The 144179-nt window shown below is 37.6% G+C and overlaps 7 protein-coding genes and 1 long non-coding RNA gene across 10 annotated transcripts; 4 read left to right on the top strand and 4 right to left on the bottom strand.

The window, feature by feature from the left end:
- The first annotated feature begins 44179 nt into the window (after window positions 1-44179).
- LOC114358324 (myelin transcription factor 1) lies at window positions 44180-76045 on the top strand. Its single transcript, XM_028312257.1, has 15 exons — window positions 44180-44347; window positions 57182-58209; window positions 58902-58974; window positions 59196-59236; window positions 59707-59865; window positions 60399-60681; window positions 61825-62019; window positions 62143-62353; window positions 62697-62857; window positions 63189-63286; window positions 65614-65827; window positions 71694-71903; window positions 72934-73223; window positions 73832-73992; window positions 74504-76045. The coding sequence occupies exons 1-15, from the start codon at window positions 44322-44324 to the stop codon at window positions 74822-74824; spliced, it is 3471 nt and encodes a 1156-aa protein (XP_028168058.1). The 5' UTR covers window positions 44180-44321; the 3' UTR covers window positions 74825-76045.
- A 1725-nt stretch (window positions 76046-77770) lies between these two features.
- LOC114358325 (WD repeat-containing protein 46) lies at window positions 77771-81086 on the top strand. Its single transcript, XM_028312258.1, has 11 exons — window positions 77771-77880; window positions 77954-78067; window positions 78253-78473; window positions 78564-78815; window positions 79040-79190; window positions 79328-79563; window positions 79814-79978; window positions 80068-80207; window positions 80293-80483; window positions 80762-80860; window positions 80944-81086. Exons 1-11 carry the CDS (start codon window positions 77863-77865, stop codon window positions 81064-81066), a joined length of 1710 nt encoding a protein of 569 aa, XP_028168059.1. The 5' UTR covers window positions 77771-77862; the 3' UTR covers window positions 81067-81086.
- Window positions 81087-81219: 133 nt separating this feature from the next.
- On the bottom strand, window positions 81220-84041 carry LOC114358326 (transcription factor E2F4). The gene is made up of 7 exons (XM_028312259.1): window positions 83844-84041; window positions 83632-83741; window positions 83346-83447; window positions 82968-83145; window positions 82378-82461; window positions 81721-81790; window positions 81220-81344 (listed from the first exon to the last, which is right to left on the bottom strand). Exons 1-7 carry the CDS (start codon window positions 83946-83948, stop codon window positions 81244-81246), a joined length of 750 nt encoding a protein of 249 aa, XP_028168060.1. The 5' UTR covers window positions 83949-84041; the 3' UTR covers window positions 81220-81243.
- A 249-nt stretch (window positions 84042-84290) lies between these two features.
- LOC114358319 (uncharacterized) lies at window positions 84291-85144 on the bottom strand. The gene is made up of 2 exons (XR_003656368.1): window positions 85056-85144; window positions 84291-84786 (listed from the first exon to the last, which is right to left on the bottom strand). It is a non-coding gene; the product is annotated as an uncharacterized LOC114358319 (long non-coding RNA).
- Window positions 85145-85426: 282 nt separating this feature from the next.
- On the top strand, window positions 85427-86461 carry LOC114358318 (uncharacterized). The gene is made up of 2 exons (XM_028312252.1): window positions 85427-85733; window positions 85860-86461. The coding sequence occupies exons 1-2, from the start codon at window positions 85451-85453 to the stop codon at window positions 86231-86233; spliced, it is 657 nt and encodes a 218-aa protein (XP_028168053.1). The 5' UTR covers window positions 85427-85450; the 3' UTR covers window positions 86234-86461.
- A 152-nt stretch (window positions 86462-86613) lies between these two features.
- On the bottom strand, window positions 86614-88425 carry LOC114358317 (uncharacterized). The gene is made up of 4 exons (XM_028312251.1): window positions 88136-88425; window positions 87850-87990; window positions 87613-87749; window positions 86614-87511 (listed from the first exon to the last, which is right to left on the bottom strand). The coding sequence occupies exons 1-4, from the start codon at window positions 88191-88193 to the stop codon at window positions 86990-86992; spliced, it is 858 nt and encodes a 285-aa protein (XP_028168052.1). The 5' UTR covers window positions 88194-88425; the 3' UTR covers window positions 86614-86989.
- A 339-nt stretch (window positions 88426-88764) lies between these two features.
- On the top strand, window positions 88765-105087 carry LOC114358316 (ATP-binding cassette sub-family F member 3). Of its 2 annotated transcripts, XM_028312249.1 has the most exons (14): window positions 88765-88861; window positions 89593-89696; window positions 89930-90035; window positions 90523-90691; window positions 91471-91685; window positions 92162-92425; window positions 92760-92960; window positions 94488-94604; window positions 94953-95018; window positions 96234-96407; window positions 97754-97928; window positions 102079-102259; window positions 102903-103123; window positions 103509-105087. In XM_028312249.1, exons 2-14 carry the CDS (start codon window positions 89624-89626, stop codon window positions 103665-103667), a joined length of 2121 nt encoding a protein of 706 aa, XP_028168050.1. In that variant the 5' UTR covers window positions 88765-88861; window positions 89593-89623; the 3' UTR covers window positions 103668-105087. The 2 variants fall into 2 exon arrangements, with proteins under 2 accessions (XP_028168050.1, XP_028168051.1); XM_028312250.1 differs by lacking the exon at window positions 94953-95018 and having other exon boundaries at window positions 94488-94670.
- On the bottom strand, window positions 105026-136549 carry centrocortin (cerebellar degeneration-related protein 2-like). Of its 2 annotated transcripts, none has more exons than XM_028312248.1 (6): window positions 136171-136549; window positions 111239-111351; window positions 110120-110268; window positions 108729-109172; window positions 107959-108133; window positions 105026-106992 (listed from the first exon to the last, which is right to left on the bottom strand). In XM_028312248.1, the coding sequence occupies exons 1-6, from the start codon at window positions 136250-136252 to the stop codon at window positions 105595-105597; spliced, it is 2361 nt and encodes a 786-aa protein (XP_028168049.1). In that variant the 5' UTR covers window positions 136253-136549; the 3' UTR covers window positions 105026-105594. The 2 variants fall into 2 exon arrangements, with proteins under 2 accessions (XP_028168049.1, XP_028168048.1); XM_028312247.1 differs by lacking the exon at window positions 136171-136549 and adding an exon at window positions 119982-120250.
- Between the last annotated feature and the right edge of the window lie 7630 nt (window positions 136550-144179).

Here is a 144179-nt window from a genome sequence, read left to right as displayed (position 1 = left end):
TGGCGACCGCAGAATGATGCCAATCCAGGGTGAATCTTAATATTTTATGTTGTGTTATTTCCCTTTTCTTTTTCCTTCCTCATATTATTTATTTCCGTGCCGACAATGAGATTCCCACTTTGGCTCGTAATAAAAAAGAATTATTGTTCATCTTTTTACAGCGCGCCGTTTTGTTGCGTCTTCATAATCGTGATTGAATGAGTGCCGATTTAAGATTGGCACTTAGTAGTGAACTGTGTTTCCTTGTATTTTCTTGTATAAAAATAGGTATATATCTGTACGTAAAGAAACTTGAATCAAAGTTTTCGAACTGTATGTTACATATTTTGTGATCCTTATGTAAAGTGGTATAAATTTCAGGAACATTTTTGGAGGAAATATTTACAGTGATCCGGATTTTTTTCCCTGTTTTCCGTTAACCCTTTGACAGCCTGAATTCACATGGCGTATTCAATAAACAAAACGGCGCGATACATCACCACGTCTTCGTGATTAACACGTCCCCAGCGGTTTGAGAGGAGAGTGGGAAAAAATCATGTAGGTGCGTGGCCAGGGGAGTGATCGGGCCGATGATTGATCACAGCGCTAATTGGCTGATGGATGGCGGCCCAAGACGCTGTAAAATATCACTTGCAACTCGATGCCGAGTCGATTATAGGGGAATGTTATTGCTCCATCATCCGGTCAGAAGTTTGCGGGACGTCATAATTGTGACGCAATTTGATGAGATGGTATTATTTTTAATCATGATAATAAATGTTATATGTATTTGGCGTCCAATTTCCACGAGATTAACATGTAAGTAAGGCTTTTTTTACCTACAATAGAGAAACTCTTGGCCTGCATCTCAATTGATAGAAATTAATAGGTATGAAGGCTAAAAGAATTTAACTATTTTCAGCTTTCAAAAAATCCAATATTTTGAAAGAGAAGGTGGGAGCGGAATTTAAGACAGAATTTAATACTTACCAATAAAACACCTACTCCATACCTAAATATTTAATAATCTAAGTTCACCGAAAGCCCGATCAACCCCACGCAAATTAAACATCAATAACGTTTCATCAGAGGCAATATTTCGCAATAGTAATTAAATTCTACATTAGCGGCACAAAGCAGAAGATACGCGGCGGAACCTAATTTTCATAGCTGATTAGACCCGCCCCACATGGGATCATGTGATTACCTCCTCATTCGCGTCATCAAGTACGATTCAACGTCAAATGGTTTAAAATAACAAGCCGAAAGTGATACACATTCACACCGAAAGCTTCATAAGATACCTTATGTACTTTTTTGGATTTTTTATTTATCTAGGTATTTTTCGGTCCGCGGGGAATGGCGCCGTATTACGAGGAACATCACTCTGAATAGTGATTCAAAATGATGACCACGACCACTCTGACAAGAGTGTACCGACTGAGAAGAAAGAATTTTTATTTAGGACTGAGGGTTTCAATTTGCTTTAGCTCTATTTCTAGAGTTCTAAACTCTAGTGTTCTTGTTAGCAACTGGCTGTAACCTTTACATTGTAGAGCTTGAAGGATTAAATCAAATCGAACGCCTGAAAAGTTGTTTAAAACATTAAAAATCTCAATTTTTATCTCCTGGAACTTACGCATGATCGTATCGTATGCGAATCGATCGATTTTGTTTCCATTAATCTACAGGCAATCATTCTACCTAAAGGTAATGTTATTACTATGAATATATTTAATTGTTAAATATTACATAGATTACCCTAAAGCTACAATTTCAACTGTCAAGCGCAGACTCCTCAAAGTCATCTTACTGATGAAAAGCAAACATGAAAAATCCTTTCCCACTCATGTTTAATCTAATCCCCTTACAGTCAGCTTAAGGCTCTTTAATATCTCAGCTAATTTATGCATAATTTAGGATATACCTATTATTTATTATCAAAGCACTAAGGACTTATGAAATATACTTTTATTTTTACCCCATTTCTATTGAATTTCGTTTTTTCATTATCAGTTATTTACATCAAGATTGTGTAGTAAGATATCATTTAACATTTTGTACGCATAACATCTTTTGATACGGGTTATAAGAGTTCTCAGAAATTCTAACAATACCAGATTGTACTTCAATTTATTGTATAAGTATAACGACTCACAAATTATTCAAGTCAAAAATTATATTAGTGATTGACATTTATTAATGCCAAGGTCTTTAGTAAATAATTCGACAAGATAAGTTACTTATTATTATATTTTTCTCCAAATATAACATAAAAAATTGAATATATAACGTTTCCAGTAAACAAATTACGGTACGATCGCTCGGTGCTGCAATCGAGGCACTCTATACTAAGAGTCGCTGCATATAAAATCTGTCTCGAAAGTTTTCTGTCGCTCCGCGCGATCGATAGAGGCGAGGTGCGCGCAATTACAACGCGGTAATCAACGCGGCGGTGTACAGGTTAATTTGGGTTTTTATTAATGCTAGTGGGTTTTGACAAGGTTTGGCCTAGTGGTTCGGTTTTTGGATCGAAGCTTTCGGTTGTTGGATCGAAAACAGTGGAGCAAATTAAAAAACATGTGGCATAATTTAATAGATTTTTTAGGGTCTACATAAATATGTCTTGTAATATTTGTACTAGTTCTCGTGCTAGGTGTCTACTACTGTGATTTTTGCGTTGGTATCATTATTATTTTCCAAGAACTAGGTATGTTTGTCAAAAAATACTCGATAATCAACGCGAGTGTAGCATGGAAGCGGAAGGCATTTTTTTTTCTTTTTTTTTAATTTTTTTGTTACGTAGATAAAACTTATTTAGTGACCTACGCATTTGTTACAATAATGTAGATATATTATGTAATATTTTACTCTACTTTAGATAACTCTACTAAAACCCAACTCAAGGTACTCCCCCTAAGTTGGTATAAATATTGACTCTACGTGTCTCAGCACGTAAGAAACGCGGCTACCTCGCGCACGCGACATTTTATTAATCTTGACATGCATCTCCCTTATTCCGGTATATTCGCTCATTCAGTTTACCTTGTATCGGTTAATTTCATTAATTTACCCCACAGTGCTGCCCTCTCGGCTCCAATAGGGATTTGGTCCCAATTATGTATTAGCGAAACTTGGTAGAGTCGCGTGAGTCTGTGGATTATGGACCTTTGTACCTGGGGCGAGTCATCGTGTATAGGTATAGGTCACTAAGCAGTGCCTACCTGAGAAAAGTATTAGGCCGAATACTTATTGTTAAATCGCTGAAAATCAGCCGCTGTAAATTCATAAATATTTACCTACTGCATACTTCGGGATAAAAGTATAAGTAACGCCCATATTCAGGTCGCGGGAAGAGCCTGGATGCGGGCAGCGCAGGACCGTGCATTGTGGAAAGCCTTGGAGGAGGCCTTTGTCCAGCAGTGGACGTCATTTGGCTGAAACGAACGAACGCCCATATTCACAAACATTACTATGAGGTCTCACAGTGCGCTTGGACGCACAAGGTGACATACGAACCAATCACAGACCTCTATTCAACCTTGTGCGTTTGGTTTGCTGCTTCACTTAAAAGCAAGCATCGTTTGTGATTACGGGCGTAAGTACACGCACTTTTGCATATTTTTACAAAAAAATAATTGAATTCTTTTTTTATTACCTATTCAAATGTTTTACTCAAAACAATTCACAAATATTAATCATGAAGACTTTCTCAAATTAATTTGTTATCTCTATGAAAAATACAGTTTGATTGTTTTTATTTCATTTTATGACAAGAGAAGTAAAAATAATTAAGGTTGGTGAGACAGGTTAACTGCTTCTGATGAAGTGACTAAGGGTCGAAATCGCCAGGTTCAACCCTGACAAGGAAGGGTCCCACACACGGGCGGGTTAAACGTAGATTTATCGCCCCGTGTGTCCGCACCTTTCCTGTTGTTGACGTCACCGATTTATGGACTACCCTCAAGGTATACATCTACCCTTTTCAGCAACTCAGCATACCTGAAATACCGAAGTACCCAACCGTAATTATGTTGCAATAACAAGCATAAAACATTTAGATCGGGAAACTCATCAACAAATAAAATAAATAGAGTTCCATTTCCCCTAGTAAAATTATTTTAATTAGCCGCAGCACAACATAATATTTTCAATAAACTCCCAACTCGGGCTCCGCTTTGCTTACGCTCGTTCACCTCAATAGCGAACAGGTTCTTTTCATGAAACTGAACTGTGTTCAGTGCGCTTCTGTTTTCGTTCCGCAATTAAACTGCTGTTAAACTTCTTGCAGCGCTGTTTGCCGAGCACCTGAACGGTCGAAAGTTGTGCGGGCAGGCTCCTTGTTTGCCGGCTAATTATCCCGCAGTCGACTCAGCGGCCAAAACGCTGACCCGAATGGTCAAACGCCGCTAAAAGCCTCTCCGCACCAACTCCCGCGTCGCCATAGAGACCGCCACCATCTCTCCATTGTACTAACATTCGTACCAACGTCACGTGTAACGACGGCTCGATTAAACGAGGGGCGAAGCCAGATTTGACAAGTCGCCTTTCAAATTAGACGCCACCGGCCACTCGCACTTCACGCGACGTTTAAAATCAAAAGCGCAAAGGGTTACGTAATCCGGAACCTTTTTCGGCATTTGTGTGCGCCGCTCATCTTTTGTCACGTATTCTTAATTAAGGGCCGGCGGGGGCCCGTCACTATAGCGACGCAAGTGCATACCTATGCGTATGAACAATTGCCACTCACTTTTTTATTTTTCCGAATCGAACATCGAAAATGAATCCGGTAACGGCCCCTCTGTTTGCAAATCGGAAGTCGAGCCTAATAAACCGGCGCTTAGCCTCCGCGACAAAGCCGATACAAAGTGAGTGACATCCCGCCTCTAAAGAGATCCCGCGAAAAAAAGCCGGCGACGTGTCAAAGACACCGCGACGAGCCGAGGGGCTCTTTTTGTTGCCTATCGTAATATTTTTTAAAGCTTAACTCCTTAGTGAATTGAGAGATTAAGACCTCTTTGAAGAGGCAACCGGTCCCCGGGGTCGGGCGTGATCATTCCTTCAGATCTCATTTCCGTGGATGCTCTATTTGATTGTTATTTTTGTTGCTTCTTTCCCATTTTCCCGGGAGCGTCGGGATTTGAAGTGACAGTCGACGATTTGCACTCGAGCGCGATAAGTGTTTTCCAACGTTTTTTATAAGCAGCTTTGTTAGTGCTCCGCGTCCTTCTGACCTTTTTGTTTGTTTAGTTGACAAGATGGACATCAATTATTTGTTTTCGATGACTCAGTCGAAGTAACGTTGAAAGCTCTAGAGATTTTGTCGTAGGTTTATTTTTATTTCGCCCACTTCTTATTGTTTTTCTGCTCTCTTTGCCTATATGTAATGAAAAAATAAGATTGAGGTACATGTACAAAAATCCTACTTTTGGTAGCATGTGAGGTAGCCACATTTGTAAGACTTATTCAAAACAATTAGCCTGCGGCAGATTTTGTAAATGAAAAGCTGTCAAAACAATGTTATGAACCGGAAGTCCGTCAGAAAGCGTTTATCCCGTACCATTATGGCATATTCGGGTTACACCTCGGACTGTGCCCGCAAGAAAATATGCAAATGCCGTAAGGCAGTCAGTAAGCGTTCGTAAGCCGTGTAATTATTCACATCGGATTTGCGAATTGTGCCCGGAGCGCTCCACGCACTGACCCTTGCATCTGAATCAAAACACATGTGCTGTGCCGGCTTACCCTGTTTCGGATGAGTTCCCCTTTTTGAGAGCCCTTCGATTCCTTAGCGGGCGATGATCGATACCGCCTCCGCCGCCGGCCGACCGCCTCCTCTCTTAATTAGGGCTAGGAATCTGTGGCGGACTCACGCACACACGCGCTTATGTTAATCAACTTTCATTATGCACTAAGGAATTATATGGGAACGCCGGAGGAGTGATTACGCGCGTCCCGACCAAGGAATCATGCTTTATTATGACGTCGGTAGTTACGACTTACGGCGTATCTCGGTGCCATTGTCGAGCGTAATTAGCTTTGTTACAGGGTCGCGGCCGCGGCGCGGAGATAAGTTTCGTAACTCCATATTTTTATGACTGAAGTTCTATTTTGTATAAAGAAAACGCAACAGCTATTTTTATTCTAAGGATTAATAAAAAGATTCTTTAATTTACTAAAATCGAAACTATTTTGGAAACATTCTTAATTTCGTGTCATAAGCAAAATTTGACGAGTGAAGTAGGTACATAATAAGTACCTAACTGATTGATTCCCCATACAAACTTGCCCTTCATGATTTTTGCTTTCGCAACAAAATGAAGCCTTTTAGCGTCGTAGTCCTTCTTCAAACCCCATTCTATCTTTCCTCTTTATACCAAAATTCAAACTTTGAGGCATGATAAGATAATGATGATGATGATCCATCCGACCGATTTCGGCCATGGCGACCACTCCGACTCCTAGCTGTCTTGGCGGCGCTGGTGTGCCCGAAGATGGCTTACGTAGCCTATTTTCGCGGTAAAATCCCTCGCGCATTGAGGGCATCTGAGCACGCCGCCAACATAGTTATAGTGAATGGCGGCAGATGGACGGGCCCTCAAGTCATCGCGCTTCGCGTCGAGTTCAGTCGTACGCTGCACCTCGAACTCGTGGACTTGCCTTTTCACAATCTCTCGCCTTGCTCTCTCGCATGATAAGATAATGAGGTCTTAAATACTTAGGACTTCATCCAATTAGTCCATATTTTAATTATAAAAAAACTTAAAGAAACTAATTTTGCTTATGCCAATTCTCCAGCTTCTGTCAACAAGATAGCCACTCGGATCCTTCAATCCTAACAACTATTTAACTTGAGTGGGGCTAATATTTGTGCGCTACAACTCCGAGCACCTAAGGGCATTTCATTACACTCGCGGCCGTCGGAGTAAAATTAATACGAACATAAACGCATGGATATTAAGGGTCCACTGTGCAGCTTAATCTCACGCGGCGTAAACACTACCCTACATGTATGTATTTTAGTCTTCGTATAAAGATATATCTGATTTTCCTTTCCATTGTATTGTTAGCTCTTCAGTAAGTATAAGTTTGTAATCTTTATTAAAAGATATTTACTATTTTATGCCTAAGGTAAGCCCAGTGCTCTATGATCGGACGTTAAGATAAGCGAACTCTAAACACTTAAAAGCGCCTATCTGCAATACTCGCCGTTGTTCATTATTTGCACTGCAATTATACTAAGTACGTCGTTTGCAGAAAACGAAAGCTTGTTGTGTGACCATAATTAGCCTAGAAACACCGTTTGTTTCCAAAAGAAGCTTAAAATAATGACGCTAAGTACTATTATTATAGTAACATGACTACTTAGGCAACTACCGCAAAATATGCACTTTTCAAAATGACAAATTGGCAACAGAACTCAGTTAAATATTTGAAACACAATCGTCATAGTTATTGTGAAAAAATACATTAAATTCTATGCTAGTCATGTCTAGTTTTCAATCGAATGTTGTCAAGCATAAAAATAGTGTGATAAAATGTATGTACGTATGCTCTATAGGGATTTTGTAGTGCCTATTTTTTTTTATTTAGTAAAGGAGTCAGACATTTTTTTACAGTAAGGACAACAAAGCCCTTAGGATTTACTGTGACATATCTACATGATTAAGAAGAAGAAAAACTACAAGTGAATAAAATATTAAATGAAATCATCGAACTTTTTGTTTTAGACAAACCCTAAAACCGTTCTCTTTTACTTTAGTGAGAGAAAACATACCAGTTTAGAACATCAAGTGTTATGATTGCAAACCCATGCTTCATCCCAAGAAGGGCAGCCATTGAGTAATGCCCTTTAAGCCCGGTTATGAGGATAAACCTCCGATAAATCTTTCACTTACCCGCCCTTTAATTAACGCGTGTAATAAAATTTAATTGATCAAAGCGTAGTTTGTAGCCTGATATATTAGGGCGATTGACGGTCGCAGTAGTTATTACTACGGGCTCCATCTTACCAATAATTTATAGGTGAGTACGTTTGATTATAAACAAACCTGTTTTGACATTGAAGTTATTAAACTTACTAAGGCTGAGTTGCACCACCTAACTTTGACCGTAACTATGTATAACGATTGAATTTGACAGATTTTTGACGTTTGTCAAAGTTAAAGTAAGATGATGCAACCCAGCCTAAGATTGCAAAAGCACGCGACTTGAACTGCATTCCCCAGTGAGATAAATAAAGAGAAATACCATAGGACTAAAATGTAACACTAAACAACAAACATTTAAATTTGGAAATTGGTCCTAAATCAAAGGAGAAAGCTCTGATAAAAAATATACGAAGTTTTCTTACTTACAGTTTCATTTTTGTTATCTTGTTATCTTCATTAACTTAAAGATATTCCTGGAATTGAAACTAGTTAACGACTCGAGTTCACCTTCCAAGATGTAGAGAATTCTAGACGTATTTTCTAATTAATTAACGTTTTCATCAACTTCAGGTCATTTCCATAAAGTCCAAATATTATAATAACAGAGTTACATAAATATTTGTATGTAAAGGGGTCACACATCTTTACCAGAACTAGTTGTGATTTAGAAGTAATTAAATTAAACTAAGATTATGTCACAAACAAATAAAATAGTAAATTCGGCTTATTCCACTATTCCCCATTGACAATCCCCGTCAACGGGGATTATATTTGGATTTTATTTTTAACATTATAAGCTCCAATTGGCGTTAACGAGTAATAGTGAACAAAAATTTCACTAATCCCCGTTGACGGGTAATAGTGGAATAAGCCGTAAAATTCACGTTATTAATAAATATAAAAACATAATTTTAATTTCAAGTATAGAATCCTAAACAATGAGCGAGATTAATTCTCCGTAATTTAATAGATATTCGCCCTTCTTAACCTGAATAATTAAGATCTACTTAACCCTGTTATACCAAGCCATTCATACAACACGTCGCAACGCGTTACATACGGTTATGATAAATGAATTTTCTTGCTTCGTTTTCTTTACGCGCAATTTATTGTGTTGAGTCCGTGTGGCGTGCGTCCAGTATTATTAGACCTATGAACTCTGAACTGTTTCTTTACTACAACAGGCAAGTAAGGGGTCAGGCTACGCTGAATATGTACTCACGTGTATTCACGCCCTCAGCTAATTTAATAGATGAGGTGTTCACATTAATTACAAAGAACGTCGGGACCAGCGCGCTCGCCGCGGGTAACTGCTAACAAATTAATAAGATTATTAACTCCTTCCGACAAGTTATTCTTTCGCATACGCGGTACGTGGATTTTCTCTAGGGACTGGGACAATTTGCGAAAGATAAGTTCATAATGGGGACTTAATTATGAGGACGCGACAAAAATAAAACTGAAAAGAGATTTACGGAGATTAACAAAGCTTTTCTACATTAATTAGTACCTGAACACGAAGACGTTGTAAACAAAATATTTCTAAACAACTGAAATTATCAATAAATTAATTACGATCAAGTTAATGATATACCGTAGCCTTATAAAACACGTGTTCCATGAATGTATTTATCTGAATCAACTTAATTTAATAACTTGCACTAACTTTCTCATAATAATGAACTTATCACATGCACAATATCAACATCACAATCTTGAAATTACAATAATACCCACGTGTTCTTATCGCGACCAATTTCGTAGCGTTTCGTGCTCCACCGATTTCGTAGCACTGCTACGAGTCGTAGCTTCGAAAACAATTTTGCATTTTGGTAGGTATCGGTAAGGTACGAAAGTTGGTTGGTATATTGTAATATTATTTTATGATTAAGCAAAATTATTAACGGTGGTAATAATGACCATGACTAAACAAAAGAAAAAGACCCATATTAGACGGGGCTTATGGACCCCATGGAAACTGCCCACAAATATTAATCAAACATCTAAAAACGCTGTCACCACCATAGGAGTGTACGTGTGATGGATGGTTAATGAAGTGCCTGATAGTTATTAATGATGGTATCCCCATAAGTGAAGTATAATAGTGTTGCAAAAACCGGAACATTTTTTACACATGTAAGTATAGAGATTTTTTTTAATGTTTACTTTTTATTTTCTCCTTTTATTCTATTTGACTTAATTTTTCTTCTTTCTTTCTTTTTTCTTCAAGCAATTTTCAGTTTAGTATGTATTACGAGTAATTAGTACGTATTTCAAATGCCAATTAAACTGCCTCCATCGGTTATTACTTATTTACTAAACTTGCTTGCTTTGACATAATTAGTCTGTATTAATGTGTGACAATAGACATCAAATTAATTATTTAATTGAGTAGAAAATAAATTAATTATTTCAAAATATTTTGTTTGTCAAACAGTTATAATGCAAATTCAAGACTACGAAACGAGGATTTTTATAAAATAGAGTTAGCTGAAAAATAATGCTTTTAGGAATCAAACCTTGAATTCGCACAACACTAGCAGGTAAATGCGACCACAATTCTTTGCTCATGCAATACACGATACGATACGATGGCGATACGTCAAACATACATGGCATATCAATCAATTAACCGGCTTGTAACGATACGGTGCAACCCTTCCCTTGCTATTGACACGGTCGAGGTGTTCTTTATTTTTCCCGACTGCGGAAATGTGGGTAGTTATTTTGGAGCTGAATGGATGTTGGTTGATTTTTCATGGTTGTAGATCCAATGTCGTTTCATGATATGAACGAATTCCGGACGCCGTAATGTTCTTTACCATTCAATTAACTAGTAGAGGTAATGATTATAAAAATCTCATTTAAAAAAAAAATAGAATCCTTATTAGAATAATCATTTTGAAATTAATATTTAAGCCCTTCACACGTTTTATGTTAGCATAATTGCATAAATAAAATTAATACCCATGATTTTATTCAAATGAGTTTTCACCACAGTTGGTTAGAGAAATCCCCACGCTTTGTCTATTTCTATACGCATTAAAAAAAAACAATCCCAAATGAAAATAACCACGGATTGGTTGCGGTTGCGAATCACCCCGGCCATCAAAAGGGTTTTGTTTTATTTCAATTAAGCCGCAATCACAAAGAGTTGGCAGTCACTCCATCGTCAACGATTTAAACAGATGTCCTGTTAAGGAGGTCCTCTCCAAATTCGTTCGGAATTTAAATTGCTAATTCGTGCGGTGGCAGGTGCAACCTCGCATTCTACCTCTCTCTCCAACCCCCTCAAGAAACCACCCCTCCCGCTCGCACGTCTCAAAATCAACGAATAATGAACGTCAACAAATAAAACTCGAGCGTTACTAATTACTCGGCTCAAACGAAGAGAGGTAATTTTTGCACTCTATTCTGAAGAGGAAAATCTCGGGCTAATGGCGTTAATTTAAAAAGGCCAATGACTGTGATTTTTCTTTCCAACTTTTTGACTTGTGATTTATTGATGGCTGGGTTTCATCGCTAACAGGCATATTTAGCTTACGCTTATATTGTGCATGTTGAAAAGAAATCCCACGTCAAAAGTTAATGACTGAAAAGGGGATGAAGTTTCTGTAGCATAGCTAATACTGAACAGATACTTTTTGCTTTCATTTCAGCAACACACGATACTAATTGTTGTTATTTTATTTACGTTTCCCAACGAGGGCGTCACTATAAAATGTCAGTCACACACTAGAGGTCTGGAAACTAAACAGAGGGTGCGATTCATTATGAATGGGTCGAGTGGCCGCAGGTACAGTGGCCTGAATTAAAGTTTTGCTCATCCCGTGCACAAACAACAGGGGGCCAACTCAACATTTCGCAATTTCAAATCATTACTTTGTATACTCCTATTTCAGGAGATTTTGATGTCATTCAAAGCATTTTTGAAAAAAATTATTGAATGCTACGAGAAATAGGTGTCTTTGCCTTACTAGTCAATATGCCAAAAATTAAACTTTTCAATGCTTGCAGAGTTCGCGATTCCGTTCGTTTTCAGCATGAAAACCAATACTTACAAAAAGGTTTATATTATTTATCAAACTTAAAAACAGTATTTAACACGTTATGCCACTATTCTCCTGTCAATCACAACACAGCCGGATCGGCAGGCCGCTCACGAGCGCCGGTTAATGAATGAAGAGTTTTGCGACCCCCCACACGTCCGTGGCCGCCCGCCCTCGCATAGATTGTAAACCCGGGATAGCCGCCTCGATTAGCTGAAGTCAAAGTAACGTCAAATTACTATTTATTTTGCCATCAACATGCATTGCCTGAAATCATGATGGAGGTACTTTTATATGTCATTTGGATCTAAAAATTTCTTATGTATGGCAAAGCACAACGGACTGATTTATGGAAATTGATGTATGTAATAAGAATTAAAATAAGTCAATCTCCCACTAATATTTGTCGTGTCCCCGCGGTTTCTCGGAGTCGAGTAATTAGCTTTCCAATTTTAAAGAGCGCTCCACGCTCCGCCATCAATCCACCCCTGCGCCACCGAATCGATAATAATTAATTATTTTTGACATAATCACAACCAAAATCCATTCTCTTTTTGCTAATTCACGGCCCTGTAATAAAACGGGCGACGCTTTTAGGCTCGCTCGGGTGAAATTGATAAAAAATAAATAAGACTCCGCGCAAGTTTCGGCAAGTCAAACAAAATCTGGCGTTAGCTCCACTCAGCGATGGGTGATTAATAACCTTTTTGGATTTATCTCGTCCATCGAATTCTGGAATAAGTCTAATGGATCGCCGTTTACCTGCGCCGAGTTCAATAGTCAAGATCATATCGAGCGACACTCGCCTGTATTCAGGGGACTGACAAGGGATCTTGGCAGCTGTGCACAATCGGCGGGACACTGTGTCAATATTGGACACGTCACATAATGGGAACCAAGATTCGGATGTGGGCGAACGTCGGATACAACACTGCTAATAGATGTTTGAGGACCTTCGACTCGATACCCGTACTTTGACGTGGCAATTTCAATAGTCTTCCGTAAACACGCTCGTGATATGTGTACCTACGTATTTGGTATTACTAATTAGAAACTTGCGCGCGACCTGATGCAATAAGAAGAGTGTTGGTCGCAAGCACCGAATGCCGGGAAGTTAGGGCACTTAAAAAATACATAGTAAAAACATTAGCTCCGCCTGGGGCGGGGTAGCCCGTGATTAAACCCAGCGAGGCATGCATAACGAGCCTGGTATGTTTGAACGCTCGCGAATACTTTCCAAGTTGCCCGGACAGCGGTTGAGGCGGGTACACCTGCGCGTTTATAACATAAGATTGCGCTGTCAGTCCCCTCCACGCCGTTGTTTGTTTAGGTCCTCATTGAACCCGCCTGACCTACTTATAATACATTAATAACAACCAATAAATAGATTTCCTCCGCATATTTCTCCGGTTCTAATAGTTCAGCAGTTCGGGGATAGTTCGGACTGTAACTCTTGCAACGCGCACACAGAAACTTATAAGGCAAATGGTGAAAGAAGTTGGCAAAATAATAACCAGTGAGCTTTTTTTACTTCTCATAAGCCGGAGTGTCTCATAGTGTAGGTACAGTCTCTTTACTCGTAGAGCTTTTTGATAAAAAAAATGATATTTTTCAGTTTCATGCACGTCATTCCTCCCTTGTGTAAAAGCCTACCATTGTAAATAAATGAAAATGATATTAAATTTCCGAAACTGAAATTAGGCAAGGATAAGAGGTACCGAAATTAAATAATATTTTGAAGGGATTAGCGTCATGATTGGGCAGACACATGCTAATGCAAGAAGTTTTTAATTAAAACCGTCCGCCGTTAAGAGGCTGCGGACTGATCCTCGGGGGCGGTATCGGGTGTGTACGGAGCCGAAGCACAAACATATTTAGGTCCGGTACGCACGGTAGTGTGCGCTGTGGCTAATCACTGTCCGGTATTGTGTACGCAACGCCTTATACCCCTTTCTTGCTACTAATATTGGGTTGTTCGCTAAAAATATAATATTCAACAATATCCATACTAATATTTTAAATGAGAAAGTAACTGTGTGTTTGTTGCCTTTCTATTTACACTTCAACAACGAAACAGATTTAGATATACAGGGTGGAAACGTTAAGTGATCTCACTCTATTATTTCTAAACTATACAAGATATCGAAAAACTGATTACTGATTCTGAAAGTGCTTCACGAGCTCTTTCAAACGGTACAAATAATAGGTTACATAATAAACTGGATCTATCCGAAAATTAAATGTTTTCAGCCTCCATACTAAATGTATGCCAGTCAAACAAAATTAGAAGTATTAATTTTTTTTATTAAACAATAAACACTTAAAATGAACTCGTAAATTGCATTCTTATTTAAAATTATTCATGGAAAACATTGGTTTTAGGCTTTACTTGCTATAATATTATCAAGACATGAGTGCCATGACTGTGGCTGTACTAAATGTATGGAAGCTGGAAACATTGAATTTTAGGATGGATCCAGTTAATTTTGTAACCTATTATTGGTATCGTTGGATAGAGCTCGTGAAGCACTTTCAGGATTAATAACCAGTTTTGAATATCTTGTATAGTTTTTAATATTATGTTGTTTTACTAAATGCATGGAAGCTGAAAACAATTAATTTTCGGATAGATCCAGTTAATTCTGTAATAACCTATTATTGGTACCGTTGGATAGAGCTCGTGAAGCACTTTCAGGATCAGTAACCAGTTTTTCGATATCTTGTATAGTTTAGAAATAATCGGATGAGATCACTTATCGTTTCCACCCTGTAGATGAAAGCTTCTAGGGTATTTTAGAACGAGCTGTTTTAAGTAATAAAAGAAATCATCTCATCAAATGGAGTTATTTTAGAGCGTCTACATTTTACCAACAGTTCTAACCAGAAATGTTAAAAGTAAAACTTTCCAGTAGATATGCTCTTCTTGTACAAAAAATAGTAAAAATGCCAAATACCAAATAAGATCCAAACTAAACCCATTACCGCAATATACTAAGACTGCGCTATTTGTTTCAGATGCACGCGACTGCGACGGGGACCCTAACAAGGTAACACTAGCCAAAAAACGTACAACGAAAGCACATCAGACTCTACATTATTGTCGCAAAATAGCGCTTATTATGTAGTAAATAAGATACCACAGTGTTAAGCTTGATGTGCTGCCTGTACATTAAAGCAGTTCTAAACTTTAGCGACGAGTTTATGGCCCCGGCGACCGCCAAAAGCTCGCCTGATGCAAGCTTGCTTACTCTTTTATCGCTGTGATTTCTTTTCAATGTGTTAGGTAGATAGGCTGCTTTAAAGGAATTTGCAGCCCGTCTAAGGTTACAAATACTTCAACTAGTCACATAAGCGCTCTACCAAAAAGTTGGGATCGCTTTACGCATCGTTTACTTCTTGTAAGATAAATGTGCATTCCACACTGCTTATAACCGCAGTCTGTGGAGGAACACTATATGTGGTCGCAATCCCCATCATGAGGAGCCGAGGAAGAAGAAGAAAAATATAAAAAACTGTTTTTGTGACTATACTCTTAGTTATACTGCTCCTTATGAGTGTTAGGTTAGGAGTATCTATTTTGTTTCCAAAGATAATCTATTTTAGTTATTCCCACTACTACAAAATTTCAATTCTTAGGCTGACTTGCACAGCCTTACCATAACAGTAACTATAACGATAACAGTGTGCCTACCATGAGTTTACGTTAGGTGTGCTCGCTAGCGACTGCGTAAAAAAATGACATTTAAATGTATGACATATTGTGCAGCGCCCCTAGCGGCTACTTTCAAGAAATAAAATCTTCATAGAATCTTTTGACGTATTCGCTAGCGAGCTCACCTAACGTAAACTCATGGTAGGCACACTGGTGTGTTTTGTATCGAGTTTGACAGATTTCTGACGTTTGTTAAAGTCAAAGTAAGATGGTGAAGTAATTGACAGTCTCTATCTGTCTTCTTTACTTTTTTGTCAACAAATGTAACACATTGATACATAGAAAAATCACGGCCAATTCAGTGGTAGTCCGCCTTCCAAAGTGCAGGCGTGTTGACTCAACAATTCTGAAGGCCCAGTACTAAAATTCAAATACACAGTGATTATCTAGGTATACATTATCTAGATCAGCAGTTCCCGAATGGTGGTCCGCGGAACCCTGGGGTTCCGTGGAAAGGCCGCAAGGGTAGCGTAAAAAATATTATCCCACGTTTCGTGACCGACGTTGTTCGCTCGCACCGACTTGTTTACGCACAAGGGAGGGGCAGGAGTAGTACGGGGGTTCCGCTAGGAAAAGTATAATCAATTAGGGTTCCTTGGCAAAAAAAAATTGGGAAACCCTGATCTAGATAATGCTATAGATAGATAATGATAATGTCAGGCAATTTTCTTAAACCTGGTCAATCTCTTTACTTTTTTGTCAACAAATACATGGACATATACCGCCGAATCAGTAGCAGTCCTCCTTCAAAGTGCAGGCGCGTTGACTCATACATCAACTCGGTTTCTTCGATAACGCTCCCTCGCTGCCAATAAAGTGATTAAGAAAGAATTCTGAAGACTCAAGACTAAAATTCCAATACGTAGTGAATACTTAGAAATTGCAATGTCGGGCAATTTCCAGTCTCCATTTTTCTCAAACCTGGTCAATCTCTTTTTTGTCAACAAATGATACATGGACAAACACGGCCAATTCAGTGGCAGCCCGCCTCCCAAAGTGCAGGCGTGTTGACTCATACATCAACTCGGTTTCTTCGATAAGGCTCCCTCGCTGCCAATAAAGTGATTAAGTCACAAATCGCGGCAACACCCGTGATATACCGCGGGGCCCCCAATCGCTTTCTAATTTATTTTTTTATTTGTTTCGTTCTTTGGCCGGCTGCTTTTATAACTTTTTGGCAAGTGCAGTGGTGAGGTGTCTTGCTGTATTTTTAAGTAGACATTGGAACAGTCTTTTTAGTCTTTACATTCTGAGAAAGGTACTGTTGAAAATTAAAGAAACAATAGTTTTGCAGTTCGACCATAGGTAAGTACTTATTATGATTATGTGATTCGACTCTTATAGAGTCTAGTAGTTTGTCACTCTAGTATTTAACACCTTGAGCTCTTGCTCTCAAAACCCTTATCGTGACAAGCAAAACTAGTGGATATTATAAAACTAAACTCACGAATTTGAGACTTTACGGAATATGAACGGGAAAACAAACGAAAATCACAAAGATATACGATTTTGTAGTATCCCAGTTTATTGCAGCATAAAATTCTCTCAAAACAATAAATCAATTCTCTATTTAATCGACATGGAACGCCGACTGTTAGCACTCCAATTCTCCTGGCCGGCCCCACGCCTATTACAAATAAATTACCCTCCGATGCCGGCCCGATATAAATTTCATACGTGCTGAGAACTGACATACGGTATTATTTATTACCTACGTACACATTTTCGGAAAAAACACAAAGAAGACATTGTGATGTAATTGAGCCTGCTTTATTGGGGCACGCCATTTTGAAGCAATTTTCTACGATTGGGGAAAAACTATTTTATTTTACCTCACGTTTTGTTCAATCGTGCAAATACTGTTATTATCTTGGAATATGAATAATAGACTTTTGGGTCTATTTCTTATATCGAGTACCTTCGTTTAACAATGAATGAATACTCAACTACGTAAACCATAATAAAAAGATGCATTATTTGTTAGGAAAAGTAAATGGAGCCCTTCTGACTTTATGTCAATTTATTATGTCGACCTAAAATCGTGTCTCAATTTACGAGTATAGTAGAGGTGTCTCAACATTCCAATGTTCGCCTGATACCAAAATAATCTCCTAAATCAATTCCGAGTATCATTAACATCTGTCGGCAAGTCGGGGATCCCACCACAGTTCAAGGGAACACCTAGTAATATGCCTCCAAACGAATGTCCTAATTTCAAGATCGAAACGAGCAATAAATGACAACTAGTCGTTAAACTAAAAATTCAACCACGATGCAAAATTCGACCACACTTACCTGTCATCGTTGTGTACGTACACAAGACTATATGTCAAGCTTTACAATTTGGTGACTGCAGCATTGCCACGATTATTTTTATCTGAAAAATATAGCTTACCTTATTCATTCAGATATAATGTAGCTGTATACATTAAAACAATTTTTAAAATCATTTCACTAGCACTAACAAACTTTACCTCCTAATAAATTAGTGTAAAATATGGCAGTGTGTTTAAAAAAACTGATGTTCTGTTGATTATACTGTCATGAAAATATCATACTTTTCCATTTTACTATGTCCTCACCCCGTGTTTACACGTGTTCCACCAGTCGCGGTGCCATTAGCCACACAAATGACACTAAAATGAAATCTATTCATTTCCTTTGAGTCGAGTCAATCGGCGGCAGATATTGTTCAATTTCACGCGATCCGAGCATTATGCCGGATACCGTGGAACCACCGCGGTATCTGAACACATTTGTAACCTGAGCCCGTGAGCCACTTTTGGTTTTTGGGTTTCGTTCACGCGAAATTATCTGTAGGCAGGAACAAGTGTCAAAAGTTGTGAGGAAAAATAAATGAAATTACTTTCATTTTTCTATTTAAACATCAAAATGGTAAATACCGCAGTTATGCGATAATAATAAGAGATTGATGCTACAAAAACTTTTACTGAGATGCTACGGCGTAGTCGTTACGAAGTTTACGTAGCATCTTCAAAAATAATTTAGCCATATCTAGCTTTGAAGGTAATTAAATAAACGTAACTCAATTTTATAATAAACTTCAATATAATAATATGTAAAGATATTCCAATTGAAGATACCTATCTAAGCTCGATTCAATCTTAAAAATCACCACGCTACGAACACTACTCGTAGCTACGTCGTAGCTTCGTAGCACTACGAATATACTGTTACGAAATGCGTCAACATTTTTTTTTCTTCTCGTTTTCTCTCAGTAATAATTCGGCATTTGTTTTAGGGAAAATTATATCTAGCAAACGGCTCTAGTCCCAAAAACTGGATTTACGAAAATTACCCTAATATCCTCCCATCAAAACTACACACGTTCGGGAGTTTAATCAATGTCGTTATGGCCGATGTCGCGATAGGTGCGGGCGGGTCGCGGTTAATTTGTTACTCGATGTTTATCGGTGGAATCGAATACATTTGTCCGACAAGCCGGCTTGATACGCGAATGACGGGTGCGTTTAATTTAGTCAATGTCGATGTGTTTCTGATACACGAGTAGGGTCGCGTGTTTGGAAATTGTGGTAGGTAGTACTTTTTTGTACAAGTATACTCTTTCTCATCTGAAAATTCATGTGTGTTCTCTATTCACATTTGTATGTGACTGGATACACAGGGACTTTAATGGAACCTTTTTAAGGGTTGGTTGCCCCATCTTACTTTGACTTTAACAAACGTCAAAAATATGTCACGCCCCATACAAAATACGCCAGTTATCTAAGATGCCGGTTATTGTTAAAAAGTTACGTAACTTACGGTCAAAGTTAGGTGGTGCATCTCAGCCTAAAGTAGGATTATTTTAATGTTTCATAAAAACATTAAAATGAAAAACAGCATTTTATTAATAAACATTTGAGTGACTGAAAATCCACCATCATAATAATCGTCTCACTTTTCGAAAACTGAACGAAACGTGACGTCATCGACAAGTGACGGCCGATATTAGCGGCCCTTTATCCGCATGACCTTGTCGCGCGGCCGAAGATTGATAGTGGCGATCGTTAGCGGCCATTGTAGCCAAGGTATTCAATTTCAGCGGCTTGAGGATTCCTCCAAATTGTCGTTTTGGCTTTGACGAGTGTAATCTGAAAGAAATTTGATAAGATCATCTAGATATATGAACCATAACAGTTTGATTTTTTAAATGTAGCCGAAACATTTCGTTAAGTTTGCAATCTTAATTTATTTATTGCTAGATTACTGTATGTATGTAACCCAGTCAAATGGCTCCGTAAAGGTAAAAAGGTAAAGTTGAAAGTTCAAAGAAAGCTAAAATTTCACAAACCATCTTATTACCTAATTGAAGGGTATTTTGAAAACTGTCCTGGGAACTCAGACTGACCAGGAAAGGAGCTGTTATCCCTTAAATAAATAAACAGTATAACAGGAAAATGAGATAAATTGGTATCAAATGGTCCTAAAATTACTGCCAAATGATACGTCTGCACTCTAGCAGCAGGTATGGTATTAACAAAAAATTGGCTCCATTATCGAATGGTTAGTAAGTATCGAATAAGTGCCGTGATCGAATAAAAAATTTACATGCGCCGAGGGTGACCGTTACGCGGACAAATTGAAGCGATTGCTCAACTGGACCAAAGCCTATTTAGAACAGTATACCAGCAAGTACGCATAAAAGAGTATCTTAAAGTTTGACATTAGGAATAAAGAAGAAGCATGAAAGAGGGCAACATACTATATGGTTCAGGTATTTGCTAGTAGGTATCTGCTAAATACTGGAAGGTACTTAGAAGTTTTTCATATCGGAGAAACCACCTAGTTTAGTTGTCTGTGTAAAGTTTAGTATAAAAAATATTTGGAACGTGCACACTTTGATATTTTTTTTAATTTCTAGAATCTGTTAATGGTTTCAGGAAGCCGCTAGGAATTCTATTTTCAGCAGTTGTGATATCGTAGCGCTGGATGCAGGCCGCTACCAATCGATCAACGTGGAAAGCATTAGGAGAGGCCTATGTTCAGCAGTGGACGTCCTATGGCTGAAATGATGATGATGATGATGATTATATCGTAACGTGAATCCATCAGGAAAAACGGTCTGGCGGATATTCTTGATCTGTGACAGGGTGCCCGAGGCTGAATCATACACGGCCCTGAGCTATTAATTCGATACTGACGTTTTTATCGGGTAATAAACCGCTCTGCTTGACGGCGGATTGATGACGTACAGTTATATCAATTGCGCAGTAAACGGTTGTGTGTTTAACTGTGGGAACGCATACATTACGGCCAAGGCCTAATGGTAATGTTCAGATCAAACGGGTAATCTAGATTCAGTATGATTGACTGCAGTTGGATAGAGATTTTACGTATATTTAGGTAATGCGTAGGGCATTAACGTAAATAGAGTCACAAACCTGTTTAGTAGGACCTAAGCTTTTGCTTTTACTGTAATCGACAAGACTAAGAAAGTGTCGCAAGTTCGCAACGTAAACACTATTTACATAATCCCAATAACTCTACAGACTTTCTTAACAAAATTAAAATGGAACTTACCTCAAAATGTAAAAATATTTCCTCTGAAGACAATATTTTTTACAATTGCACTCCGCATAATTTATGATGATCGCCTCTGGCGCCGATTTAGCCATTTCAATAAAATTATACAAGTCTATGAAAATAAAAAGGAATCGGCCGACTGCCAGTTACTTTGCCTTCTCGGACTTGCTTGTCATTGGAATTTGAATCTTATTTTGTAAGTCATAGGGATTGAGCAACTATAGTTTTTAGAATGGCATTTGTGGTTATGATCGTAACATCACTCGCTACGTGTCGAACGAATGGATATTGGAGTTTCCCTCGAATTATAAAATCAATTAGCCTCCTTCGGGTTTGGTTGATAGATATTTTTTAATGTCGCCGAGCTTATTATGATTTGGATAGAGGGGTTTGTCTATTCTTTCTTTTCTGCTTGCCTTTTTATACTGAATAAATATTGTGCTTTAAGAATACTTCAATGTTTTCTTACTCCTACTTACAAATCGGAAGCTTAAAATAATTATATCGGGCGTCCAAGAATGAAGGATAAATTTTTTGTCGGAAAGTATATAATTATTAGAAAAACTTAATATTCTGAATCAGTCTCACTTAATTATCTACCTACACCTCTAATTGAATTGCATTGATTAAATAACATATAGCTTGTGAAACATAAACAAAAAATCAACGAGCCTCAACTAAAATCACCGTCAGCCTTTTCTATTGAAAATTAACTTAAATTATAATTCAAATTTAATTAACTTTGTTTCAACAAAATTATTCATCGCCGAGATTTTAAAACTCCGTCACGCTCGAGCAGTCAAAAACAATACTTATTCAAATGAAACAAAAAGCAATTAACGGAGGAGATATCCCTCCTCGGAGGATACGGGAGGAGAGATTATTGAAAAAATAATTAATAAATATTTATGACGCCACCTGAGGAGCTCGGATTCCATTTTTATCCAGCTCTCGAGCACGCATCTGCATTGGAGTAAAGACAGTTTATTACGAATGCAAAATTTTCCATTCATATTCAAAATTTTATATCCCAATGTGGTTGAGGGGGCTAATTTATTCGGGGGACGCAAGGAGGACGTCTTGGGGAGATTAGGAAGGGTTGCGCTGCGAAATTGACAGGTGCCTGTCAAAAATTACAATTAATAATAATTGAGACAGTGGCGGCTGCGGCTGCGCTGGTGGGGTGCAGCAAGGCATTGGCTTTAATGTGTTAATAGGACGACAACATCTTGGCGCAATCCTGGAAAAACAAAAAAACATCACCATTAAAGACTACTTGTTCATCAAAATTATCAATGTTAAAAGATCAATAGTAGGCATCACAAAAGATTAAACTTGTCTGACTTTAGTTTAAAAATAATTCCCACTGACTATTATTACGTGTAATTAACAAACATGATAGACATTTTATAATGAAGCAATTTTCAGGTAAATTAAGATTGTAATAAGCTCTCTTACTCATATTTACATCTAAAACTGGAAGCTCTACAAATGTCTACATCTCTACAAATACACTTGTCAAGCAATAAAACTTTAAAGCTACTAAAACCGCACCGTAATATCATAATTGGTCAAGATAGGGCTTATCTACTGCTATAAACCAATAAACAAATCTCCCCCGCGGAGCCGAGAGCCGGTGCATCGATCACGGTTTACAGCTGACGGCCGGTTAATGGCGGTGATCCGCCGCTAACTCCGGTTTACGGCTACTAATACACATGTACCCTTCTGGCCGTTTTGTATACTGACAGACTACTTTTTGTTTGATTAACTGTTTTAGGACTATGGTGGAATTGGCTCCTCTTAAAAATAAAGTTCAGGAAGCGATTACATACCATACGGCTCTTATAAATACGCATGTGGCCGTTTTGAATACTGGCAGACTACTTTTTGTTTGATTAACCGTTTTAGGGCTATGGTGGAATTGGCTGCTTTTAAAAATAAAGTCAGGGAAGTGATTGCATACAACCTGGCGTGACAACATTTAACTAAGAAATAGCGTGATTTTGAACGTGCCATATGGGATATAGTCACGCATAAACACGGAGAATGTATCAAATTCTGTACATCTGTCTGTCAGCTCCAATAAACTTTAAGAAATTTACATAAATAAGCTGGTAAAAACTTAATTTTCTCAGTTAAGTTAATTTTATTTAGGTCTGTATTTAAGCTTTCGCACACAAAAATGATGGTAGAGTGGCGGACTTAATGCCGGGAATAATATCAATTTTCAATCAATGATAATTTTTTGGTGCATCTCTTGAAGCTTTGGATATTTGTCATTATTTTATCAGTTGGCTTTTGATATCTGATGCAAAATAAGCTATTCAAAACCTATAATAACACAGCCAAAACTGTCAATGCACTACAAAATCGATTACACCCAAACAAATAGCCTAAAACTGTTTGAAACTGCAATCGGATCCAGTTTCCCACGCTTCGCATGCATGGTTGATGGTAAATCGGCCCATGAATCACGCATATCCAGGGGCAGCCGAGTGCAGTCCACTCATTGACAAATGAAACCGATCTGTCAAGAGGCAAATGTTAGTCCATGAATGTCCGATACGGTAGTGCCGTGCTTTGTCATGCTAGTCGATATCGACAATGCTATCCGTTAATTTATAGCAGTTTCTTAATTGTTTGAGTAATTAAAGCAGAGTACTTTATTAAATTTTAATTGTAATAGATCTAGACGGCCTATGTTCGGTTATGGTCGTCTTCTGGCTAAAATGATAATTGTATTCTATTAAGCATTCTGCAATTACATTAATAGCAATGACATTCATTTAATGAGATTAGAAAGAGACTCTTGATTAGTTTACTCTTTATTACTAAACACTTTTTGTATCAGTTAAAATTGTATTATCAACAATTTGTTAAAAGCAAAAACATGTAATAGAACAAATAATAATAATCAAAATTAACTTTTTTCTCTTAATTAAGCCGCGGTATTCAATTACCAGTAATTCACAACCCAAATAGGATCCTTAATTAATCACCCACTGTAGATAAGATTGATGAATGACAATTATCCATCGATATGACGTCCCCCCACTATCGGTTCATATTGATGAACGATATGCGAGGCCCACGGTCTGACGCTCCAGGCATTGCTAACACTGTATGGTATGAAAAGGGGCTTTGAAAAGGTACCTAAATGAAGGATGGGAATGTAGTTGTTAGTGTAAGAGTAGTTTGCTTTTACAATTTACTATTAACGATGAGACGTACCTACTTAACGCAGTATAAAAATCGTCTGTGACACAAAAAATAAGGTCAAAAATATTTGCAACATCGTTATAGCACCTACGTCCATTTATGAAATAGTTTTGCTTATGCATCGTAGAGATTGCAAAAATATTGAAATAATCATTAATTTCAGATGCAGTGATTGCTAATTGAAAATTAATGTATTTACTTAGGAAACACTCGCTCAATAATTCACAAAATCCAATCTCGACATCCCCGAATCGTAACATCAGATCCATTAGAAAGGGCGCGCGCGCACCGTCATAATCTTAACGGCGAATCCACTTGCAATTTCATGGTGGAATTTCCATGGCGTCATAAATATTTTGTCCGATAAACCGTTCGTTCGACAGCCGCGAGGCGTAAGAAAATGTTAATTAACGAATCCATTGTTTTCCCGCCCGGCGGCTCCAAGATGGTGCCGCTTCCGTTTCCGCTGCCTTTCTTTATGTGCGTTTCCCTATTTTTCCGTCAGGCGGCGGGCGCGGCGGCATTGTGCCGTGCGCGGTGGAGTATAATGATTTTAATTTCCTCTAATCAAGAGCCGAAGGCGCGGCTTAAGAATTCTAATCATGCACAGCCGCAGTGACAGAAACATCAGCACTTATTCTGATTGCGTCGAGTGTGGGCTGAATAATTAATACGCCTTTATTTTGCGTTATGAGGGAAAACAAAAGGACCGACGCTGTTATTTATGAATCGCGCCGTATTTCATTTTGGTACGCTCGTCAGAAGTTAAAAATGCGCGAGCTAAATACCACAATGCTGTTGGAATTATTACGCCCTTTTTTATATTATGGGACTATTTGCTTAACATAACAATGCAAAAAAACTAAATTGAAATAACAGTTAGTTAAGCAATTACTTCCTTGGTAAGTAATTTCAAGATTTTCAACTACCTAATCATTTTAAATGTGAAGGACCGCATTTTGATCGTTTCTTTTTTTGCGACTCTGTGTTGATAACTCTTTTTTTTATTTTATTACTTTTCGCGACTGGATATACCGTTGTCCGCGACATAAATCACTGAAACCTCAGCAGTTATTTTGGCACTTAATTTCGCGGCGTTAAGGGTTGTGTTGCGGCACCGTCTGCTTTGGCGATTAGAATGCTAAGTGCGCGGCGGAGGGTGCCTTAATTGTGGCTCTCTTGTGCCGCCAAACATGCGACAAGATACGAAAGGGTAAGAATTGTAAGCTATGAAAATAGCGGGGTATAACAGCAATATTCTGCTATACTGCATGTATTGCGAGTACGTGAGAACTGGCACTCATGTTTGCTCTTTGGAAAATTATTCATCTATGGACTTTTACCGAATGAGCTTTACTAGCGGTCAAGCGAAATGAAAACATGAAGTTATCAAGAAAAAAGCTTCTTAAAGCGGTTTAATATTAGCAGAATATTATTATATGAATTGAGACTTACTTATGAAAGTTGATGAAACTTGATTGAACTGATGAAAAACATCGATTCACTCTTTGTGGGATAATTAAGTTGTCCCAAGTTGGGACATCTCACAAAAAGAAAGAAACAACTGTCAATCCAATTAATTGAGTTAATTTCCGCGACACGACACACGATCTTCTCGCCCTCGGAACTGACTCTTCAAATTCAGTTCCTTCCTACAGGTTAAAGAATAATTCGAAATAGATACGTACCATACTTTGATGCCGACGATAATGAACATCCTTCGGCTATTCATCATTATCATCGTTTCAGCCACAGGACATCCACGGCGGAACATAGGCCTCTACCAATAATTTCCACATCGCCTGGTTGGTAGCGGCCTGCATCCAGCGCCTTCCTGCTACCTTTGTGAGCACCTTCTGCTATTTTCGTTTCAGCCAAATGACGTCCACTGCTGGACAAAGGCCTCCCCCAAGGTTTTCCAAAATGAACGGTGGCAGTGGGCGGGGTACATAGCTCGTAGAGACGGTGGCCGTTGGGGCAGGAAAGTTCTCGAGTGGCGACCACGGGCTGGAAAACGTAGCGTGGGCAGGCCTCCTACTAGGTGGACCGACGATCTGGTAAAGGTCGCGGGAAGAGCCTGGATGCGGGCAGCGCAGGACCGTTCATTGTGGAAAACCTTCTGCCATTATTGGCTAATATATTTCATAATACCAGTAAAATCAAAGAAACAAACGATTTAATTGGCTTGGGGAAAAATTGCTCCTTTTTAAAATTGGTGGAGCGTGTACTGATTGCTTGTGGATGAACAGTCAAGGTTACCGTTCTGTAAATAAAAACAGGAAAGGTAAAAAACGTTGCATTTTTCAAATAGCTACTAGTTTAGGATTCATCAGAGACTCTTTTTTCAGGCGCGCACTTATATTTATCGTCTTTGAGATCAACGTTGAAATCTAAATTGGTATAACTATTCATAATAAAGATCAACATAAGTATTTGATATTATACATAGTCTTTAATTTATAATAACTTTCAATGTACGTGTAGCGTCGATTCTAATTTTACCACAATGACTAGAAAAATGCTCTACTAGACGACGAAAAAAGACGGTCTATTTCACCATTATTTGTCAACAATTTGTTTACCTTTCTCATCTTAAGAACTCGTCTGGGAACCCTACGCTCCCCCGCGGGAAGTAAAAAATAAAAAAATCACCGTCGTTGCTCATATCGCGTAACGCAGCTATTTCCACCGCAAATTGTTTCCTACGGAGCCCTCGAATCGATATTGTTTGGATTGGAATTGGAAGTTATTATTGCTATCGCATTGGAAAAATTGGATTACGAACCATTCGGTGCAAACTTGCCACGCGTTTGCGTAAATGATTTAAAATTTCAAGTCGAGTGCCTAATTGGGGAGAAATAAATATTCAAATGTTTTATTGGGTCTCATTTTTAAATGTCACAAAAGTAAGTTAGTGTTAAGTTCATGAAATTGAAATATTAGTGTCAGACTTGATTCCATAATATTTCAACTGACACTGTCTAACCTGTCATCCTAAGTCCTACCTATGTATTTACTTTTATACCTATGTAGTCAAATGTTTAATTAAAGAAAGAACTTAAACTTACCTGCTGCAGTGAGGGAGGATACTACACTTTTCCATGAATGTAACAAAAACCCTTCACCCTTCACGCTGCCAATGTAGAGTCGACAGAAGATCGCTGTTCACTCATAACAATTCCTAAGATAAAATAAAATAACCAAAAAACTCTAAATTAATTTGCACAGGTAAATACAGATAACAACCCAACCGCAACAAAAGACCATCTCAAAATTAATTACATGACAAAAACACCGCCAAGATTTCTATACTGTTATTATTTCTGAAAATTCTCCAAGCATTCCCGATAATCAGCCTGAGTTAGATTGCCTTAAGACCCCGGGCGAATGTGTCATTATAATTTCGCAGAGGGATGACTGATCCCCGCGGCGAAATTTATACCGTAAGCTATTTTAATCTTAACTTAGTTAAAAATCTTGCGTCCGACATTAACATTAATCACTCGTGACAGCCTTTGTAATGGATATAGTAATTAATGTCTGCGGTTGTTATTATGATTAGCTTTGGCTTGAATTGCAGCTGGTGGAAAATTACCTAGTAGTTTGTAATAAAATTGATCGATTGAATGCTTTAAAGATTAAAATTGGGTACGTTATTTAGTTCGTAATTATAAAGTCTGTAGAATTAGTTAACTGGAAGTAGGTACTCAAAAAGTCAATAGAAACAAACAACATCCAAAGCCTGCGTCTAATTTTAAAACGCGTAATTACATTAGATTGAGTCGTTCCAATCCAGAGCGAATAAAGGACTTCAAACAAATTAAATTATTATTTCTCAAGAAACAAAGGAAATACCTTCATCAAGCACGAAATCTAAAGCTTAATTGAACGCCGACATTGAGAGATTTCAATTCAATTACTAAACCATATTTAACGAAATCCAATCCCCCTTTCCCTCGAGGAATAATATTATTTATTCACAAAAAATAATACAAAACGCGGTTACGGAGAACGCTGAGTTGGTTCTGAGATCATTCGACGTAAAAGTTGGCTCAGACCGGGCCGGGAAGAAAACGGATAAGCGAAACCCTCTAAAAATGATTGATGTGGCTCGCGGGCGATCGCTCACGCCCGAGCGTTTTAAAACGAATAAACGTCGATCGCGTCGAACGCCGCGGCGCAGATCATTAGCGCTATATCGCTCTCCTCTGACTCTCCTTTCATTATTAGTCGAAATCCTCATTTTTGGCGACCCCTCATTTTTATTGGTCGTCAATCAAGGCGAGATTTAACATAACGGCGCTTGGTTCTATTGTTGCGACGGAGCGGAGTCGTATTGGAATCGCGTATAGCCAATTTCCTAACGTATTGGAAGTGTTGAACAATTGTTGGAAGACATGTTATTACACGAGCGTTTAGCGTAGGAGCTAACAAGCTGTCGTTTGTTTCTGCGGCTCTTTGTTGGGGCTATAACAATTAGACGGCGGACGATAGCGCGCGAACAAAGCGCGCGCGACAATGCACGCCCAATATCTTTATGCTCTCGCCGCCGGAGGCCGATGCACCGACGTTGATTCAGCCTTCTTGGTTACGTTTGAGGTAACGTACCTTTTTGTTAATAGATTATCTAAATGCAGAAGCGTCTTTTAATACATACATTTTAGATTTTAACAGCCTACTAAAAAAAGATGTAGGTGTGTACTTTTTTACCTTCAAAGCTACGTACCTACTTCTTGCCTCGTTCATCTCAAGTCCCAACTGATCTAACTTTGTTATCTACACTTTTGTACCAAACTCAAGTCCCCAAAAGACAGGACTACCTAGTTTGGGGACTACCAGTAAGTCACCTGAATTCCTATTAGCATAACTACTTTGTATGTAAGCCTATGTAACTAAAGTGCATTTTTCTGGAAATAAAATTTATTATTATTATTATCTCTTTATTCAATTTCCTTCTTATTTTTAATATTTTTTTTACAATGTAAATTATAAAAAAACTAAAAATACATTATAAAAAAAATTCTTAAAAATAGTTAATCCGCTGGTAGCGGAGCAGGGCCCAAGCTACCGGTGGTCAGGGTCACAGGCTGAGGAACCTCCGGACAATGCGTGCCGTGCTGAGGATCACCGCCTTTTGAATCTGACCCTTGAGCCAACCATCTAGCGAGAGCTTCTTTAGATGTTGGTCGAAGCTCTTCGCTATTAGCCCGTTCGCCGAGACAACTATCGGGACAATGATCGTCGAGTCAACATCCCACATGGCGGTCACCTCGTGGGCCAAGTCAAGGTATTTGCTTTGTTTTTCCTTCTCGGCCTTCACGAGGTTTTCGTCATGCGGGATGGTGATGTCAACGAGCACTGCCCGACGTTGGGATCGATCAACCACCACAATATCAGGTTTATTACAGACAATAGTCCTGTCTGTGATGATAGACCGATCCCAATAGAGCAATGCATGACCATTTTCAAGAACTGGCACCGGCTGGTACTGGTAATATGGCGACTCATTAACTAACAGGTAATTACAAAATAATACTTTTCTATATTCACATACAAACGCCATTTATGTACCTACATAATCAGCAGTGACTGTGATAAACAGCGCAGAAAATATATTTATCGATTGTGGTACAACCCTAGTGTAAAACGAAAATTATTTCTTTACACAAAATATTCATAAATTCTGGATTATGAGCATGAAATCTTTGCTTACAACTTAAATTAATGTTTAAAGAACATAATTATCACACTTAGTGCTTAAAATTCTAAGCGCATTCACAAAAATAAAGCTAAAGTTTGGAGGTGTCGATTTCAATAAATTTACCTGTGTAATGAATATTTTGCAGGATTATTCCTTTGGTGTACATCACAATCAAGGACGGAACAGGTCACCATTATATAAGAAAACAAATTTTCAAAAAATAAACAGGATTTTACGATATTTTTATAAAAAACTATAATTTAAAATTTTCTTTGTGCCTCTATGTGTCACTGCCTGTCAAATCTTTTGCAAAAATGGTTCTATTGACGTGACGATGATAGCATGACACATCTCTTTTTTAACACACAGGGTTGCAGATAGTGACATCTCGCTCGCTCATTCTTTGTTGCTCTATTCCGAAGGAATATTAACTTTATGGTATATACTCTTTCTTATTATCAAAGATTTGTACCTACTACCTCCGTGCTTAGTCTATGCCGCTCGAGACACCTCAAGTCCCGTCAGGGCCGGCTTTGAGATCCACTTCCTCTCGTCCCACTGAATGCTGAATGCACATTTGACGCCACACACTGCGAGATAGCGGGATGCAATAAAGGCTTTGTTCCGCTAATGTGTGCACGCCTTTACACGCTAGGAAACTAGCTGTTTTCAACGGATAGAAGACCTGTCGTGGAACAGTCAGGAATATCTTAAAAGAAAATAATTTGCATAAAATAGGTAGGATACATATAGAAAATAATTTGCATCAAATAGGTAGGATACATATAAGTAGGATATACTTTTCCAAACTTACTGATTCAAGCTTAAATTAGGTTTTCCTTTTTATTCTTGTGTGTATTTATGGTTTATGTCATTTAAAAAGTATGTATTTATTTTAGCAAAAGCGTATGCTTGTATCGCAGTACCTAGCAATATACTTACCTTCAAGATAAAACATTTAATTTAACATGACATGAGATGAAGTGAAAAACATATAAATAGTTGATTGAATGGAACACGGTATAGTGCTCGTATTATGCGAACTTAATCTTAACAAAAATATCGTTTCCCCCCTCAAACTTTTGAAAAATTTCTCGGGATCAATTTGCTGAAGTCAACGACCCATATAGAATTCCCATTGCCCTCTAACCAAAACACGAATGTACGTACCAAACGTAGTGAACTAGTGATGTGCATCGCCACCTGCGGATCCGAGTGCGGCTGTGTAATCGCATAAACAGCTAATTGTCTGTGCGGATTGCGCAGGTAAACACTACCCGCCACCATTTACACACTGCCACACATCCCCTCCAACCGTGAATGTACAACTGTAGTGGATGAGGTACTTTCGTAGCCAATTGAGAATGTTACTAGGTATGCAAAATCACTTGAAACCTATGTTACAGTTAAGCTTTTACATTTACAAATACATTAGTTTTTATTTCATTCAAAAATACCCAGTAGTTATGATTTTATAGGCATTCAAAGTTCGCTTAAATATTGAGTCCCGCCGACGGTCACGTGACCCCGTGTGACGTACATTCACAGCGTCCGCTCACTAGAAAACGGATATAAACATACTTAAATATTTTTTTTTTTGTAAATACAAACTTATTATACTTATTAACACCCAGACTCATCACAGAAATTAAAATTGAACCAAACCCAAACTTGATGCGATTGTGTCGTTTTATTGCGAATTACCTTCCAGCTCCATCATTAGACCCCGATTACTATATAGAATTAAAATACTCATCAATACAAAACGAACGAGCCCAAACTCGATGCATTTAAGTCGTTTTATTATAGAGTTCCTATGGCCACCTTCCAGCTCCATCATCAGATCAGCTCCATGTCATCATAATATTGCATGGTCATCCAAATCACATGTGTTTGCGAAATTTCAGCTTAATCGGTTGCCTGGAAGTGGGTCTTAATTCAGTTTGCAAGATTCCACCCATACAAATATGAGCCAGTCGTTGTAATATGACGTCACGCGCATAAAATGGCGTGCCGGCCGCCGCCCGCACTTTTAAAATTCAATATCTTGGAAACTAATTAACGTATCGAAATAATTCTTTCACGTGTATTTTTTATTTTTAACAGAGAATACAGAAAGCTAAAAAACAAAATTAGTGAACATTCTTCATTAGTTTTGACTAATGTATATGAAAGTATCATAGGTATAGTGTACGTTTTATTGGTAAATGACTTGGCTTTGAAAGACTGTTGAAATAAACGTCTCATTTGTGATCAATTAGAGCTTAATAAAGTCACTTAAATGTACTGTGTTGTAAGTAATTTAACGTAGCCAATCGATCACAATCTTGAAACAAACATTACGTTCTCTAGACGCTTGTATCCATAAATCAAAACTACAATAATTAGTCAATAGATTTTCCATACAAATACAGTATCATTTTTCTCTTAAAGGATTCCTTCCATTGTCACTTTACAGCTGCTGTTCCAATTGTAAACACGACCTCAAATTGAGGTAAAATAGAGCATAATCATTTCAAGTTAAGATTTTATTCATTCTTCGTTTGAAATAAAATAATTACCACCTCCACCCAGTCGTCTGCTCATAAATCCACGTGCACACTATTACACGTGCCCGATTACGCTAAGTCGCTAACCGTCTAACGTGTACACACCGACTGATTTAATTCCACTTGTATTTATTATGCGCGCGCACTTCACGACAATCTTCACTAATTGCCTTGAGAGCTCCGATGACATGTGATTTGCTTAATTTACATTCTAACCTCATATTAAAATTATAATTATACGTTAAATGTTACGGCGGAAAATGCGGGCGTTCGAGCGTAACGTTCACGGTGACAGTTATTATTTTAGCTCTACTAATACTGAGGGAATTTACAAGGATTGTGGGCATGTTCAGATAATAGTACAAACAGTCTTAATGTAGAGACAATATTGTCTTCTAATTTTAGGTTTTTGCAAACTTTTTTATGTGTTTATATTTTTACCGGTTAAGTTGTAACTTGCTTATCTTTTTGTGGAACTCTTTCTGGGTAGTGTAAACTTGTACCATTCCATTGTTTTATTTAATTGACAATTTGGATAATCTACATATCTAGGAGTATCTATCTAAGCAATAAAGTTAATTGTAGCAGAAAATATCCATACTAATCCATTAGAACTATCACCAAAAATCCAGGAGAACACACAGTCTATGACTACACCATGAAGTCGTTTCCACAACAAAAGACGGTCGTTCATTCCTCTACAAAAAGCAACATAACTTTAAACCAAACGATTTGTGAGTTCTCCAGATTGCACCATGGCACCATAAATAAGACATTTCAATAATGTTCGAAGTAAAGCAGTTATTCCAACATAATGTTTTACAGGCGTTCGGGCATTTTTATGTGGCAAAGGGGAGATGCTTAGCGAGCGAGAACAGGACTACAAGGCAGTATTAAAATCCGAGTTATGTTTTATAGTGGACGTGGGAGGAATAAGTGTGGAATGAAGGGCGGTTTGCTTAGCGTGCGGGCTACCTACGTCGAATTGAGATGCAACACAAAAAACAACATGAGAAAAATACTACTGTGTGTTTACCATGAGTTTACGTTAGGTGGTATCGCTAGCGACTGTGTAAAAAAATTAAGATGACAAATTTTACAGCGCCTTGCTGGCTACTTTCAAGAACTAAAATTTTCATATAATTTTTTGACGCAATCGCGTATTACCTAACTTAAACTCATGGTAAGCACACTTTACTGAAATAAAATTTAAAAGTAATGATTTCACCGTAGCGTGTTACGAAAAGTTCTAAGTAGTTACTACGGTTTTCGTAGTCATGGTCGTAGCATTTCGCAGGTAGATCTTACTGAAATGAAATGTAAAAGCAATTTTATTATTTTATCCTAGCATATGCTACGAAAAGCTCAAAACGCTACGGTTTTCGTAGTCATTTGTCGTAGCATTTCGTAGCGTCAACGTTTCATCTTATTCGATGAAAAAACATGTTCGTTACTTACTAAAAACTATTTTAATAATTTTTAAATAAAATAATGACTAGCAAACCTTTACATAAAAGAAAACATACATTAGCCTGTCAAGCAAATATTGTCTTGGCAACCAGCTCTAGTAAAATATCGGAATCATTACCTTTCATTTTTAAATATTGTATTCAATAAAACCATTTTCATCATTGTCATCTAAAAGCAGTAAGTCTTATTTCAATACCTTTCACCGCAAAAAACGTCGTCAACCTGTTCAAAAATGCAAGATTCGTCGTAGCAAGACGGCTACGCAGAGCGGCGTCGCCGTTCGGCAATTCTTTATTATTCATGGGGCGATCTTGCTCCAGAGTGTTTTATATGAGCGACGATCGAGTATCAATTTGTACCGAACACCCGTATTAGCATTTCCCGTGTGAGGCCTACATTGTTTTACTACCTTCCAGGGAGGGATTTTTCCTCCTTTTGACTCCAGTGAATTTTACTACTGGAACTTTTTTATTGACGCACTGATTCTACATTTATGCATATTGTTTTTTTATACATTGTGTCTTGTATAAATAAATAGATTTCATTCTACATTGTAATAAATACTTTCCATTTAAAATACGGTGAGTGCTTTTTGAAATGTCCCTTAAGTTTTCTGTAAATGATTTATCAATCTTAACCATTTTCAAGTCAGTGCTTTTTGCTATCATTATTATGAATGTTATTAATTTGGATTTCGGTCCTAATTTTTTTCTTATGCCTGTTAAATAAAGTTATTGTCGTGACTGTAAGCTAATTTATTGTTCAACACTCAAAATAAAAATCATATCGATTCAATTTATCAACATGTTGCCAAAATATCTACCTATTAAAATACACTCGCGAGCAAAAGTATGGAATCACCCCATTTTGTTTTGAGTAATCTTTGTAGCTAAACGACTATGAAGATTAAATTAAAAATGGTACCAGTTTAAAGGTTACATTACAAACTTTAACTTGATACCATAGATGCATAAATAGTCATTGAGTTCTTCAGATCGTTGGGAACAAAACACAAGATGGTGATTCCATACTTTTGCTCGTAAGTATATTAACAACAACTCGAAATCTCAATTTTTTTCGCAGGAATACAGTCACCTTTCAGTGAGTGAATGTCAAACGAAAATAAATAATCTCTAAAGTCACTCGACGTGATCATCCCACTCATTCCCAACCCACGCAAAATTGAAATGTGTGGGATTCCATCTCTAGCTTTGGAAAAGTTAATGTAAAGGCGAATTATTTAATATTGTAGAGTTGCACATCAAACTTTAAATTTTTGTCGCAAAATAGCCTGTATTACAACGTGATAAAATGCCACTGTGTTTAGCTATATGTGCCCATACCAAAGCAATATAGTTCCACGAATTCACTTTTGACTCAGCGACTTAATTTAAAGAAGCACTATGCGCTTCTGATGCTAATCCTTAGCTAGACTCGAAAAGGATGAGTTTAGGACTAGTGCACACGAAACTTTTAGTTTTTAATTAATTTTAGGCACAGAATGTCAGTCGCCAATTTTTGTCCCAGTTTCTATAGTATGACCTATTGAGGCGGCCAGTCACTCAAGCTGCCAATATGTAGTACCTACTTACTTAAATATAACAATCAATGCCAGATCTTTGTCTTTATTAGGTTCTTCTCTTTTTAACACAGCAACTTGATTCCATAATAAAATAAATGTACCTTTATGTAACGTGTGTACGCTGCCTTATCGCTGTGACGTCACCACTGCGACTAGTACAATACGTTAGCGCTTTCGAGTGTTCATTAAAGATACGATAAAGACGGCGGACGGCGGTTAAATTGGCTGTTTTCGCGGCGCTGAAGCTGAAACCGCTGGAGCAGTAGTTAAAATCTATTATGAGATAATCCTTAGTTAGCCATATTTTTGAGAAATTATTTTTTTACATTGAGTGAACAATCTGGAAATCATTTGGCCATATGTTCAGCAGTGTTCGAAATTTAGCTGAAATGATGATGCTGATTAAATAATTTTTCTCCAACACACATTTTCATTCCACTTTTCTGTTTTTCAAACATAAATAATTGTTAATAGTCAATAAAATTAATCTAAATACTTACTACAGTAACAGAAATAAAACTAGATTAGATTAATTTTTAATAACAGATTGACAGTACGAAATACATGTTGTAGAAGCTACGAGGAACAGTAGCTAAGTTTTCTACACAAAGCATTTTTTTTTTTCAGTAAAATAAAAACTATTTTATGAATTCCGAAATAAAAACTTTGTAACAACCATTTACGATCGTTGGAATGAAAACTGAATCTACCAACAAAGACAAGAATCGTACGACAATCTCTATTCCTTAAATGAACATTCCAGATGGAGGTGCTATAGTTGAACTAACGAGGGGCTGTTAATTTAAATTTAGTATCTTAGAGCGCGTAATGAACGGGAAGATGATTGTTATAATGGGATTGGATGCAGTCGCAGTGTTATGTGCGAGATAGCGACTTCATTAGAAGCTGGAGGCGTGTATTGATCTTTAAATATTATGGTGGCGAAGCAACTTCTAAGTTGTTTGTTGAAGCAAAGGAATTGAATATTGTGTTAGTAGCACAGTGCGGTACATGTATGTTGTTATGTTGCCTGTCTTTGTGCTGTATGTAAAAACAGTTGAAGTTTACGCTAAAGAAAAATGCTGTAGTTATACGAGTAACACAATGTGTAAATGGTTAATTTACTCTTAGCTTACTCTAACAGACATTGCGAAAGGTTGGTAAAAAGTTACAAAATTCTTAGTTAAAAAAATCCTCCAGTATTTTTGTTTTTTGTTTTTGGCACATTTTTTGTTTTTGAACTCTGTTCATTATGTAGAGCAAACTGCAAAGAGAACAGAGTTATTAGTTACATACTAGACAACTTTCTTATCTTTTTTTAAATCGTCCAATAATTTGATTGGGTCACATATTGTTGGCATTTGCTAGTAGCATGTATACTTATAAAATAAAAACAGTACCTTATAATCATCTTTCCCCTCATGCAAATGCGGTAACGGTGGCAATTTTTAATTACCGCAGCGTCTGAGCGGCGTCTGAGACGACGTCGGTTAGCCTGAGTGACTCGGCTGAGAACAAAACCGTGTAAGTGAGGCGACCAGCTCTGTAGGGCAGGGCGGGACATGTGGCAAGTTTTGATGGTTTTAAAGTTTGTATTAAATGTGTAGTCAGGCACAATATCAAAAGCAAAAACCAACTCATACTGTAACAGAGATGCCACACGGACTTAAACGTCGCGCTGCATCGTCGCAGCGAAATGATTTCAACGCATTGTGTGCTACATGTACCAAGCAGTGCTACGTCGTAGCATTGGTGAATGGTCTTAATCTTTCAAAATCAAACTCCAACAATACTAATAAAAACACTGCCAATTTACCGCGTCTCATGCAAATGCGGTAACGGTGGCAATTTTTAATTACTGCAGCGTCTGAGCGGCGTCTGAGACAACGTCGGTTAGCCTGAGTGACTCGGCTGAGAACAAAACCGTGTAAATGAGGCGACCAGGGCGGTGAGACAGGGCGGGACATGTGGCAAGTTTTGATGGTTTTAAAGTTTGTATTATATGTTTTGATATGTGTAGTCAGGCACAATATCAAAAGAAAAAACCAGGTCATACTGTAACAGAGATGCCACACGGGCATTAATGTTGTGCTGCGTCGTCACAGCGAAATTATTTCAACGCATTATGTGCTACGTGTACCAAGCAGTGCTACGTCGTAGCATTGCTGAATGGTCAATGCTCGTTTTCACCATCAATCCCTAATTTTTAAGTGACCCCTATGGTAACAGATTTTCAGATATTTGGTTTTCATAGGGGTCACTTAAAAAATAGGGATTGATGGTGAAAACGGGCATTAATTGTTGCTTTAGATTAACACAGAATTGGATTGCTAATGATGTTTATTCATAGTTTTAAAAATATTTAACGACTTTATTACAAAATAATGGTTATTTGTGACCATTGAGTATTGTCCCGATAAAAATACCGGTTTCAACTGGCTTGATGACTGTACCGGATCAAGCCACTTCAAACCAGTCGTAGTAGACTATCCTGGCAAGACCCAGACGCATGGGCACCCCCTCGCAGGTGACAACACCGAGAGGGAGTGGTTAAGTGTGGCATTTTACGGCTTTTATGCATATTTGATGGCGCCGCCATAATCTGTGCGGCGGGCCCGCACTTCACCTGTATTGGATATGAATTGCTGTTAACTTATGTCGGAGGGAATTCGTCTTACGGAGATTATCTTGAGTGCTTCTTCGAATGCTCGCGTGTGGCAGATTCCAGAGGTTTAACTGGGGTGTGTAAGTAATGATACAGACAAATGTAAGTTATAGCGTATATACACAGTTTGGTAACGACAAAAACCTATCTACGCTACGTTACGTTTACGCTTACGAAATTAATTTGTTTTGGTCTGCTGCATCATCTAGCATAATTAATAGTTATAAATAATAGTTAAGTCATAGTCAATTTCATATCACATTATTAACCAATTAAAGAGATACTTACAACATAACGATATACATTGTAACCTTGTTGGTGATCAAATCAATATATAAAATAAATATCGTCTTATCAACAATGCTTACGCCCGTATTCACAAACGATGCTTGCTTCAGTGAAACAGCAATCGAACAAACAGCGTTGAATAGAGTTCTGTCATTGGATCATATGTCACCCTGTGCGTCCACGCGCACTGTGAGACCTCATAGTAATGTTAATACGGGCGTTAAAATCAAATTCCCTAAAACACTGTAAACATGATACATTTAACAGTTAAACATTGAGAAAAGTACTAGAGTAATAATGCTATAACTATTAAAAAGTGATTAAAATTACCAAGGTATTATTGAGGTAAAGCTAATTCCCAAAGCTCTACGGCCACCTTACATCACCGTAAAATCTGTAACCCTAACTTAATTCCTGGATTTTAAGGGAAGATTTTAATCCACCATTTGAAAGGCAGAGCCGATGAATCGGAAAATAATGAAGGGCATTAGACGAAGGGCCGTATCAATTACGGAGGCATTACGTGCTATATTAAAATGAAATTTACGGTTTCGGTACGGAGCAGTAACATGTGTTGACATGCTGGTTGCGGACCGATAGCAAGACAAGGACTTGGTTTCAAAAATATTGCCAGTTTTCTGTAGATTAAAATGTGTTTTTAAGGCTAAGTTGCACCACCTTATTTAAACCGTAACAATAACATTAACCGGTGTTTGTATTGAGTTAGACAAATTTTTGACGTTTGTCTAAGTTAAAGTAAGACGGTGCAACTCAGCCTTATTCTTTTGGGGAGTCTTCTTTTTCGTCGATACCAAATATCACCTTATGATGATAACAGACTTTATAAGGTAGAGGCGTAAGACATAGCTCTATCAGAAGCGTGAAATCATTTTTATTGGACTATAGACAGGATTATTGTGTAAAATTGAAACTCTGTTGAGACCTTATTTATTTTATTGGACTCATGCCCGTTTTCACCATCAATCCGTAATTTTTAAGTGACCCCTACGAAAACAAAATGCCTGTTATGTGTTAGGTTACATAAAAATTAGGGATTGATGGTGAAAACTTTGCATAGTGATGGCATCAATCTTTTAATAATATTTTTGTTGACTACTTTAAATCAAATAATGTCGTAACATGTTTTAATTAAACTTGTCTTAAAACTATACTGAAAAATGTTTTACTAACCGTACTTTAAATAGATTTGTGACTGCTCAGTTAGATCAATTAAAACCACATTTGAACGTTTGTAAACACGTCAACCCGTAATTTCCCAACACTAAACCAATGCTTAGGCTTTTGTTGTCCTTTTGCGTCAATATTGAATAACTACCCCGTGTTTAAATTGTTAAAACTATAATTTTGTTTGTACGCACGCTTATGCCTATCTAAAGACGGGATCTTTATTTCCAAAAATATTTTTCTAAACTTTCTATTTATAAGTACATGAATATTAAATAATGCCCGGATATTAGGATAGAGCACATGGAACTTTCTTTCCCGAACACTATAATCCGGGCCGTTTCAAGGTTAACACTCTACTTAACATCAGGTGCGATTGCGCTCAAATACTATACCTGCCTTGTTCTGCATAAAAAAATAAGTTTGTCTCAAAAGTCCTACTAAGTAAACCTCTGATTATAACAAGAGTTAAATGATTTATGTGTTTATAACACAATATTTTCTTTTGTTACAGGCACAAGACCATGCAAATGGGGAAATAACACATAAGCTTTTTCGACCGTCTACTTCAAAAACGTAAGTACCAAATCTTCTTTTAAACATCACCTATTTTCAGTAAATCGATTTCCATCCACGATCAGAATTTTAAAGTTACACTCAATAGGCATATGAAAATTAAAATTAAAAACGACAGAGTTCATCTAGGATTACGTACGTTTAGGACAGGATTCGTACATGAAAGAATCCGGTATATATTTTGTTCTATTGATTAAATACTTTCTCATACACGTGTATAGGCTGAAACATCTTTTCAGATTGAGTTAGAAATAAATATTACTGAATTAGTGTAATATAAGTTAGGCTAGGCTAGTAAGAAAAAGTGTGATTAGCACTTCTAGTTATTTGAAATTAGTCGGAACTACCACGCTCAAAGTTTTGATCAAAATGTGTATTTCATTTGAGCACTATATTCCAGCGAAATCCACGAAAAGGTTACATTAGTCCGTCCTCGAGCGTCATAAAGTCGCGAGCCCGCGGCGGCAATTACTAAAACCATAAAACGCTGCAATTGTCGCATGCGATATTTATATTTATGTAACGTGCATAAATATGTGCGGGGGAGCGTGATCCCAGCTTGTGGTAATTATTGTGACTTATTGGCGAACCAAGATAGCACGTACTTCGCGGCCAGAATACCTTGAGCTCTTGTTCGTGAGCAAACGTAGCAGTAACTTTCCTTTTCTCTTAAATTTGAAGGGGGCAGGGTAGGTCAGGATTAAATGGTAGTGACGTGTACAGCTGTGGGGTTGCGGCAGCTTTATCTGCCAGGCTGTTGATCGTGACTTTCCGACGGAGATTTCGGTAATTACGCTGATTATGAGGACGAATCGTGCTTCAACGTTTTCTGAAGGCTCCCTGGAGAGAAATAAATAAGCAATAGCATTGGAATTGGAATTGAGTGAGAAAAGAAACGCTATGACGTAATTCTACTAGTAATGTCCAATTTATTTTTCGTGTAGGATACGCCATATTGCTTTTGCTATCGTGGACTAACGCCAGCTGAGGTTGCGGCTGATGTGCTGTCGAAACTCTATATTTTCCAGTAAAAATATATTATATTATATTATCTACCTACCTAAATACACAAAAAAATACAGTACAGAATTAAAAATCCTCCTTTTTGCAGTCGGTTAAAGTACCTTTGTCAAAATTAGCTTTTTCAAAGCCCAACATTAATAAACTGTACATGATAGGACCTCAGTCGTTCCCTGAATAAAGTGAATTAATACATTCGCTAGAATGATTCTAGGAATGTATCCCGAAACTTTTTTAATATTCTTTCATGTGATGCGCGAAACCGTAATGGATGGTGCCTATTATAAATGAACCTTTAATATTCACGTCGAAGCCTTTATGAGACTCGTAACGCCATCTACTGGCAAATTAATAGTTAACAGTATTTGTGAATACGATACAATTTTACAACAGTAGGTATGATGTTTATTTCAATACAAAATGAAATTTAATAAAAAATAAATCTACAATGACATTATTAACATAAAATCTATCTAGCTGAGACCTCTACATCTGATTGCATCTATTATTTAGTTATCATTTTGATTATATCGTCATTGGTAAATACCTATCTCAAATATTATATTAGGACGAAAGGACATAGAAAGACTATTTAAAAGCGTAATTTATCTTAATTTTTATCGTAATAATTAACATGGCAGGTAAACAAAAAAATAGCGAAACAACATACAAATTACTAGAAATAAAAATTTAGGTAGGTTGTAATTAATTATCTTTTAAACATTAAGTTACGCACCTGAATTAACTTAGCTCAGTACTACAATATCTTCGTGACAGATAGCACGACCTACGCTACTAATATTCTACGAATACCTAAGAGGCGTTAGAACTTCTAAGATTCCATCTGAATTAATTTCTCAAAAGACAAGGTTTTGAACTTGAGCTTTAGGCTAATTAAATAAGGCATTCAAAAAATGGGGTATCATAATAAAAAATGTAGTACCTTCTTAGATACCTGTAATTTCCGTATAAATAACTTACTTCGTAAGTTTGAAGTTTTCCTTAGTCGAACTTTTCTCTTCAAACCTTACTAAATACTTTAATTTTTATTACATCTATTCACTTCATAATCGCGACACGGAACAGCCCCGAACTGAGTCACGGCAACAGTACTTAATAACGCAAAGTAAATGAAGACACTTAACCTTGTTGCGAACTTTGGGCCAATAAAACAAAGTTCCGAACAAACGAATGCATTAAAGTCACCGCGAACTGATCCAATCGTAATATCGCACTCGCAGACATCGAAAGTTAGTATGCATTGACTTTGAAAAGTCGTCCAAAACTAAGTTGGGTTATGTTTATGAAACTATTCGGATGCGGGTGTGTGCCGATATACATGCAAGAACTCGCGCCCAACTCGAGGCATAGTTCGCTAAGTGGAACAGCTGTAAAACAAAGTAGCGAAGGGTCTAGGAACTTAGTGTGTACGTCGGCAACTATTCGGCGATGGAGCATATGTCCGCTGCGAGGCCGCCGCGGCCGCCCGGCCCAACCTTGACAGTTCCGCGCGGGACGCCGCGACCCGCCATCGCTCCTCGATCTATAAATAAGACAAACTAGGTTTAACTACAGTATTGTGCCGGCATGATAACGAACCCGGCGCCTACGCTACGCCGCGCCCCCCGGCCCGCCACGCCGCGAGCCCGCGTGCAGATAAACTTTTAAAATGACTTTGGAAGCTTTTGAGCTTTTAATCGGTAAAGTTGTACAGACAGACAGTTCGGGCACAATCCTTGAACCGCTTGCGCCGGCGACGGCGGCCGCAAAACTTTGTTTTACAGGACTACTTTTCTTCTTGTTTCAAGGTTGGACTCTTAAAACAAACTCCGGTTCGACGGAGTTCGCGAACTCGGGCGCCAACAATTTACAAATTTCTCTCTTTCATAACAACTAACTGCCGCTCGGCGCGCCGGCGAAAGTTGTCCTGCGTAGATCTTAATCGCATTGTCTGTTGCGCTCGCGGCGCGAACAGCTGATTGTGACGACACACTTTATCGGAGTTCTGCTTTAATCGCGCAATGCGTATCGCGGATGCGGCGTCGCCTCAGCTGTGCGACCGCATCGGGAGCGAGACGTTTTTTTGGGCGACGTTAAGTCAACGTCTAAATGGGAGGGCGACAGACAGCAGGCGCCTAAGTGACATCGATAGCATCGGCTGCGGTCGAAAAAACTCGTCTGCCAAATTTGACATCCGCCCCCGGCGGCCGGCGGCGACTTCTTTTTTCGGTTCACGCCTCACCTGCCCGGGGCAGGAGTGGCTCGCGTGAAAACACTGATTGGCATTTAACGCCGGCCTTCTGCTTTTCCCTATTTGTGTGATCGATGGAGCTCTTTAAACTTTTTCTTTAGCCGCCCCATGAGATTGTCATGCGGTTTATAGCGATTGAGACTTTGAGAGATCGATACAAATATGCTTTTGATAGAGTCTGAGCAGACTCAGAATAAATATATCTAGTGTGCATTGCTGGTAACATAAGCTAGATGCAGTATCGGTTATTGCGCGTAAATTTTACGTAACTAGAAATAAATAGGTTGCGGGTGAGTGGGGCGGGGCGGTGGGCAGGGCGTGCGCGCGCAGGCTCCGCCGCTGGCGCGCGGCCGCGGCTCCGCATAGTCCGCGCAGCGCGCCCCGCGAGTCGCCCGCTCCGCGCCGCGTCCGACCCGACCCACCCGCGGCCGCTACGGAACAAGGACAAACTTTCCCACCGTAGCCAGTGCTACGCCGTAGACCCTACGCCGCTACCAAACAAATGCAAAGCTAGTTCAGTGCAGTGATCAATTTAGTGCGAGCGTGATTTTTTTAACAAACATTTAGTGCGATGCTTCCCGCCGGGTTATAGCGATGTCGGCACTAGTCCGCCCTGTGTGGTAAGTCCACGCTTTTAATACAACTTTTTCGACAAATATTTTTTTGAACGAATTTTCGTCGTGCGTACCGAATACGCTATTAGTGCAACACGTTTTATGATTAGAATGCGGTTTATTTCAGCGGTGTATTCGACGTGCAATACTCAAGAAGTGTCAAGACAATAAAATAAATATGAAACGTTTACGCACAAATCCCACGCTCGTAAAACCATTTCACGAAATGCTTTCGACGATTTGTTACAAATAATAATAACAATAACTGTGAATTTTTAAGTGAAATGTATGCTAGAGAAAAAATAGGTTGTGTTGAGTGTATTTGAGGATCTCTGAATGAATGAAAAGTTGTGCGTCATTATTATAATGATTTTAGGGCTTTTTTCTTCACTGTATTCTAACCACAAGATACAAAATCATGTAAATAGATCCTTATACGAGATTTTTTATGTTTACTGAAAACGTTTTTTTTTTATAAAATTTTATAGTAAAATAAAAACCGCGTTGTAAAAAAAAATATTTTAAAATAAAATAACCAATCGGTTGCTTTAATCTAAAAAGCAAGCCTACTTATTGTTTCGACTCATCATTTTCCTCAACACTTTGTACTACATTTGTACTAAATTCATAAATAAAAAAAATAGGTTAGTACTTAAAAATGACGAACAAAAATATTTCGTAAACTTTTCAACTTCAAGAAACATTACTTTTTTATGGTTACTATTATTTTAACTTCTTAAATTTTTCTTCGGGAAATATTCTAACGTGAAATGTTAAAATAATGCGTGTAACATAGATCATAGAGTTAAATGATCATTTCAAATCTCAGAAAATGTAGGTTATCAGGTATGAAACAGTGTAAATTATATTGTCGACTTTATAAAGTACTTTTATAACTTTGAAGTTTGACAACTATATGTACTTGTATTATTATAATATTAATTTCAAAGAAAATTTTTAGAAATGCGATAAACTTATAGGACCTTAAAAGGTTGTTAGCTTTTTCTAAAGCCTAGGCACCACTTAACTATTCCTACTTTAAAGGCAGGCATGTATTTCATTTCGAGGTAGGTAGTTGGTGCTTACGAATTTCAATCAACTTTTATCGCCAGGTAGACTTTCATATTATGGAGCTTTTTCTTTTGTCGTGAAAACTTGCTAATGCGAAATGCAAGGCATAATAAAAAAAACCTTTTTCTTGTATAATGTATTTTGTTTTTGGAATGAATAAATGAAATGAAATGAAATAATAGATTACTTTCAAAAACAAATGCAATAAAAAATCATAGTTTCTGATGAATTATAAAATACAAAATAACATATTTTATTTTATTTTATGTTCGACTGAACAGCTGATGACATTCTTGATACGGGATTAGTCCTACCATCTTTATTTGCTACATGTCCTAATACAAATGGAAAAACTCGAATACTTATCTAAAAGACTTGCCCTAAATCGCTTACAATGATGAAACTAATTCAAAAGTTATAACTTAACGGTTGTCAAACTGCGACTTATTTAAAAACCAAAGCAATCATACTCGAACTTAATTAGTAACCAAATTTAACCCTTAAATGTTTCACATTCATTACCCAGTTGATCCTACTCCTACACAATTAGCAACAAAAGCTTCCTTTATAAAAAAAATACTGCAATCTCACTCGAACTACAACTTAACCAGGCAACAGGCATCTATTATTTTCCAAATCGCGTCCACAAACAACCAAAATAAACCCTTAAGTGTAGGTATTACTTACGGTAATACAGGTAAGCCTTCAGGAAACTGTCAAGTAAGCAACCGTAGGTTTTTCAATATAAAAAGTACAAGCAATGTCACTTGAACTCTACTAAAGCTAATTTCATTCAACAGGCATCGGTTCTTTTCCAAAACAACCAAAATTAACCCCATAATATTTAACATCCTTTATCTAGGTGATCTTAAACAATTAGTTAGCAAAACTCGAAATCTAAAAAGGCAGGCAACAGCCAGGTTTTCCAAATCGCGTCCGCACAAATAACCAAAATTAACCTTTATGTGTATAACTTACGGTAATTCAGGTGAGCCTTAAGGAAACTGTTGAGTCGGTAACAAAAGCTCCTTCAATATAATACTTTCCCACCAATCTCACTTGAACTTTACTAAAACTTAACCGAGCAACAGCCGTCGCTTGTTTTCCAATTCGCATTCGTACAAACAACCAAAATTAACCCTTTATTGTTTAGAATATGAAATTCAGGTGAGCCTACACAAACTGCTAAGTTAGCAACAAAAGTTCCCTCAATATAAAAAAACTGCAGCAATCTCACTCGAACTCTACTAAAGCCTAACCAGGCTTCGCTTGTTTTCCAAATCGCATCCGAATCAACAACCAAAATTCACCCTTAAATGTTTAACAAACGTAATCCAGGTGATATAAAGACTTTCTTCTATATGAAAAAACGGCAGTAATCTCACTCAAACTCTACTAAAGCTACGCCAGACAACAGGCATCGCTTATTTTCCAAAACAACCAAAATTAACCCTTAAATGTTTAACAAACGTAATCCAGGTGAGCTGTTTTCTACGTAACGCCTCTGCGGGCGTGCCCATCTGATAAACGCTTCAAATTGTTTCCACTCAACCACCGCCGTATCTGATGGGACTGAATTATTTATTGTGGTTTGCGTTCCACCGCGAGTAGTTAACGGTTAAATACTAGCCAGTGATTTTACTGAACAATGAAGTGATTTACAGATGTTAAAGGGTTGAGGCTCGACTTTATACATTGACAATTACTACTTAACTGTAGAATTTATCTAAAATATGCGTGTTTTTGAATGATGTAATTTGTTGACAATTAATTTAATAACTAAGCTTTCGTAGCAATAAATTAGTTGATGTCTTTAACATTTTAGTTATTGTGAGCATCAAACGCTAACGTGAATAGAACAATCTAAACGTTTGTGCTTTAAGATACGTAAACCACTTAATAATTGGGTCGTATCATTAAATATCACCTGAAAAAGTGTCATAATTATTATACCAATTGACGTTGTAAATAAGGGCTTAATGTGGTGTTAATGAGCAATTTGTAGACATACATTTAACAAATTAAACGTATCTAAGGCTAGGTTGTTGCACCATCTTACTTTAACTTTGACAAACGTCAAAAATCTGTCAAACTCCATACAAAAATCACCGGTTATCGTCATAGTTACCGTTAAATTTAGGTGGTGCAACTCAGCTTTATTGTTCTTTGTCAGAAAATATGAGTTATTATAGCTTATGTCCCGCTTTGCCAGAATATTTTAGGCAATAGTTCATTTCTAATAGACTTTTTGACAAATGCAATATTTAGTAGGTATCGAAGACTGTCTCAAAATGAGTGTAAATTACAAACTCTAACAATAACATTAACCAAATGTTTCAGAACCTTTTCGTACATAAAATATTTACTACCAGGTAGTTCTTATTATTATTTTATTTATTTTATTCTCTCCAAAATAGAGTTCTACTAGCGGCCGCCCGCGACTTCGTACGCGTGGATCCCGTTTTACCCCCTTCATCTATCTTACGCGGTTTAGATTTTTTCATACAAATGTTTTTTCCCGCTAACTCCCGTTCCCTTGGGAATTTTGCAATATCCTGTTGTAACTAAGTTTTAAGTTTACTAAAGTACCTGCATGCCAAATTTCAAGCATCTAACTTATGCGGTTTAGATTTTTCATACAAAAGGATTTTCCCGCTAATTCCCGTTCCCGTAGGAATTTCAGGAATTCCTTTCTTAGTGCACCTCTACGGTACCTAAGCTACGTCCCTTCCAAATTTCAAGTGCCTAAGTTTAGCCGTTTAGGCTGTGCGTTGATATATCAGTGAGTCAGTCTGTTTCTCCTTTTACAATATATTTAGATTCGTTCTTTCGGGTGTGTGTTCTGTCATACAATTAAATTAAATTATTCCATTTTCTCTTATTCCATAATCCACGGCCTACAACGAAGTTCGAAAAAAATCCACGTATTTATCCAGCTATTCTCGAGATTTGTGTAATGCCATCGTACTTATTTAGCAATTGATTTTGATGTAGGTATAAGAGAAAATTCCAATACTAAACTTACTTACACCGTTACTTGAAATATTTAATAGTATATTATTTGAGTAAATTTACCATTCAGACATTTAATTTAACGTTACGTGCTATTATAAGAATTTACAATAACGGTGAACTATAGTTTGAGTGGTCTAGACTAGCGCAAATATTATAATAAAAATCTTAACAAACGTATCCTAACAAACTGTCAGATATAATTCAAAAGTCATGCAAGAAATCCGAGCCCCGAAGGGTAAGGAAGGTCGCTGTATCACGCGTGTATCCACGTCCCTTCTGCGATACATTGCGTGATAACCCCCGTGAATAGGGTTCACACGCTCGCCGTTTTTATAGTCTTTTTTTTAGTTTTTCGTCACGCGCCATTTTTATAAAGTCTTCTTCGTGACTTTCTGGAAATAAAGATTTGCGTGGATTGCGTGAGTTTTAGTTCAGACAAGTGATAAATAAAGTGCAAAATTCTTTAAATTTTAAAACATATATCCAAGTTTCAAAAATAAAGCGAGAAGTTTTTTTTCGTTGTCTTCTACTTCACGAAAAATAACGCAAGATTTTTGCATTAGAGCGTTACTTACTCGTATTTTATAAAAACCTTGAGATTTGAGACCTTTTTTAAACAGTGGCTCGTAGTATAATAAACTGCATTTTACCTTAAAACTGTTTAGAATTAGTAAGTTGCAGTATCACGCGTGTAGCCTGCGTCCCTCCTGCGATACATTGCGTGATAATCCCTGTAAATAGGGTTCACACTTTTAAAGAGTCTATTTTATCGGTTTTTAATAATTTTCTTTTTTTAATATGAGATGATTCAGGTCTGCGTGGATTGCGTTCAGACTGGTGATGGATTTAGTTTTAAATAATCAATATAACATGCAAATAATGTAGTCCTCGTCTCTCGCTGCGAAACATTGCATGAAACTCTGGGGTTCATACACACACCATTTTTTATCCAAGATCTATTTTGTAACTTTTTTTATAAAGAAGATTTGCGTGAAGCGTTACTTTTAGTTTAGTACGGCGGACTGGTGATTTTAAAGTTAAAAATGCCTCCACAACATGATTTTGAATTTAATTTTAAAGGTTTTCTCTTTTTTCTTTGTCTTCTATTTTACGAAAAACAACGCAAGCTTTTTGCATTACAGCGTATGTAACGCTGTTAAAATTATTGAAATCTATAGTCCTTTTATTATTAAGTGCAATTGCATTTAGGGATTGTATAAAACTCGTAGACCATAGTATCACGCGTTTCGCTCGCGTCCCTTCATTGATACATTGCGTGATAACTCCATGAATAGGGTTGACACACACGCTATTTTTATTGAGTCTATTTTAAAAGGTTTTTTTTTTGCTTTTCTTTTTTCATAAAGAAGAGATGATTCAGGTTTGCGTGGATTGTGTTATTTTAGTTCGGACTGGTGATCGAAGTGCAAAATATTCCAAATTTCAAAACATGCAAGTTTTAACAATAAAGCGAGAAAATTAAAAGTTGTTGTCTTCCATTTCAAGAAACAAACGCAAGCTTTTTGCAGCGTATAATAGGTATCTTGAATTTGTTTGTGACAAGCTTCATATCTTACTGTATTGTATCTAGAAACTGTTTGAAAACATGAATCTGTACAAAAGTAGATGATGATAATCTGTAAAATATATTAAAGTGATTCTATGTGTAATTTCAAATATACGTAATGTAATTTCCCTTCTAAGTTGATATTAATGCTTTAGTCTAAAATATAACCCAGTATGTCAAAATAAAATAAAACTTGTCTTCAACAATCTGTCACAGAGTAAATTCATTATTTGTGTGTATTAAACTGTCGTCACTTGGAGTCCTCCGTACTTAATGACTAAACTTTGTACCTACTTAATAAAGCCTAGGACTAAAGCATAAGGTGCAAAAGTCTACATATTTTTTGGAAAATTAAATGTCGTTTCGTCGTATTTATAGTCTCTAGAATCTCAATACCATATAGGTACTCTATATTGAAGAAACCGAAAATATTGTTTCAGAGTTCAGGAACTTACAGGAACAAAAGAACCTCCGGTCAGGGAACAAACTCAAACCACTCTTTCGACATAGTTTTGTTAAAATCTAACGGTTTGGAGTACCATTTATGATACCTATGTTTTGCAACGCGTCTTCAAATACACTTCTGATATACCTGAAAAGTTTTTGCGTAGGTCAAGATAGTATTGTAACAGCACCTGATCATGTTATTTAAAAAAAGATTGCTTATTCTTCAATCAAAGCATTTTTCAAGTATTATCTGCCAGCCCTATGTTACTCGAGGGGTACAGCCCGTCACCGTCCGCTGACGTTACAATGCAACGATACCATTTACCCCACTTATTACAGCTTGGCTAGACTAATATTGATTTTCACACTCACGTGCTGCATTGTTTTAATTTTTGACGACACACAACTATGCCCAGTTAGTTCGGTTAAATTCAAATAAGCCATTTTTGGGGAACCGTTTATGTTGTAATGGTAGGATTAACGTTAGGTATCTCGGAACGTGTAAAAGCTTTATAGGCCTGATTGCAAAAAATATTATAACTTTTACAATAAAGATGTCAGCACGTCAAGATAAATACTGTGAATCACAATATCTTAGTTACTTACATTAAGTAGCAAAAATACCTGTGATAATTCATAGCGGGAAGGTAGAGTCTACGTTTTAAGGAAAATTATGAACGTGAAAAGTATAGTTTAATAATAAATCATTAATTACACTGTGTAAAAGAAATATGAGACGTAACCGAGTATTTCTTGACAGGCTATGCCTATAGTAATTTAGGCAGAACCTACCTAGAAAACTACGTTTTATTGATAGAAAGTTTAATTATTTTTTTATGACATTGACATTGACTTAACAGTATATTAAACATGTTTCTCTAATGGAAATAATTTAAAAAACTCATTAAAACACATTTTATTTTTGCAAATAGGCTTTTAAAAAGCACTTTTACACGTCCCAGTATTAACCCTACCCCTGCTTCGGAACAATAATTTTTATAATAATTTGCTAAGAAAGTACAATGAATTTATTTTTAAAGGCACAATAGCGTGTGTTACTCGCAACAACCCTACGTCTCGCAAGGCAAGGGTGCTCGCCATCTACAATTAGTACCATTGCCCCACAAACTCGCTAAAGTATGCGAAACTATCGATTTTTGAACGGGAAATTCACCCCTCACCTATTTTTATTATGGTGAATAGATGCGCCTGCATGTGAAAATGTATTTGGTAGAGTACCAAACTTTGGTAGAGTAACAAAAGCTTTGGTATTTATTTATTTTATTTATTTATTTATTAGGATAAAGGACCACAGAATACAATTCAATAAGAATACAATGATCAAAGCAATGTTTTTGATGAAGGTGGCTGAAATTTGATTTTTAATATTTTTATTACACGTATGACGTTTTATTCGATAAATCATCAAGAAAGTAGATTAATTTAATACTGCAATGCTGAATTTTCAACTAAACCTGTGTAGGTAACATCAGTGGATTATGTCAAATTTTTAAAGTCCTTTTAATTATGATAGTTATTTTACGTGGCTTCTTATGGTCTTATGGTATAATAGCTCTATACGTAAAACTTTTCGTACGTGTTGTAAATTCTTTATCAACCAGTAAGTAATTGACTGATTTTTGAATTTATAAATATATTTTATTTTGGATATTTAGCTCATAATTGATATCCTTATGCTTGTATAAAATGATTTTTTTTTCATTTGATGTCAATGAGATAATCTTCTCTAAATGGCAGTAGAATTGACATAAACTTTGCCTAAAATCTTAAAAAACTGAAAATAGAATCATAAATTCTAACTTTTCTAACCCAAAGTGCGCAATATACCTACAAATATACAACCTGCTATACTAACAATGTTCATATTATCTTTCATCCTGAAAACACGGCTGAAAAGTGGTTAATCACGTTTATTTAACACATCACTGGTTCACAATATCCCGTACCCGGCTCCTAAATACTTCCTACCCACTGGGGTGAAAAGCGCCTCGAGGTAATATCGTGGGTCGAACAGCGCGATGCGTGACTCTAATAATGACTGTTTAAAATTAATGGTTTGAGTCAAAACTATATTTTTACGGTCACATTTTAGGATATAAATATTACAATAACTATGACGTTTATTAAAGACATCATTGGATCATATATCCCGTAACTCATATACTTCAAACCCACTGGGGTGAAAAGCGCCTCGAGGTAATGCCGTGTCGTGGGTTGAACGGTAGGTACTATGGTTGATTATAATAGTGACTGTTGAAAATCGAAGCAATTGTTCAGAATAGAGAAGAATAGAATCGTAATAAAATACAATGAATTTCTTTACGACTGACTGTTACTCGTAGCTGTTTTTCACTCTACTCGTTGGCTATTAGTACTAACTCGTATATCTGAAATATTCGTCCCTTTGTTAAAAAATGTACACAAAAAAAGTTTAACTTTAAGTCAGATCGTGTCACTTATTTATAAAAATAGCTAAACTCAGTAAAAAGTTAGTTTTCACATTGTTCACAGAGAAGACTGTTTGATTCAAAAGCGATTTGAGAAAAATTAACTGAAATAGGAAAATCAGAGAAAACCTCTTTAATCCTATGTTTAATTTTTCATAGCAAACCATATAAACCTTACATGATTTGCTGGTGACTAAGTAATAAGGTTTTTTTTTTAATTTTCTATTTTAATTCCTATCAAAAATTACATATCATGGTAGTTATCGCAACAAAATGTGGCGCCTTTCCTTCGAGATAAGACAAACACTAAGTTCCCAAGTTGGCACCCGCGGCGCTGTCCGGCTATCGTTCTCCGTCAGCTACAAACTCCAACTTCCCCAAAGCCGTTTAAACTCGATCCCATCCCAAATTGGACGAGTATTTATCTTGAGAGTCGATTTAAAAGCAAAATCACGCGAGCACACGATGCCATTATCTCGCAGGCACGCCCCGCAGGCCGCAGCAACTCTATGAATCTAATCCACTGGATTTAGCCTCTGATTTACAGCCGAGAGAGGGCACGACTGCTCGAAAGAAAAGTGATAATGTCTTAATCCCACCACACTCGAGCCCGCGCCGTCTCCAAATTTTACGGCCGCGCCCAGACGGCACGTTTTGATTTATGATTTCAATAATTAAGAATTCTAAGGTGCAATTTGAATTTGCGATGTCTGAGGGGCCCGCGGGAGGCCGACGCGTGTTTGTTATTGCCCTCGCCGAAAGGGTCCAAGGTTTTACGGCTTACCTTTCATTTTCTAAGGAATTACGCGGTCTACGGCAATTATTAGAAGTTATGATTTGTATTTGAGTTTAACTTTGCTCATACTTCTGCTTCTGATTGTGCTAATAGAGCGATTCAAAGGCAGATTAGAAGGTAGATTTTGGGAGCTGTAAACTAGCGTCGTACCCACAAATAGATGCAAGGAATACAAAGCAGTCACGTAGCGTCTTCCCATAATCCGGCGGTCTGGGTGTTCGCGGAAGACCTCGTGTCGCGCCCTAATCTCGGGCATTACAATTAACGCACCCCAGATAACCCGGCACTCGCCACCCGCTGATAGAGGTCCGCATGAGCACTAGTTTAAACCGGTTAAGGATCCTCCGCCCTCCGGGTTTATCTAATTACCCTACCGAGGTGAACGTAACGCGAAAACGCGCGTTTCGACGCACAGCTGGGGGAAAGTATCGGGCTTGTGGTAATTCTGGGCTATATGCAGTGAGTGTGTAATATCTGAGAAAAAATTATGTGGAAACCTACTTGACATAAAAGCCAGAAACTTATTTTCTACATAATAAAATATTTCGGGCATGGCCCACAATAAGGGTTAGTAATGCTCTACTACTCAATGCCACTACCTAACTTTTTCCTAAAAGCTTTACCTGATTAATCTTAGGCCCAAAATATAAACAATCTCTCTTAATTTTGTTAATCCACATTCGAGAAAAGAACTTAACCTGTAGTCTTACCTACCTACATGTATGCTCGAGTTTAGTCCTTGTTTTCAATGTCGTTTCAGAAGACACTCATTCAACTAATATTATTAGTGAAAAGATCTTATTTGACTACTTACTTGTTGGAAAACTGAATCTCTTCAGCCGTTGATTGAGAGCGCAGCTGTCCAAAGATCCTTCTGGTTTCTAATTTCATTTTCATTTAAAATGTCAAGATCTTATATCCATTTCAATCTGGGTATTAGATCATATAAACTCAAAAACTACGTAATATTTTCTGAACCTGAATTCTATTATACTTTTACCTCCACATTAATGCCCTTTCAACTTTCTCCGTTACAACCCTAACATACCGATTGGATACTTCGCGGACAAACCTCATACCGAAACCGCGCACGTTTCAGTTAACCGTGTTTACAACGTTTGTGACTCGCCCCCCTAGTCACGTACGTAAATGTTTGCGTTCTATCGGTATTCGGGCCTTCCGGTGGGCTGAGTACCTCCGTCAAGGACCATCGATTACCATCTAAGTCGTTCTGGGCGCATATTGCACAACTTTCCGAGTAAGTATGGATCGATAAATCCAACTCGATTGCTCGGGGCATCCTCTTGAATAGCCAAATAGACCCTTAATGAAACCGTTATTAGCGGAATAATTTTGCAATGGTAAAGTTATTTTGGTTGCTGATAAAATAAATATAGCTCTACCTGTATTTGTCTTGTGAATCGCGTCTGAAAATAACTCAAGCCTAGAAACTTTTAAGAGCACAAGAAATAACTTTCGTACTTTATTTACTTTTGAAAGATGTTGAAACATTTTATTTGTGAAGAGGAGGCATATAGATTTTCTTTAGCTCTAATAATAGTATTTTATACGTTTTTAGGTAAAATAAGTTACTTGCGCAAATACAATAAGTTGTGATATAGGTATTTTTGCCAAAGATCTGCTTTTAGTTTTCAATAAAATGAATGACATATCATAATCAAGTCAAACTAAAATTACATTAACCTACCTTAGGCCCGATTCGACCAAACTTTTATCCGAGAATAACTCCTGGTGTAACTGGCGGATTTACAGTTTCAGTATAAGAAATAATTATGTCAAATTGTCGAATAACTGACGATTTATTCTGAGATTAATATTTACTCTTGTTTGATCGAATCGACCCTTAAAAGTAATTCGTCACATTAGATAGGTAGAGTCGCAAAAGAACCGATGTAATAATTTTATAAAAACAAAACAATTGAAATTGCTTCAGATCTGTGTGTGTGAGTTGTTGAGTTTTGTGTGTCTGTGTTCCTTTGTGTGGTGTATTTTCGTCAAAATACTTGACAGAAAAATATATTTTCCAAATGGTATAAATTAACATTATGATGATAAAATTTAAAATACCCATATTAAAGGATTGGTACAAAACGGATTTTGAGATTGATTTTCTGTGTGCTCGTGTTGGTTGCATTGTGTGTGATATTCTGAGTGCTTGTTATCTTTTAAAATGCCTTTAATATATGTATTTTAGTAATTATTTATCAAAACTTTACTAATTAAACTAACTACCATCCTCTGGCCCCTAGTGTCCTATAAATTATACATGAAAACAAAACGTTTCATGATAACTACGTAATCAGAAACTAATAAAGCAACTTAAGCGCATAATGCTAAAAAATCTGAAGCTTATACATAATCTTGTTGTTTTGTGGGAAAAAATATATAAATTGTTTGTTACTCCTATAGTAAAATATCTAGTTTTTTAGAATCTGATTACGTACTTCTTTTTGTACTCCCTGTATAAATAAACCGACTACGTGTAAAATCCTAATTTTAGTTTCTACAGTAATCTAATTAAATCAAATGGGCTAATAATAATAGTCGCAAAAACGTCAAGAAACTGTATTTTGAAAGAAATGTGTAGTGATAAATTACTTAAATATTGCCAAAGGCTTACGTTTTAAAATTATTCTCTAAAATGAACTCTACATTAGTTCATATTGTAAAACGGTAGTTATATTAAATGCTATAAATAAATACTCGTGAAAACTGTACTTCTCAAAATATATCATACGCCAAAAAAGTTTAAGATAAGTTTGAAGTAATATCACCTCCTTTCTGAACTTGAACTAAAAAGACAAAAAAACTTTAGAGTAGTCACTTTGACATTAAAAACTTCCGGAAAAGTTTTGATCGAAGTTTTGTGGAAACTTATTTCTTCGCTCAATTAACCAAATTATTAAGTGTGAAGAGTTTATTCTTGTTTGGTTAGACGTAGAACGGTTTAGGAAATGCGTGGTGCGAAGCTGCTTGGTGACCGTGGTACAGATAGACTTTAAAATTACTTTTTAAAATCGGCACTTCTTTATAATGTATCGTATCGTTTCTACCTAAAGTTATAACATGTTCTGTGGGAAATTTTACTAAAAACTTTTGCTTCGTGACCTAGACAAAGTAACACATAACTTAGAACTTCGTTTCCATTTTGTTTAAAACATTACCTACCCGTATTGTTAACATTTACTCTAGCATTGTCCAAATTACTTGTCTGAAAGCTCTTTGAGTGAAATGGTTTTTACGTGGGAACGATTTTTGTGCTAATAAAATAACAAACAAGTGCTTTAAATGTGTCCACGTGGATTGGAAACGACGAGAATCATTTCCGCGTAAAAATATTCTGATTGTGGATGGAAAATCGCAAGTACTCCTTTCTATTTTTTTGATGTCATTGTTTGTTTCCATTTAGATTCGATGTTTGTCGACAATGCGTCTCATGGGGCTGTTTGTTTCAGGACGGTCCCTCTGAACGCACAGTCGTCCTTGACGCAGATTAGCAAACGAAGGCTCGAGTTCGGCGTGGATGTGGAGACGTTTAGGGTAAACGATCGACGATTGGAGAGACCGGTCAGCGCAAGCTCCATGGACGAGGACGAGGTCGTGGGCAAGCGGCGGCGGAGACTCCTCGACGACGAGCGCCGAGACGAAGTCGACCTCCAACGTCGCCTTCTACCCGCCCACAGACCTTACGCTATTCGGCAGCCAGACGAAGACGACGAATCACTAATTAGAAAAACACAAGCAGCTCTCAAATCTCTCTCAGGCAGCTGGCCGCGAGACCAATCGCCCGCCCACAGCGGTGACGATAATGAAGACGCGAATGGCTTCGAAAATTTGTTCAACGACAAACGAGAAAAAACGTTACCGTCCTCCCCGTCCCCCTCCTCGGAAAGCGCTGACGCCTCGCAAAAAAGTTTCCCGACTTACCATCAAGTCGATGACCAGATAAACGGTGCCAGCGAAAACGAGGAGAGCACGAGAAAGTCGCAGCGGTCAGATAGAGAGAGGAGCTACGAAGACAGTAAACACGCCAAGTACTCTAACAACTATGACGCACCGGGTTTCGACGAGCTGGGCGATTCGTCTTCCAACGAGTTAGAGATAGACATGTCAGATAGAAACGACGATAAATACGACGACGAAAAACCGAGACGTAAAGAAATAGTGTCCCTAAATAAGCAGTCACTGTATAATGCGTACAAGGCAGCTACGGCTGGGCTGCCGTACTCGACGCAGTCTGCGTTCAAGCCGCCTGCGGAGGTGAAGCACAGATTGCACGGGTCGATTCCGAGTGAGCCTTTCGGGGGTTATTCTAACGACCACGAGAAGAGTAATAAAGGGCCGAAGCAGTACACGGTTCTGCAGCCGGCTGGAGCTGGGTCGCGCGCGGCCACGGCGCTGCAGGAGGCGCGGACCGTGCCCTCGGCGCAGCCCGCGCGGGACTCCCGGCCGCTCGCCGCGCTCTCCCCGCCGGTCGTCAGAGGTACCGGTCTCACTCACCTCAAACAACGATAGTCAAACTTTCTTAACGACATGGCCATAACAGAACTCTGCTTCGTGCTATGAACTAAGTCAAAGTTTGTTTCAAGGTCGGCCCGCGATATCTCACCCGAGTCGGGTCGATTCGCGGCTGATTCCGACCGTTGTTATCGAGTTGTAATACTGTTTTACTTTAAATAAAGCTGTTACTATTGAACTAGGAAGTATGTTTGTGACATTAGCATAACATTGAAAGCGACTCCGAAGTTAGAGTGATCAATCTGAATTATCCTAATTCGTGCGAGCGGCTTCCAGCTCGTAAAATCTGGTAACAAATCATTGCACATTTGTAAGTTGTCTCACATGATTTAGTCGGCGGACTAGGTTGGCTCCACCTACGTGGATGTCGTATATAATGTGGAATTTTCCTCGTATTGCCGGGCGATAGCTGGGTTTATGTGAGGCGATGCGCAATAAAAACGGGTCAGAGCGGGCGGTGGGCGGGGCGTGTGCTGAAAGAAAAATTGTGAGGCGCGCAGCCGCCCGGGGTTCTTTATTTTTTCTTTGAAGTTGCAGGGGGGAGTGTCGGGGGGCGTACCTGCGCAGCCCCGCCCGCCGGCACGCCCGCTATCGATCGCGTACGCCCCGCGATGATTAGGAAAATACTAATTTGTGCACCGGTCGATTTGTTCGCAGAAGGCAACAAGTGTCCCACTCCCGGCTGCAATGGGCAGGGCCACGTCACCGGCCTTTACACGCACCATAGAAGGTGAGTACGATGATGACCTCCATGCTTTACAGCGATCATCGTAGGGACTCAAAACTTACCGCTTTTAATGGCGAAAACATTTACAAAGTTGATAACAAACAGGTTCATTAAAGCTAATGCAAAATCATCTCATGACCCTCATTTCAACCCTTATACAAAGTAGCTTCAGATCTGAAACAATTACTCATAAATTAATGCAACTCTATGGTTTTTCCCTTTAGTCTGTCAGGATGCCCAAGAAAGGATAAAGTTACACCTGAGAGTGAGTAAAACAGTTTGGACGTTTGCTGTTGTCATTTGTTTTCCTTCGTTTTTCATTTGTTTCATTTCGTTTTCGTTTTTATACGACGTAGGTGTTTTAGCTGTTGATTTGGTTGTGTATTTCAGTTTATAATTTACATTAGACGTTTAGTTACGTAATGGATGTAATGTATTCGTACAGTTGTCAATTTTATTATTTTTAGCTCATAATTAGATTTTGTTTGTTAGCACTTAGAAAATTAGCCTCAGTTGCACCACCTTAACTTTAAACGTAACCATAACCTTAAACCGTGTAACCATAAATCGGTGTTTTTTGTATGGAGTTTGACAGACTTGACATTTGTTATAGTTAAGATGGCGCAACACAGCCTCAATTAGATTTACTTATTTGTTAGTTACTTAGAGTTTTATGTTAGTTTACTCTTTGAAAGAGACCATTGAACGTAAAGTAACGGCCTAATTTTCCACCAGTCTTGGCGTTGCACGAGACAATCTTGAAGTGCCCCACACCGGGGTGCAACGGCAGGGGTCACGTCAGCTCCAACCGCAGTACGCACAGGTCCCTCTCAGGGTGCCCCACGGCCGCGGCGAGGAAAGCCGCCGCAAGATCGCAGCGAGTTAGACCTGCAGGTACCAACCAACTGTACTACCAACTTGGTATAGGCGTGGCAGTCTTATTTGTACTCTGTAGACATTTCAAGCACAATGGTGCATGGTTTCAATTCTACTTATTTTTAAGGAAACAAGACAGTTACAGTCGGATTAACGTGAAGTCACAGGTTATTTTCAGGATCATTTTGTCGTGGCACGTAATTCGTAACATGGTAAACATTGTGCATAACTGAGTAGAGTCGTGCGATAGGAAGGGTGACATGTGATGTAACAGAGCTATCTCGATATACCTACATAACTGAAGCACAACTGAAATCGCATCTCATATCTTGCTGACATTTTACATGGTGATCATTATGTCAATTAAACTGACTAATTACAGATTCTAAGATGATATAATGTAATATAAATCAACGGTAATACAATTTTCTAGAAGTTACGACGATATTTGATTAAACTTTAGTGTTATATAGTTAAATTCTAATATTTTAGATTAAGTTTACTCTACAACAAATCACTTCCCGATTTACTGACTTCTACTTAATGTGCAGTGTGTTATACAGTGCCAATACAAACCTCAATCACCGCGACGAGCGAAACCGTGAGCGTTGTAAGCGGTGCGAGCGCGCAACGCGAGCGCGAGCGCGAAGCGGCGTCGCCGCGCAGTCCCGCCGTGAAGCGAGAAGCGGCCGAGCTGCTCGTCCCGAAGCGCGAGGCCGCCGAGCCCGAGCGCGACTCCCCCGGCATGGAGACGCGCCACGCCGGGTACGGCGCGCCGCCTGACCAGCGATCGCCGTACGAGCGACCGCCCGATGACCACGTTCGATCCTATAGGTAAGTAAGACAATAGGGGAGGTGCCAGAACTGTCTAGAAGTAGCTTTCCAAGCCGAAGCGCGACTCAATCTTATAGGTAAGAGTCTAAAAGAGTCCAAGAAGTCACTAGCTTCTTTCTGCCGCGTTTCGAGCCCGAGCGCGACTCCCCCGGCATGGAGACGCGCCACGCCGGGTACGGCGCGCCGCCTGACCGATCGCCGTACGAGCGACCGCCCGATGACCACGTTCGATCCTATAGGTAAGCAAGACAAAATACGGGACGCGAAAGAAGTGTCTTATACAGCAACGATAACGTAGCTACGACGCTTGACGTGACTTCGAACACTATAAAGCGAGAAGCGACCGAGCTGCTCGTCCCGAAGCGCGAGGCCGCCGAGCCCGAGCGCGACTCCCCCGGCATGGAGACGCGCCACGCCGGGTACGGCGCGCCGCCCGACCAGCGATCGCCGTACGAGCGACCGCCTGATGACCACGTTCGATCCTATAGGTAAGTAAGACAATAGGGGAGGTGCGAGAACTGTCTAGAAGTAGCTTTCCAAGCCGAAGCGCGACTCAGTCTTATAGGTAAGAGTCTAAAAGACTCCAAGAAGTCACTAGCTTCTTTCTGCCGCGTTTCGAGCCCGAGCGCGACTCCCCCGGCATGGAGACGCGCCACGCCGGGTACGGCGCGCCGCCCGACCAGCGATCGCCGTACGAGCGACTGCCCGATGACCACGTTCGATCCTATAGGTAAGCAAGACAAAATACGGGACGCGAAAGAAGTGTCTTATACAGCAACGATAACGTAGCTACGACGCTTGACGTGACTTCGAACACTATAAAGCGAGAAGCGACCGAGCTGCTCGTCCCGATGCGCGAGGTCGCCGAGCCTAAGCCCGACCAGTGATCGCCGTACGAGCAGCCGCTGATGATGACCACCTTTGATGATATAGGTAAGCAATATGGAAAAAGTGAGAAACGACTCCAATGACCCCAAAGCGCGAGACCGCCGACCTACCCCACAACATTGATATTTTAGTTCTTCTAACTCAATAACAAATGCTGTAGCTATAAGTTGTACATAACACTTATTGTTTGCCATAAATCCCACGATCGTATGACTAGGAAATAAATAGTATACCTAATGATATCTCTGTCCTTAGCCAAATGAACGAAACACGGTACGGCTACGAATCCCGGTGCTACGAGGGCGCCCCTGCCTTCGAGCGGTACGACCCTGCACAATGTCCGCAGCGGCCGTACGGCTGGGAGGAGGAACGGTACCACGACCCCCACCTCCCCACGCCTATGAAAACCGACCAGTCCGAGGAGACCAGCTCCGGCCCTATATACCCTAGGTGAGTCATATACCTTCTCCATTGATGCCTTATCTTATGTGGTAAACGAGCCTCAGACTTGCTGTAGGATCTAGTAAGGATAGAATCCAATTGATTGACTTGAACGGTGACTCCTCTATCCAGACCAATGTACCACTACGAAACGAGTAGCGGCGTAGGGGGCGTGGGTGGCGTGGCTGCGATGGGCCCCGGCGTGCCCCCCGGGTTCTCGGCCATCAACCTGTCCGTGAAGATAGCGGCGGCGCAGGCGCAGCGGCCGCGGAGCCCCACTCCCCGGGACCCCAGGGACCCGCGTCCAGTCATAGATCTGTCCACGTCCAGTGGGAGTCCACAGGTGAGGCGGTAGAGGCGATTGCTTGGTAGATGGGACTGAACATTAAATGAACATAGAGTGAAAGATTCCATATAAAAGAAAATGAGTTATTAATCTCTTGACTACTTGACGTCGTTTCCAACTTTAACTCTTTACCCTGTACACTCGATTTAACATCCACATGTGACTTGAGTTGCTGAGAGTAGCTTAGCTGACAATGAATTCTCTAAATAATGAAACGGGATATTTTGCAATAGAAGAAAAATATCTCCAAATAACTGTTGAACTATTCAGTCCCAGCAATCACTCTTGCAAACTTACTAACTAAACGAGTATCAAAAACCTTACTAAACTCTGTTGACAGGGTCCATACGCGTCGCCGGTGTATACGAGCGCGGGCGGCGGCAGCGGCGGCGCCCGGGGCAGCCCCCAACCGGGGGCTTCGCCCCAGCTCACCGCCAGCCCCCAGGTGCCCAGCCCGCAGGGGCAGACCCTCGATCTTAGCGTGTCACGTTTACCACATAGGTGAGGCTTTAGGATGTTTTCAGGGCTGTTTTTACTAGCTAAAACTTCTCTTCTCTGCTCCTCAAGACAGCAAAGACAGCAGTCTACAGTTCACCACTTAATAATGTTGAGATTTATCTTTATGATTTTGAATAGATGTCGCGAAGTTTCAGATGTAAATTTTAACATTGTGAGTTTATTCATATTTCCTGATTCTAATTCCAAATCGTATCATTTTTACACCGGTAGTATTATTTTTTAAAGAAAAACCTTAATGCTCCGCCTTTGTTGACTTTTCCTAGTTACAACTATTAAGTTCAAATGCACTAAACAACACTTTTCTTGTCCATAGTCGCAGTTTCCCTGGTGGCGTCTCGTACAGTCGAGAGTCAACGCCAGACAGTGGTGGTAGTCATCCGTACTTAGAAGCATACCATCGAGACACTGCTGGTGAGTTCCTCGTATATTTATACCAAAATATACCTTATAATAAACCAATAACGTTACTTTTAGAAATAATAAAAGTGTCGTAACAAATCTTTACAGCGTTAAATAACAAAAATTCCAATGCGTAGAGACAAACCCTATTACGTAGCAAGCAGTTAGTGCCTTATTACCATCCAGAGCCCCATTTTCGTCTAACATACTCCCTGTAAAGACTGACACACATACGCCTCGGTATTTCGCAAAACACGACGCTACAAATTAAAACGAGACCGCATTTATCGCCGCAGCGGCGCCGCTGCGTTGCCGCAAACCGACAATGCGGACGTAATCCGCTGAGCAAGTGCGGGAAAAGGGAGCCAGGGCCGTATTTAGGACTACCGTTTATCTATGGACCTGATTCAATAAAATATTTCATGTTTTATATTAGGATTAGATTATCGTGCAATTTAACTGTAACATACCTTGGATCAACAGAAGACATTAATAGAGCTGAAAAACGCCTTGTGATAATTTTAGTGTTAAACAGATACCGATTCTTTTCTACTTTTAACTATCTTGAATTGTTGCGTTTAGTGATAAAATACTGTAAGTTAAAGATAAAAAGAAAACAACAAAATAATAACATTTAAAAGTGTTTTATTATACAAAAATGAGATCCAGGGATTAATATTTTGGACCCCTTCACCTACCCTGGTTCCGGCCCCATATCCAGGGATTGCGCGGTTTTTGTGCCCCCACACTCGCATCGCACACGGAGTCAACGCTTAATTAGAATTGTAGGAAATATCTTGAGTTGTAATGCGAAGGTCGAGTCTGCCGTCAAATTTTGAATTTGCATTTCATATTTCAGTTTACTCGTGAATATTTTTATGGTAGCGACATTCCAGCATTAACATTTTAAATGTGAACTAAAACGTAGCTGTTTTAATCTTCTTGATAAGTAGGTTTATGAAAATATTGTAGATTATTTAGTAGTGTAGAGAAAGACAACCGAGTTCGGTTTTCAATTGGAGCCTTATCGATTGCATGCGAGCGGCGCAGATCTAAATCCTTGGAGGAGGCCTTTGTCCAGCTGTGAAACGAAGGAACGAACGAGTGGAAACTATTACTAATGCAATGAAACATTACCAGATGAATTGGCTAATAGCCAGCCAATAGCCCAGCTTTTCCAAACATTTGTATGAATAAGCATTTACGAATAAGAGTCAAAATATTCCAGCAACTTGTATTTTATGTACTTGGCCGAGGATATGAAGCCATGACTCACAATTTAGGAATTGTTGTAGCCAATAAAATGTCTTTATTATCATGCAGAGTCAAATTAAAATCTGTCTCAAATGAGTTAATTACGCATTCAGAATTTCAGACGCACCCTATCTGACAATACCTACCTCGTCTCTACATAACACTTACATAATTAGGTCTCTTGCCAAACAAAAATACGCTATACTTCATTCTAAATTAAAGGTTCGGCCAAACCAACGCGATCATACCGCGATCAGCCGGCGTGCAGCGATGGCGACCAGACCTAAATGCATTGATCGCCATCGCTGCACGCCGGTTGATCGCGTGAGATCGCAATGGTTTGGCCGAACCTTAAAACAAATTACCTTACATGCTGACTAGGTACTTAGTTTAATAACTAGGTCTCATTCCGCATTCAAGAGAGTCTCAAGGTTAGCACAAGTTACAATGGCATGTCCTTATTGTATGAATCTGGTTTATACAGTCCTATAATAAAAAATATTAATAACGTTAGGGCTTCAGGGTGGTACCAACTTACGTTGGAAGAATGAAACAAACTTACTATAGGTAATGTCTGCCTATAGAGGGTCCATGAGATGACTTCACATTGTTAAAGACTCTTTCTTAAAGCGATTCTAAACACTACCCGCATTCAGAGAGGCTTCCCGTGACCTTTGCCAGATCGTCGATCCACCTAGTGGGAGGCCTGCCCACACTTCATCGCCACTCGAGAACTTTTCTGCCCCAACGGCCATCAGCTCTACAAGTTTCTGCCCTGCCCACTGCCTCTTGAGGCAACTTTGATCAATCCATGATCCTACCTGAAATTGGAGGCATATGGTCACCATTGCCCGGTGATGCTGCGACACCTGCAGCAATAGTCAGTTCAAAAGTCAAGCATCAAGAACTCATTGTAAATCTTCGTTTCTGCCCTGCCCACTGCCTGTTGAGGCAACTTTGATCAATCCATGATCCTACCTGAAATTGGAGGCATACGGTCACCATTGTCCGGTGACGCTGCGAAACCTGCAGCAATAGTCAGTTCAAAAGTCAAGCATCAAGAACTCATTGTAAATCTTCACCAGGTTACGGAGGTGTCAGTCCACACCCAGTGGCTGGTTACGGCCTAGCCCAGCCGGACTACGCAGCGGCCGCCGCAGCGGCAGGCTACGGCGGTTACCAGTACCAGTGCGGCGCATACCCCCCACCGCCTGCCTACCCGCCGCACGCGCCGCCCTACTCGCCGCCCTGCTACATGCCACCGCCGCACGCGCCGCACGACAAACCTAAAGACAGCAGGTGAATATGCTAGCCGTATTTGATATACAGGGTGTTAGGTAAATAGGTATATGAGCCGACACTAGCCCATGTTAACATGGGCATATAATTAAATGGTATGGTGAAGTCAGAAAATTTATATCTTCATTTTAATTATTTTAATTTTCATACAAACCGGATTTTATAACATTCATTTTGTATGATAATTAAAAAAAATAAAATGATGATATCAAATTTCTGACTGATGTTCTTCTTCTTGTCGAGTCGATAACAAACCTACACAGTGTCAGCCCAAAACTCCGCCGCACGAATGGCGTTGTCAGTAGCCTTCATTAAATCTTCCTTAATTTTTGATAATTATGTTACGAATCCAAGAAATGTTCTATGTTCTTCTGATTAATTTCGTTGCGGTTCCAACGACAGTTTATTTTCCCCGGGACAAACTTGACCTTTACTGGTTGGGGTTTTATTGGCGTTCAAGCTGTAGATCCTGGCTACACAGGAGTTGGAGCGGTGGGAATAGTCTTGTAATAGCCATACTTGAGTTCTCCATATTTTCTTTACCAGCTAGCCTCGGGATTTTTTTGTGGTCCATTTTAGACGATAAGCCCGTTTGTTCTCTAAAATCGACGATAAGATTATATCACGGCGCGTACCTTGGGCCGGTGGTATAGACCTAGAAGTTTCTTAAAACACTTCTTAAAGTAGTTTTATTCTGTCAGGTAACTAAAGGGTTCACACAGCAATCCAGCGGTCAACAGTGTCACAAAATTCTTTTATTTTGTGTGCACATACGGTGGCTACAGTATTAAGTTTAATTTTAAGTGTTTTCTTGTCATTTGTGGTGGGCAGTTATCATGAAACTTATTTAAACACTCCTACATCATCGTCTCCTATAGGCGAAAGACATACATTTGTCTAAAAATGTCTTCTTCTAATTAGGTAGGTAGGTATCTTCTCATATTTTATCCATTAAGCTACTAAGCAATTTACTGGTATTACAGATTAAACTATTAACGAAAACATTAATAATAATCATCCATTGAACAAAATTACTTCCTATCTGTTTAAGATTAGCTAAACCAAACCGCTTTAATTGTAACAATTTATTTTGTATTTTTAATTTAATGCATCAATTCTCCAAACAACTAACATTCTTAAAGTTATTAATGCTAATATTGTGCTCATAAAATATAACTAACAAATCAAATGAAACGTTCATAAAGCAATTTATACCGTAACGATTTCTATTAATAAGAATAAACCGGTGCGTAACCAAACAACGAACCGACGCGATGACGTCACTTATTATACTTTTGAATTAGTTCGGACGCGCGCGCCATTTTGTTTGCATTTGATTGGATGGAACTTGCCGTTGCCAGCGTATTTGGATACGCGCCGAGAAAGGTTTTCGCTTACTTAGCAACCGCGTAATCGCGATAATATGTTATTTCATCATAATAAAAATATCTGTTTATATTATGAATTATTATGTATAAATATTGATAAAAAAAAAAACAAAGAAAACAAATACTTCTTACTAACCTAACGTTCAAATTTTTTAAACTTTCAACCAAGTTTATCACTATATCAAAATAAGCGCAATACAATTCGCAAACGAGTTTTTATAATGTCAGATTTAACCGCGCGTCGTTTCAATGAAGGGCACAGCACAAGGTGTTAGTTGGGCAGGTAAGTTGCAACCGTCTCTTTCTGACAGTTAAGAATGAAAAGAAATGGAGCACCCATTCAAATAACCCTTGGTAAAATGCCATGGCACCCCTCCACTGACTGTGCTTCTCAAGACGCGTACGTTCGAATACCTGCCTAAACTTCATTTTTATTTTTATTCGTTACTAAAACTATAAAAACTGTATTATTTATTTTTCTAAACTAAAGAATTTATTAGTTAAGTATGGAAGTTATTAATACATAAACGACAATTATATACAATCGTTTTCTAATTTGACAGTTGAAAAGATTAACAAAAGTTGTGGCCGGTGCGTCATTTCGTGTGAGTTTTCGAACGTGCTGTCACAGTCTGTGGATCAGTCTAAATATACATGCGCCCGCGCAGGCGCGCTCCACGCCGAATGGTGAACGAAAACGCCAGATAAAAGTTTTTGTACGATAAGATATACACATATTACAATCTCAGTGCGTGTTTTGTGAGTTCTACGACCATTGGAAACACCGACATGATGCGAAACAGGTAAGATTCAAAACTTTTATAACTTTGCAAAACTTTTCGTTTGGATCGATTATTCGAGACGTAAACAACAATGACATAAAATACGAATAACTTTTGTAAACACTTTGCCAGTAGTTTTAACAGTAGTAGATAACGACCTTTTAAAAGTTTGATCAAAAATTCCGTTGTGTAAACACGTTAGGTTAATTTTTTAACGAAAATAGTTTAATGTCTGTCATTAAGGTCGAGTTTGCATGAGTTGGCGTAACTTTTTTCAATGTTCTTGAAGCTAACGAATGCGTTGAGCGTTCGGCGGCCGTTCGGGTTTGTTTTTTTTTCTTTCGCTATTGTATCTTTTGTTTTGGCGTTTTGTTTGATTGTTTTTTGTTTTGGCATAGTTTGGAACGCGAGCACATGCTTAGACTGATTTGCCGGATTCAAGAGTCCCGTGAGCCGCCGCCGAAGGCGTTGCATTGTCCGGTGGAGAACTGCGACGGCTCGGGACACATCTCGGGCAACTTCTCCTCGCATCGCAGGCAAGCGCACGCCGAACATCATATTCTGTTCGACTTACTAACCGTTCTCACGAGATACAGGGCTGAACAAAGTTTTTACAATTACTTTTGAACACTTAACTTTATGAAACTTTTTAAAGTTACTCCAAAAGTTGAAACGGCTATACCTACCTAACCTTGAAATTTTTACTTTCTACCATTATTAACATCTGGAACATGTTTTTAAGTTCATAAACATCTGACTTGGGCAGGTAATAATACATTAAGTATGATGCGTGGTATATTTTCAAAAGTTTTTTAAAGTAAATAAACTTGTGGGATTTAACACTTCTTAAAGGGCCCAATTTTATTGAAACTTTTGTCTGAATTAGTACATTTTATGAATGGACCTGCTAACCTTAAAAATAAAACATAGGTAGGTAAACCTACCTACTTCATGAATTTGTCTAGTAGCAACTTTTAAGCATTTACTTATCCTTATTGGACGCGTGGTATTTTATTTTAATAAACAAAAGACCGGAAGTGTAAAATACTTACAGATGTAGTCTTATCAAGCTAAACACTGATTCATCTTATGTACCTACCTACTTACCTACTTAGTTATAATAGATTCTATTTTGGAACAAAAATGTTTACCTGATGATGCTTTTTCATGCTTAATAATAATTAAAGTTTCCTACTGTAAAACATTATGTAGGTTAACAATTATGTTACTTTGAGCGTGTTATTATCAGTATTTGACGTATTTATTTACACTTTCTATTTGCGTGGTTGACTGGTTTTTATACATATAGCATTGGTTGTTAATGTTCCTTTCAACCTTAATTGTCTAAACAATTTAGTTCTTGTAGATAACTCACTACATATAATATTGTGAGGTCGCTTCTTTTAAAACATTTTAAACTTTGCCAGTCTTTTAGTTTAAAAAAAACTATTTATTTTAATTATTTGACAACCCTAGAATGTTAACCTATATGCAGTACATTTATGCCGCCATATTAGGGGCAATCTCGCCCCTGTTGGCAATTTGCGCATTTCCGAGCTGCGCATATCGCGACAGGACCCGTCACTCGTCCCGTGGGTACGTAGGGCACGCATTAGGGAACGATGTGTAATAATATCAAACGTGTAGTGTAAGTAGGTATAACTCGATTTGAGTATTTGCCAAGTATGGTTTGGCATGTTCCAAACAACATTCTCTCTAATAATCTGTGTTCCAAACTTTCAAACTTGGTTACAGATAATAATTTTTCAAATTCAAAGTGAGGCATCCCAGGGCCGAACTTAGGGTACCACCAGGACTAGATAAATAAATAAAGCCACACAGAATTATATTTTTTCAAATTGTAAGTCACCCCAGAGTCGAACTTAGGGGGTCACCAAGGCTAGACACAAGTAAAACTTGTGATCGATAGGTACCTACCTAATTGTCGTGGACTGTAAAGTCTTAATGGGTCCGTGGCCGAGTCCCCCTGTGTTCGACGCACCCGTGGGCGACGCCCCCGATCAGATAGAAGCAATTTTTAATCAAATGTACAGTCAGTCACAAATATATTTATAAACGAATAAATATTTATACTGATCGTACAAATAAATGTTTAATATTATTTTACCATAATGATACCTAAAAATATAATAGGTTTTATTTTAACCTATCATATTTTATCATAGGTTTTATTTACCTATAATAACATGTAAATCGTTTTACCTAATCAAAATAATTGTAACAATCAGTATTTAAAATAACTCTACTCTCTCTACATTTAACTAACTACAAATAAAAGTTTTAATTATAAAAGTTTCAAGTATTTTTAACAAAAAATTAAATACATCATTTTAAATAACGTCAAACATGCATGGTTTTCGTTGACTGTACTTAGTGCAAAAGCCAAAAAAAATATGATATTAAATTTATTTAAATCGGGGGCTTCAACCACGCGTGCGTCGAATACTGGGGGACTCGGCCACGGACCCGTCTTAATTCCCTTAATTAAGTGTTTTTAAGAAATCGCTAACTAATTATAAAAAAAATTAAATGTGAAATCTCATGAATAAATTTTAATTCATCAACTAATTACTTACTTATTTTTACCTTTGCAAACGATTGTAGCTAAGCAAAGAGTTAAATGCTCCAATTTCATCATTCCAATACTAACATTAAACCATTTTTCCTTCTGTTTTACCGCGTCAATGTAATCATAATAAAACAACGTGCTGTGCGATAATACATTATTAGCTCATTTATCCTTCATGTTTAACTAATATTGCCTTCAATGTTTTAAAGTTTCTTAGTTACCTATGTATAACTTTTAAAAACAATTTTCTTATTTAAAAAAGATTTGCTATGTACTCGTATAAGTATGTAATTAAATGTTATGATGCAATCTAATTCTCTATTTAGGTATTTAAAAAATTTGAAACAATAAAACATTGTCAGCAAGCTGAAAAAACCTTCTTGGTGTGGAAAATGCACACTAGCTACTTATAAAATTTGCCAATTTGCTTGTAAAAATAATTATGCAATTTCCTGTTTTTTTATTTCAACAAAATAATATTCACCTGTTAAATTTACTAAATACATATAGGCGTACTATAAGTATATGTATTTAGGTATTGCTTACTATCAACAGTATGATAAGATAATATGAAAGGAAAGTAGTTCGGTATGCATATTCATTTTGTAACCATACCTAGCTAAGTACGTACATCTGCATATAATGCAAAATTTTACATTTAACAAAGTGCATACGGGTAGGTAAGTAGTGTATTTTAATCATAAAGTTATTTTTTTTAGAAGTTTTATTTAAGATTAAAAGAAATAACGCTTTGATATAAGTACACTATGAGACCTTTATGGTGTTAAAAATCAAAGTGATTTTGGTTATTTAAAAGTATGTAGGGTAAGTTTAGCCAAATGAAATAAGGAAGTGTCATTTTTAGTATCTACCATGAAAACTGCCCACCACTACTATTCTAAGAAAACATAAACACTTCAAGAGTTACATAAATTGCATGCTACTAATCCTGTAACAATAATATTATGAACTTACGATTTTGTTTACCCTAATCATTTGTTCTTCTTGTGCTAAATAAAAGCCTTTACTGTTTTTCTTCCATTGATTTGTGACATTACATGAACCGTAAGCTGCAACAAGGTACCCCGCCACGCCATTGTAAGCAGTTTGTATATGTGCAGCCTGTCCGGGTGTCCGCGCGCCGACCGCTCGCAGCTGCAGCCGCACTCCCAGGAGCTGAAGTGTCCGACGCCCGGCTGCGACGGTTCCGGACACGTCACCGGGAACTACTCCTCCCACCGCTCGCTGTCCGGCTGTCCGAGAGCCAACAAGCCCAAGAGCAAGCCGCGAGATGGACAGGATTCTGAACCGCTCAGGTAACATTGCTTTTTGGGATATGGGTATGGATCGGTGGTATTTGGGTTGTAGATGCAGTACAGATACAGTTTTAAAAGTAGATGTTCACATTTGACAGTTTCATGTGGGTCTTACTTAATTTTTTAAAGTATTAAAGGCAATCGCTGGTAAAGTGAGCATCCATTTTGAAGCTAATCTTACTTTGACAAAAAGGTGGTGGATAATTTGTAGGGTTCATAAGAGACAAGACAATGTCATAATAAGTAAAGCAGAATAAGCATTACAATCGGTTCTGTCTACCTTATTCTTCATTGTCTTCTCTGTATCACTGTGGGGCTATTCTGTTTCTTATGGGCAAAGTAGGTATTAGTATTGTTTCTCGGTGTCGGTTGAATGATGAATATGATACTCGGTGGAGCATCATTTTCACATTTACATACTGTACGTAACCAAACACTGTCAAATTTATTATGTAACATATTTACATGTAATATTCTAACACGCACGTCATTATAGTTTACCTACATTTCTAATAGAATCTTATAATACTGTAATATAATAATTATGTTGCCTGCTTTTGCGACCCTTTACAATGAGTTTCTTGGTTATTTGCACGCTGCTTAGATGCCCTATACCGGGCTGTGACGGGTCTGGACACGCTACAGGGAAATTCTTATCGCATCGAAGGTAAGGGTTCAATATCTGAAACTGTATGTAAAGTAGAGTATTTGTAAGTTTTGGTTGAGGCATTCGAGCCTTGTTAATTATTTGTTGGGATGTTTACAAATCAGAAGGCTGGTGAAATCCTTAATTATGAAGTAAGTATGGAGTAGTCAGACCTTTGCTGTACTATCAAAATATTGTCAGAAAAGGATTACTAGATCCTTACTCTATCAACAAAGTTGCTGTCATTAGTAAGGATGCTATGAGAGTAAATTTCCTATGGCCTATTGTCTTCATCCCATCGAATTCCGATAAGGCTCTGAATCCGGGTTAATAGTTCCAAATTTAAACCTGCAGTTCCCTAATATTTCCGATTGAACTCTCCAGTGCCTCTGGCTGCCCGATCGCCAACCGAAACAAGATGCGAGTACTTGAAAGCGGCGGCACCGTGGAGCAGCACAAAGCAGCCGTGGCGGCGGCGGCTTCGGCCATCAAGTTTGATGGGGTCAACTGCCCCACCCCCGGCTGCGATGGGTCGGGTCACCTGAACGGGTCTTTTTTGACCCATCGGTCGCTGTCTGGCTGCCCCATAGCGGGCGCGGCGACTCCCACGCCGCAGCCGAAGAAACCGAAGTACCCAGATGACATCACGCCGCTCTACCCCAAACCTTATTCAGGTAAATATTATATTTCAACATTAATACCGAGTCAACAGGGTAGAGAAATAATTGTTAAAATACAAGAAATGCAGCAGTACTACAACAAAAAATAGAAAGTTACGTAGATAGGTTGTCAGTTATAAAACTATTGAGTAACTTAATCGAAAACATACACGAGTACTTGAAATATTTAGAAGTGAGTCAAAAATATTTATCATATTCCTAGTAGGTGGGTAAGTAGTTAGTTATGCGGTGCTGTTGTCTACTGTACTACTCTCAACAACTACTGTAGATTGTAATTGACTCTGTTCTGGTTCTCATAATGTTGATTTAATAGACCCCAATTTGCACTAATATATCGAGCAGTCCAGTGACTGTTTGCAGAATGTTTACAAAACTTCTCCAACAGCAATTTTTAGTACTTCTTTATTGTTTTTAAACATAATTTCCATATTGCTTAAACCTAGAAAGTGCCACACGTTTTAACAAAACCATACACAGTATTAGCCATAATAGCCTCTCCTACTACAGAGCCCCCAGGCTACAGGGGCCCCCAGGGCTGCAGGTCTAGTTTTTTATTTTCATACACACATCTGATAATAAAAAAACGCTATCGCTAACTTCAGGTATGGACATGAATATGCAGACCGGCAACGGGGAAGACCTGATGACCCTCGAGCAGGAGATCACGGAGCTCCAGCGTGAGAACGCGCGCGTCGAGTCGCAGATGATGCGTCTGAAGTCAGACATCAACGCCATGGAGACGCATCTCAGCCACGGAGAAAGGGTGAGGGCTCTTGAATGATAATGTGGTGAAAGGTCATTGACAGGACGGGGCTGTATTAAGGGCGGCGAGGTCCCCGAAAATTGAAAACATTCGTTTTCAAAGTTATTGTCAAAGTCCATACTTCAATGACCTTTTATTTACCTCTTTGCCATTTCTTTGTTAAGTATTTATTTATAGGTACTTTTAATTGAAATTCCCTAATCATTAATGAAAGTCAAAATAAATAATCCCGATTCCATTTTTTAAAATGGATATGTCTAAATACCTACTTAGTCTAAAATATCTTATTTTGTAATTCGATATTTTTGTCCGTCAACTTAGATGGTACTGTCATGGCTTCAAACATCCAACCTTGAGTGCTCCTAACACACCACCTAGTGAGTACCATTAATTTGTTCCTTACTTTATGGTACCGCTAATTGAAGCCGATAATTATTTTTCGTTCAGTAGATAACTGTCATAAGCGTCGAAGTTATCCTTCTAATTAAATGATGAAAATGTATCTTTGCAGGAAAATCAGGCCATTCTTCAGCGGAATAACAACTTGAACGAGTACTACGAGAGCTTGCGCAACAATGTGATCACTCTGCTTGAGCACGTGCGTATCCCCGGAGGGGGCACGGCGCCGGTAAGCGCTGCTGGGGGCACGCCCGGAGCGCCCCCGCCACCCGGACCCGGCGAAAAGCCAGCCCACGACAACTTCGATTCTTACCTCACCAAGCTACAAACACTCTGCTCCCCTGATGGCTACTGTCCCGACGAGAACCGACCCATCTACGAAACTGTTAAGAACGCGCTTCAAGACTTTACAGTGCTCCCTACGCCCATTTAAGGTTCACAAAGCGCCGCTGATTCCGAACGACAGTGAATCTAACGTGACGAACAGCGGAGCTTGATCAGTGAAATAAAATAAATAAGACTCGTGAAAGTGATTATACGTTATACCAAAGAACAGACGAGATACTGAATAATTTCTTTACATGACTGTACAGTGCTGAACTTTAGCCTACAGACATTTATGTGTTCTACTATTAGCTAAACGATGTCTGTTTTGTAAACCGTTGTATACGATGTGTGACTTGTTTATGACGTCACGTCAGCAACTGAAGATTCATTCGACTTTTTATCGATAAGATGGACTTATTAAATTAAGACCTAAATAAATTTTTAATATTGTTACTCGTATGCTTAAAATTAATGTAAGTAATTGTTAGGGAAAGTTTATACTACTGTATGTAAGTGATTTTAGCCCCACAGACGCATTAAATGTTCGATTATGTAAATATTGTACCTAAATATCGATATAATAAACGATTATGGAAAAATTCTGGCTACGGCCAAAATCGGTCAGTATTAGTGGAATTCTAAAACAGGCCCTGAAGTGTATCAACCAAAAATACATAGTTTTAAGTGGAAACTGTTAATCTGTCTAAGTTCTTATACTGGGATTGTGCCAAATGCTTCAAATCACAGCAGCTCCCATTCGCTGATATTTAAGACTAAAATATTGACATAGAAATAATAAACGGTGTAAACAAGATTAAACTCCTAGGACACTCTAGTCAGTTTTTGTAAATAATTGTGAATAAATAGTTGTCACGTCATAGGGACGTTTTTATTTGTATTAGGAAATAACGAGATCTCATTAGATCGAGTAAGTTAATAATTCACTCATTAATTAATAACCAATTTTAGGGAATAAATTGATGATTTCTTTGTTAGCCAATGTTCACTTGCTGTGATTATGTTATGACGTGTTACTTATTTATTGTTACCTTTACGGAATGTGATAGCTTATTAAACTCGGTTAGTGTTACTTTGCATACCTTAGTTACGAGCTTATACAGTGTGCAATTATGTTGAGAATGATGCTTTTTGTTGTAATTTTACTCTTTTTTCACTCTTACGAATCACATTGGTACACAGAGACGAATAACATATTCACATTATAATACTAAAACCTATTACTATGTTACTACTCTGATTGTCATATACGTTTCTGTAAAATATTGAGTATGTGTTGTTAAAGAGAATAAAAATAATAAATACCGAATTTGTCGCATTCTGTTTACTTCTTTCCCCGATAAGTATTAATTAAAAATTAATAAAAATTCTTTTGACTTTGTTAAAAGAAAGAAAGAAAGTCATAAATTAATAAAAAGGTAAACGATACGCCTATTTGGACGTCATTAACTGGATGCATGCTAGGAAATTATTATGGGAGACCCATCCTATGTTCAGCAGTGGACATTTTGTGTCTGAAATGATGATGGTGATTTTATGCTTCAATATTGACATGGTATGAATTACCATAATGGATAGTAGGACTTCTCAAATACCATTTTGTTATAATAACAACTAAAACATTGAAAAAATTTTATAAAAAAAAATAAAACCGACTCCAAAAAACCTACACTAAAACGTAGAAAAATAATTACTAATTACCTACTTATTTATTAGGACGAATTATTAATATTTATGTAGGTATACCATGATTGATACTTCTGGAGTCGGTGCCAAGATTATGAAACATGTAAAGTTTGCCTGCACCGACTCCAAAAGTATCAATCATGGTATACCTACATAAATATTAATAATATAAATTGGTTCATAATCGGCGGAGATATTGCATATAAAAAAGTTCATCCCCAATTTTCCACCCTTGGGGGTTGTTTTTTTTATTATTAAATTTAAATGGGACCACCCTCGAGGTATTACCTATACGCCGAAAAAAGATTTGTTCAAATCGGTTCATAATTGGCGGAGTTATCGCGTAACAAACATAGAAAAAAAAAACATACGGGTCGAATTGAGAACCTCCTCCTTTTTTGAAGTCGGTTGAAAATATTGTGTGCGGTATTTCATAGATAGCAATAGACTGACAGCTAACAGCTACGCACAGCTCACGCATCTCCTCTCGTCTCAGCACCGCTGCGCTCTTCTCCGCTCCGCTTTGGTGGAAATAGCCTGCCAGCTTCGTCGTACATCTCTCGTCTCCGTACCGCTCTGCTTTGGTGGAAACCGGGCCTAAGGCTGATAGTCGATCCCCTTTGCCAAGGGAGTGTGGCCGTGGGTCATGTTTGGTATATAAGAATATTAGGTACCTATTTCATGGGTAGTGTAGGGTAATGGTGGTAGGGTTAATACTGGGACGTGTAAAAGTGCTTTTTAAGAGCCTATATAAATGACTTTTTAGTTTTTTTCATATAACTCTTAACTTTCACAATTCGTATTCGTGCTAGGGAAGAAATGCCAAACTTTTGCGTATTTTCCTTTAAATAGAGATCTGAAATGTTGAATCTCCCATAGGATAATAAATTAATTCATATCATTTTTTTAAACGAGCCATAGACTATGAACCATAGAGCAATGATTCTCATCGACAAAAATATCGATAGTGTCTCAGCGCCATCAGCTGTTACACAAATGTCATTACCTCGTCCCCCTCAGGAAATGGCGAAATTTTTTTGTATGGAAATAAACGCGCGCTGCTACTCCTGTTATTTCTGCTCTCTGGGTCGAATTGAGAACCTCCTCCTTTTTTGAAGTCGGTTGAAAAAAAAAGATGCTAAACAAACTCTGCCTGCATTAATGATTCATTTAGGTTTGAACACATTAAATTAATGTTCAAAAAGTAAAATAAGGTCCATTGGATTTGGTTTTCATGATGTTTCCTTGTCGTAATTGTGATGTCTTAAAAAAAGTAATGTCAATGGAGCGACACTCTTTTATGCTCTTTGGGAGCGACCCTGAGTTCGTCTCTGTCAGTTCTGTCAATGTCAAAAGCAAAGTGTAAACAAGCAATACACGTGTGTTTTTACAGATTAATTTTAATATAACAATTTAATTTTTAAGATTATTTACGTAAAAATGAAGGTTGAAAAGAAGGTAAATGATTCTTAAATCATTGAACATATAAAAATTTCTATAGACCAGTGTTAATTTTTAATAACCTTTACAGAAACGTTATTTCCAAAGTGAAGACGAGAAGAAGCCCGTAATAAATAAAGATAATGTTGAAGTATACACCATCAATACTAAACAAACTGCTCGTAAGCATAAGAAAACAAAAAACGTAAGTATTATTCCAAATCAACTACTTTTAGGGAATGTCTCAATGGTATTTTAGAACCACAGGTTTTCCATTGATAAATTTTATTTGGCCATAAGATAATGGCTCAAACTAGCCTCCTCTTTTTGCGAAAGATAAATATATCTACAAGAATCATACCTATCGTCATGCTACATAATCTTTTACAGAAAATCATCAAAAAGAAAGATGAAGTTAAACCACAAAAATACCCTGGCAAAGCTCCCGTAGACCCAAAGAAATTAGAAAACCATTCCCGTGGTGAAGGATTAAATCCTAAAAAGGTCAAACATCCATTACATGCAGCAAAGTTGAAGAAAAAGGAAAACAAATTAAATTATGCTCAGAAACAGGCAGCTAGAGCTGAAATATTATTGACAGAAGAACAAGGGTGAGATATAATTTTAAAATAACTTTAGAAATAAGATAAAGTTACTTTTAGAAATATTTAGTACCTAAAACTACCATTTTCAATATACAGGTTGCTTGAAGTAGATGAAGGTTATAAAACAACAGCTATATCCCAAAAGGTGATAGCAGAGAATGTTGACATAGCAGCAGCCACAAAGATATTTGAGCTGAACCTTGATTTTGGTCCGTACCGTGCAAAGTATTCGAGGAACGGCAGACATCTACTTCTCGGAAGCAAGAGAGGACATCTCGCTGCTTTTGACTGGGTGACTAAAAGGCTACACTGTGAAATGAATGTCATGGAATCTATACACGACATAAGGTAAATCAAAGTATTTATTGTAGAAACAACATATTATACAAAAAATGCTTGTGTAATGACTAAAAAACTAAGCTATTGTGGTAAAAAAAAGTAAGTTTTCGTTTGTGTTATTAAAGTACCCATTTCTTTAAAAATAAACCTTTTTAATCTTATTATTCTGGTTCAGGATAACACACTTTATCTACTTTCTATCTGTATTAAATACTTTTTGTCTAAATTTACAGTTGGCTTCATGTGGAGACCATGATAGCAGCAGCCCAGAAAGAATGGTTGTATATTTATGACAATACGGGCATAGAATTGCATTGTATAAAACGGATGGACAAGATTCTGCGCATGGAGTTTCTTCCCTATCATTTTCTACTAGCTGCTGTTGTAAGTATTTTATAAGACCATTATTTTCTTCTTTATTGTATAAACCTTTAGAAATATGGGTTTTTCAAGGTCATCAACTTTTTATAAACTAATTTGTAATTAACACGAAACATGTATCATATATTTTTTTGTTACAGAATGAATTTGGTTTCATGACATGGCTTGATATATCGATAGGAGAAATAGTAGGTCACTATAACAACCGTCTGGGAAGAACTGCTGTCATGACTCAGAATCCGTACAATGCTACAGTATGTCTGGGAAACTCTAAAGGTGTGGTGTCACTTTGGTCTCCGACAGTCAGAGATCCTTTGGCCAAGATATTGTGTCATGTTACTCCACTAACTGCTATAGCAGTGGACAACAGAGGAATGTAAGTAGATATTGAATTGATGTTTACTAAAATTAAAGAGCCAAATTCTTCATTTGCTGCTGATAAATTGGAGTAGATAGTGTTCCTGCAGTCCTGCTGATGATGATGATAATTAGTCTGTTTAGTACTTTAGTAGTTATGTTTGATGTTACAAAGAGTCTCATTGGAAAATTACAAGACTTGTGTTCTTTTTTGTCAAGAAATTATGTTCTTTTAGAAATATCTCAGTACAACTTTTGTGACATTACAGGTACATGGCCACAGCAGGTGTAGATCGCAGCATGAAGGTTTGGGACATCAGAAATTTGGATGGCCCTGTACAACATTACAAGTTGAGAACAGCTCCAGTAGATTTGGAGTTCTCACAAAAAGACATGCTAGCAGTTGGACTGGGAGATGTGGTGGAAATATACAAGTAGGTTTATTTTCTCTATTAAACTACATTCAGTTTTGGCTGGAATCTATTAACATGTTTTTTTTAATTTATAAACATATTTTTTTCAGCAACTGCTGCACACAGTCAGTAGATAGGCCATACTTGAGGCATAGAATGGGAAAAACAATCAATAACTTTAAATTCTGCCCATATGAAGATGTGCTCGGCATTGGAACCTCACATGGGTTCAGTAGTATTATTGTACCAGGTAATTACCCTAAATAGCCAATTTCTTGATGGTAATATGGAATTTAGTATAGAATAGGATTTTATTCATACAAAATTCTTTACAGGAAGCGGTGAACCTAACTTTGATGCTTTGGAGAGCAATCCCTTCCAAACTAAGAAGCAAAGGAAAGAAGCTGAAGTCAAGGCCTTGTTGGAGAAGATTCCTGCAGAACTTATCACGCTCAATCCATTCGAGATTACAGAAGTTGATGTGCCGACTATGCAGGAACAGATGGAAGCCAAGAAGAAACTTCTGGTATGTGTTAATTTTAGTATAAAAGAAGTATGGTTCGCGCCATTAGATTTAAGTAGTCTGGAAACATGGCCAAATTATATTGACACTGGTGTAATTATAAATCAAGGCCACTAAGAGCATTCTGGTTATAATTCAATCTATCATTACTATATTCTACTATTATAGACCTTATTCGCGCGTTCTATAGTTCCCACTTGTTCTATAGAATGATTCTAAGGTAGATCTAGTGAGTCTATAGTTTTGCATTTTTTTACTATAATTTTGTATTTTACTTCCAGTACATCAAACCCAAAAAGGTAGATTATACACCAAGGTTGAAAAACAAGGGAAAAACAAACATTGCAAGAAAGAAGATCATAAAGGATGCCGCTAGAAAGGTAAACTTTGTAGTTTTTACATTTATGATTTATTTTTCTTAGCTGAAGAGTAAATTGTTACATAATTATTACTTATTTTATAGGAATTCATTGAACAAGCTAAGGAGGCCAAGAAATTGCTGGATTTACCAAGTCAACCAAGTGCGCCTAAGAAGTCTTTTGGAGTACTAGATCGCTTTGTACCAATACCTAAAACTAAGAAATAAAAAACTATTTTATTGACTTACATTCTATTTATTTTCGTCCACATTCAGTACCTAGCTTAGGTTTAACTGATATTTACATGATTTGTCCTATTTACATTCCAAATAAACTTCTAAAATGATCAAAAATACAATATGTAATAAAAATGTCTTTGAAAAGTATAAAAAATCCAACAATGCTTAACACGGTATATCGAATAAATCACATAATCCTTCTGAGTCGCGCAGTGAAAAGGAGAAGTCGCTTTTGGTAGGCGGTGGACTTAACCGTAGCAAATAATCTGGAAATACAACAAGATATCATTAGTAAATTAATGCAAGTGTTTACCTGGATAGTGTTATGTAAACATTAACAGACATATTCCAGATTGTGGTCCAGATCTAGTTCATAATTATGTTAAAGGGATAAAAAGGAAAAAATTTTAAATTCATTTATTTGTATTGGGACTTACCATAATATTTTCTAACATTATTAAAAATATTTAATGAAGTGCTACAAACTTCATTCAATACTCTATTAGGGATGAAAAGAATCCACTGTTGTGTTTTAAAGCCTAGTAAAATAAAATTACCCCATGTGCTTCTGTGAATTTTCAGTAGCAACAAAACTGGTAGGTGACTAGGAATAAATTGATCTTAGCAAATAAAGTTACTTACTGTCATTCTCCATCATAACTCTAGATTCTGAGAGCCTTTCCACTTCACTATCCATATCTTCATCTATTGTCTGTAATTAGAGAAATGGAATAATTAATGCAAAATATTTGCAGCAGATACACAATAAAATAATGTTTTGTATGCCTATATTTCTTAAAGTTGTGAATGCTTGTACTAAAACGTTTATTTTATTTGTGTAGAGAACAATAGTGTCTGGACCAACCTTAAGAGTATTTAAGACACTATTTAAATTAAAGATTTAACAGCTAAAGTGTTACTAATATTATGAATGCGAAAGTTTGGATGTCTGGATGTTTGTTACTCTTTTCACGCAAAAACTACTGAACGGATTTTGATGAAACTTTATTATTGTTTATAACCTAGAATAACATATAGGCTATAATTTATGATGATATGTGACGAACGAAATTTCACGCGGGTGAAGCCGCGGGCAAAAGCTAGTGTAATAATAAATAAATAATTGTTACTCTATGCTACTTTATAGCATTTGCTACACTGAATGTGGTCAGGCAGGTCAAAGGGAATGCTGACCACATAATTTATGATCACTTTTAGCTGACTGCAGACTGCATCCAGTGTAGCAAATTGTTAACAAAAATTCTTGATAAGAAAACAATTTCAATTTTGAAGGCATACCTTAGCATCCTCTTTGTCACATAACAATATAACACCAATTGGGTTTGCTGCCTTCATGTGAAGAAGATACTGCGGATCTGCACCCTGAAAATGGTATAATTTCATAGTAAGTCATATTTCATTTCAAAGTAACAGAAATAATAAAGCGACTCACTGGCCTGGCCAATACATAGGTAATCTCAAGATCTGCTACAAATTGAAATTTTTAGGGGATTCAAAGGTAATTTGAGTTTCATGTTTTTGCTACTAGAAACATATTGGTGGAAATAATTTATTTTCAGGGAAGAATTAAAATGGTGAAAATGAGTAATTTGTGTAAAAAATATTATCAAATTTTATTAAGTGAAAAGTCACAGGAAAGTTTTCACCAAATTTACAATATGTCTTGTTAGTATAAGTGATTCATAAACAATTAAAACTAGGCTTATGGGACATGGTTTATGTAATTCCTAATTTTTATTATCAGAAATTCAAATATGTAACGTATAATAACAGTGTTGATAAACTTGATACTCAAATTCAAATTTTTGATACTCAGAGACACAAACAAAATTTTACTTCAGTTATTACGTAATATCAATAAAACTCACCAATGCTTTACCAGGCAATGCGCTAGCCGCCAAGTCTGTGCCAAACGGTGCCTCAATAACAAGCACTTGACTGTCTTCGAAGCAGTCTTTAACTTCTTCTGGGTTCACATACATCTTCGCCTGATTGTCAATGTCGTCCGTTACATTTTTGATGCTCTGTTCAATCCAATGTAATTGCCTGAAGCAACAACAAATTAATAAACTAGTACTTTCTAGTTTTTTACAAATTTAAGTAACGCTTAATAGTAGACGCAGACCACAGCACATGAAGCTAATGTAGTTGTAATAAAGGTGAGTTTTCAATAAAAATATATAGTCTGAATGCTGTTGTCAATACAAATACACAATAAAATAAAAATGTCTGTAACAATTACTTACTTGTCTAATAATTGCTCATGTTCCTCTAGACGGCCTATCTGCTTTCGGAGCAATGTCACTTTTTCAGTTATACTTGATGCATTACCATCAGGACCTGCACCTCTGGAATAATTGGTAAGTATAAAATAACATCAAGCTCTTAGCATTTTGGAAACCTGCATGTTTTCTTAGACAGACCTGTTGGCCAGAAAACAATATGTTGTGTGAATTTATTTAGATTCATGGCTTTAATGAACCATTGTAATCAATTACCATTTAAATGAAAAAACAGTGTAAAGCGACTCACTTCCATTGAATGCTATTTTTACTCTTCTTTTCTATCAGCCCAATGCCTTCTAACACATTGGTTATGTCGTATATTCGCCTCTTTTGTCTCACAGCGAGCAAGTCAGTAGCCTGTAATTATACAATAAAAGTTTCACTGTAAGTTTCATTCAAAATCAGTAATGTTTATTTTCTTGAACGAGTGCACTTGAAATGTCAATACAACAAACTCACGAATTTTAAATCTAAAACACCGTCTTTAGCCTTTTGCAGCAGTGACACAAATCTTATAGTTAATAAGCCCAGTGATTTTTCATATCTCTTGTAAATATCGGTCATTTTAGAATGAATATTTATTAAAGAAATAATTAATTTGTTACTGTTGATGAACAAAAATTTGCGTCGCGGCGGGATCTAATGTTGGCAGTATTGTTTGAAACAGATTAAAATAATATTTCAATCCACCATAGACAAATCGTGCAATGTATTATTTAATAATGCTACTATCAACACTACGACAATTTTAATAAAATTTTAAGTCGCATGTCTGTGGCAACCGTTGTGAGTTGTTTTTATTGCATAAGTATAGAAAAATTAAGTTGTGAATTAAAAATAACGAATTAATTTATAAAATTAATTTCAACGTTACTATAAAACAATTTAGGTAAAAAAAACAATAAATATTTGTCAAAAACTGTATTTATTAGATCATATTTTTCTTTTTGGCATTGTAAGATTTCCGTCAAATCTTTTTCAAGCAAATGTATGTTTTCAGATTCCAGTGACTGTCTCAATTCAAGCTTTCTTTTCTTCAACTCCAGCTCCTGCTCTTTAAGATTTAACTGTCTATCAATTATGTTGTCTCTTTTTTGCCTACATTCTTCTTGTCTGTTCAAATATTCGAGCCACTGTTTCTCAATTTGTATTTTGGTTTGAGCTCGATCAGATTCCAATCTATTTGCCAAGCGCATTTTCCTTAATTCTATTATGGCCTTACTTTCTAGCTTACTGGATGTGATTGATGGATATACCATGATTATTTATAGTCCAAAATATCAAATAATATAATTATGTATACTAAAAAAAAATATTACTAATTTTAAAAATGTAAATGTCTAACTAGATCCACTTTCAATTCATCATTTTACATGTAAGTAAGCAGTTGGCCTGAAATAACCTGAAATAAAACATTTTTTACATCTTTTAATATCTAAAGCACACAACTTAATACTGACAATTCGATGTGAAGTAACTATAATATAATGTTAAAAACATATTTTACATCAATAATTTTAGAACTACCTATTCTGAGATTACAATATTAATTACTTTATAATCTCCTTAGCTGGGATTACTAATAATACATAACAGTGTAATTATCAAGTTCAAGAATGACATTGTATATTATTTTATGAATGAGATGTTAACATTAACCTATTGACTCACCACATAATTATAATAAGCTAGATATTTTTGTGCTCAGCAGCCAGCAGCAGGCAAACTACGTACGAGGCAGACAGAATTGTTTTTTGACAGCCTAATAGTTTTTCTACCACAGATTAGGTACAAAGTAATGTTTTACTACGTCCGTCACTGTCATCATTAAATTTACTGAAAAGCTCATCATTTGTCTCACTTTTTCACTGGCAAAATTAAATTTAATTTATTTGGTTGTTTAATGTTTATACAAACAAACGGAGTCCTTGTTGTCAAAAGTTCTTATGATAGTAAAATTTTATTATTTTTTAGGGATTGTGTGTTAGGGGAGAAAATTTTGATTGTGAGACGTGAATTATCAGATTATTGTTTGTGTTAGAAATATTGCTAATAAGCTAATAAGTATGCAAGATCCTAAGCTTCTCATTTGGTTAAGTGAATCAAAATTCAGCAGTAGTGATGAAAGTGAATCTAGTAGCTGGAGTGATGGTAGCATTGTTGGGGTTGAATCAGAAGAATATCAAGAAGATTATAACGATGATCAGCTATTTTTTCCTTTAATGCAATATTTGATAAGACGAAGAAGAAAAAGAGCAGATGATTATTTGCATATTATAGATTCATGGAGTGATATAGAATTTAAAAGTCGCATGAGGATATCAAGAAAAACTGCTCTAAAGCTTATTGGTAATTTTGACAAATGCTTCATTCATCTACTTATCTATTTATTTTATTGATATTTTCCGACAAATAATTATTCACTACTTTCTATAAAATGGAAAGGATTTAATAACTGTTATTTTGATATTTCAGATGATCTTGGGAAATCTGGATTCATAGCATCTCACAAATTTGGACTGAAACCACTGGAACCCAAACTATGTTTTTACATATTTTTATCATTTATTGGTACCACCGAACCATTAACACCTATAGCAAGCAGATTTGATATATCTATATCGTCAACCTTTCGTGTATTAAGGAGAGTTATTGCATGGATATTGACTAAATTAGATGATGCTGTAAAATGGCCTCAAGAATTCAATGAAATAAAATCGGTATGTGATACCTTTGAAATAAAAACAGGAATTTCAAATATAATAGGAGTCATTGACGCGTCTCATATAAAAATCGAGAAACCAAAAAATGCTCGGGACAATGCAATAAAAAGGGATATTATTCAATAATCCTACAAGCCACCGTAGATTCAAATATGAAATTCACAAACATATTTTGTGGAGAACCTGGCTCTTCTAATTGTTCTCGCGTGTTGAAAAAATCTCCTTTGTACAATACTGCAATGCAAAACCGAAATGCCTTGTTTCCACATAATACGTTTCTAGTAGGTCATTCGAGTTACCCATCACTGCCATGGTTAATCCCACCGTTTAGAGAGAACAAGAAACTTACGGCACAACAAAGAGAATTCAATACTTTACACACATCCACCAGAAAAATTAGTGAAAAAGCTTTTAATCTATTGAAAGGAAGATTTAAGCGCGTAAAAGTGTTTACAATATATAGAAATATAACATTTATAACAGATACTGTGGTAGCAGCTTGTATATTACACAATTATTGTATAAGTGAGAGTGACGATAACGATAATAGATAATAAATTTATTGTGATAGTGAAGATGAATTTCCATGTTAAGTAAGAGTACCTTTCCAATATCATTGTAGCAGGTACGTAACCTACATTTTTTTTAAATTTTGTTTAATAATATTACACTGTGTGATAATGATATTGAATAAAATATATTTTTCTATTTCTATTTATGATTATTGCTATAATATTTCTCGAAAAATATTGGAATTGTTATATTTTGTAGCAGTAGGGTAAAAGGTATTACCGGTTTTATCAACAACTGATAAACAACACCACAAATTATTAACAACACAACAAAATAAATATAATTATTATAATTATAACAATAAGAAGATTATGATTCATTAGCCAGTAATTTTCTGAGTAATGCGCATTTCTCCCTTTCAATTTTAAGCATTTCTTCTTGTTTTCTTTCTCTTAGTTGTAACTTTTTCAAAGCTAGTGAATGTTTCATTTCCAACTCCTTTTTTCGTAACTGCAACTCTTCTTCTCTTAACCTTAAATTCCTTTCGAATCTTTCGTCTCTTATACTTCGTTGCTCGTCTTGTTTTTGTATGTATTCAATCCATTGTTTATCTAATTCTATTTTAGCTTTTCGCTCAGCTCTGAGTTTTCTGTAAGGCACAGAGTTTTTCATGGACATATTTTTTAAACACCTCTCTTTATTTGAACTTTCTGGACCATGCATTACTCCTGATGCCAGTCTATATGTTCCACTAGCGTCACTGTGTAGTCCAAGAATTTGATTCATTTCATTGAAGTATTTGAACGCAGATGATCCCTGGCCATTATCAATGCAATCTTTATATTTCTTGGTAAGGGCATTTATTTTCCACCTAACTTGGTCTGGCGTTACCTAAAAATATCAGAGAATAGTGAAATAAAATAAATCAATGTATTTTTTTACCTAATCTTATTAAAATTAGAACTTGTTATCAATATAATTTATGCTATTACCTCAATACCCATAGCCTTTAACTCTTCAGCTATAGATGTCCACATTTTGGATTTCTTTTTCGGATTATCTAACATAGACATTTTGGTTTCATATAAGCTTAAAAGTGTAATGGTTGAGTTTTTTGTCCACACAATACCTAGAAGAAAAATACGTTGCATAAAGATCTAAAGAGTAGACTTGGTTATTTATGATAAGCAGTGGTTAACTAACCGATCTAAATTATTTTGTTTACTTACTTTGCTTATTGTTTTCTATACCATCGATTTCTTCTTGGTTAAAAGTATGGCTGTGAGTTTGGCTGTGGTTGATAGTGCTGTGTTCATGATTATGAGTATGATATTCAGTCATACTCAAAGAAGGTTTGTATGCTTCAGCCGCTAAAAACACCATAAATTATTAAAAATTAGTTTTGGAATAAAAATAATTAAAGCGAATAAGTAGTTACTGTTTCCATTTTAAATACAATTTTATGTTTTAAAATATTAATTAACGACATCAGATTTATTTGTTATGTTTACTAACATTGGCTATCCAATATTGCCAAAACAGAAACATTGTTAGCGACAATGTTATCATCCATTTTGTGTAAGGTGTTTTCCAACAAAACACACAATAGAATTTGTGATGTTTTACTGTGTTAAATGTGACACACTATGCACGCACTGGCAGATAAAATATTATCATTATTATGTGCTTTTTACTGTTTAAGAAAAAAAAAAAACAAAAGATTAAATTAAATTGCTTTGCATAACTTAAAAGTGATTTTTCATGCACACAATCACTTTATTTTTTTGTCGAATGAAGTCCAAAGATCTGTCATTTTGACAACATTTTGAACGTTTAGAAACGTCATTCCAAAAATAATTAAACAAATACATTTTTTTAGCGCTGAGCTTTTTTATATAATTATTTTAGGAAAAATAATATTGGTATTGGACCACTGTGTCAATAATTTCCCATAAAAAAAGCTGTGCCACAAATATGCGTTTTTGTAAAGTCTGGAGCATAACCGTTACATTAATTGTAGAAGACGGTATTAGTCTATGATTATTTTTCATATTTTTAGGTTGCATGCATTGGCAAAATGACACCAAATGTCATTGTGACAATTTAACACCACGAATCAATTTGTTCATTCCATTCGCTCATTCATTCCACAGATTCATTCACACAATTCACAAATCAATGAGAGAATCTTGTGCTGCGTATGAAAATAAATGTTAAAACTTTAAGTAATTGAGCAACTTGGTTCTAAACACAGATATGGATAGATGCAGCATGTGTCAAAAATTGTATGAAGCCGAGCGTGCCACTTTTTAAACGTCATTAGTGTCATTTTAGCGAATTTTAGTGATTGCCGCAACGTAAAAGTAATCGTATCATCGTACTGCATTTGCAAAGTCATCGAATGATATCGTGTGACTCGATTCGAAAATTAATTAATTCCGACAAAACTGATAATTTGTTAAATACAAAACCAAAAACATCTTTATTTACCTTTTTAAAATAACTTAATTCTTACAAATCGTCAAATCTCGTTATTTTTTTTACCCTACCAGCGTTTTAAGACATAAATTTGTCAAGTGCATGAATAGGTACATGGATCAGTGTGCGTCTTATTGTTATGAGTAAGTACGGTTCCTTGGGATCGGTATGAGTGCACCACATACAGGGACCATGGTTTTAACTCTTAAGAGTACATCGCAGGATATTGTATTAAAAACAATGCTACTTTATACTTCTTCTACTGCTACTTTATTATTAATTATTTGTTACTTGTGATGTTATTTACAATTCTCAATCCGTAAATAATTTCTTCTTTCTACTGTGTTCGTACTACTATCCTCGTAAAATCATCGTAACCGATTGTTGTAATCGGATTACATGAACATCACTCGACCATGTATGTCCATTTGGACATATCGGAATGGCACGCTTTGACGATCAACTTGCTGTATCTACTCTAATCCATATCTGTGGTTCTAAACCAAGTTTGAAAAGCTTAAAAATATGGCCCGTTGTGGTGACTATATCAAAAGCCAATTTCCGCTGATTGACGACGAGCTGAAACAATATGTTGAAGGTATGTAAGGTTATAAACTCTTCACGGAATAAAGATCTTAAAACAATATTCGATTTGATTTGTAGAGTAGATAAGCCTTATGAGCGGCTTTAATTAACATGATCTGTTACACGCCTTTATGTAGCCGCAGTCAAAATACACTGTGTCTACTTAATTTTATTTAGGACTGATTTTGGAACCTCCCTTTTTCTGTTATTGTTGTATGTTGTACATTTTCTCAAAATCTGCTTCAGATATTCTCGACAATAGTGCGGGTGAATTTGAAGACACTGAAGAGGTTTTCGAAGCTGTAGGAGAGGTCTTGCAAAGCATTTCACAGAAATCAGAAGCAGATATAAGGTATCTATCATAACACCTTTACTTTTCTCTTTATTATACACTAGCGATCCGCCCCGGCTTCTCACGGGTGCTAAGTATACTTAAAAACCTTCCTCTTGATCTCTTGATCTCAATCTGTTAATAAAACCACATCAAAATCCGTTGCATAGTTTCAAAGATCTAAAAATACATAGAGACAGACAATGGAAAGCAACTTTGTTTTATACTATGTAGTGAAGCGATTACTATTATAATAATATCACTGTTTTATCATACCCAATTAGACTTTGCTTGCTACTATCCAATTGAGTTTAATAAACCAGCGATAATGTCATTGTCTTAATATTTATTTCATGATTATCAATATCCTTTTTATAATTGTTTCTGCAATTTATGTCAGTATAATTTTATAGAATGTCTTTTTTACAGTTCCAGTTATATTCTGATAATTAGCAACTTCAATTTTATAAGCATTCTGGAAAAAAAGGTTGTTCAATTTTGTTTTCAGGGAAATATGTGAAAAGCTTTTACATATGCTACAGCCAGAAAAAACTGGAAACAGTAACGGGTTAACTAAAGTATTGGACGCGCCTATTCACTTGGCATCGATGACAACAACTCACACTGAAACCGATGATCTCAAAAGCATCTGGCTGCAAACTAGGGACGATAGCTTAGTAAGTAATCACTAAACGCTTAAAACTTGCTTTGAAGAATGTTTTGAAAAAAAGAACACAAACTTCAAGATAGGTGTACAATATATTATATCATTATGTAATTAGGGATTGCAATCCGGTCCGGCGGATCCGGTAATCCGGCGGATCCGGTGTGTTTTTGGACCTACCGGATCCGGTAAGTCGGCACCGGATCCGGCATAAAGCAAAAAATACTCGAACATGAACTGGGAAAGTCGAGCGCGCGCGTATTTGCCAGAATTTATAAGTACAAATTTAAAAGACTGTTGTTGATTTAAGTCTGTGTAAATTATTAATAAGAGTTTAATAGTATTATTACTTAAGTACTTTCAGATACTTACATACAGCAATAAGTGAGAGTCAGACTGATTACTAACTTTATTATTTAGAATTTTCATAATTTTAGTACAAATAGTACGTACTTACCAAAAATTATAATTCATACCGAAAAATATAAATAAAAGTGACTTTATTTTCCATAAATACGTATTTTATTTTTCTTTTTATGTATTATTATCAAAACTAAAAATCACTAAATACTAGACCAAGTAACTTTGCAATCCGGCCGGATCCGGCCGGATTAGCGTCAACCCGGTAAAATCCGGCCGGATTGAAAATTATACCGGATTGCAATCCCTATATGTAATCCTCATGGTCTTAATTATGGTTTAAATACAAAAAAACATTTATTAAAGGATTTGAAATAATGTTTAAAATGTGGTTGGAGTATGTTATTAAATGTTTTATGTATTGATTTTCAGAAAGTAGACGCAAAGAAATTAGAAAAGGCTGAGGCGAAATTGCAACAGAAACAGCAAAAACAGAAAGACTCTAAAGCTCCCACTGCTGCGCCTGTGTTGCAAACGGCTACAGCGTCACAGGTTACGTCTAAAAAGGACAGCAAGCTAGAAGCAAAGGGAACCAACCGCACACAGGATATTAGGATAGAAAACTTTGACATTGCATATGGGGACAGGTGAGTTCATATGATTTACTTCTCAGCACCAACCCATATGTCCCAAAGTGGTAGTAGGGCAAGCTATATTTGGGATGTGTATAAGTGACACAGCTTATGACCTCTTACTGTGGAGGAACACTATGTTTTCGAAGCTGTAGGAAAAGTTCGAAGAAGAAGATAAGTGCCCTGTGGGGTTACTCCGAAAAAATTTCCAATGTTGCCATCTCCCTTACGCAAAGTGGCATGCCAACATTAGGGACAGTGAGAGATAGTCCCGAAACTACGGAAACGGCGTTTCGGAGTAGCCCTGCTGGGAAGGGCCCATATACTGAATAAACTATTTGATTTGATTACTAGTCACTGTCTTGGCTGGGTACAGCCTGCTTCTGCCAGTGACTATTACAAAACTAATTCACTATAACTTCTGCAACACATTAGCTCATAGCTTAACACAAAATTGGTATTCTAAAGAAATCTTTACTTTATTTTTCCAGAGTGCTATTACAAGGAGCTGACCTGGTTCTAGCCTGCGGACGTCGCTACGGCCTCGTAGGCAGGAACGGACTCGGAAAGACGACACTCCTCAGAATGATTTCAGCTAAACAATTGAAAATACCTTCTCATATCTCCATCCTACATGTGGAGCAGGAAGTAGTGGGAGACGATACAATAGCGTTACAGAGCGTTTTAGAATGTGACACGGTTAGAGAAAATTTGTTGAGGAGGGAAAAGGAAATCACAAATGCTATCAATAATGGGTAAGTGTGGTCTTTTATTTATGATTTCTTTCATCAGCTGTTGCCAGTAGGGCACTATAACATATTTTGTTATGCCAAATATTATTCTTATTGGAAATTATAACAATGTCATCTTTCCTATTTACAGTGATGTAGATCTAAAATGCGCGCCGCGATAAGCGGTTATCACGCCATTTTATCGATTTTGCCCATACATTTTGACGTCGATAAAAGTTATCACAGCGCGCATCTTACGCCTGCTGGCGTTATTAAAAATGAACCCTAGCACAACTTATTGAGTTTTTATCGAACAGGCAATAGAACATGTAGGTTTAATAACCAAAAATCTTTCCAGCTCAACCGACCCGAGTCTCTCGAACGAGCTAAGCGAAGTGTACGCTCAACTAGAGAACATCGAGTCGGACAAGGCTCCCGCGCGAGCTTCTATCATCCTCAGCGGTTTGGGTTTCACGCCAGAGATGCAGGCGCGAGCTACCAAGACCTTCTCCGGAGGCTGGCGCATGAGGCTCGCGCTGGCCAGGGCGCTGTTCTCAAAGTGAGTTACAAATACAGGGTGTGTTTCTCAGCTGGGAACATCGAGGCAGACGAGGCTCCCGCGAGCTTCTATCATCCTCAGTGGTTTGGGTTTCACCACGCCAGAGATGCAGGCACGAGCTACCAAGACCTTCTCCGGAGGCTGGCGCATGAGGCTCGCGCTGGCCAGGGCGCTGTTCTCAAAGTGAGTTACAAATACAGGGTGTGTTTCTCAGCTGGGAACATCGAGGCAGACGAGGCTCCCGCGAGCTTCTATCATCCTCAGTGGTTTGGGTTTCACGCCAGAGATGCAGGCGCGAGCTACCAAGACCTTCTCCGGAGGCTGGCGCATGAGGCTCGCGCTGGCCAGGGCGCTGTTCTCAAAGTGAGTTACAAATACAGGGTGTGTAGCTCAGCTGGGAACATCTTTAAATAGACTTCGGACGCAGGTTGGCCGTAGTAAGGACAATCTGGTCGGGTGGGGATTCTTGGATGGCCCAAACATGGAGTGCAGGTGCGGTTTGTTCCCCAGTCGATGAAGCACCATGATGTCGTGCCCTGAGTGCCCGGGCAGTTGCACGTAGGAGGATTTAATGAATGCTGCTGACAACGCAACTCTTGTGGCGAAGTTTTATGCTGACACTGTGTAGGTTTGTTGTCGACACGATAAGTAGAAGAAGCTGGGAACATCGAGGCAGACGAGGCTCCCGCGAGCTTCCATCATCCTCAGCGGGCTGGGGTTCACGCCGGAGATGCAGCGAGCTACCAAGACCTTCTCCGGAGGCTGGCGCATGAGGCTCGCCCTGGCCAGGGCGCTGTTCTCAAAGTGAGTTACAAATACAGGGTGTGTAGCTCAGCTGGGAACATCGAGGCAGACGAGGTTCCTGAATAAGTATATGCTAGTATGCATACTCGAGAATTTCAGGAGAGCATTGTGGATCCAGCAGAGTGAAATAAGACCACCCGTGGTACCCAATGTTCCCGCGGATGACGAAAGAGGCGGCTAAGGGAGAAATATGCGAATTGCGAACATCAGGCCTCCCTTATCTTACTCGCAAGCATGGGGAGTGTTAGCTTTATCCACCCGTTTGTATAACTGTTAATGCAGTTTTCTGACCCAAGGCTAATATGGATTTCAATGTAACACTTGATTTAATATTCAGACAGTCAGTGGCGGCTTAGCACGGGTTGGCACCCGGGGCGATCACCCCCCTCCCCCGTAATAAGCCCCGTAATAAGCCCCGTAATAAGCCCTAAGGCACCCCCTGGTACCCCAGGATTTTGGGGTTAGATTCGAAGATTGAAAGACAGTCGCACCCCCCCGTATCATGACATAGACCGCAGATTTGCCAGGCAGATGTGCCAGTGAGTACTAATCTGCGCGACTTGTGTCACCCCCTGATGCTTGGCACCCGGGGCGGACCGCCCCCACCGCCCCCCTTTTACGCCGCTACTGCAGACAGTATCTAGACTCGAGATAGGCTTGACAATTAACCATAATAATATGGGTTACCTCATCTGTACTAAAACCTTCTCTTTTTGTCTCCAGACCAGATCTGCTGCTACTGGACGAGCCGACCAATATGTTGGACATCAAGGCCATTATCTGGCTGGAGAACTACCTACAGAGCTGGCCCACCACGCTGCTTGTAGTGTCTCACGACAGGAACTTCCTGGACACAGTGCCCACAGATATCATGCATCTGCACACGCAGAGGATAGACACGTACAGGTGAGTTGTAGATTTGTGTGTGAGAAATGTTTTTTGCAAGGGTTTAGATTGGTATAACAAATAATTTTAGCAAGGAGAATACACGCTACTCGTAGTGTCCCACGACAGGAATTTCCTGGACACAGTGCCCACTGATATCATGCATCTGCACACGCAGAGGATAGACACGTACAGGTGAGTTGTAGATTTGTGTGTGAGAAATTATTTTTGCAAGGGTTTAGGTTGGTATAACAAATCATTTTAGCAAGGAGAATACACGCTACTCGTAGTGTCTCACGACAGGAACTTCCTGGACACAGTGCCCACTGATATCATGCACCTGCATACACAGAGGATAGACACGTACAGGTGAGTTGTAGATTTGTGTGTGAGAAATTATTTTTGCAAGGGTTTAGGTTGGTATAACAAATCATTTTAGCAAGGAGAATACACGCTACTCGTAGTGTCCCACGACAGGAATTTCCTGGACACAGTGCCCACTGATATCATGCATCTGCACACGCAGAGGATAGACACGTACAGGTGAGTCATAGATTTGTGTGTGAGAAATGTTTTTTGCAAGGGTTTAGGTTGGTTTAACAAATAATTTTAGCAAGGAGAATACACGCTACTCGTAGTGTCCCACGACAGGAATTTCCTGGACACAGTGCCCACTGATATCATGCACCTGCATACACAGAGCATAGACACGTACAGGTGAGTTGTAGATTTGTGTGTGAGAAATGTTTTTTGCAAGGGTTTAGATTGGTATCCCAACTAATATTATAAATGCGAAAGTAATTCTGTCTGTCTGTCTGTCTGTCTGTCTGTCTGTCTGTTACGCTTTCCCGCTTAAACCTCGCAACCGATTTTGATGAAATTTGGCATAGAGATAGTTTGAGTCCCGGGAAAGAACATAGGATAGTTTTTATCCCGGTTTTTGAAACAGGGACGCGCGCGATAAAGTTTTTCTGTGACAGACAAAATTCCACGCGGGCGAAGCCGCGGGCGGAAAGCTAGTAATAAATAATTTTAGCAAGGAGAATACACGCTACTCGTAGTGTCCCACGACAGGAACTTCCTGGACACAGTGCCCACTGATATCATGCATCTGCACACGCAGAGGATAGACACGTACAGGTGAGTCGTAGATTTGTGTGTAAGAAATTATTTTTGCAAGGGTTTAGGTTGGTACAATAAATAATTTTTGCGAGGAGAATACTGATTTTGATGATGATGAACTGGTTATTAAATCCATACTGTCAATGCAAACCATCCACGCTGTATCCGTATGTTACGTCGCTTTAGCTCCTAGAATAAGGGAAAATGTACCAAATTCCCAGCCTAGAAAGCGAAAGTTTAGCTATTGTGAATTTGAACTTGTTTTATACCACATAAGAACGTCCTTTATTGTAAGCCTAGGAGTCGCGCCGCGATAAAGTTTTTATCGATTTTATCCAGGGTTTTTATCGATTTTGCGTGATAAGCCCATACCTTTGTCGTCTAAAATCGATAAGATTTATCATGGCACACATCCTAGCCTGACTGGAGTCATATAATCCTAAACACGACCTAATTTCGCAGAGGCAATTACGAGCAATTCCACAAGACGAAGACTGAGAAACACAAGAACCAACAGCGCGAGTACGAGGCGCAACAACAGCACCGCGCGCACACGCAGGAGTTCATCGACCGCTTCCGGTACAACGCCAACCGCGCCTCCTCCGTGCAGAGCAAGATCAAGATGCTGGACAAGCTGTGAGTGTCCTTTTATTAATAACCAGCGGGGGCAGCTAAAGTACGGTCGCCGAGCACGTAGAAATTCGTCCAATGACCCCAAGCTACCCATCCCTATCGCTCGCGCGAAATTATATTGTCGCGACTGTGCGACGGGCGGCCGCAGTGATTGTGCGAGCGCGAAAGCAATATAACTATGCGCGAGCGATAAGGATGGGTAGCTCGGGATCATTAGACGAAATTCTACGTGCTCGGCGACCGGAATTTAGTGGGCTATGTGGGACCCTCCCTACCAGAAGGGTAGGGCGAGTACGAGGCGCAACAACAGCACCGCGCGCACACGCAGGAGTTCATCGACCGCTTCCGGTACAACGCCAACCGCGCCTCCTCCGTGCAGAGCAAGATCAAGATGCTGGACAAGCTGTGAGTGTCCTTTTATTAATAACCAGCGGGGGCAGCTAAAGTACGGTCGCCGAGCATGTAGAATTTCGTCCAATGACCCCAAGCTACCTATTCCTATCGCTCGCGCGTAATTATATTGTTGTCGCGACTGTGCGACGGGCGGCCGCAGTCACTGTGCGAGCGCGATAGCAATATACTTACGCGCGAGCGACAAGGATGGGTAGCCCGGGGTCATTGGACGAAATTCTACGTGCTCGGCGACCAGACTTTAGTGGGTTATGTGGGGCTCTCCCTACCAGAAGGGTAGGGCTTGTACGAGGCGCAACAACAGCATCGCGCGCACACGCAGGAGTTCATCGACCGCTTCCGGTACAACGCCAACCGCGCCTCCTCCGTGCAGAGCAAGATCAAGATGCTGGACAAGCTGTGAGTGTCCTTTCTTTAACCAGCGGGGGCAGCTAAAGTACGGTCGCCGAGCACGTAGAAATTCGTCCAATGACCCCAAGCTATCCATTCCTATCGCTCGCGCGTAAATAGATATCTCAAGATTATTGAGTATTCAAGTCACACTGATTTCGGAGGTGAAACCGGAAATTTTGGGAGATCTCTGTATGTTAAACTATGCGGGAAAATGACTGTGACACCGAAGTAGACACACAGAAAAACTAACTGAAATGCGTGTTTAAATGTTTACACTATACGTCTCGATCAATTTTCCGTATAGTGCAACTGCGCCATACAAATACATAAAAGATGCACGTGCAATCTCCAACTTTGGGCCATTGTAACTTTTTGCAGTGATGACAGCATCGTATAATCGTGATGGTATTGGATGAAACGCGCGTTTGTATCACAGCAAAAAAGTCGCGTTGTATAAAGGCCTTACATAAGTACCTAGTAGATTTCCAGTGTGTAATCACTGGCGGTACACAACATTACATAACTCTTTCTTTCTCATTTCCCAGCCCTGAACTGAAGCCTGTTGAGAAAGAGATAGAAGTGGTTCTCCGGTTCCCTGAGACGGAGCCACTGTCGCCGCCGATCCTGCAGCTGAACGAAGTTGGATTTTACTACTCAAAGGATAAGGTCATATTTACCGATGTCAACCTCGGCGCTACACTCGACTCCAGGATATGTATTGTAAGTTATTATTCTACTAATCTAATTCTGTTTCGTTCTGCAAAATTTATTGTGTTGACTTCAAGAAGTAGCTTACGTTCGTATTCACAAACATTACTATGAGGTCTCACAGTGCGCGTGGATACACAGAGTGACACACGAATCACAGAGCTCTATTTAAGAGCCATTTCACAAAAATATTCCGCGCGAATTTAGCTACAAACTGTCAACGCAACGACAAAAGAGTAAAAAGAACGCCGAAATGGACAAAAAAATCTTGAGCCGTGACCGTATTAAGACTTGATATAAGTTATTAATTTTAAGGTAGAATAAGGTATTAAAACATGATAAATTAATTTAAAATTTTAATAGAGTTTATTTAGTCTTTTAAAGATTTTTATACTTATTTCGATTAATAATGAAACACGAATAGGTATAATATGTAAAATATATTATATTAAGTACAAAATAAAGACAGTCACATAGTGAAAAAAAATCTGCCCCCGTGCAGCTCCATCATCGGACCCTGGATATCATTTACCTAGACGAAGTATTCGTCAAGGCGAATTACACAAGCCCAAACTCCATAGGGTTCTATTGTTTTGTTATGGAGTTGCAATGGAGGTGGCCATTGCAACTCCTCCAGATCCATTATCAGACAGAGCTAAGAAATAAATAAATATTATTATTATTTAACAAATAACTAAAATAAATTCATCTTACTATCTTTCTTCTTACTGTGAATGTATGAACACCGATTCGCGAAAAATGTTTTGTATTGTCGTCACGCCGAGTCGCAGCCAAATAGTATAAAATAATAGAACAAGTTTTAGAAATACAACTCGGCATTCCACTTTTACAATATGCCCACATATTGCACGTAAATAAACAACATGAATCGTAGGTTGTTTCCACCCTTGTCATCTGACACATGAAATAAACTCCTATTGTATTATAGATATCGAAGCCGAATCGTATATAATAATAGAATGGGTTTTGGAGATCACTCGGGGTTCCACTTTTATAAAATACCTACATATTGCATAAAAATAACACGAATCATGAGTTTTCTTTTCACCATTTACATCTGACACGAGATAACAAACTCCTATCTCCATGACTACCGTCGTAGTCTATGCCAAAGACTACAATATTTTAAGCAAGAAGTTTCAAACCTTAGCGGCTACGGTAACCCCTGGGCCACATACATCATGATAACATTCGGTCGACACCGGAACGAAGTCTTGCGATTATGCAAAAAAGCATCGTATTCTAGTGCGGCTATATCACGTTCAACCGGGATTTTAATTATATTATATTATACTAAAACGTTTGTTTTTATTTGTATAGAGAACAATAGTGTCTAGACAAACCTAAAGAGGATTTAGGACGCTATTTGGATCAAATATGTAATTGCTCAATAATGAATAATAAATAAATAAATACTGTCAATATCTTTTTAGCTTTTAACGCAAATCTAGTCTTCAAAGCAGTTTAATCGATTTATTTTATTTTCAAAATCGATATTTTATTGTCTATGATGGCCGCAGGAACATCACTATACATGGACTCCCAGCAATAAAGTACGGTAATGCCTCGTACAGATTTTATCGGCAAAAATTATGGAACTTGATAGGTTTTAGACCATGCCACGCACCAAAACGTCCGGAAGTTGTAATAGTATTATAGAATAAACGTTGAAAGACTTATTTATTTAATTTTTCAATGCTTAAGTGTCCATTAGAATGAAAGTGTGCTTAATGTATTAAAAAAAATAGAAAATAATTATGATGGGTTAATGTTTTTGGGCGGTTTTTTAGGCGGTTTCTGACAATGTCCTTTGCACGAAAATGTAAAATGGCTCTTAACGCTGTGCGTTCGATTTGCTGCTTCATTTAAGCAAGAATCGTTTGGGAATACGCGCATTTATTAAGCATTGTTTTCGATAAAACGTCGTAGCTTGTAGTTTTTGTGCAAAGCGGTAGCAAGCAGCCGTTCATCTTCTTATACTTTATAATAAATATTAGTATGAATGTTAATGTATTTCTCATGATGAAAAATTAATCCCTATTTTGTTTCTGAAAGTGGACTTTTTTTATTCGTTACATTTTGTATCTTTGCTGCAACAATGTTACGGTTCTAGCTAAGCTGTCAGAACATTAAGATCGATGATTGTATTAGTATTACTACAGAACGGATTTGGACGAAAAACACGTTCGTTGCATGAACTATAAATTTATAATGATGAACGATTAAGAATTAAGTTGTTTTTCACGCAATCGAGGTCTCACGCGTCTGATAGTACATTGTCGTCGTCGTTCGTCGTTTCAGCCGAAAGACGTCCACTGCTGGACAAAGGCCTCCCCCAAGGATTTCCACAAAGACCGGTCCTGCGCCGCTTGCATCCAGGTACTTCCCGCGACCTTCACCAGATCGTCGGTCCACCTAGTGGGAGGCCTGCCCACGCTACGTCTTCCAGCTCGTGGTCGCCACTCAAGAACTTTTCTGCCCCAGCGGCCATCAGCTCTTCGAGCTATGTGCCCCGCCCACTGCCACTTGATTTTAGCGATTCTGCGGGCTATGTCAGTCACTCTGGTTCTCCTACGGATTTCTGATTCGATCACGCAGGGAAACTCCGAGCATAGCACGCTCCATCGCTCTTTGGGTGACCTTGAGCCTTCTTATGAGGCCCATAGTAAGCGACCACGTCTCAGAGCCATACACCATCACTGGCAACACACACTGGTCAAATACTTTTGACTTGAGACACTGCGGTATTTCGGACGTGAGAATTTCGCGAAGCTTCCCGAACGCTGCCCAGCCGAGTTGGATTCGACGATTAACCTCTTTCTCGAAGTTGGACCTACCTAACTGGACTGTTTGTCCCAGGTATACATAATTGTCAACAACTTCGAGTGTAGTGTCTCCAACCTTCAGAGGAGTGGGTACAACACGGGCATTTACCCAAGAGCTAGACTGACCCGACACTACACCGAAGATATCCCGGACGTCAGCCTGTACGAGATTAGAATGGCTCTCAAACAGCTGAAAAACAACAAGGCACCGGGTGATGATGGAATCACGGCTGAGCTTCTGAAAGCAGGCGGAACGCCGGTACTAAAGGCTCTTCAGAGGCTGTTCGATTCCGTCATACTTGAGGGAAAAACGCCTACGGCATGGCACAGAAGTGTGGTGATACTTTTTTTCAAAAAAGGCGACAAAACCTTGTTGAAAAATTATAGACCCATCTCACTTCTGAGCCATGTCTACAAGCTCTTTTCGAGAGTCATTACGAATCGTCTCGCTCGCAGGCTCGACGACTTCCAGCCTCCCGAACAAGCCGGTTTCCGAAAAGGCTTTAGTACCATAGACCACATACATACGCTACGGCAGATTATACAGAAGACCGAGGAGTATAATCAGCCACTTTGTCTGGCGTTTGTGGACTATGATAGTACATTGATGATAAACAAAATAATAAAATATAGAGCAGCTATATTTTTACTTTTAATTCGCGCATCCCAAACACTAGTTGATAAAAAACGATGAGTCCAATCAAATCGTTTAACCGAGACAATAAATCGATTATAAACTCGCGTGTTCTGCAATTATTAATCGGTGTTACACTTACGAGTACGTATCAATATCGGGACCGCGGTTTGTAGACCGTGAGAAAGAATTTACAATGAATCAGCGACATTGAAATGCCTTTAATACGCTCGCGTGACTCATTCCACTCGAAATATTGTTCAATTAAATCAAAACTGTACACTGTTATGCGGCGCGTTTTATAACGGCGCGGCGTCGTTAAAATGTAACGTTTTTCGTATAATAAGTTTATTTGGTGAGATCCGTGTTTGAAGATGAATGACGTTCTGAATGATTTCTGCCTGCAATCCGTTCGGTGCCAATGATTGCAACCACAGGCAGTTAGCGCAACTAATTTCTATGTATATTGTAGGGCATTTTTAAATGCGGCAATATTATAGGCTGTAGATGCAATTATAGGCTGTAGATGCAATAGACTACTATTTCATGAAAAGGGGAGATACATTTGATACATCAATTCTACCGATCCTAAACAGACACATTATTTTTTTTATTATTTTCCACATGCATTGCACAAAATGAATGCCATTTTTTAACAGAACTGTGCATTTGTTTGTCCCAGGTGGGAGACAACGGCGCCGGCAAGACGACGCTTCTCAAGATAATAATGGGCATCCTGTCGCCCACTTGTGGGATTCGCAACGTGCACCGTGGCCTCAAGTTCGGCTACTTCTCGCAGCATCACGTGGACCAGCTCGAGATGAACGTCAACTCTGTGGAGCTACTGCAAAGGAGCTATCCAGGTAAAATTTAAAAAAAAAATGTTTATGCCTCAGCTACAACTTTTTGTTTCGACAAAGTCCTAGAGAAGCTGCCATGCCAACGTGCAATCTCGCTTATTGTAACAGCGTTCAAAATGTAACGAAATAACTTTATTTATTAAAAACATGAAAAGACAACAACAGGAAGTATCATACACTCCAGATTGAAACGGCATATAGTGTCCCTACACTTACAGTGAGATTTGGTGATACCAGATGAAAGAGATTCATAGGAATTCCTTCTGTTTAAAAGACAAGGATCAAGATACATCATCTGAATGGCTTATTGTGTTGACACAGACTGCCAAGTTGCAGATCTCATTAAAAAAAATTATAAACATTCAGTGCACCTACCATGAGTTTACGTTAGGTGTGCTCGCTAGCGAGTACGTCAAAAATCTCTATGAAGATTTTGTTTCTTGAAAGTAGCCGCTAGGGGCGCTGCACAATATGTCATACAATTAATGTCATTTTTTTACGTAGTCGCTAGCGAGCACACCTAACGTAAACTCATGGTAAGCACACTGGTCTGTGTTTGCAATTTAGGTTTAGGCTACAACTATTAGGTACAAGTTCTTCCTTACCTTTTTCAACTTAGAGTAGAAACTTACATTCCTATTTCCAGGCAAAACAATCGAAGAATATCGGCGGCAACTAGGCAGTTTCGGTGTGAGCGGCGATCTGGCCCTCCAGACTATCGCCAGCCTCTCAGGAGGCCAGAAGTCCCGGGTTGCCTTCGCCAGGATGTGTATGGGCAACCCCAACTTCTTGGTACTCGACGAGCCGACCAACCACTTGGATATTGAGACCATTGAGGCGTTGGGGAAGGCGATTAATAAGTATACGGTGAGTTGTTTTGGATGTCGTTGTTGCATGTGACGTAGAATAGTCAAAATAACGATTACTGGTATATGAGTCGTGAACGGTAGCTGAGATATACTTACTTCTGTCAAAATGTGACCCATGCATAAGATTTAATATGACAAAGAGAACTTTTATCTACAGTGGCGTCAACCTGAATTTTTATATTGCGAATTTGAAGCTTCTTCCAGTATCCGTACAATATTTTAGTTAGAAAAAGATATTTTACGGCCTTCAGACATGAAAAAAAGGTTCAAAACACGATGGCAGTATGGCAAATGCATTTAGTATTTAATTCCAAAAACACCTGTTGGTCTATCTAAGCAGCCATCTCGCGCGTTAAAGATATTCATTACCAAACAATCCGCAGGGTGGAGTGATTCTCGTGTCTCACGACGAGCGGCTCATCCGCATGGTGTGCAAGGAGCTATGGATCTGCGGAAACGGCTCCGTCACCAGCATAGAAGGCGGCTTCGACGAGTACCGCAAGATCGTCGAGCGGGAACTACTGGACGCGCAGAACAAATAGGCAATACACATCGCATATTGATGAGAACACTGTCACTAGGCAAAATTGTATAACAGATATCAGACTACATTTTGTTCAAAAGAGCGTCTTTAACAATATTGTACAGCAACAGAACATCAGGCTATGCATTTACGTTCCAAAATAACATCTATTTCATCCGTTGTCCTAGGTAAGCGACGGAACGTGATATGAATCGACGCGCCGCGACGTAATGCGACCAATACTTCTCGTGACTTGTTTCATACGCATGTAGCGTCCGTGTGCAATCATTAACCTAGCACCCTCTAAAAAAATCTTTCTTTCTTTCTCTAGTGTGCCAGTAAGGCCAGTGGCATACGCACACCCTGCGTAGGTAAAATTTTCTCTGCATTAATGCGCCTTTGTTCTATACAATGACTACTTGACGTTTTTGCATTGCGTCGTGTTGTCGCGTTTGTCGTTCCCCTAAGAAAACGGAACAATGACAAGATGATGAGAGTAGCTTAATGTGCTGTCGACTGTACTTATTTACTTATTCCAGTAAGAGCGTATTACGTCCCCGTGCTTGAAAGATGACACTATTATCCAAAACAAATAATTTCAGTGACAGTCTTCTTATCAATGTGGGACATGATAACCATTAATATTATTATGTATAAAGTAATACTAAATTATATTGTTGTAATATATAAATGCGGCGTTTTATTAGTTCTGTTTGGGAGTCGTCGATTCGGTTTTTGAATGTAATGCGAATAGGAAATACTTACACGATTTAGAGTAAATTTTTTGACAAAAAAAGCATACGTAGGAGAAAATTTTATGAGAATTCAAAAACATATTGGTGACATTCAAAAATCGTCTCTTTGACCAGTTACGCAACTAGATTGACCGTCTGGGTAGTCGGGATTGTGGGTTCGAATCCCGACGGGTGCAATGCGATGAGCTCGAACGTTAAATAACGTTAGATCCGAAGTCGAGGACATTTTAGCATTTATATGAATTTATTTATTTATGTTTATGTGTTATCTAGCCGTCATATTAGCTTTATTTATCTTGGGGCTAGGTTATAAGTGTGATAGTTGGATCAATTTATGAAAACGTCTCGCTGTCGTATCTGAAATTGATTTCAACGTAGCATAATGCATTTTAGTAGGACTGTATTTATCATGACCAAACAATTAACTGTGTATCGACCTCTCTTATTAATACTAGTTTCTTATTGTATTCGTAATCAAAATAAACTTCAAAACAATAGTATCGATATTTATTGCTTTCAATTTGTAATTTTCTAAGCCAATAAACAAAATCATTTCGAAATCAGGAAATGAAAGACTGTTATTGATGCAAATTTTTATTTATACCTTCAACCTTTCTCTGTCTGCATTAAATAATTTTAGCATACAATTCCATACAAAACCTTGAGTACTCGCAAATATCCATGGCAATTTAAAAAAATATAATTAACTTAAAAAATGATATTTACAAATTAAAATTCAAAATACATAATATACAATTATAATAGTGACTAAATAATGACAGAACGAAGTTAATTAATAAAATCATTCAGTTGTTGCCAAATCAAGCTATTGCAGTACTCAACTGATGCCTTCTGGGACATACAATGTTCATAAATGCAATCTCTATTGTTATTGAGAAATGTGTACTGTAATCGGAGGGAAGTGTGAAATAATTAAGTTTGTATTACGGATTGTCGTTCGTTGATTTGATACATAGATAATATGTATTGTATTATGCGGTATACAATAACTATACCTGCTAATATTATGGCAATTTATTATTCTGAATAATATAGGTACAAATTAAAAGTATCGCTAGCAGATCACAAATACATACTAATCTAAAGTACTTATGTCCAGTTGGCAAAGACAAATGGCGTTTGAATCACGTCTCTTGCTGTCTACAAGAGGGGTCGATTTAATAAAATAATTTATTGATGCTTCTTGCGCCTCGTTTTAGTTTTATCGGCGTTTCTTAACACTTCAGCGTAAGAAAGCTCTAGTTTCCTCAGTTTGTGGATCTCCTGGGACGCAGTGCTCTGCTTTATATCCCAGGAATCGGTTTCTGCGTTCCACCCTTGGTATATTTTTCCGGTCCGGCCGCTCGCACTGGGTGTGGGAGAGTTCATATTCCTGTTGTAAAATTGCATCGTGGATCCGTTCCACTCGCTCTCTGCTGCCCTAACAAGGGGGCTCGCTTCGATGGGTCTGTAGTCCCTTCGCTTCTTGTTCGAGGACTTCTGGTAGGTGATCTTAGGCGGCGACGGGAACACAGGGGAGTCGGCGCCCTGGCGGTCCTGGCTGTGCTTGCGGTTGCGATGCCTGGACTTCTTTCTAGTGGCCGCGATATACTCCAGCGGCTGTCGCACCAGCGGTGTAAGAACGCGCTCCTTATCCTTATCCGATTCTTTGTCCTTATCCTCCTGTTTTTCCTTCTTGGACTCCTCTTTCGGTTTCTCGGTTTGGGAAACTTTGGGCGCGACCTTTTCCACTGGTTTGTTCTCCTTGTTGTACTTTTTGCTTTCGACCGCCTGTTTCTTGACGGGCTCGGGAGCCGGGGTCTCTTTCACTTCCTTCTCCATCAACGTGGGGGTCTCCGGGGCCGTGATATCGGACACTGGAATCGACTGTTCAGACATCACAGACGAAAATACGCTCTGGGTGTCATCGGTGAAGTTGCCGGGGGCTTCTTCCGTAGCGGGGGTGACAGGTGGGACTTTGCCCGCTGTGGTGTCGTCAAGAAGGGGCAACTGTTCCCCTTCGTCCTTGTTCTCGGCCGCCTTCTTGAGGATCGTGAAGATCTCCTTGAATAATTCGCGGTATTCGGGCCTGTTACGGAAGCGGCTGTCCATCGGGCTGACGTCATCGTAGATGCTGAAGCGGTAGTCCTCGCCGTCAGCGATGGTGCAGAGGAAGGAGCCGGGCCGCTCGCGTTCGGTCTGCGTGGCCTTGTTGCTGGTCTCGTCGGAGAAGCCAGAGCTGGAGGTCTCCGCTTCGGAGAAGTCTGGGGTTTGTATGATCTTCTTCCGCGAGGTGGGTTCGGTCTTCTTCTGCTGAGTGTCCTTCTGGGCTTCTTCCCCGTGGCCGCTTTCTTCGTCGGTGTCCTTTACGCTGAACTGGGAGAAGTCGCCCGAGGTCTGGAGCTCGTCTTGGAGGGACAACGGCCCGGAGGGGTTCTGCGCTGTCTGCTTGTTCTTCCTTATATTCTTCACCTGCGACAGCTGGACTTCCAGCAGAGCTTCGTACTTCTGCACCAGCTCTCTGTAAGGGTTATCGTGGCCGTCTTCTTTGTTTGCCCATATACCCTGGAGTAGTTTCTCCTTAGCATTCTGTAAAGTATTTAATGAAAATATTAAAATCATGTAAAGGTTGATGCATGCGTGATTCTTTAATAATGTATGTGAAGTTAAATGCAGTGATTCGTAAGAATGTCATGTCTATGGATAAATATTAAAGAAACGATTTGTGGATGGATTATTCTGGGCGAATCAAGTGTACGACAATTTATTAAATACATTAAATGGATTTAAATAACTTTTGAAAGAATGGTAGTTAACGTTGTAGTAATATTAGTCAAAATACACCCATTACTCCACTGTACATAAATTACGATATTATTATGATATAATACACACAAGATAATAAACTTATTATGAATATAAATAATACATCGGATCACATACATACGATTATTCTGAGTTAGTCACGAATCTGTTAGTAACTTCAATAATTATTTATGTTATATTTTATACCAGAACCGATAATACATGCTATTATGAATGATATGATTGGTCTTACACCAATATATAGGATAGATATCTGAATGAACCGGTGACCGCCACCAGTGACTCAGCGTGCCTGAACGCGATAACAAAACGTGGCGTAATGGACGTACCTTCGACTACATTCGATATATCCAAAGAAAACTACTGCAAATGCGCTTCATAATGCATATGCAAAGCATGATGATCAACATCAGGGGCAGTTGTAAAAGCATTGTCGCCTAGAAACGAGTGAAACATACCCATGAGATTTGAACAAATGTTTGCCTTTTCTTTCAATTATTGGCCATTCAAATTGTCACTTATGACTTGTGGGATTGTACTGAGATCATCAACGTAAATACAAAGATTAGTTCGGCAGGATTAGTATGTTAATCATGTTGCAAATATTGCGGAGCTGTGAGTTAATGCAGTTAATTTATCTTACAAAGTGAGAAGTTAGAAGAACAGACAGATGTACATAAGTAGAAAGGTAAGCTATAGGGGGCAATAGTAAGGTTGGGCAATACTAACGTCGAATTTGACAAGTTTGTTGGAGACGAGATCCTCGCGAGGACTGTGTTGCCCTGAGGGCGTGAGGATGAGGGAACTGATGGCACTCCGGTCGTCGTCGTCACCATCTAGCATCGAGGACATGTCATCGCCCCGCTCGACGCCCCTCAGACATCTGATGCAAAGTTGACCTTGTCTGGAAAGTAGAAAACATTCATGTAATTTTCCAATAATTAATCGAATTATTGTTAATTAACTATTATAATGAGTATTAGGTGTTATACGAAAAGTTCATGCAATTGTTTTCAAATTAATCTAATTAGGATTTAATTCTCGATCCGTTAAAGCGACTTCATTTCGATGATTGATTTCTATGATTAACACGGTAAGAATATAAATTGTTGAAAGTGCTCTGGCACGGGCAATTAAAATATTTATAGGATTTGTTGTGGGACGTCCACCTACAAGGTGGACCGACGACATCGTAAAGGTAGCAGGGAAGCGCTGGATGCAGGCCGCTACCAATCGATCAACGTGGAAAGCATTACGGGAGGCCTATGTTCAGCAGTGGACGTCCTATGGCTGACATGATGATGATGATAGGATTTGTGCAAAATTGTGATGTCACAGAAATATGGAAAAATTCCGGAAACAGTTCTTCAGCTTGGGACAGAGAGAGAAAGAGATGAAAAGAAAACCAATCGTTGAATTGTTATAGATTTGCTAGAGGTATATCACAGCCTCTATGACATAGGTACTACTGTATGAACAAGTTAGTTGGTCTAACTCACCTAACTTCTTCAAGGATCGAGAATTCCTCATGCATCGACTTGGGCTCATCCTCCCTCTGGTGCCAGTTCCTCAGCTGGTCCGTGAGTCTGTTGTTCTCCTGGACCATGGAAGCCAGCTGCTCCTCAAGCTCCGTGACCCTCCTCTGCTCTTGTGCGAACGCGACTTTGCTTTCTCGCAGCTCATCGCTTAGCCTTAACAAGTCCTCATCCTCTTTCGTCAGTTCTGGGATAGGTGCCACAGCCTTTAACGGCGTACTGCTCACTTCTAGCTTCTTTGAATTGGGCGTAGCCGGTTCAGGCTTTGTTTCTTTCTCTTTGGGTTTCTCGCTTTCAGGTTTGCGCTCGGCTCGCCGCCTGGCGATTTCTAACTGAGCGTTCAGGTCGTCGACAGACTTTTGTAGCTCCTCGCATTTGCCCTCCAACGTTTCGATGTTGGCGCACAATCTGGGAAATAGAAAGGACATAATTATAATTTACACAATGATTAATGGTTACATAGCTTCCATCGGTAATTTCGGTGAAAGTAATGAACGTTCTGGGTATTAAAGCCATAGAACACTACGTTTTAAGTTTTCCCAAGCGGCCTAATTATATCGGCCAAAAGTGTACACAATGGAGGTTCATTTGTGGAATAATTTAGCCGCTTTATGAGAAATGTGGCTGAACAATGCACGGGAAGTGAAAAACGTGGACGGACTGCGGTGCGAGTAGTGGTAAAAACTTGATGAGATAGTAACACTGACATTCCTCGGTTCCTACCTTTTAAGCGAGGTTTAGATTGCATTTTTTGCTCATTGTCACGTACTTAAGTATAATGATACCATATTTAATGCATGCATAGTGCAGGTTGTATGTATGTACTACGAGTATTGTAGCTTCTTTAGATTTGTTTTTTTTGCTCATTTGTCAGCAATTCAGATCCTCAAACTTATCGCGTTACTTTGAATCTTACTTACTGCCTTGATTTGAAATTCAAAAATAAATAAAAAATTAACTTGCTGACGCTAAGTTACCTAGTTAAAAGTTGTTGAAAAAACTCTTCTTTTAATTTTTCTTCACATCAGATGCGCACTTCCAATAACTAAACCCCAGTTTTGAGTTTTTTAGTACACATACAGATACAAATTGTAGAGTAAAAGACTCAGTTTTGACTCTTTCATGCGTTTGCGCGTTTCAGTTGTTTATTTAAAATTTAGTTTGAGAAGCGACTCTAATCGCTATGAAATTATGATTGAACGGTTTCAGCCAGTATTATAAGTAGCTCAGTTGGAAGAGCATTCGCCCAGCGAAAGGTCGTGGGTTCGATTCCCGCCTTAGGCAGTTCGATTTTTCAAGTTGTTTATTTAAAAAACAAGGATACATAATTAATTATGTTTTAATGGTAAACTCACGTTTTAATATGCTTCTTGTCTCCTGCATGGTCGACGGCGAGCCGGTGGTTCGCGCGCTCCAAGTCCTGGATGCTGACCTCCAGCTGTTCGTAGATCCTCAGTCTTGAGTCATTCACCTCCCGCAGTGCGACTGTTTGTTTCGTTAAGTACTGCAATGAGATACAACAGTTTTGTTAAGAATAGTGCCAGTTTCAGCGGTTCCTGAAATAGTTTCAGTTGAAGGTAGAGTCACGATGTAACGTACGAGTAAACGGTTTTTAAATGGTGACTTTACCTGCACTACAAATATTTCTAAACATCAATGAAATCTTCTACAGTGATATAATATGAAGTAGGTATTATGAAGTTTAGCAGCAAGTGGAGAAATAGAGCCCAAATATACCTAATGCTTTGTGAGTTGTTTAAAATCACTATTTATTTAAGAGTTATGATCACCAGCAATGTATTAAATAATCTGAATAGATTTTTTCAACCTCGAATAAAGCTTTCAATGAAGATCTTAATACAAATTTCACTGGACGTCATTTAATGTAGATTGCGACCTACGACTCTACTTACCTTATAACTGCCCTTTAGATGTGTTTTATACGTCTTAAAAGGGCTATTCATTCACGGTTTTCCATGTTACAAGTTATTGCTCTTTTGTTTTGCTTTTATGAGCGTTTATTACGTGGGTAAGGCAATAAACTGTACATGATGCTCTTTAATTAGTTTAACCAAGTTAAACTATTGCGTCGACTATGTTAATTGGTGCGGAAGTCGTAATAGGTACCTTAGATGGAGGGCATAATCCCTAATTGAGCATGCTCGAAGAAATGATGTGAAGATAAATTTAAATTATAAACATCATCAGTTATTTTGGTCTCCATTGCAGAAAACATGACCCTCTAAAATACTCATGAAAAACTCTCATAAAACTAATGTAGCTTTGTAAGTAGGCTTTTAAAAAGTACTTTTACACGTCCCCGTATTAACCCTGCCACTGCTTCGGGACAATAAAGGGGGCATCTAATATTGATAAAGGGTCGTGTTTTCTACCTTTGAAGGGGTAAGTAGGTACTACTTATAGGCAAATGGAGAATTAAGCCTACACATGGACAGTTGAGTCAAATATCTTACTTCGATCTCCTGTGCTTGATCCTCGATGACATTTTGATGCTGACGTAGGGCTGTCTCGAGTTCTTTATTTCGTTCCAACAACGTTTTTCCGAGTTCTGCTGCTAACTGCAAATCTGTGAACAATAAAACGGCATTGTTATTGAAAGAAAACATCCTTTTCTCCGAAGCATTACATCAAAAGACATTTAAGAAATTTTAAATTAAAATAGCAAAGCTTTTAAAGAAGCTCTACGGTCAGATCGTCTTATGTTTTCGCAGTTCAATTCTATTGTGTAGGTACTGATTCATAACGGTAGGTCGTAAATATTCATGCGACAAAGTTATTATTATGACGTCCACGTAACAACCTCGAGCCGTTACCAGAAGACGAGGTAAAAGCGCTGACGTGACAGAGATAGAACAAAAACTGGGTAATTACTCGAAATACCACCGCTTGAGAGTTCCGACGTTGCAACAGCCATGGACAGTAATTGACCACTAGCTGGCGCAACGCTATGCCTCGGACTAAGACAATACACGAGCTTTGATATATCTCGACAGCACGCGACACATTGCTAGCTCAACACTGCTCCATCAACTTCTCCATCGATCTCGAGGAGCATTGCATCAGCAACACACCGATTGCCCCGTGAAAGGCACACAGACCACTAACCTTGCCGACAGAACAAAACGTCAAAATTATTTATTGTAATATTGAGGTCAATGAATGAACCAACGTATGCCGTACTACAGGCGTTTTATAAGATGAAAGTTCCGTCTATTAAAGTGAAATTGCGACCATAATGAACGGAGAGTTATAGGAAAGTGCAAGACTGTAATCAATCGAAAAGTGCGTTACTATAAAAGTAATGCAAATTCATTCAAACCGTGGACAATATCCGCAGCCATTGTTAAATATTTGTTGCTGCTGCGTAATTATACTGATTGCAAGAAACGTGTTATTTGTAACGAGATGAATTGTAACAGAAGATGTTACTGGGGAAATATTTCTCGCTCCAAAAAACAGGCTTCACTCAATGTTTTGCGGTTGTGTGTTACAATTAATTTATTGTTTCAGTTGCATTGTAAATACCTCGACATTGAGGCGCATTGGAAATTACAGACATATTATTAAAAGCATCCTTGCCATCTGAGGTCGCAGTTGTGCATGTTTGTAGGACTCAAATATTTGTTTTAAATAATATTTTATGAGCACATAAAGGTATTATTACACAAGGTCGTGTATGTATTGCTGCAATTAGCTATGAAGCTATGAAATAATATTACTTATTATTGATTTGATTTTTTTTACAACTAATTTAACAATTAGGTAGTTATGCAAAGAAATTAACAAAAAATGTCGTATTAAGTATATGAATGATATTAACACGTTCAAAATTGCGTGATTTGCTGTCATAAAACATAACTGATTCTCATATAAAAAGCTGCTTGATGAAGTTAAAAAATATTTAAATTGGTTATGCGCCAGTGAAGACAGCACTAGTTTACGAGTATTATGTATTCTGTATCGATAAAAATCGTAACTGGACGTGTTAATTAAGACTTGTATATTATGAAAAAAAAAAACACAACCTGTCTGGTATCGGCTAAACGGGACACATTAGAATACAATTTTTTTGATAGCATATCAATTAGGTCACCGACTCTTGAAACAAAGTTTTGAACTTCGTTAGCAGTTTACAAATAACAATTAAGCTTTTCGTAATGGTTAACTTATCTTTTTATTCAGGTAACAATTTTCACGAATTTTAAAAATTTTCTTCAGTCGGCAGTTTTGTTTAATCTAAGTTTATGTTTGACAAGCTCTACCTATGATGTATTAGCTACAACAATGCGTCCTAAATACCAATTACTTGGTACCGACTTGAGAAAAGCAGCTACGGACGCGTAATACTTTCTCGCACCATTATTTCAGTACCTCTAGTACGAAAAACTTTCGAGTTCGTTTCGTTGCGTATTCAAAGTGTCATCGAAAAATTTTGTATGAAAAATTAAACAGCGCCCCCTAGGGCGGCTATAATATAGGGGGCGCTGTTTAATTTTTCATACAAAATTTTTCGATGACACTTTGAATACGCAACGAAACGAACTCGAAAGTTTTTCGTACTAGAGGTACAGATCACTTACTGATTTGATGACTCGAACTTAGTAAATCATTACAATGAGAGAGGTAATAAACAATTTAAGGGTTATTATGTACGAAACTAGGAGGCCTTGACTGCCAATGGTTGCCTGGACAAAGTTCGCGTATCAATTTTTGCACAGCATTACTAAACTCGTTTCTGACTATTTTATGGCATATGGTTGACAAAACTGTCATTGTAGGCTCTAAAATATATCTATTTAACCAATTCTTTAGTAACTTCGTTCTTATCATCTGCTGTACCTCTAGCATGAACAACTTTCGTCTTCGAATCGTTTACGTATTCGACAAAATTCGATACTCAATCTTCGAATTAAACGATAACGTGACAATTTTGATTCTCTAAATGCCTAAGTTTCGTGCAACCATTTCTCATACTAAGTTCACTTTACGACACGTTCACAAGGGCGCTGTTGTAGTTTTCGTACTAAATCTTTTGATGGCGATTCGAATAACGCAAACGATTCCAACTCGGAAAGTTTTTCGTGCTAGGCGTACTGTAATTAATAAGCATTTCGAGAAATAATTCCTACCCTAGTGTAGGTGTCTTAATGGTGCAGAAACAATAAATAGATCCACATCAAATTTCCAGCTAGAAAATATGGAATCTGTACTCAACAAAGTTATACTTAATAATGACCAATAATAACAGTAACAAGAAGCATAGTTTCTAACTTTATTAATTTAGTAATTGACTGATCTTGCTCTCAATGTAAAGACTTGGTACGCCGTTGCAGCCCGTTTATACACAGAAAATATTTCTGTTTGTGTAGTAGCTTTGGGGACTTTTATCAGCTAATCAGTACCATCTGTAAGGATTCGAATGGCTGATTGTCGAGGCATAGTCCCCTTGAGCGTTTTTTCTATCGTGTGGGTGTGTGGAATACAACTACGCACAGTCCTGATGGCGCCACTGATAATGACGGCTGTTCAATAATATCAATATATTATAATATGTAGTTTAAAAAAACAGGAAACATTAAATCAAATGAAAATTTAAAAATTTGTCTACCTGAGATCAAACTCTGGACATTCGCATCGAAAGAGTTCAAAACTAATCACTAAACTAAACTAAATCTAGACTAACGTATTTTCCATTCCTACGAGTATATTACTCAACAATACGACATTCTATGAAGTTTATTCACCGAGTAATTAAAAAGCTAGACAATAATATGTTTTATTGTATAGCTAAGTATAATTTTACTGCCTTTAATTATAATCTAAGATTACTGGTTCTGGAATAACGTCGTGTTTGTTCACATACCGTACATTTACATGACAACAAAAAAAAAAGATTAAATGGAATGGAAACAAAGAGTAAAATAAATGTTAGTTTGTATGATACCAATATAAAAATATTGAATTTAATTTCATTTTCTATCAGCTAAATGTCAGACGAGAAAGTGCGTTTCCAATTATGTAGTACTAACTAATATACAATTGTTACAACTGTAGAAAACTGTCCTTTGTATAGTAGGTACAGACAGTGTACAACTTTATACATGTGTACAAAATGGCACTTATTCCAGCTACATAAGATATCGCAATTGTAAGCTTGATGTGCTGCGTCTGTACATAGAGACAGACAATGTGAGGTCTAAGTTCAAGTGTAGACTGAAACCTCGACGCAGAATAATTGCGTTTAAGTCGTCAGTAATAATGTTTATCCAAGGTCAAAGCATAATATTATTTATAATTTTCCACGGTTATTTTCTACGGAAACAAAAATATAATTCATGCGTTAAATTCAAGTAATGTAATTTATTTTCAGGAACTAAGTTTCATAGTTTACTTACACTAAGTACCTAACTAGTAGGAGGTACATACTCGTAGTTACTACATACTGTGCATGTAACTTATGAGTACATAGTATAGCAAAAATAAATAAGAAAAACACACCAAAACATGACACAGAGTTGATAATTTAATGTAATACCTTTGTAGAGTGTAGAGTTTGCGATTTCTTATAAAAATACAATAACCTAAGATATTTATGTTCTGTTATGATACATATTTATTATCAGCAGGAGGAAAACAATTAAACAATAGTAGGCCATTAACGATATCTTGTCAAGTACTTGGAAGTAAAGCAGATAGGTAACTAGGCACTTGACCGGTAAATAATACGAGTTCACCTCGACGTGCGACTCCAAAGTTCATTCTTATTTAAATAAATTACCCAAGTATGTATTGTCTGGGAGTAAATAACAAAAGTAAGTGAATACTGATGTGTCATGCATGCAACAATGGTACATAAGTAACGAGAATAACGCCCGTATTCACAATTGTTACTATGAGGTCTCACAGTGCGCGTGGACGCACAGGGTGATACAAGAACCAATCACAGAGCTCTCTTCAACGCTGTGCGTTCGACTTGCTGCTTCACTTAAACAAGTAAGGTTGGTTTGGGCGATATGATTAAGTGTAGCCTACTATATCGCAAAATATTCTCGTAGAAGTTCAAGCAATTTTAAAGGTACACAATACACACATTGTTATATTATACGATATCATGCAAATCTCGTAAGATGAAAAGTGACATAAAATGCTTAGCTACGTTTCCTAAGATGATTTCGAGAAAAATTTTCCCAAACGCCATCATTATTTTTTCCATCATTAGCAATTGCCTCTTGAACACGCATGAAAACAAAATTTGATTTGATTTTAATTAATGGGTAGTTATCATTCTCTACGGGTGATGAGTATTTGTAAAATCATCAATCTTAATCCATATAATTGGTCTCTATAAAAACACAGTGACTTTTATACAACGATGTGTTGCAAAAGTTTTACATACTTACATGAGTTCTCTGTGCGATGACACAACAGTTCAGTTAAACTGCAGTTAGTGAATCAGGAAATTGAGAAACATGGTGTGTGATAATACGATTGGTGTCGTTACACCTAAGTATACGATTGCAATATCGTGGATTAGCTTTTGCCCGCGGCTCTACATGCGTGAAATTTTGTCTGTCACAGAAAAATTTTAACGCGCGCGTCCCTGTTCAAAAAATTGGGATAAAAACTATCCTATGTCCTTTCTGGGGACTTGAACTATCTCTATGCCAAATTTCATCGAAATCGGTTCAGTTTAGGCGTGAAATTGTGACAGACAGTTACTTTCGCATTTGTAATGTTAGTAGGGATTAAACTTTACAGGCTCTATTGCAGCGTCCATCTTTTTTATTTTGATTAGTTTCATAATTAGGTATTCAGAGCTGATTGTTCCGTGTACGATAATAATAGTCCACATTATGTACCATGTTTTTGTATAACAGTCGTCAGAATCACTTTTGTTGAAAAATAGCATCTATTACAATTGAAAAAGATGCCACAGTAGCTTGTTGTTATCTGTATAAAACAGTAAATAGGTTTGAAAAACATATTAGTGTGTTTTGTAGTCATGGTGAGTAAACGAAAAAGGTTTTAATACTTCTATCGTCTAAGAACTGGTTGTAATAATGACCGGTGGATTGTAGAGTCGGGTCTAATCTTATAACTTATCGTTGGCCGCATAACCGCTCGTAATGTGACTTTTTACTGCACCAATCTCAGTGGGTATTATTTCTTACGTACCTACTACGCATAATTGAAGTTAACAACAGTGAGTTCGGTTCTTAACCAAAAACAGGGTCACTTAGGTTTCCCTACAAAACTTTTTTAAGGCAGTCAGTCAACCGATTTTGAAATTGATGATAGTCATCACTATGCCCGAGTTGCACCATTTTACTTTGACCGTAACTATAACAACAACCGGTGTTTTTGTATGGATTTTGACAGACTTTTGACGTTTATTAAAGTCAAAGTACTTACTGGCCCTTACTGGATATTTGTTAGTTAGGCACATGTCCACTATGAATCAATAAGAATATAAAGGCAAGAATAATAGTTATCCTTTGAGATAGAATAAACGTATCAGAGAAGTCGCCTTTCAAAAGAAATGGAGGAGACATATTGTCCCTACCGGTGAGCAGGGATCGCTGTGATACTGTGGCTTAATAATAATTGTGGTAGCGCATTTTCTTACATAACTTTTCAATTCCTATCATTGGAGGTCCGAAAATATTTCTCATACAATTTGATACCATAATGATCATTCTTCATAAAAAATTTAAAACCTACATATGTAAAAACATAATCATTGATATTCATAATATCACTAATCATACACTTCGTTTTTACTAATATTTGTTTTCATATATTTTTCTATACTAATGATCGAAACTCATAATCATTCGAATAAATAACTATAATATTCATAAATGTGATGTATCCTAATATTTGTTTTCATAAATTTATTACTCATAAGTGTATTTATCCATATTATTGAAAATCATGATGTCTATATTAGTATTAAATCGTATTTTAACATGAAATTAATTTGAAATGGTCCAAACAGGCAATATTTTGTGCCACAAAACTAACGTGACAGAAACGAATCGCTGCAAAACCGACTCCACGTAGTCTTGTCTGCCCTACCCCTAGAGTGTAATTTAAAAGCCGGAGGCGCGGAGGGAGGGCAGCCCTCGCCCGCTGTAACGAGGCTCAGGCGCCCGGGTGAGCTGGAGCGGCTGAGGCTGGTCGCCGAGGCGCCGAAGGCGCCGATGGCGATCCAAAAAGCCGAAGCTGCGGAAGCAAGCGTGGGCGCCTGAGCCTCGTTACGCAAGGGCGGAAGGGCTGCACATCCCGCAGCGCCGGAGACGAGGAGATACCAATGCATGCTGCATGCTTGCTTTCATGCTGCATGCTCTGCATGGTTATCTACTCTATTAAATTATATATGATTTTTTAAAGATACGAGTATGTCTGTTATAAAGTAAATTATTCTGAACAACAACATTATGAGTTGAAGTATGTTCTTAGTAACAACATTATTAATTAAAACAATATGATCAATGAATGTTATGAAGAAAAAAGATCTGAAAATAAAAATTATGTATTTAAATGGTTCTTGGTAGTAACATTATTGATAAAAAAATTATGATTACTAACTGTTATGAGCTCCGATGGTAGTAATAAAAATGTATGAATAAAAAAAGTATGAAAAATAAAATTATGAAGAGAGATTATTATGAACACAAATCGGTAGTAAGACAAAGAATAGGATTTAGAATTTTATGTGAGCCAATATAGAACCCTTAATTGTATCACCTTATTCACCTTACTTTAACGGTAACTATGACGATAACCGGTGATTTTTGTATGGAGTTTGACAGACTTTTGACGTTTGTTAAAGTTAAAGTAAGATGGTGCAATCCAGCTATGACTACATTGAAAACTAGAAATATAATTTAAGTAGCTCTACTCTTAAAATTAAAAAGCATTATGTTCTTAATATTCTGATTCGTTTAACTAAAGACTTACAGGGTATAGAGACACAGCATAATCGCTTCAATCGTCTGCTTTCACGATCAAAACTTAGTCACGACTTCTTAGTGCAATACGTTATCAGGTACCGTCACTTTCTACGATAGGTACTGATCTGCCAAAAGATTATTTACCAATAACTTTTTGGAAATGTGGAGTTAACTTTAGAATTAAAGACTCGAAAAAATCAATTTATAGTAGAGATCATGCCTACTGCGTTTTCTAGCATTAGAGGTTTTATACTCATAGGCTCATAGCTGTATAATAGGTAGATGTTTGCAGGCACTAAAGTGGCAAGAGTAGTGCTAAATGAAAATTAAAATGTTGCAATTAACGTTTTAATGTCGAAGTTTTTGCATTTTTATTTGGTTACGTCAAGTTACTAACTCCGTAGCTTTGTCTGAGATTTGTTACATTAATATTTCGGATTCTTTATTTAATTTCAGAGACACTGTTTAAACTTTTTGTGCCTTTATTTTTGCGTGAACTTGAGATTATCGCTAAAGTAGTTTTGCTTTCCTGTGCTCATAACAATAAAATATTAAATAACTACACAATAAACAACTAATTTTAGCTACTTACAAATTAATTAGCTAATTATTGTCAAAACTTCAATATATCACTTATGAATGTGCTGTTTAAACAGCGTTTGCAATTTTGGTTGTCTGCTTATCTGTCGTGAGTAAGTAATTACATTGCTATCAGTTGGGTATACGTGATAAAGGCAAAGTGCATATTGTGTTATCTCTGACAGTGCCAATATTTACTCTCTTTAGCTAACCTAAATGCATCCGTGATTGTATGGAATAGTTTGAAAGTAATGAAGCATACGAAGTAATTAACTTGTAAATATTCAAGTTTGTAATTAAGTTATTCTACTATTTTAGTGTCTATTCGTTAATGAATGCATTAAAAAGTTTACCAACTGGAGATTATTACTTTTTGCAACGAAATCCACGACCTTCATTGCACGTGACTCTGACTTCCAAAGGTTCTTTAAAAGTTGGCTTTGCCTTATAATTACGTACTTTAATGAACAACAGCATGATTCAATGGAACCAATTAAAACTTACATTAATGAAGCGATCCGGCCAGCAACGGGCCCCATCGGGAAAAAAACTTTAAACCGCTGCGTAACAAAACCAGCGCAATCCTCCATGGTTGAAACTCCATTTATTTTAGTTTGTGCATTGCGAATCGACGCCTCTCACACAGCCTTGCGAAACTAACCTTCGGTTCCTTGCAGGCACTCCAGCTCGACGGTGTAGTCCCAAAGGTCCAGAGAGTTCAAGCCGTTCAGCTCCCAGGAGTTGAAAGAGTCGCACTGTTCCTGATCCTCGCTCATGGCGGCACAGTCACTGACGACGGCGGCGTCGTTTCTATTCCATGATTGTCATACTTTATTGGTATTGGAAGGTGTTTCGATGCGCGTGGCCGCCCCTGCGGCTGTTGAATGCGGACTGACGCTCGCTCGCACCACCGCGGCAGTCACCGGCGCGCCATGCACCGCCGTCCACAACAATCTAAATAATTTCAATCTCATTTCTTTCGATTACTCACCGATAGCAGACCAAATTAACTAATGTTATCGCTGCAGATGTAACATGTCTAATTGTACAAAAAAATCAAAATGTTCCAGCCAGGAGAAAGTGCTTCGACCGGTCGCTGCCATTGGCAATCAATCAAGTTTTGGCTCGCACTTTTTGTGCGAAGATTAATTTTGCAAAGAAAGTGATTTTATCTTGCATGATAATTAGCTGTAAAGCAAACCTACTTTCGGGTATTCACGAGTGTCTGAAGGTCAGCAATAAATTTGCTTCTTCCAAAGACATTGCAGATCAATTATGTTTCCAAATTCATTTTTCACGAATCAAAACTTTGCGGAAGTGAGACCTTTAGTTAGATTTTATCATCAGGATCTGAAATAGGCACAATAAAAGTGATAGGTACATAACGAGCTATCCTCTAGACATTGCACAGTGCAATTTATAAGCCTTCCATTGTTCTTCCTATTGTTACGACACTCAAAGTATTTTATTAACTTCAATTACCGGACTTGTAACCTTCTACATACTTATAAATATAGGTGTACAACATTTTAGTTATACTGAAAAGCGGGCAATTTTATTAACTTCGTCTACATATAATCAGCCTTGTCATTTTGAAAAATGGGTAAGAGAAATCTTAGTGTCAATTTTTATGTGGGAACCATTGAAAAGTTAGTGCACTATGAAAAATAACCTATGATCTTTTCTGAATGCAAAGTTATATCACAGCGAAAGTGCCATTGAGCCTTGAGGTCTATTGTATGGTTTTCGCAACGCTTTGTAAATAATCGAATTTGGTCGTCTGCTCTAAGACTCTATCTACATAAAAAGTATATGCCGATCGTGACAAAGGCACTACAGGCTAATATGGTACAGCTAGTCTGAATGGATCTAGTGCTAAAAGTTTTGGGTTAACTGTAAAACTTACTTTGGGTCTCTACATTTTAAATACGCAGGCTCTAGTAAAAAAATAATTCCTTTAGGTACCCTAGGAATTGTTCAGTACTTGAAATGAGGAATAAAAAGTCGAAAAAGTGAACGAAGTCGCAGGCCTAGGCGTTTAACGTAAAAATAGTTATGACATAGTTTTACGCACTAAATGAATTAAATTCTTTTGTTAAATAACCATGCCTAACGTTTAGCTCACTTCGGAAGTATGTAATTGTTTTTATTTACGAGTCTATTACGCTTTCATGTCTGTATCTTTTATGTAAGTGGGTAATGTGTACAATAAAATTACTGTCACATAATGTAACTGCATTCCTTAAATAACAGGATGAGGTTCATTATCATCATCATCATCATCATCATCTCAGCCATAGGACGTCCACTGCTGAACATAGGCAGGCATCCCAATATTCCCAATGCTTTCCATGTTGCCCGGTTGGTAGCGGCAGGAAAGCGCTGGACGCAGGCGTTACCAACCGGGCAACATGGAAAGTATGAGGTTATTACTCGTAAATAAATTACAGATTTGACCAACAAATGCTTTAGTATAAATTGAATCCAACAATAGTTGCCTATCGCTAGATCTTCACGGTTGATTCAAGTCTGCAGTAGAGCGAGACTGCTCGCTCCACTAACAATTTACCCAAATATGGGCATAATTATTCCTATTAATTTGAGTAGAGTCTGTTTCGGTCTTATTTCCTGGGGCCAAAGAATTATAATTACACGACGGATAGGTACGTTGTATCTTATTCCAACGTTCAAGGTTCGATTGATTTCGTACATTTCATTGTAGGCTAGTGATAATTAATTAGTACAGAAAAAGCACATCAGACTGCTTACAATTTTGTCAAAAAATAGCATCTATTACAAATAAATAAAGTGCTGTTTATTTTAATTGGTCGTCTTCCATATAATGTATAATCGTTTTCAGTACACAGATTCTAAAAAAACTCTACATATTGTCTTTGAACATTTTTGTATTCGTTTCCTATTTTCATATTGAGCACAACTGCTTAGGATTACTTAGGCAACTCATTGCACCACCTAACTTTGACCGTAACTATAACGATAACCGGTGCTTTTTGTATGGAGTTTGACATATTTTTGACGTTTGTCAAAGTTAAAGTAATATGGTGCAACCCAGCCTTAGTGTTATTACAGCAGCGCTAGGATATTTTACAAATAATATTGAGATTTTGAAATAAAATTATTTTTTTCCGGGAAAAATATTCGCTGACTTTAACTAGCCTGCCCCGGCTCTACCTGTTGGTTTTCTTTAATCAAAAGGAAAAACAGAGAGAGCTGATATCGAAAATTCAAGGGCACATACATTAATTGTGTTGCTTTGTGTCGCTAAAAGTTTCCGAGTACCTACCACAGTAGAAATTTTGACTTTCCAAGCTTCCTACTTGACTAAACTATAACTTAAGGCCATTTTATAAAATGAGTAAGGAATAATTTGCATGAAACATCTGTCGAACGGATTAACAGCAGCCCAGCAGGTGGATGTAACGAAGGGGTATGAACAGCAGCTGTTATAATGCATTCATTTGTGAAAGAGCCAATTTGTACTCTGAGTTTGTTGATTAATATAAATAAAACTTAAAATATTTGCTATAAAAGGTACAAAACAAGGCGTTAAAATTATGTAGAGTTAAAAATGTATCATCATCGTTTGCTTTAACATAGACTTATAAATAATTGAGAAAGTGGCAAAATTTTCATTCTGAAAAATGGGGTAATTGATAACTGAAATATTAATCACTCAGTTCATATACCTAATCAATATTACTTATCATATCTCCGAAAATGTATCCATCGATCATTAATAAAATACTTCAGGGTCACATAAGTTTTATTAAGCAGCCAATTATTGATTTCCAAAGTGCTACTTTCTATGACACAAGGTCCGGATATAACGAAATTATTTTGCGCAACTTTAGTTAATTTTAAAACTAATGTTTTACGTGAACAATAATATCTAAGAATACGTAGCAAGTGGGTTTTAAATTATCTTATCGGCTACACAGAACATTATTTGAAGGATATCAATTTAAACAGCGTTAATCCAAAACAATAACTAATCTATAAAAATAAGACATTTATCTAAATCAAATAATTTATTTTACACACAAGTCCATTAATGCAATTGATGCCTTAATTTTGTGTGATTGTGTGAGACTGACGCAGGCTTAATTTCTGAATAACTTCAGGAACTAGGTATGAAATACCTGTGTTACAGGTCATCAGGCTTTCATTAGCGTCATCAGGCCAATTACTGACGTTTCCACTTACTTCTGCATTTGCATAATCAAGCAGGTGTATACCATGTATATATTTATCTCTCCACCGTTTAGAAAACGTGTCAAGCGACTCTCTCACAATAATAAAAGGCATTACTCATCCATATCCACTCACAGTCATCACCCATAGACCATAGACAACTGCCAAAAGATTGCTCAATGGTTTCCCCACGCTAGCAGCAACTCAAGTTACATTTTGATCCCTATTACCGTACGCAAAAGGAAAAAAATGCCATTAACTTTGATGATTGTACACGCATGATGTCGTTGACACATTGATTCGTCTCAATTACTAGTATCAAGTCGAAATGTTATGCTGGCGGTTCCGTTTATGCAATAAACGCCGGTAAGGCAGCTCTATTTCGCTGCATTTAAACGCTTATTTCACTTAGTTTGGGAATCTTCTAACTTTTTATTTGTCCTATACCAATACCGCCGGAATAGATTTTTCTCTAACTTTGATAAATTCTCACAATTATTATATCAATTAAAAATTTAATCAATACAAAAATTACGCATCTACGCTCTATCTAGCGATATCGATTACAGCGGCGATTATCGCGCTGACGAACGGATAACATTAGTTGTTACCCACTAATCTCAGCTATGCATGTGACTACGTATGTAGAACTAATTGTGTTTTGTAATTCGTTTGTTTTATGACTATGTTTTTTTTTAACAATGCAGGTATTTGACCGCAATCGCACCTAGTGTTAAGTGAGATGCAGTATAGGATGGTACGTATCCTGCCCTGTTAGTGCCTATTCTCTCTCGCCTTGAATAAGGCCCAGATTATAGTGTTCAGGAAAGACAGCAGCAGGCAGCGAATTCCAGTCCCTAGCTGTTTGCACTATACTCGTAAAAAAGTCAATGTTCAACAAATTACCAAATATTCATTCTTTTAGATAGTAATTTACTGCGCTGTAAGTGAAACGCATTTCAGGTCTTATACTCGTACTTCTTTCAGCCAGACCCATTTCTATTGTAATAACTAAGTTTTAATCCAGATACATTTTAGCGATTTAGGCGTGAAAATGTCGAAACAGCTCGATACTTTCGCATTTATAATATTGCTAATTTATATGATAGTAATAATAATCATTTATATTTTATTGTAGAATTGTGAAACTTATTAACTATCGGAATCGGTTAGATTATGCTTTAATAAGTAATTAACTTACTCAATTGTAATAGCAGTTTAATTAGTCGTTGTAACGAATAATATTCGTGTTTAACAGACTAAAGAAGGTTCATGGCCTTATATGCCTCATTATCATACCTCTGATTTGTTAGCTCATATTTTAAGTTAGTTGTTGCAATTCACGAAGGCGAATGAGCTTTACATGTGTGATGGCTCGCTAACGCTATACTGTTCGTTTTTCAAAAGTTTTGATAGGCATTACACCATCGTTATGTGCATGTACGTACACGTACACACACAAGTAAAGCTTAGGCCCAGAACAGACGGTGAAACGCAACTGCAACGAAACTGCAACTGCTAGTTACTTTTGAGTTGCATCTAAGTTTCTGCCATAGCGTCCGTTGAGAGACCACACATGACGCGACCAGTTTGAAACTTTCAGTTTCAGTTTCATTCATCAGAATCATCAGAAAGTTGCAGTTTCGTTGCAGTTGCGTTTCAGCATCTGTTCCTGGGCCTTACTCGCCTTCGTGAGTTGCAAGAACTACGAGTATACATCTTTTGGCAGAGCATTCTAATTTCAAGATGGTAAGTAACCTTAATAATTTAGCCTCCTCACAGCTGGAGGGCTAAAGCATTAGCTCTATTACATAAAACACTTTCAAAATATTTTGCTCAATACAATATCAATCACTGAATTTGAATTTCAAGTTGTGAAACTAGTACAAGTTGTTTTGAAAGTTTCACATGAAGATCACCCTCCCTGAGAGATGTGACTCTTTTGAACTAATAGGTACATATTTTTACTAAATCTAAATTGTCTGAATGTTAAAATTGAACGGATAGAGTTTTTGTCTTTGAATTATTTAGTGACCGAATGAAGACACTCTATATTATTTAATACTATAAGTTAAGAAATATCACTATTCGCAGTAGAAAACAAACTTTATTAATCATTCTTCTTGTATTCAAATAAGTTATTGACCGAATGGATTATATTTTCAACGACTAATTAAATTTTTTAAATATTTATATTCGTTTTTTTCTACTGATTGCAGATAGATTCGTTGAGCATATTTACTTTTAAGTAGATACACACATACATGTGATTGGGAGATAATAATAATTAAAGTATGTAGGTAGAGCGTATAATTCTTTAAATTAACTCGTTATAAAAGAAAAAAATGTCTCAATTAAAATATCTTAATTCTTATAATGATTAACAAGTGTTGATGATAAACCACTGTAGTTATTTGCACCTTTGACTACAATTACTTTAATTTGAAAGATAAGGATATATTGGTGGTAATACAATCTAGTGTTAAATATTGTATCAGTCAACTGTCTGTATTCACCTACTGGGAAGACACTGGCTCCTTAAATACAGTGTACACTAGTTTAGTTTCATGCATGTTCTCTGCTCATGCGGCCCGCTTATGAGCAAAAGAAGTATCCATCTCGGGCACATCATGCACCCGGATGAGATAGCAGTTATCACGCTCCAAAGAATCTGGAAATTTATAGACTCAACGGGACTAAGCAGTGAACTCTAAAGACAAGAACTGTAACAATAGATCAAACCTGGCCGAGCTGGCGCAAATGAAGGCCCAAAAAAAACAATAATAATAATAATTAGGAGTCAGGGCTTCAATATAAAATGTTACAGTGTGTGTATTTACATCAATAAAGTTATGTTTATTCTTATCAATCCTGTAACATACAAATAGTTATTGAGAACTACAACTAGAGATGAAACGGATATCCGGTAACTATCCGGTAGGCCGGATATCCGGCCTAAATTTACTATCCGGCCGAATACCGGATAGTAACTCACTATCCGGCCGGATACCGGATATTAAAAAAATACCTTTGAGGTAAATGTCAATAAAATGGCTTATAATAATGACGGCTTTTATTTAAAGTCCAAAAAGTTACAAAAAAGCCATATTAAAGCCTTTAAAAAAAACTAATTTCTTTTTCTGGGCTATTCACTCTAATGACGAATCCATAATAAATAGTAAATAGGTATCTGTTAATGTCGAAATATTGCCAAATAAAATAAGGATCTTTTTTTCACTGATGATCTGATGGGTATCCTTCCGTTTGGCCAAATTACTTTTCGCCAAATTTCACTTCGCAAACAACTTATCGCCAAAGTTTCATTTCCCAAATGAACTTTTAGCAACTGTACTTTTCGCAACTAATTCATTTGGTCAAATTATCATTTGGCAAAATACTTGGCAAATGTTTATATATAGCAAATGTTTTATTTTGCCAAATATTATATCCCAAATAATTTGTTTGGTCAAATTGACACTTCACATACTTACCCACCGTTACCCACAAATCAAAGCATAAGGCAGATGATCATGGTTTTCACAAGAATTTTATGTAAAACAAAGAGATTGCAGAAAATAGTATGGTTGCAGAAAGTAGGTATCGCAGAAAATAGTAGGTTAGGTTAGGTTAGAACAGTGACCCTTAACGCGCGAAGACGAGCGAAGCGTGCCGCGGCAGCGGCCGCCGAGCGCTAGAATCACCTCTATTGTTTAATGAATCATTTGGAAATTTCAATAAAAAGAATGAAATATGAAAATTAATTTAGAACAAATTTTATATTATCTACCCACTAAACAAAATAATAACCACAAGCTAATTTGTAGTCCATTCTATGCGACAATCAAATTATTTTGTAAATAGTTTATCGTGAAATATTTTACTTTTCCAAACAATAATTTGCTAAACAGTAATATGCCAAAAGTGACATTTGCGAATTAAAAGCTTGCAATAAGTTGTTTTGCCAAATGAAAATTTGCGAAACGTTGTTTGCGATGTGATAATTTGGGAATCCGATCTGATGACATGATGACATGCAGTTCAGTCAGATTACGCAGCAAGTAAACTAATTTAATTTTCGCCATTCAATCACACACTCACGATGGCAACCGAAATAGCCCGAATTGATTACCTCCTAGACAAGTGGAAAAATCTGACATTCTATTCGGACGGATTCGATTTACGAAAAGTGTGACTAGTCTAGTCTACTAATAGACCCACTGATCGCGTTCGAAGCACCTGTGCGGCGCTAAACTCGTCACGACATGCAACGAGACAATGGGCCAACTATCCGGCGGCCGGATATCCGGCTATCCGGCCTAGCAGCTGGCCGGATATCCGGTATCCGGTATCCGGCCAAACAACTATCCGTTTCATCTCTAACTACAACTTCACGATGTTTCAGGCTCCCCGTTTTACAAGCTTTATTTCAGGTTTATTTCATGTAGAGTTTATTAAAATAATTAAACTTTCAGCATTACATTCATGCAATTATCAAACACCTAAGTGAATAGATGTTTTTTTATTTTTACTAGCATTCACGAATGCCTATTGTCTTTCTGCAGGCGTAAACAATCACCAGAAAGGCAGCACCTAACTTTATTTGTATATTTCATATGTGTTGGATGAAAAATTCTCTGTTTTGCCTAAAGTTAGCTGGTATAGAATGCCACATGGCATTAAGTTCGCCTTTTGTACCGCTTCTTTTTTGTGTGTGTAATAAAGCTTTTTAATCAATAAGATGGCATCAAAATTGATAATGGTGGTTTTTATTGCTAAAAATTGGCATCCTATTGCATTGTGTTACACCCTGTATAACTTACTACAAAGTATAACTACTTAGCTTTATCAAGATAATATGCCGCTTGACTATAAGGTCGAATGTCCTCTACATTTATGACGTCGATGACTGATGAGAATCACTTGTACGAGTAGGTCATAAATTGTTAAATTATTGTATTTAAAAAATCATTTTTCTTGTAGTTTAACAAAACATTACCTAGCTAGTATTATGAAAGCATAAAGGCTTGACGCATAACGTGTTTTAAATAAATCCTAACCTATCGACTAATCATTAATGTAATAGGAAACTGGTATAGAAATATGCATATTAATTAGAAACGTGCAAAATAATAGCTGTCACTTTATGTTCCTATTACACATGAGTCGTAGTAACCACTTTCTTTTTTAATTGTTTTTAATATCAATTCACAAACAGAAATAGTATAGAGCTTATTTATGAGATTAATAAAGCAGAATTGATACATGTTTCATACTTATTTGAAAATTAGAATCGATTTACGTCCGCGTAGCGCCTGACAAATTTTTGTTGTAGAAACGGGTCAAGCCTGCCAATTTTGTCTTTTTACCTAAAACCTACCTTATTTTTTTGAGTAGGTATATGTATTTACTTGATCAGTGTAATTTTATAAACATTTAATCCAAGTACATATTTACTTCCAGCAGCTTTTGATTCCACCTTCACTTACCAAGCGACAGAGAATACTAAGGTCAAATAACGATAAATCATTGCCGATTTGATGTTTTGACTGTCCGATTTAAACTATGGACAAGCATTGAATGTTAAACGAGAAAGCATCTGCCCCACAAAGCGTCGCAAGCGCAAGAAACAGGAAGAGCGTCGTCGCCACCGCAAATGCCAGGCGTTGCGCGAGCGCACCTCGCCGCAATTTGTTGAAAGTCGAATCAATTTGTTTTAGAAAGTAGATTATTCTATGGCAAATTCGCGAGCCGAAGTCGCTGCGAAATTTTTAACTAGGTACAATATAGCACAAAGGTTTTCGTGCGGATTATTAAAGACTAAACACATGATCCTATTTAATATTGTCACCCTGTATTACTGTGTTTTTGGCAAATAAACGTTTTGAATTTGAATTTGAGAAATTAAATCTAATTTTTATTAAAATTTAACAGATTTATTGATATCTCAACCGATTCTTGCAGGAGATGGACAACCGCTAACGCAATAAATTGATCCGTAGATGTGCGAAAGTCAATCAGTTTCGAGTTAATTAATTGTTAACAATACTAGTACATATATCTTGCAAAAAGTTTTCCAAATCTGAGCATTGATTGACAGCTTATTCAAAAGAAATTAAACGCTCAGTGGATCAGCTGCGTTCCATATTATTCCTAAATTCTTCGCATGGTGTTTTAGTAGTTGTGAAATCCGTAACTGTATTGTATTATGCGATGACCTAAAAAAATAAAGCACACTCGGTAGCGTGGTAGACTCAGTTTGTTTACCAAAGGGCCATGTGGGGCCCGAGGTCGTCTCAAATGGTGTGAATCACTTACAACATTCTGTCTAATGGTGCTATTTGGAACTACCTAATTATCAATTATTTAAATATTTTTATAATAAAGATTAATTTGTTGAAACTTTACTTGGGTTAAGGTTAGGAAAAAAATCCAAGAATTTACGTAGCCCATTTTCATTCATGTTTTTTGTGAACCTACAAAAGCGTTATTTATTTATTTATTATTTATTTATTCATGAATAGAACGGTAGTACCAATTACACTATTCAAACAAGACGTAACAAAGCTCAGAATAACATTTAGGTAATTAAAAACAATTTAACTTAACTTAATTTAGGAAAAGTACATAAATCAGATGCGATTATTTTCACAGTAACCCAAACATTCTGCTAGTAACGTACTCCACCCCTCTGCAAATACGTCATTATTTTGATGTAGGTACATATTCTTCTAATTTATCAGCGAAGACCATCATGAGAGAATACCGATCTAATTCAGGTGGTCAGACGACCTCATAAAGCTAGCAGGAAGGCATTTGTAGGCCGCTACCAATAACTGGCCAAACTGAAAATCATTTGGATGTCCTATAACTGAAATGATGTGATGACGTCTAGGATTGTAGGTACGAATTGATGATCATGATGTTCAGGAATGAACGTATTAAGAATGTTTGCTTAAAATTCCATGTAGAATGTACTCGTAGGTACTAATAACGTCAATGAGTGTAACTAGAGCAACTAGGGCACACTTGTACTAATGCCGAAATAATGTTCATTTATCTAACACGCAGGGACAGTCAATTTATCAGCAGATAACTCATAATCAAACTTAATCCTGATCGTATAAAGCTCAATCTTCAACGCCAGAATCCTTGTAATGTTACACTGGAGGCCATTGCGAAACGAGTGTATTGCACCAAGTATTCGTTTATTAATAGATCCACTTTGTCATTTTACTTAATTATTAATGTCTAACATTGTTTTGAAATAGTCGAAGTTATAAATTGTATTGTTATCTGCTGCGTTATCAGAGACTAATGACATTGTTCAAAAAACCACGACAAGTTATTTAATTAGATAATATAGATTACAGTTACCTACCAAAGTTATTAAAGTTGACTGATCACGAATTTAACGATCTTCCAACTTTGTAAAAAAAATTGTAATGATGAGCGAAATGGCTTGCCAAGATAATTTTTAATTTCCAACGTCCTCTTTAAGTTTTTTTTGTTAAATGCCGTCCCCAAAGTTAGCAAGACAGGAAACTGTAATCGCGGACGATACCGGTTGCTTGAGAACTGAGAGTTCAAGGGCGGTGGATCGGTCACAAAGCTTCAGCCTCGAAATGTGCGATTAAGTTAACTAAGAAAGAAAGAAAGAAAAGTATTTATTCGATGCAAGTACACAACAAGATAACAACTTAAACTATATAGACGGTTACATTTAAAACAATAGTAGTTAGTCATACGAAAAAAGGGGGAAAATGACACAGAAGAGCTTCCAAAAACAGAAACATTAGTTTCCGCTGTTTCAACGGTCTTAGATTTCTTTTAGACTTTGCTATGCCTGTCAAGGCTAACTAGATAAATTTTCTGTAAATTAGCATATAAGTCATGGCCATGATATTGTGAAATAAATAGGAATACCTGTGTAGAATAGCTAGAGCTCTCGGAGTAAAACTAGCTTTTTATTTTAATTAAACTGTTGCACTTTCAGTCGGTAAGTTACAAATTGTAACATTTAATTATTTACTACATATTCAGTGATATACCTACAGTTGCGTTCCGCGTTTCATCATATCAATTTTAGTTATTATAGTTCTCTATAGATTATATACGGAAATTTTATAAATTAACGTCACATTATTTCTAAATTACTTTTAATAAAATTAATTTCCGAACTATTAATAGTGCCTACAACTAAACTTATAATTTTATTTACAATTAAACTGTTTTATTCTCAACATTAGACATATAACGTCGTAATTTAGTAAAACTTATTTTTATCTTTAACTTAGAACATGTATAACTTAGAGAGTGTATTAAAAATGTCCATAAATTACAATTTCCTTAATTTCAATCGGCATTTGTTACTTAAGAGCATCCACAAATAAAAGGTAGTCCCTAAGGGGCTCTTGACTGTCTCCATATCTTTTAAAGTGGTCATGACTCAGTGTTGTGGCATTTACAACTTTAACTTCCGAGACTCCGAACGAACTCGTTCTTTTGACCCTTTTCATTCTGGCATGATTCAGTAGTGACCGACCGAATATTCGTTTTCGTTTTCGTTTTCGGCCATTTTCGGCCAAAAATGGACATTCGGCCATATTTTCGTTTTCGGCCAAAAACCAGCCGAAGCTTCGGCCAAACCGAATATCAGAAATACGTGATTAAGATGGTGTCGTTTATCGTTCCGATATCTTCGGGAGTGAATCTGGTGCACTCATGGTTCCAATCAGACTAGAACGGACGCGGTATTGTCACACTCTTTTGAAGTTGTGAAGTGAGGTTACGTTGTAAAGAGTGTCCAGCGAGAATTTTCCAAGTTCAAAATTGAATACAAATAAAACCAAAGTTTAATTGTTTCATAATAGAGTCTAATGCGGATTTGAAATACGCCATGAGTCTGGTCGGGAGCCTACAGAGCGTTCGCAGTTGAACAATAAGAAGTATTTGGAAAACAAAAAGATGATTCCGTGGAGGGTAGTTGAACGGGAAGCATGGTCGATCTGTTTTAATGGTTTCAATTTATTATTTAATGGACTTTAGTGTACAAATTTGGTGTTATTTTGTGTTCTAAAGTGCAGTGAAGTGATAAATTATAAAAAACATTGATATACTTCGAATTTGAGCGCGCATCGAGTGTCGAGTGGGTTGTCGTATGAACAACCCGCTTTGGACCCGGTGGCGTCTCGAAACCTGCTTACGGGCATACTTAACTCCACGGAATCCATGAAAAATCAATAGAACTGAAACACCCACGTTCTATTGATAACTATGTCAATATTTTTCACTCGACATTGGCAAAAATAAACCTCACAGAGAGGTTTGGTTGCCACAAAAAAAAAAAAGAAGTATTTGAAATGTATTGTCGAATGATCGATGAATGTCTGATACCACCACTGCAACTGCAACCCGGTCAACTACGTAACTCTATTTCAGCAAGAAGGTGTCTCACCACACACGGAGAGTACCTCGATGGAGACACTGAGGACTATTTTTTTTTTCACATAAATGATCAGCAAGTACAGGGACAAACCCTAGCTGCCTCGGTCACCAGATCTCACACCATGCGACTTTTTCTTGTGGGGATATCTCAAGTCAAAAGTTTACAGCAAACAATCCTTAAATAATTCAGGTTCTGTAAGAAAATATCCGCCGTGAAGTTGCAGGAAAATTATTAGCGCGATTTGCTCTCGCATAGTTGCGAATGTAAGGGTCATCATTTAAAAGACATTGCCTATAAAAAATTAAATCCGCATTGTTAAACTCCAGTTTGCATAAGTAATAAATAACAAAAAATCATTAATTTATTTGTATTCATTTTTGAAGTTAAAAAATTCCCACTGGACATCCTTTATTTCTTCTTCACTTCCCAATATTTCATTATACACCGATTTTTTTTGTGTTTTAAGGCCGGTTTATTTAATCAATCCTTATCAAAATCAACTGTCAAACGTCATTATGTTTTTGGTCAAAACATTAACGGTTTTCAAAGTTTGTACATAATTTCAGATTGAAATTTGAGAGTTGAAGGTCATTTTCGTTTTCGTTTTCGGCCGAAAATGAGACTGCAGCCGAAGCTTCGTTTTCGTTTCCGTTTTCGGCTGAAAATCCATATTCGGCCGGACACTATGATTCAGTCCTTTACTAAGCTTTTGAAATGTAAGTGAAGCTTTATTAGAACTACATTATGTCAGATGTTATTTCTATAGATATTGGAAGGACTATCACTAGTTAAGAATAAGTTAAGTATAGCATAATCTTGATGAAATGCAAAGATAGGTACTTCTATTCATAGAGCCTTTTCTAAGCACTCTACAATAACTTACAGGAAATACAACTTATAATTCCTAGACCACAAAATTACATAGGTGCTTTTCTTATTTACTTATAATACATAAGTAATACGATGCAGTTATTTCCAATGATATTGTGTCTCCTTTCGAATCTGATTGGTCAATAATTTATTCAAATCACGTTGTTGTGAGCCTTTGGTCGACTGATACTTTACATTTTATATTTACGAGCGTCATCGGGGATGACTCACTTGCTGATTCCAATACTTTGATCGCATGCTTTTAAATTATCTTCAATTGAAATAATCTCATTAACTATCGCATCTGTGCCTTGAGACCTTGACTGATTGAGAAAGATTTGAATTGATTTAAAAGATACACATAATGAAATCCGTACGAAAGTAGGAAACGCTTCACCCATGGAATAGATTTAGATGAAATTTGGTATGGAGATAGTTTGAGACCCAGGGTAAAACATAGGATAGTGTTATTCCCGTTTTTAGAAAGTAGGGCATGATAAAGTTATTCTGTGACAGACCAAAATTCACGTAAGTAGAGCCACGGGAAATAGTGTTTCTATGTTTTTCTTGTAAATATGAAACTCACAGAATGATTATGAAAGAATGCCGCGAATCATACCGTGAAAATAGTAAGAACAACAAAGTACATCTGCATGCTGTACATAATGATACACACGTGATAATTACATAGTGTTATGCTATGCATCAGTTGTATTGTTAAACAATCGTTGTTGCGAAGACAAACTGACCGCACGAAACACGAAACTATGAGAAAATTTGCTGCCGGTTTTAAGTACTTATAGGTAGGTATACCTTGTATCTACGAACTACTGAGCAAATTAAGAACTGAAAGATTTTCGCAAAAATCTATTGTTCTAAGCTTAGATAAGAGTTAGTGTTGAGATTGAAGCATGTAGAGTCAGAAAATTATTTTATAATTTTCATAACATTGCGTTGGACTCTTGATGAAATTCCTAGAGAAGATTAAACGATTAATTACAGATAAGATTTGTTGACTTTATGCATAATATTAGCTAATGTACTTAGCTCTGATAATTAGCTGATATTTCAAGGATTAAACTGACGTAACTGACAACAAGATTGCATCCTGATTTATGCAAAAACAGACTGTTTGTGCACATCTTTGAGTGTGTTTTTTTAAGAATTGATACATCCTTGAAAAGATTCTTGAAAACTTTGCAGTTTATCTTACGATATTGGTTAAAATTGTTGAAATAAAAGGCAAAAAATATTTTTGAATCATTTAAAAACGTACGCACAAAAATGACGGCTAAACAATCGGCAATCGCGGACTTTAATCGAAAGGGGTCTGTCTGTATCGATTTAAAAGCCATACAAAAGTTCTGTGAGGGGAGGCAGGGGTGAACGCTCGCGCCGGCACGCCACGGGCACAATGTTGCCAAACCGGGACACCATGTGTCTGCCAAGTGCAACCCTGACTTGCTTCGAAAAGTAGAACTAGATCGGTTTTTGTTTTTTTAAGAACTTTCGAGCCGGATTTTGATGCAAGAGTGGCAATTTTATGATGATTTTGAATTTTTTTGACCCTTCGAAATGTTTTTTTAACAACTTTGAGCCGGATTATGATGCTACAGCGGCAATTTTATGATGATTTTTTACTTTTTTGGTCCTTCGAAATGTTTTGTTATTTATTTATCACTTAAAAATTTTAGATAATTCATATTTTAGGTTAAAATAAAGTCAATTTGAATCTAAAAAAAGCCATAGCTTGTATCTTTTAGATTATACGAAGTTAGCAGGTAAGTACCTAACTCAATATAGAATTAACAAAAACATCTAATTTCGTAAGCGGATTTTGAACCACGTCGTGCAAACAAAAACGCTATTGCTAATTAACTCTACTCAATATACCTACTTAGGTACCACTTACTGGCAGTTCGTAAGTTATTTTGTAAACAAATTAAGTATTGATACTGCTTATTTGACTTTGGTTGTTAATCACATGCTTCTATTAAGTTAATTGCTGCGCTTAGCGTTAAACGATCCCATTGTCATGCGAGACGCAAAAAATGGAAGAGTAATTTAGTCATTACCTGTAATTACTTTACGACTCATGACTTGATCTGATTTGATAATCATAACATTTCTCTAACAATAGTAGAGGCGCCTATTAATCTCGGTTTGTAAACAGCCCCGTCTCATCTGCGAAAATCAATACCGCTCTACACGTATACCTACGTATTGTCGCATAGCGTCAGTGTATGCGAAAACGATCTTTGAACCGTTTGATTTCCTAAGACATTCAAAATGCATTTTTGCGTGCATGAGTCATGTGACGTACCATCGAGCATGCAGCGACGCGATGTGATCTCCTCCTCCTCGAACTCCTCCCGGCCACTCAGTTTATCCTTCACCACATCCATGGCTCGCACTCAGATCACTGCTTCCACAATTTACATCACAAACACAATCGATCCACGATTCGCACACAACACGGCCATGTCACTATGCAGGTAGACACTCGGACAGCTGATCGGGGCGTGTGTCGATTAGCGTCGGAAACGCGTTGCCCCGGTAGCCGTAAGCAAATAACTGGCTGTAATCGACCGGTCGGCCGTCGTGCACCGGCCGTTCAATGTCAGTATCGAATGGACAATCAATTATGCGACACCGCCACGTAAAGACGAGTCGTGTGTCGCAAGCCAGGCGCCTCGGTCTCGCGGGTTCGCGCACATGCGTGATGTCGAGACTGCGCGCAGGACGCATGCGCGAAGGGTGCGCGGACACATGGCGATATCGACGCGCGCCCGTGACGCGACGGCGGGGCGCCGCGAGATTGCTCCCGTGAAATCCAGGCTGATGGATGATAATGAGGGTCTAAGACGAATAAATACATAATTGAACAGGAAAATCTGCCGACTGAGATTAATGGAGTCGTGATTATTTAGCTCGCTATCTCTCTTCATAAGAATAATGTATTCTTATTTCCCCTAGATTTCCATTTTTAAGGTACTTATTGTACCTACCTAAGTAGGTATTATTTTAGTTATAATTATGCCAGTTAGAGCAATGCAACCAGTATGGATGCAGAAAATGTAGTGGTTGTAGTTTACTATTTTAAGTTTAATAATATTTGAATGAACAATTCTTAATTACTTTCATTCCGTCGTAACTTAACAACCATCCATTCTAGAAATCAACAGTAGTATAAACTTGAGTTTAAACTGTGAAAGTGCCTGCTATAAAGCCAATAACTGAATTCTACGTTAGCGTTTATTGCTGTACTCGTAGCCACAGGCGTTCAGATTTAAGTTTCCGCTTGGTTCGTAGACATTCCGTAGCATGTGATATTGTTCAATAAAGTTATTTGTCTATGTTGCTCTAGATTTATGCTATATTTATAATTTATTTCGTTATTAGGTATTACCATGAACTTACCTGGTGTTTAATCCTTTAGAAATGTGTAGAAGGTGTACGGGCCAATGTAGGGTGTAAGTTTAATGTTAATACCTGGAACAAAACGAGATAAGATAAGTACACGTTAATTTATTTACGTACGTAGAGCTTTTTATAGAGTATCTAATGAAGTAGGTGGACACACACAATAAAATATGAAATTAGTAAATCTAGCAGTTAAGTAGGTATTTGTCTGTAATAATGTAGTTGGAAAATATATTTACAAGAAGTTTGTTTTTAACATTACATATTTGAATTATCGATCAAGATTTTTGTAATTTTCCACGACAAGACAAACACGACTCTAAAATTGAAATATCACCATAAATGACATCATTTTGGTTACACTTTGCTTAGATGATGTCAGACATACATATTACTATTACTTACTTAGGTCATCTTTATATTAAGTTACTAAAATAACAATGCAACAAGTTATTTCGTTGACATATCGACTTCTTTTTTAACCGACTTTGAAAAAGGAGGAGGTTCTTTATTCGATGCAAAATTAGTTTAATATTTTGGGCATTGGTGCGATTGCTAAAAACGTGGCTCCTACATTATTTCACCTAAAAACATTGTACAACGAAAATACATATATTTTTCCAATACATTAGGTGTGCTAAGCGCATCAATGGGCATGTTGACAAATGAGATAGGATATCGTGTAGATCAGTGGTTCTTAACCTTTAAGTCACGAGGGACCATTTTACCAAACTGTCTTCTCAGGGACCACTTATTTTCATTCAAAATCCAATGAAAGGAGAGGTCGATTTCTCGCCCACTGTGCGCCGTTTGCGTTGTGTTGACTCGACTCATCACGTCACGTCACTTGTTTATTACGATGTCTTCGTGGACCACTTGGAATGCCTCCAGGCACCACCAGTGGCCCGCGGACCACCGGTTAAGAACCACTGGTGTAGATGGTAGCCTACTTACATAAATCTCGAATAATACATAGTAATAGCTACGTACATAGGAAAGTAAAATCTTGAATGAATGCTACGGTTACGAGAGGAAATTCTGTTATATATCTACTACAAGTTTTTCCTTCCTAGAGTTCGTCGTAGAAGCTTTTATAAACTGTGTTTGGATTCTTAAATGGTTTTATCTAATCTTGTAATAAATTATTAGATCTAGTTCATAAAAGGCAATAAAATGTCAGATGGATAATAATAGATTAAGCATTGCGTAAGTAACCCGATATAGAATTAATTGTACGAATGTTTTTAGAGTTCCTCAATTATGTGAGACGTACCTCCTACTATTGGAGGCTTTTCATTCAACGGATGCAACCATTTCATTCAAAAGATAAAAATGACAAAGGCCAAAACCACACGATACCACAGAATACATTTTCAGCAATCGTCATCATCACATCAGCCACAGGACGTCGACTGCTGAACATAGGCTCCCAATGATTTCCACATCACCCGATTGGTAGCGGCCGGCCTGTATCCAACGCATCTTATAGCAATAGTACCGTTTTTATGGAAATCGATAAACTAAATATTTATCTAAGAAAAGCTGCCCAACAAAAACATTTGCTTGACCGATGTCCCTTGACTGCTATAGGTACCTACTTCAATGATACACAAACTTTCAAGCAAGAGTTGCATTTTTCACTTGACTCTACCGGGAAACATCGACAGTATTTGTATGCAATGGTAACATCGCCAGTCCGTGTTGTGACTTTTTTAATACCAAATTAATGTTTGCCAAAACAAGATAAGATACTATGCGGAACCCTTTCTCATTTCACAGCTGAACTTCTTGACCGCCTTTTACTCGCCGAACTATTTGTTACATCCCACGATAAAGCTTCATTCAGAGCTCAGAATGTAACAATGGTTACATTATTTTATTGCCAGCGAAAGCATTACAGCACGCGCATGTAAACGACGATTAAAATAATTAATGGGTACACCTAATGACTTATAACAGGGTTGTGCCAATTAGGTAATCGCTGACCGGTGGTATATAATTCTTGTCAACTATTAGGTTTTAATTATACGTGTAGTTAAGAAACAGTTCCGGTGCTTGTACTTCTAAATACGTAGGGGAGACCGAGGAGAGTTGTAGCAGAGGGGAGTTGTCACAAAGCCCTATGACAATTAGCGAGCAGAAAATTACACGCAAAACTGTGGAGTGTCAAAAGAGCAACGAATTCGCGAAGTTGTTAGCTCGATAAACAGTCTTAAGTTCGGAGAAATTGTCTTTGTTCCAACCATCCTCTGTTACAACTTTCCTCGGTCTCCCTAGGTCCATTACCCTATTTACGAACTGTTATAATGAACTAAGGGCACCAAAACAGGATTAAAGTGGACGCGGTCGTAATTACCGGATGCGTCGAGAATTCCTGACAAATGGGTCCAAATTGTTACCAATAACCTGTAAATTCACTGGGATGCGATATGAAGTGAAAATTCCTACTTACAACAGATTTTTACTGGACCTCAATTTTTATGTGTTTGTACCAAATGATTTATTTTTCTTTCTGTTTCCTTGAGGCAAAGTTTTATAATTTGATTGGTTGAATTTCCATATTTAGATCAATCACAGCTCAGAATCTACGATAAGATTGAACAATGCTTAAAGCATTGTTTTTTGATACGTGCCTAGAAATCTAGTGTCGAGATTAAAGACATTTTTATCAATCCTTCAATAGCGAGCAAAAGTCCAAATTACAGTTATAAATGTATTTTAGTCTAACTAAAGTCCTTTAGTTCAAAAATTGGCAGCCCTAGATTACGCCACTTCATTGAAGCAGGTCAGTACTAACAATGCCCCGTTTGTTAAGAGCCATTTTACATTTTCGTGCGAATTTCTAAGATTTTGGAAGCATGAATTACTATCTTAAGCAACACCCAGAGATTATTTAATAACTGCGAAAGATAGGTCGATCCTTGTTGTTGACCATTAATGAAACGGATTTACTAAAACTCTTTTGCTTAATTCACAGTGCCCCATCTCCCACAACCATTTTACGAAAAAATTGCCGCAGACTCATTTTCAAAGTCCTGTATCTATTATTTATGCTCATATAATAAGCTTAAAAATATAAAGTAATCATCGGACATATATTCTTGTAGTTCATTAATGAAATAGATTCTTGAATTTCATTACCATTATTGAGTAAAATCTAAAAATAATTTGGCAAATTTGAAGATTAACGTCACATTTTGATCGTGGTTTTTGGTTTAAAAACACAGCAATAACTGCAATAAAAGTATCCCAAAATAAAGAATATTCATTGTAGAATTGATTTCTACAGTTATTGTTTAAATATTAGTAACCACTTTGTCAAAATATTGATGTGAATATCAGTATAAATTACAATGCGCAAGCCGACATCGATTAGTATGGCGCGAGCGCCCGTCAAGGCAGGACGTGTGTCATTTTTCCCGCCGTGACGTTTACGTGCGTTCGTGTCGTGAAGCGGTGATTTGTACGGCGACCAAATACATTTGATACTATGCCGAGAGGCTGTTTCGAGTCGGCCGGCCGAGCAGAAATTGAAATGATGAATTTTAATTTCTTTGACGGATCTGGGTGTAACTATGTATAATATGTAGGTACCATGTATTTAATTTAATAAATAAATTATAAAAAAGTATATCCATTATGATAGCACCCTTAACACAAGCATATTGGTTGCCTACTTTTGGACTAGATGGCGCTGTGAAATTGTCCAAAGATTTGTTTATTTATTTATCCGCTTTGAGTTTTGTTTCGTGAAGAAGAAAAAGAAGCGTTTTGTTCTGTTGTTAAATCTATACTAATAAAAGAGGAAAGATTTAATTGTTTGTTTGTTTGTTTGGAGGCAATAGGCTCCGAAAAAAATTTCTTTCACGATTTAGAATCCTAATTTTTTTCTATGTTGGCTATAAAATATTTTCAAAAACTTTAGTCCAAAATCTTTGATAAAATTCGACGTTTAATAAATAAATTAGATAACATATTAATACTTTTTTTTTCAGTACGATTTTAGTACTTGTTTTTCAGAAATTCTACGATTTAACTAAACTTCTAAAGTGTTTATATTTTATGCATAATTTATTAACTTCTAAAATATACATATATCCTATTGATAGATGACGTGCTTCGTATTTTATTAAAATTATTACCTGACTAGGTTAAAAAGGTGTGGAATGTTATTTTGGAGATAACTTGGTTCCATAGAAATATAGAGAGATGCTAAGTAATGCGCTGAGTTCGAAACTCAGTGTCGTATTAGAAATTCACACACACAAAGAAATCAAATTATGTGCTCATTATCCATTGCGGTATCAGTATTCAACGTTCGAATAATCTTTAGTACTATGCAAGCAATATAAACTGTTTACATAATGACGTCGCTACTGTCATCATTGCTTTCACAAGCAATATGTTCCAATTTGTCCCTTGTCACATTTCCCTTTAGTTTCTGTGATCTGTGCTTGTTTCTAAGTTGATATCAATGAAATATTCCTTAGTACTTTTGATTTAAATTATTTTTTTTATTTTGACACGTGTTTGAAAAATCAAGGTCAGATTACAATAAAATAACAAGTGAAAACGTAACATTGCATTGCAACTCGCAATTTCGCAATATTGATGAGGAGATTCCATTGGAAAGTCTGTATTCATTCCTAGGATTCCCCTAACACCATCAAATTCAAGAGAATTCAAGAGAGTGCAGTTTCCCATCTCATGCTTAGGGACCACGGTTTAAAATAGTGTGGTTGCATAGAGCCTGCAACGGGCAACCGCGTGCGCAGCTGCTCATACTAATTTTCGATACAAAAGCAAGTGTTGGCGCCCTCACGAGTTTTAGCGGAGTTCCATATGGTAGCGGGAGTAGACTTAATGGAAATCTATGCTTCTCCGACGACCAGTTGTATGTGGAATACTCCAGAGTATGCGCACACAATAGCCTGGTGATTTTAGCACCTGAAGGAAAAACAAAAAAACATTGTTTACAAAGAAATCTGCGGCAGGTGTAGTGTTTTAATTTTGTTTTAGAAAGATCTCATAATTTTGTAAGTATTCAAATATTTAAACATAATGATGTGTAGATTTTATATCAAAAAATATAATCATTTAACAAAATTAATTTTCTTAGAATATTTTAATTCTATTAGAACCATTTTCCACTTCATCGCAGAAGAAGTCGCGGGCAAAAAGCTAGTATGAAATATGTAGTATTGCCCGCGGCTTCACCCGCTTGAAATTTAGTTTGTCACAGATCGTCATAAATTATAGCCTATACATTGTAATTCTGGTCGACGCCAGGGATGGATGAGCGTCGCTGTCGCTGGCGACAGGGTCTTCTGGTTCAGGGTTCATGGCGTAGGTCTCAGGCAAAATGAAATCCACTCGTAGAAATTAATAAACTCAGTGTATTCACGAAAATAATTACACACAGCACTAGAGTCGTATCGGAACTGAGTGAACCAAAGGTCTTGCGATAGGAACGTCCGACCCGAGTGATAGTTGAACACAGACTGCCTAGTACTGCTGTACTGTACTGTAAAGTTTCATCAAAATCTGTTCAGTAGTTTTTGCGTGAAAGTGTAACAAACATCCAGACATCCACACAAACTTTCGTATTTATAATATTAGTAAGACTAGTAAAAAGTAAGATAGTAAGATGAATTATTTTAGTTATTTGTTTACTTATAATAATATTTATTTATTTATTTCTTAGCTCTGTCTGATAATGGATCTGGAGAAGATGCAATGGCCACCTCCGTAACAAAACAATAGAACCCTATGGAGTTAAGGCTTGTGTGATTCGCCTTGACGAATATTTCGTATCCAGGGTCCGATGATGGAGCTGTAAGGGGGCAGATTTATTTTTCACTATGTGACTGTCTTTATTTTGTACTTAATATATATTTTACATATTATACCTGTTCGTGTTTCATTATGAATTGAAATATAAAAGACTTAATAAACTCTATTAAAAATTTAAATCAATTAATCAATTTTGAATACCTCATTCTACCTTAAAATTAATTACTTAAATCAAGTCTTAATACGGTCACGGCTCAAGATTTTTTTGTCCATTTCAGCGTTCTTTTTACTCTTTTGACGTTGCGTTGACAGCTTTTACCTAAATTCGCGCGGAATATTTTTGTGAAATGGCTCTTAAAATCGTCACGTTAATAAGAGATTAAACGACTGATGTTACGGATATCTTATTCTCAAGCCGACTCTTTTGTGTGTGCAGTTCATGCGGTAAGAAGAACTAACTAAGCCACAAAAAAGGTTTTTGTTGAAGAAATTGCTCCCCATTTTTTTTTCAATACTAAGCACAGCACACCTCGGTATATGCTGTAAGCTGGGTAGCTTAAGTTATGGCTGTTGGGATAGAAAAGCTCTTCAGTGGCGACCACGGACCGGAAGTCGGAGTATAGGTAGGCCTCCCACTAGGTGAACCTGGCACCTGGATGCGAGAAACGCAGGACTGTTTTTGTGGTGGGAATCTTTGGGATAGGACTTAGTCCAGCTGTGGACGTCTTTTGGTTTGTAACTAATCTATGTATACCTACACTTAGTACGTGCTCCACTATAGATTTCATGGAAATGCGAAAGTTGTTAGGTACACGTACTTAGTAAGTCCACTCTCTCTTTATAATATTTCTAGGTTTATTTTAAATACAGACTTTTATATAAATTGCCTATTTCCTCTTATTAGTGCTGTCACACGCTTGTTAGCTAATTTGCAGGGACCCTCGATATCTTAACTAGTTATAAAGTATTTCTACAAGCAGTGCCGTATTATCCATAAGGCACTTTAGGCCAGTGCCTAGGGGCCCACTATGACCAGGGGCCCAGCACTCCCGATTAAAAAATAAAAAAAAAATGTTAAAGATTATTTTTATGTAACAAAACTCAAACCACCTTAAA

The sequence above is a fragment of the Ostrinia furnacalis genome, unplaced genomic scaffold (genome assembly GCF_004193835.3).
Source record: "Ostrinia furnacalis isolate ACB-3 unplaced genomic scaffold, ASM419383v2 OfSCF3843, whole genome shotgun sequence".
In the NCBI taxonomy this organism is placed as follows: domain Eukaryota; kingdom Metazoa; phylum Arthropoda; class Insecta; order Lepidoptera; family Crambidae; genus Ostrinia; species Ostrinia furnacalis.
Note: the sequence above shows the minus strand (reverse complement) of the source record. Positions and strands in the feature narration are given on the sequence as shown.

Bases quoted from the DNA above. Each gene is read 5' to 3' on its own strand.
- LOC114358324 (XM_028312257.1), top strand. From the start codon at position 44,322: ATGTCGGCACTAGTCCGCCCTGTGTG. The intron at 62,020-62,142 runs GTGAGTCATATA...TCCTCTATCCAG, and splicing joins TCCGGCCCTATATACCCTAG to ACCAATGTACCACTACGAAA. The intron at 62,354-62,696 runs GTGAGGCGGTAG...CTCTGTTGACAG, and splicing joins CGTCCAGTGGGAGTCCACAG to GGTCCATACGCGTCGCCGGT.
- LOC114358325 (XM_028312258.1), top strand. The intron at 80,208-80,292 runs GTAATTACCCTA...AATTCTTTACAG, and splicing joins CAGTAGTATTATTGTACCAG to GAAGCGGTGAACCTAACTTT. The intron at 80,861-80,943 runs GTAAACTTTGTA...CTTATTTTATAG, and splicing joins TAAAGGATGCCGCTAGAAAG to GAATTCATTGAACAAGCTAA.
- LOC114358326 (XM_028312259.1), bottom strand. From the start codon at position 83,948: ATGACCGATATTTACAAGAGATATGAAAAATCACTGGGCTTATTAACT. The intron at 83,146-83,345 runs GTAAGTAATTGT...TTGTTGCTTCAG, and splicing joins CATGAGCAATTATTAGACAA to GCAATTACATTGGATTGAAC. The intron at 81,791-82,377 runs GTATGCCTTCAA...CTCTAATTACAG, and splicing joins GTGACAAAGAGGATGCTAAG to ACAATAGATGAAGATATGGA.
- LOC114358318 (XM_028312252.1), top strand. From the start codon at position 85,451: ATGCAAGATCCTAAGCTTCTCATTTGGTTAAGTGAATCAAAATTCAGC. The intron at 85,734-85,859 runs GTAATTTTGACA...TTGATATTTCAG, and splicing joins AACTGCTCTAAAGCTTATTG to ATGATCTTGGGAAATCTGGA.
- LOC114358317 (XM_028312251.1), bottom strand. From the start codon at position 88,193: ATGGATGATAACATTGTCGCTAACAATGTTTCTGTTTTGGCAATATTG. The intron at 87,750-87,849 runs GTAAGTAAACAA...TTTTTCTTCTAG, and splicing joins TATAGAAAACAATAAGCAAA to GTATTGTGTGGACAAAAAAC. The intron at 87,512-87,612 runs GTAATAGCATAA...TGATATTTTTAG, and splicing joins TAAAGGCTATGGGTATTGAG to GTAACGCCAGACCAAGTTAG.
- LOC114358316 (XM_028312249.1), top strand. From the start codon at position 89,624: ATGGCCCGTTGTGGTGACTATATCAAAAGCCAATTTCCGCTGATTGAC. The intron at 91,686-92,161 runs GTGAGTTCATAT...TTATTTTTCCAG, and splicing joins GACATTGCATATGGGGACAG to AGTGCTATTACAAGGAGCTG. The intron at 102,260-102,902 runs GTAAAATTTAAA...TCCTATTTCCAG, and splicing joins ACTGCAAAGGAGCTATCCAG to GCAAAACAATCGAAGAATAT.
- centrocortin (XM_028312247.1), bottom strand. From the start codon at position 120,096: ATGAGCGAGGATCAGGAACAGTGCGACTCTTTCAACTCCTGGGAGCTG. The intron at 111,352-119,981 runs GTTAGTTTCGCA...TATTGTTCACAG, and splicing joins GTGCCTGCAAGGAACCGAAG to ATTTGCAGTTAGCAGCAGAA. The intron at 106,993-107,958 runs GTTAGTATTGCC...AATACTTTACAG, and splicing joins ACAAACTTGTCAAATTCGAC to AATGCTAAGGAGAAACTACT.